Source organism: Pipistrellus kuhlii, unplaced genomic scaffold (genome assembly GCF_014108245.1).
Source record: "Pipistrellus kuhlii isolate mPipKuh1 unplaced genomic scaffold, mPipKuh1.p scaffold_m20_p_15, whole genome shotgun sequence".
In the NCBI taxonomy this organism is placed as follows: Eukaryota; Metazoa; Chordata; class Mammalia; order Chiroptera; family Vespertilionidae; genus Pipistrellus; species Pipistrellus kuhlii.
The window spans coordinates 25,129,671-25,273,849 of record NW_023425460.1 but is presented as its reverse complement, the minus strand read 5'-3'; the positions used below and the strand labels follow the sequence as shown (position 1 = coordinate 25,273,849).

The following is a 144,179-nucleotide window of genomic DNA, read 5'->3' as shown; positions in this document are numbered from 1 at the left end:
GGATATTAAATTAATCATTAAAATGTATACAGATTACTAGATATGAGTCAGGGAATTGTTAACACTTTACTTGTAGCATCTCATTTCAGCACACAGCAACTTTAATAATCAGGACATTATTTTAGGAGGGAAGAGGCACACGAAGAAGACAAGCAATTTGCTCAAGGGTTCACTGTAGGCCATGTGGTTCTGAACCCAGGCTCTTCACCTCTGCACCCTACCACATTCAGGACCCCTTTTCAATGCCCCTGCCAGACGTATAAGGAGAAAGAGAATGAGTTTACCTAAATAATTCAAGAGCAATGCACTGCTCTAGATAACTGATACAAACTACGCCACGAACAGTGTAGAACTGCAGTCACCTCACTTTTCCTTTTCCAATTAATCACTGGCATCCAATCCTCACCACCATCACCACCCCTTCACCTCACAGGGACGAAGGCCCCATTCTCTCCATGCTCAACTTAGTCCAGAGTAACCCATGCCTGGGATCCTAAATTTTTATAGCCCAGCTTTTCCATTTTACATAACCATCCCCATTCAGAGCATCCGCCCACCCAAAGAATACTGTGTCAGAAGGGATCCCAGCACTGCCAATTCATAAACCTGGAGCCAAAGCCTTCCACTCCCCTCATGGAAACCCGAGAAGGCAGGTAACTTTTCATTTTCAACACAAAGAACCAGACTGTACTCCATTTCCCTGAATAATGGGGCTATACCGCCTGCAATGGCCCCTGTGGACACCCCTCAAAGATCCAGCTCAGTCACATCTGCCCTTGTGATGATGTGTGGCATCGAGTGTGGTTGCTTTGAGTGATTCCAAAATGATTTTTCTGGCACCTCTCTTACTAGGAAAGGGGGAGTGGGGGGAGAGAGACTAATCTTTGGAGGCACATGCTGCTGATGAAGGGAAATGAGCTTGTTCTCTAATTGCTCGCTAGCACAAAATGAACCAATAAAGAGAAATGCAAAGCCAGAGATGGAATGACTCCCGGGCAAGCAAGATCTAACTTGTAAATGAAGTGAACAATTAATATACAGTAGATGGTCCCTAGACTAGCCAAGCTCCCAAATGCTATCTGCGATGTATCTGACCTACCCCAGTACACTGAATCCTCGCTTTTGGATGAGTAGCTACAGGTTGAGTTTAAGCATATTAGAGTTAAAGCATACTGGACCTCATGCAATCCAACTAAGAGTCAGAGCAAATATGACTTGATGGCCCTACATCAAAAGGTTAGCAGCTAAATTTACATTAATAACTGTCATTTTTTTTAAATAAATCTTTATTGTTGAAAGTATTACATATGTCCCTTTTTTTTTTTCCCCATTGCCCTCCTCTTCTCCCCCCGCCCCCAAGCCTTCAGCACCCACAGTCTGTGTCCTTGGGTTATGCATATGTGAATATGAGTTCATTAATTGAACTCTTCCCCCCCTCAACCCTCTCCTGCCTTCCTTCTGAGGTTTGATAGTCTGTTTGATGTTTCTATATCTCTGAGTCTATCACATGATCTCACTCATATGTGGAATCTAATGACCAAGATAAACTGATGAGCAAAACTGTCATTTTTTTCAAATGTAAGTATGTGTGCATTACTTTTAACATTTTTTTTTTTTTAGTTTAGCCAATTTTGTTAACTCACTGTCTTTCAAAGAAGAGGAGATTCTGTGTCATCCAACGGGGAGTGAAGGGTCTTCAATCACCCATGGGAATGTATAAGAAAAAGTATCAGAGGCCAACATGAGCACTGCTGGTCTAAACAATGTTCAGAAAATAATGTTCCATCATGGCTCCAGTATGGGTTCTATTACTTTTCATTTAGCAAATGAAGGCAACCGCCAATAAAACATGATGCCATTATATTTTGAAATCAGATAATTAAACAACCTGATTCTGATTCTAGGACTCCAAGCAAACTTCTGCTTATGTAGTAGGACTATAAGGAAAGAATACTCTGATCAGGTGACAGTCTGTCCAGTAAGGGTTATAATTCCCATTGTGGAATAATCAATTGGCTTTGTGGATTTATACATTAAACTTTTGTAAGCTTTTTGAAACTGAGTCAGCATCACTGAATCCACTTGACACTAGGACACTGAGGAATTCATCTTTGATACTGAAATACTGGGAGCCAATCCTTCGGATTTAAGTGATTTCACCAAGCTACATGCCATGTTGTGAGATCCCATCTGGTATCTAGCCAGCCCTCTTGCTCTGACTTGCCAAGTGTAACAATGTCATGACCATTAGACACATCATCACATGGATATATACACACAAAAACACACATATACACCACACATACACACACTGACACAACCCCTCTGATCCTTCCATAATCATAAGCTAGTTAAGGGCACAGCTACACTATAACTTTCTTATTCCATCTTGTACCATTCTCTAAGCATGAAGATTTCGGTGCTAATAAACTTGGTACTACAAACAGCTTGTTTTCACTTAAGGCTTACACCTTAAGTTAATAATGGAATTAGGAGGGAGATATTTATTAAACATGTCTTTACACATCTATTATATCAATCTGAAGATACCGGTATTTTTCTGCCATATTCTAAAGATATCTATATTCTTAATAGTAATACCAAGACTTTAATTTCTTGCTTGAAAAACAAAAGTTTTGATTTTTTTCCCCAACTATCTCCTATATCATTTCTGTCTAAATTGTGTGAGCATAATTTTCTCTGGATAATAACAATCCTCATCATAGCAAATACACAAAATTATTCAAACCCAACGCAAGGCCCTTAAGGTAGACTTTTCCTTATTTATACACACACACAAAAAAAAAAAAAAATGCCCAAAGGAATACCAGCCCTTTAAAATCTGTTGCTATTATAGAGTTCCCTGCTGGAAGAGAACAGTGGGTCATAGGTCGAGCACCTCAGCTATTTATTGTAATGCAATTATCATACCAACTCAACCATTACATGATGCCAGGTCTGCTTCTCATTAAAATGAAAACATTTTAAAATACCAAACAATTTTGCAAAGACTGAGGTCTTTTCAAGAAAGCAAAATTCACAGAAAGCAATTGTGTCTTAGCTCTCCCTCAAACCTCCTTGCTACAGTTCCCAGGTTATAGGTTAAATATTTTGGCAGAAATTCACCAGGAAACAATGAGAACTTCCAAGAACACTACCAGAAGAACATGTAATCAGCAGATTTATTTTCCTAGACACCACCTTTGGTTTCATGAGGAATAACATTAAAGACTGCCTATAATACTCTGGTATTTTCCAGAAACTTCTTTGTTTTATGTATTATATACTAATTCTTACAATAAAGTATAAGCTAGAGAAAATGAAACGTTAAGAAAATCATAAAAGAAAATATATATATTTTGAAAAGAAATCTACATGTAAGTGGGCCCATATAGTTCAAATCCATGTTGTTCAAGGTCAACTATAGATCTACCCTGGTTCCCTGAAAATAAGACAGTGTCTTATATTAATTTTTGCTAGGTCTTATTTTCAGGGGATGTCTTATTTTTCCATGAAGAAGAATACAGTACACATTTATTGTTAAATGAAAATAAAGGAAATTTATTACCTGTATACGGTATGGTAGTATAGTAGTTGTCAACACAAACCAGACAAACTGTGAATCCTACAGTATCAAGAATTTACTCATTTATTCAATGACAATCATGTCATCATCTTCTGGAACATCATCATAACAATCCAATTCCTGAATTTCCTGGTGAATTTCTTGTGACTCCATTTCTTTCAGAATCAGTGGACCAAATCTCTTATGTTTAGCCTAGGGGGGCCTTATTTTCGGGGGATGCCTTATATTTCACTCAGAAAGAAACCTGTAAGTAGGTCTTATTTTTGGAGGATGTCTTATTTTCGGGGAAACATGGTATATATGTATCAATAGATAGATATTCTTATTAGTTCTGTTTCTCTGCAGAACCTTAATAATATATACTGAATCCATATTCTATCTAATAAAATAATAATATGCAAATTGACTGTCACTTTAACACACAAGGTGGCTGCCCCCATGTGGACACGAGATGGTCAGTAGGAGAGGGCAGTTAGAAGGGACCAGGTCTGCCGAAACTGGTTTGGCTCAATGGATAGAGCGTCGGCCTGCGGACTGAAAGGTCCCGGGTTCGATTCTGGTCAAGGGCACGTACCTTGGTTGCGGGCACATCCCCAGTGGGGGGGTGCAAGAGGCAGCTGGTCGATGTATTTCCCTCATCAATGTTTCTAACTCTCTATCCCTCTCAATTCCTCTCTGTGTAAAAATCAATAAAATATATATATTTTTTTTTTAAAAAAAAAAAAGAAGAAGAAGAAGGGACCAGGTCTGCAAGGGAGGACAGTTGTGGACCATCAGGCCAGCAGGGGATAGCAGTTAGGGGTGACCAGGCCAACAGAGGAGGGAAGTTGGGGGCGACCAGGCCTGCAGGGAAGGGCAGTTTGGAGGGACCCAGGCCTGCAGGGGAGAGCAGTTAGGGGCAAACAGGCTGGCAGTGGAGAAGTTAGGTATCAATCAGGCTGGCAGGGGATGGTTAGGGGGTGATCAAGCTGGCAGGCAGAAGTGGTTAGGGGCAACCAGGAAGGCAGGCAGGCGAGCAGTTGGGAGCCAGCTGTCCTGGATTGTAAGAGGGATGTCTGGCTGACTATTTAGGCCCAATCCAGATTGAAGAGGGTGCAGGCTGGGCTGAGGAGCACACACACATACACACCGTGCACAAATTTCATGAACTAAGCCTAGGAAGAGATGAGTGAGTTCTGAGGATGCAAAATTTAAGGAGGCACTCACTCTCAAGGTCCACACTTGCACAACTCTAAAAGTGAATACCTCTTTAATTTTGCACCCTGGGTGTCTTACCCACCTAGCCCAGGCTCCCAAAGATACCAATACATGCAGGAATGGGCTTTTGGCATCCTTATTAGTCTGAAGTTCCCCTAGGTGAAGCATCTGCATCTCTGGACTCACCCATCATTTTGATAACCAAAAAAAAGAATAAGAAGAAAAAAAAATCACACACACAACCAAATGCCCAAACCACCCACAGTTGAGCACCACTCCTAAGAGGCCAGGGGCTCAAACAGAAAAAGCAGAATTTCCTCTGGAGTCCACCTTAGACGTGGACTCTCTGTGACCTCAGGGTACTAGATGACCTTGGAGTTCTGATAATCAGAGTTAGGGTCCATTTGTCTAGCCCAGGGGTTGTCAGAGTGCAATCTCAGTCTCAGCAGCAACATCACCTGAGAACTTATTAGACTTGTAAATTCTCAGCCCCATCCTAGACCCACTGAAGAGGAAACCCTATGGGTACAGCCAGCAATCTGTTTTAACAATCTCTCTTAGATGACTCTGATGTCCACTGGTGTGTAAGAACCACTGAACTAACCTAAATTTAACATAAAAATATGCCGAAGCCTAGACAGGTTAAAAGATTTGCTCAAACTTTGTGGTGCATAGAAATAGAGAATGGAGGTCTTAAAAAAAGGGGGGGGGGGTGAGGAAATCCCCAACAAATAGTTGAATGGAGCTTGTCTGGAAATTACAGTTATTTCAATGGAGAACTTCTGAAAAAGCAGAGTAAGTATGAAAGTGAAAGTCAATGTCAAATAGTTTCTCAAATTTGATGATACAATACATTACTTCACAAGTGATTGGGCCAGTATATTCAACACATGGCTTTCCTTTGAGAGAAACAAATTAATTCACATCTCCCTTTCTGTTCATAGATAGAATTTGCTGTCAAAAGACTTACCAGCTACTCAGTAGCAGCCAACTCTAGATGATAGATGATGAGTCATTCACCAAGTGATATTGATTCTTTTAATGACTCTCTTGGGAACTGGAATCTTTCAATAGAACTAACTTCAGAATGCAGTGGTAGATACCTAGCAATGGGAAACCATCCTGATTAGGTTTGCTGTGATGGTTACACGTTAGCTGGCTTGACCCCACCTCTTATTTCAACCACTGCTGCATGGACCAGTCCCAGTAGATTCCCATCAGCTCTGAACAGATGCAACCTGAGAGTGCCTTGAGTCAGTAGCCTGTACATGTGGGAGATTTACTGCCTTGAGACCTCTCTTGACCAATGGGAAATGCAACACAATGTTCTGTTTACCTATGGCCCAAAAACATCCACATGGGCTCTTCATTTTATAGTCACAGGGAAATCTATTCATTCCAAAAACATACATGTAGAGAGCTACGGAGCCCAAATCAGCAGTGAGGGTAGATCCAGGTTTTATGGAGTTTGAAGTTTATACAGGGGCTTTTTAAGAAAACAAATGCAAAATTACAAATACAAAACTAAGGCCAAGAGTAAATATTTGCTTAGAATGAGAAAAGAAATCACAGGCTACTGGCACCCTGAAAATCCAGGTGTCTTTCCTGTGAAAGGCTTAGGTTAATTGACCAAAAAAGTGCTCATGTAGACAGAAGTTCCTGATGGCAGCCTGGTTCCCCACTCTAGCTTCCAGGGCTCATGAGCGTCTGTGCCAGAGAAAAGCTTTGAAGCTCAAGTTGCATTGGCTTCACGGTCACTCTGCCTCTGATCAGGACACATTTCCAGCTGCAGCCACACATCTGGGTTCTGTCAGCTCTGCACGTGGACGATGACCAGGTGGAGGAACTGGAAGGCCTTTCTGTGCAGGAGCAGAACAGGTTTCACATAGCATGGCGGACCAATGTTTGGCTATTGTCACCAGTCTTTCACTTCCAGGTGCTCTGGGCTTAGAGTCTAGGAAATGTGCTTCTGCTATCACAAGGGAACAGGGACAGAAAACTGCCCCTTTTGCCACCCTTCACTCATGGCCTTCAGCAGGGACATTATGTCACAAGAGATGGGACACTTCACTGTGCAGAACAACCTCAAGGATGGCAGAACATCTGCATCTCTGGACTCACTCATCATTTTGATAACAAAAAAAAGAAAAAACCTGCACACCCAAATGCCTAAACCACCCACAGTTAATTACTACTCCTGAGAGGTTAAGGGCTCAAACAGCAAAAGCAGAATTTCTTTTGGAGTCAACCTGAGATGTGGACTCACTGTGATCCCAGGGTACTAGATGTCCTTGGAGTTCATAAAAGCCTTTGTACTCCAGCTTATCAATGCCTGAGACATGGTCCCAAATTCTCTCACCCCACTGTCAGAAGTCAGGTCAAAATAATGAATACCACTGAGAAAGGTAACACATTGCACCCCCATCATCTTTGATTTCATTGACTTAGAATTTAATGTATGTGAGAATAATCTGGGCTTGTGAAAAAAATGCAGATTCCTGGGTCCCACCCCCCAGAGGCCAATAGCTTTGGAATGAGACCCAGAAGTTTGCATTTTTAGTAAGAACACCAGGCAATTCTGATAACTACATTTCAAGGATCATTACTTTGGTGTTTTATTAGAAGAAATTGCTTTCGATAATAACAATTATCAATTTTCATTTATTGAGCATGTATTACATGCTCATAAGGGGGGAGTGTTTTTATCACCACATAAGAGATAGGATTGAAGTTCAAAGATGTCTAACTCAAAAGCTGCTCTAAACAGTTACATTTTTCAAAACTCTCATTAACTTGAAGGGGGAGCAGGAATTAGGGAATATTGGGAGTACAGGGGAGAGGGGGGCTTCAGAGTAAAGAAATAAAATTTTAAAAAATACCAGAAAGACATGGAAACAACCAGTGTTTCATAATAGAGGACTGGATAAAGAAGATATGATACATATACACAATTACTACTCAGCCATAAGAAAGGATGAAATAGTACCATTTGCAACAATATAAATGGACCCTGAGAACATTATGCTAAGTGAAATAAATCAGACAGAAAAGCTAAGAACCATATGATTTCACTTAAACTGAAACTCGTGGGCACAAACAGCAGTGTGGTGGTTGCCAGAGAGGAGGGGCTAGAGGGTGATGGGGGCCTAATATATGGTGATGGGAGAAGATTTGACTTTGGAAGGTGGGCACACAGTGCAATAGACAGATCTTATAACATGGAAACCCACACCTGAAACCTGTATGTTCATGTTCACCTATGTCATCCAATCAATTCAATAAATAAATTTCCTTTTAAATACCAGGAAGAAATCTGGTTGACCTTAAATTCTTCTTAAGATCAGCAGTGTTGCCAAAACCGGTTTGGCTCAATGGATAGAGCGTCGGCTTGGGGACTGAAAGGTCCCGGGTTCGATTCTGGTCAAGGGCATGTACCTTGGTTGCGGGCATATCCCCAGTAGGGGGTGTGCAAGAGGCAGCTGATCGATGACTCTCTCTCATTGATGTTTCTAACTCTCTATCTCTCTCCCTTCCTCTCTGTACAAAATCAATAAAATATAGTTAAAAAAAAAAAAAAAAAAAAAAAAAGATCAGCAATGTTTACCTCAAACTGTGAAAACCTAAACAGGAGCTGAGAGCAGGAAAGGTTTTATGGCCTTTTCTATTGAGCATAAATGCAACTTCAGGGCAATCTTGGGTTATTATAATTAGTTTCTTTGGATAGTTTGGGTAATTAAACCCCCTGAAGAGGGTCTGTGGGACTCCAGCATAAAGTGAAGCATAATAGAGCAAGGTTGTGATTTTAGAAAGCTTTTTGCCGCAATTTTTCCAAGGAAAAGGTAGGAGAGCAAGGCTATTCAATTATTTCATAAGCAGCAATGCAATCATAATGTGCCCTTATCCTGTTCAGGTCTCTTCTGAGGCACTAAAGTGCTGTCTATGCATTCTTTGAGGATTAAAATAACTCTATGAATCTTAAAAGTTGACCCTATCCATTTTCTTGTTGTACCAGTTGAGTAGACAAGCACATTTCTTTCTTATTTGTAGACCTGGCTTGTAATAAAATACTAGTTGCTAATGTTTACCGAGCAGTTATTATGTACCAGTTTCTCTGCCCAGTACTTTAGATGTAAAAATTTCTTATTCCTGGCAATACCCAGTATGGCGTCCATTCCTCCTGGATGAGAAAGCCAAGACTAAGGGGAGTAAGTAATTAACACAAGTCACAAAGTTGCCCATAGACATCAGAGCTGGAATCCCAAGCTCAATCTGTCAGGCTCCAGAACCTGGGTAGGCAACTACCACACAGTACTGCCTCCTAATAAGACCCCTAGAAACAGCCACAGAGCTGATAGACTGACAGTCTGGCAGTGTGCAGCCTGGCATTGAGGTTGCAATAGAAGCTCACTAGCTGAGCCAAATGTGTGGCCTCCTCAGACTCTCTATGTCCCCAAAGATTTCCTGATGGGCAAGCTCATGAAGTGGGAGGCCAGAGAGCCTTATGCTCTGTCCCTTGACTGTCTATCACTTGGCGGCTAATTAGCAGATGTCTGACTACCTATACCACAGGCCTGTCTTCACCAGGACTTGTAGTTGTAGGAGACAAAATCCCACCTTCATGTAGCTTAAGCAGAGCACAAGGAATTTATTAAAAGAATAATAACCTATCTCACATAGTCAGACTACAGGACAGTCACAAAAATAACTGGATCTTGGGAACAATGGGAGCCAGGGACAAATAAGCCAAACTCTTCAACCAGTTCTGAAGTCATTTCTCAATAAAACATGGCCTGTCCATGATCTATTGGACCAAACCTTCTGCACACTCACCCAGTTTGGGACACCCTGTAGTATCCAGTGCCATCTCTCTCAGCCTTTGTTTCTTTCTGTTCAGGAACCCTCAGTCCCCTTGCAATACAGGTGGTTGATTTCACTGCGATTTTAGGTTGTAACTTTAAATAAATTTAAAATGTTTATTCTATCTCCCATTTTTGCCTGGATCTCTTTACATCCTCTCATGCAGACCAGGGAAAGACACGTGGTCACTACGATTACCCAAGACTTCTATTCTGCAGTGGCTACTACCACCAAGAGACTGATTTACATTCTTCCCTATCCCATCTCAAAAATCGCTGATATGATATGGAATTGGTCAGCTATAAATGTAGAGCCACTGAAGGCCAGCCCCTGTGTGTGGGTATTAACCCAAGGAGGGAGAAACCACATTGAGCAGAGAACTCACCCCTTTGTGAGTTACAAAGCTAACTGTAATTAATTAACTTTGAGTAACTCAAATTTAATTTCAAAATGTAATATCATTACTCTGGGGCTGCATTTGGGTTATTAAACAAAAAAAATTAATGAAAACCATAACAGTTCACCAATAAGGTAGAAGTGCCCTGGGCTCCCTGAATGGACTGTTTCTTCTCTCTAATCAAGTGAGTGTACCTTCTTTTCTATTTGAACCTCATGATCAGAAGTACATTAACTTGTGGGCTGCCAATACAAGAGAGAGCATTGCCTTTTGGCATATGATTCTTTTTTTTCTTTTTTTAGTACATTTCTTTATTGATTTTAGAGAGGAAGGGAGAAGGAATAAGATATAGAAACATTAATAATTAGAATCATTCATCGGCTGCCTCCTGCACACCCCCTACTGGGGATCAAGCCCGCAACTCAGGCATGTGCCCTTGGTTAGAATCAAACCTGGGACCCTTCAGTCTGCAGGCTGATACTCTATCCATTGAGCCAAGCCAGCTAGGGCTTGGCACATGATTCTTGAGATTAGTTTAACCTGGGTTAACTATACCTGGAGACCTTCTTCATCTCTAAACCTTGAAGGTAATGGTTGAGTCGTGGAGATAAAATTTGAAAATAAATTAAATCACAATAAATGGTAGAAGAGAGGTAATAATGGATTAGATAATAATGTCTATTTCCAAAATAAGAAATATCTGGACTGACAATGTAGCCAAAGAAGAAATGAATGATAGTTGATAATGCTTATTCACTTTTTATGGGTCACTTAGGCATCATATTCAACAAAAAGCTTCCGCTGACCCCCTAACTCTGGGTTAAGTTGGTTTCTCATATGGTCTCATAGCACATGTCTGACTATATTAAGCATGTCTCTTTATTTGTCTTTATCCCCCATTGGCCTGTGTTTAGATTCCCATGTGGGAAAGGGCCTATGTATACAATTCACCACTGAATTCTCAGTGCTTAAAATAGCACCTGGCATATATGTTGTGTGAAATTAACACAAGTTGACTTCATGGCTTGGGCAAGAAATAGCATAGTCCTAGTGGTAGTGCTAATACCCATTCCCAGGTTCCTGATCTCCTAGAAAAGCTTCCTCTGTCCATAAACACTACAAGATAATCAAACAAGAATAAAACCAGTATGCGATTCAGGCACATGTTTTGGGATGTAGTAGATTTATAAGAGTTAGCCCTGAGAAGTCTTGAGAGGTCAACAAAGAAGGGAGGTGTAGGGTCTATAAAAGTCTTTGGGGCACCCCTAGTTAATTGGGTTCATTGTCTTCTCTCTGGGAAATGCCACATCAGGGGATAAATGTAATCTAACCTTTTAGTTAAAATGTCTCTTCTCTGCCTTGGCCCAGAGACCTCACAGTATCTAAGATCCACAAAGCTCTTGAGAGGATGTCCTAATGCAATAAAAATATTTTCAGAGACCAAGTGATGGTTACAATCCCATTGGTGGAGAGAGTAAGAGAGGTTGCTTGGTAATGTTGAAAAGAAAAGTCATCAAAATTCCTTTTCTGCTGTCCTCAGTGGAATAGCCCACTATAACCACAAAGTTTTCTAAAATAGTCTTTTGTTTCTTGAAAATTTATTATTCCCCCACCAGCAGCTCCTGCTAAAATAACCTCAATTCTCTTAACCTTTCTTCAGAAGTTCTGTTTAATAAATTTTTATTGCTCTCCTCTGGGCACTCTCTGAGTTTGTAAGGTTTTCTTCAACCCAGAACTGGACAAAGTGCTTTAATAAGAGTTGCCTCCCACTGCTCTAGGAGTGGGCGGTGACGATGTCCTGGTGGGGGACTGGCATGAGATACTGTGTGTGGAAGCACTTTGTGAACTCTTGAGCAGCACTCAAAGGGAAGAGACAATGATTAGGCCGCACATCTTGGACTGAGCTCCCCATTCTCAGGCAGAATGGAAAAGAAATGGTTTTAACAAAAATGTATTGTGCAGCCACTTGTGCTGGACACTCTGCTAGACACTAAGGATATAATATTAAATAAGTATGGCCTCTGGTCTCTGTAAAACTATGGCATTGGTAATAGAAGTACTCACAAAAATTATAGTGTTGCCCAAAAACATACCAGATGCGAAAAGTCAATAACCATATAATTTCATTCATATGTGGGATGTAAAACTGAAAGCAACAAATACGAGGAAGACAAACAAACAAAAAAACATAGACACAGACACCACTATGGTGGTTACCAGGGTGAAGGGGAGAGATAATAAAGGGTAAAGGGGGTCAAATATATGGTGACAGACAAGATTTGACTTTGGGTGGTAAACACGCAACACAATGTACAGATGATGAATTACAAAATTGTACACTTGAAACCTATTTTTTAAACTGTCACCCCAATAAATGTAATAAAAATATTTTAATATGCCCAATGTTTCCACAAAAATCATCTCCTTCAAGCCCTATGGCATGCCCTTATGGCGGGTATTTTTATTCCTGGTATATAGAAGAAGAAACAGGGAGAAGTCCACATATAACTAACTTAGGATTGTGCTAAAGGAAAAAATGTGAACTTGGCCAAGTAAAAGTTTCATTCACTTAGTTTCTGTCTTCCTACTGCTTTCAGGAGGCTAGCAGCCTTTGAAGCGTCCGGTGTCCTGTTCCCTGATGCAGGAGAGCATGCCAGACCCTCACTCGGCCTGCACTGGGTGGCATGTCTGGGCTCCTGCCACACCATCTGCTGAAAACACTGTTGGCAGAATGCAGTTCCCCCTTCACAACCCTGCCATCCCGATTAGAGGTCAAGTGTCTAAGCTCTGGGGGAATACAAACTTAGATTAAACAGCTGGATCTGTGCCTTTCACAGATGTTGATGAGACTTGGAGCATGTTGCCTACGGCTCTCTTGTCTCATTTTCCCCAGTTATAAAATTGAGATCATTGTACCTACTTCACTCCATTCTTGTGATGATGAATACAATGCTTCCTACAAGGCCTGGGTGTTTGATAATGTTAGCTGTTGGTTGCAGTACCACTGTTGTTGTTGCTGTTGCTGTTATTATTATTATTATCATTATTATCGTAGCAATAGTAAATCAGACAAAGCAAAGCCTCTTAATATTTTCCTGAGAAACTCCAAAGGTATTTGGCATCACTCCAGAAGAGGGACTATGATTAAATACTAATATTTCAAAGGCTTTCTTATTTCCTCTAAGAATTTTGTCTGAATGTGGTTAAACAGCTCCTGGTAGTCCAAACCCTCCAGAAATAAATTCACTGACTATGGCAGAGACTGGACAACTCTTCATCCAATGTTTCCTTTCCTCTTGGACACCCAGCTAGACTAGATTCCCCAGCCTCTCTCTCAGGTTGGTAAGTGTGATCATGTGAGTCAGCTCGAACCAATGGGATGGAGTAGGAAGCAGTTTATGCTTCGTACAGGCTCAGAATAGGAAGTGGCTCCCATAGGCAATGCTTCCCTCTCTGTATTAGTTATCTTCTGCTGGGTAACAAATCACCGGAAACCTTAGCAGCCTAAACCAACAAGCTATCAACCAGGACTGTGTCATCTTCAGGCTTGACTGGATTTGAAAGAGTCACTTTCCAGGTGGCTTCCTGAGAGGGTTGTTGGCAGAAGGCGTCATTTCCTTGCTGGCAATTGGCCAAAGACCTCAGCTCCTCACTACATGGTCTATTTGCAACCCTGTTTACTATTATGAACTCCAACCTGTTCTTCTTCACAAAGCACTACTAAAGGAAAGAGCTGTCAACTTGCTTTCTTCCACTCATGGTACCCCAGAGCCCAGGTCTTTTATTTTTTTTTTTTAACGTATTCTTATTGATTTCAGAGAAGAAGGGAGAAAGAGATAGAAACATCAATGATGAGAGAGAGAGTCATTGATCGGCTGCCTCCTGCATGTCCCCTACCGAAGATTGAACCCACACCCTTAGCAAATTTTCAAAGAAAATGTGTCCTTGACCAGAATCAAACCCTCCCTTCATTCCACAGCTGATGCTCTGTTCACTGAGCTAGGGCAAGCCCCCAGGTCTCAGGTCCTATCAGTCTGCACCTTTTCCCACCATGCCCAGTTTCTTCATTCTCAGCCTCTGCCTTACTGAATAATTTCCCCCAAAGATTTTAGCTCAATTGACTTCAAAGAACTATAGGTTCCTTTATGGGCCTTGGCAGAAAGAAAACATATTGGTTCCTACAGTGACTTTGCCAATAAAGAGAAGATTTTCCTCCATCGAGCTGCCCTGCTCAGTGCTCTGCCCTTTGAAGTAAGAGCTCGTAAAAATCTTACTTGCTTCAAACTTGAATTTACAACTTGTAAGCCACAGTTTCCTTTCTTCATTGATTTTTGCACTTAAAACCTGCCTTTGATTTTTTTTCCTAGAAAGGAAACAGTGCCCTTTAATCAAAGCATTTTTTTAATGTGTGAAGAGAAAATAACACCATTATCCAACACATGAATAAAAATGTTTTCTCCATAATTCCAAGATGATATGCCTTAATCTTTGGAGTCATTTGCATTAATGGCCACCCTTCACCCCTGCCTGTATCAATTCCCTTGGCCATGTGGATCAGAACTATTTAATATTAAAACTTAATAAATTATTGTTATTTTAAGCCAATGAGTTTTGGGATTGTTTGTCACACAGCAATAGACAGTGATACAGAAACTTGTGCCTAGAAGTGGTGCTGCTTTAACAAAAAAACTAAATTCTGAGGTGTTAGCTTTGGAACTCCAGGGTGAATTGAGGCTGTGAAAATGGGAGAGACACTGTAAATAAAGCTAGAGAAAAGGTTAGAAAACACATAGGAGGCTAGAGAGAGAAATGGCGGCCCAAATAATGGACACATAAAACACTTCATGAAACTGTCACCTACAGTAAGGTGGAAGATAACAACTGTATCTAATCAATTTTTGAACTTGTCTAAGGAGATCTCTAGACAGAATGTTAAAAGCATCAGCTGCTTACTTTTAGCTGTTTAATGATCAGATGCTATAAGAGAGCGATGAAAGCAAGTGAGAAGTAGCAAATTTGCAAAGAAAACTAAGAAGAAACATAGCCCAGAAATGCAGGGGCCAGATGATCTGAAAAATAAAGCGTTTCTCATATCCAGTCTCTCCAACCAGCAGGAGTCTCAAATTAAGATAAATCCTGGGGCAAAGATCTAGGGCACTGCAGTAAGGCATGCCTTCAGGGTAAAGTTTAAATCAAGAGTTTGTTTGCACATCCTTCTGAAAATCTCTTTAAAAAAAAATAAAGTATCTTCTCAGCTGCACCAAAAATGCTTCTATAAAGCTCAGGGGATGGGATGGTTCCACAGCAACCAGTTAAACTGAAGACAGAATTAATTAAACCCGGAGAACCTACCTAAAGAAAGTGCTGATGTGATCTTTGACGCATAGAGTGAAGTCAACTCAAATATATAGAAAACCCACAAATAAAGAGAAATGGCTGTATTGGTAGAAGCTCTGGCCAGCCAGAGCTCAGACAGACTGACCCTCATCAAACTCTGAAAGTGTCTGTAGGCCCCCAACTTTCTCTGGGTAGAAAGAAGGCTACAAATTTACTCAAAGCACACATTCTATTCCATTTTCTAAAATGGCCAGGAAGCCGAAGCCGGTTTGGCTCAGCGGTAGAGCATCGGTCTGCGGACTGAAAGGTCCCAGGTTCGATTCCGGTCAAGGCCATGTACATTGTTGCAGGCACATCCCCAGTAGGGGGTGTGCAAGAGGCGGCTGGTCGATGTTTCTCTCTCATTGATGTTTCTAGCTCTCTATCTCTCTCCTTTCCTCTCTGTAAGAAAAATCAATAAAATATATTTTTTTAAAAAGAAAGAAAACAAAATATGATGAGAATTCCTGTTCAAGCAATTAGAGAAAACAAAACATTATTTTAACAAAATGTATTGTTCCTAAACCCTTGAGAATCTTAGTGAATACAGCTTCCTTTTCTAAATGTTTAATAACTGTCTTTCAATAATTTATTCCCAATATTAGTTTCAAAGACACATGACTTTAGTATTCAAACTCCATCCTCTTCCCTCTTTTATGAAAGAATCAAATTTTCTCAGAGATTTCTTCCCATGTTTTTATTTGGGCTTTTTTCATTTCCTGTAATTCCTGAAAGATTAGAAACAGTGAGTAAGCAAACTCATCTATGAGTTCTAGCAAAACACTAGACTATAAAACCAAAATTAATTAAGAAGTGAAAAAACCAATTACACACTGTAGCAAAAAATAAATATAAGACCCATCCTACTGCTTCTAGTTCTCTGGAAAAATTGGATGGATGGGTGGATGGATTGATGGGTATAGATTACAGGTAAATTAGATATATTGATAAGATAAATAGAGAGATAGATATAGAGATGACTTTGGTTTTAAGTTCCATGTAATTCATAATTGAATTAATATATGAAAGTAAATATACAACTATGAATGTTTTAAGTAAAAATCCTACTGAATGACATATCCTTGTTTAGTTCAAGACTGAAACAGAAATAAATGCCTCATCTTTTCAAATTACAAAGTCCATAGTGATTTATATAATATATTTTGCTAGCTCTACAAAAAAAATCAATTAGGTTCAGTCAACCGTTTTTGAAATGAAAGGATGTTTTACATTAATATCCAGGTCATTTGAGCAGCCATATGAGCAATACACTAGAGGTTATCCTCCACACAATATTCACTTTACTCTCTTAGAAAAAAAGTAAATTATTTTCACTTTCCTCAAAGCATTTGCTGAAAGCTTAAAATAAATATAAGCAGAAATAACCAAGATTTCTTATCAGAACAAGAAAATAAAATACTAACAAACATTTAACAAATGAACACGCTCAAAAAACACGCTTAACCCCATGTTTCTCAGTGAATGATTCACTTGAACATGGGGTGGATTTCCACAGATTGACTTCTGTTCAAGCTGTTCTAAGAATTCCACACCATAGGCAATGAACATTCTTTCTTGGACCTGATAAAGACATAAGTCTCTGTCAATGAGAATATATATATAGGCTCCTGGCTCTGTATGTGTATATATGGAGCCTAACCACAGAATCAGGAGACAGACCATATCATTGCTCCCATCAGTGCAGCAAATCTTTATCCATCCGACACAGCTGCCAGGCACCATGCCAGACAGCAAGAATTAAAAGATGAATGAGATAAATGGTTTCTGTTCATGAATAGTTTACAACTGAGTGTTTTGAATATCTGAGTTGTAAAAACTGACTGGAAGGCAGGAAGTAATATGGTAAATACTATATAAACACTTTGGGGAGAGGGGAGACCAGGAACCGCTTCAGAGGAGAGACCTTAATGGATAAGCGGTGATTTTCCTGATGAAAGGATGAGGGAAGACACTGCCATCAAGGAACAGGGAGAGCTAAGACACAAGGTTAAGAAAACCCAGGGAGTGGATGGGAAAGCGTGTGTTGACAGTGAGCACCTGAGGGTGAGGAGAGAGCTCATTTGATTCACTCTCTTCCTGATGTACAGCACAGTGCCTGGTCCATGGCGGGGCCTAACCCATATTTGCTGAACCAATGAGTCTAACTGACTGAAGCCTAGAGGAATGAGAAAATAATATCTCATCATTGGGGCTTTCCACATTGAGCCAAGTTTTTGGCACTGTTCTGTAAGCCATCAAAATATTCTAAAAGAGAAGTTTGTCTTTATCTGTAAAATAGGAATGAGGCTGTTGGCAATTAACCACTTCGAGATAATTGTTAACCACTGAAAATGATAAACCTGTCAACAAACAGATGCTCAATGCCACTGACAAATATTTGAGGAAGGTTGGGAAGATTAAAAGAATAAAGATTATTCACAAAACTCTGGGGAGGGAGGGTATGTATGGGGGGAGGGCAATGTTAAAATATGTACACAGATAATAATTTAATAAAAAAATTAAAATAAAATTTTAAAAAAGAATAAAGATTATTTCAGTTAGAAGAACAGAAGTTGACTATGAAGTTTCAATCCCCCTGTTCGCAAAGAGAATCTGGGCAGACTGTGAGCAAATGTGCTTTCATTCCATGCTTGTCACAGAGGTGCTGTGAGGCCCCTCTCTGAGGGAGGCCCTTCTGAGAATGTTATCTTTCAGGGACTCTTCAAGCAGCATCTTTTGCTCCAGGGGATGATTCAATGATTAAATGGAGCGTCAACTATAATACTAAACACACAACCAGTGAGCAGTCATTTAAACTTGCCATTGTGCTTAGTTGGGTTTATGCACCCAGCTACCCAGGCTGGGTCAAACACATCTCCCTTTGAGCAGACAACACCCACAGCAGCAGACATGCAGAGTCTTTTGCACGCACTTGCTGTTTGATTCAAGTTCAGGCCATTTTTATTGCCCTCACTGAGAAACTGAGCAGGCAAAGGTTGCCCTCACAACCTTTAACAAATAAAGTTCAGCTTGAATGGCCTCCATATTTGCAATTCTAGATATGCATTCAGCCTCTAGCAAGGCAACATAGGGATCTGGTTTCTAATTCTAATTCTGTCACCAAACTTGCTGTGTGACCTTAGCAAGTCCTTTCATTTCTCTGAGCCTGTTTCCAAAGAGGCAATAAGAGGAGGCTCCTTTTAGTGTTCACATTTCTATGGTTTGCTGCTTCTGCGCTTTGAACCAATCTAGGTAAAGGAGAGAGAAAAAAAAAAAAATATATATATATATATATATATATATATATATATACATACATATATATATATATATGTGTGTGTGTGTGTGTGTGTGTGTGTGTGTGTGTGTGTATATGACACTTTTTTATAACCTCAAAGCTAGTCATTTTCAACTCTGAGTTTGTTGAAATACAAAAGGTCTTTCTTAAGAATGATCATTAGGCGGAATGTGCTTGTGTGTCATGCTGGAGTCTAGGGAAAACTGTCAATCAAGTCCAGAGCACAGCTTACTTCAGTGAGGTGCGGAGAAGTGATAGAAGTAGCCATTGTGTAGCCATGGACCTGCTGCTGACCCTGCCCTTTGCCTTCAGTAAATACTGGCTGCCCCCAACCTCTCTCGTTGCTGAGCAGCAAGTGTTGGCACCATCACACAGCAGTGTGGACAAAGGTGAGAACCAGGCAGCTTTGCCTGTTTCTCTGGAAAGGAAGATCTTCCTGGAGAAAGTTCTGTGTGGGTCTCAATAATATGGTTTTTTGTGCATTATCTCAACCCAGTTTTGAGGCCCTGGCTAAAAGCTTGTCAGCTCCTCTTCTTGAGCAGCAGATTAATTTCATACCCCAAGCACCTCCCATATGGGCATCTTATGCTTCAGGCTACCATCCAATCACCCTAATTGTCCCAGGACCAGGTACCAGACAACCAGGACAGTCCCTATGCCGCAGAGCCCACTGGAATGATTCAAATTAACCAATCCTAGGCTTGCTTGCTATATACCTCACCCATTCCATCCCACAGAAACCATAATAAAGTCACTTACTCTTAGTTCTCCTCTCCCTCTGCCTCATAACCCACCTGATGCTTTCCATGTGACCCTGCACAGTGTGTGGTGTTCTCTCCAGGTTGCCGTGAGTATAACAAAACTGCAAAACTCTTCCTGGTTTCTCTCCTTGACCTCTCCATTCCGTACCCAATGTGGTTAAGACAATTATATCTGCCTAAACATGGCTAAAGCAAGGATGGGTTTTCTGAAGCTTGGGTAGTTGTCCAATGACTAGCACATGCGGTAGAGTTGGTCAACCACTGGTCTAAAGATGGAACTGATTCTGGGCTGTAATTTGTGCTGCAGAACTTCTCAGAGAGATTTCATAAAGACAGTTTCACATCTAGAACTGAAAGGAGAGGTGGAGGCAGAGATAGGAAAAAAGGCATTCTTGGGGACATATTTCTGCTGCAGGAAGCCCTATCAAAGAGAGGGAGGAGTAGAAACAATACCTTGGCTTCTCTCATTTTTCCCACACCCACATCCCACCAAAACTTCCCACTGGCAGGACCAGGGGAAGCCAGCTGACATGGGAGTCAGGACCACAGTCCATGGGAGTCAGCACCTACAATTTAGAGCAGAGAAGGGGAGAATGGAGGTCTGAATCTGAGGGCAAAATGGGCAGCCTCTCCTGAAAAAAAAATCAGAGTTTGCAGCACAGGCCCTGGGACTGTGCCAGTACCTGTAGACTTGACCTCAGCGGTCACTGTGCTCCTCAGCCTGGGCGCGAACTCCTTGGTCCTGCTGTTTGCAGCTGCCCCTCTTCTCCCATCACGTTACCTTTCTGGACTACACAGTCACATGTCAGGGAGACCGGAATCACAGAATCCTGGGGCAGCAGGAGACTGCATAGATCATCTAGTCCAAACTTATCACATCACAGAGGAGAAGAGTGAAGTCTAGAGGCAGCGGATTTACCTAATTTGCTATCAGGTAGAGCCAACCTGCTTTGCCAGTTTGGTGTTCTTTCCTCTACACACACACCTCTCTGTGGCAGAAGGGATTCTAAATTCTCCCTCTAATCACAGAGACAGTGCCCTGTGAAATGACTGTATTGTAAAATGCAAAATAACCATCCAGACTTTTGAAGAACAAAACGGTTAGCTTAAATCAGGTGGAAAACCCATTTACAAAATGGGTTTAATAAAAAACAAAATCTCCAAACCTCATTTAAAGGGATTTTGCCTCTCTGTTTTTTCACTACATCTGAACAACATGTTCTCTTTCCTCTTAAATGACTTTGGAATGAGCACCTAATAATGAAGGCTATTAGCATGAAGCTTTTTATGAATTAAAATGGCTGTTTCCTTGTCTCAGCCGGCTACACTGGTTCTCTCAGTATCTTATTCTATTAGGCACTCTGGCTTTTATCAAACATGTAAGAAAATGGGTGCAGGAGTCTTTTTCTGGTCTCCATATTTAGTTGAGTCTTTTCCCATCGTTCACATATTTCACCACCTATAATTTGGGAGAGAAAATGGTTTGGACTAGCTCAGTAAGTTGAATTTTAATAACAAGAACTCTGAAACTTTAGATTTACGAAAGATGGGTAAACCGGCTTTAATTGGGTCTTATTTGCTTAAGTAAGTTGAAGTTAACAGTTATCACAGTTTTTCATCCACTGCTCTCAGCAGGCTTTCCAAGCCTCTTCTCTACACGGTCCCACTCATGCCTCTAAGTACAACTATTTGCCAGAGGAAATTTCTGGAAATTCAGCACCAGGTGGCAATTATGCTACGGCCCATTTTTGTAGGGGCCAGGTCACGTCACAGCTTCCTCTCTTCTCATTTTAACTGCAGATCTTTTATGTAGAAAAATCATGCTAGTAAGTATAATAATCACCACAAGTTTTATTAGTTTTGGTTTGTCCTCTCAACAATAAAATATTAACAATCACTAAGGTTCATTAATTCTAAAACTCCAAAGCAGGGTTTCTAGAATTTTTAACAACAAAATATTAACATGTCAACAGAAATATAGCCCAACTGTGCCCTAGCTGGTTTGGCTCAGTGGATGGAGCATTGGCCTGCGGACTGAAGGGCCCCAGGTTCTGTTTCTGACAAGAGCACATGACCCTGTTGCAGGCTAGATCCCCAGTAGGCAGCATGCAGGAGGCAGCCAATCAATGATTCTCTCCCATCATTGATGTTTCTATCTCTCTTTCCCTCTCCCTTTCTCTCTAAAATCAATAAAAATATATTTTTTAAAAGAAATACAGCCTAGCTGTTGTGGCTCAGGTCACCTCATTTTAACTGGAGTTAAATTGGATTGAGCATCGTTCCATGGACCAAGAGGTCTTGGGTTCAATCCCCCAGACCTCTTGGTCCATGGAACGATGCTCAATCCCAGTCAGGGCACATGCCTGGATCATGGGCTCCATTCCCAGTAGGGGGCATGCAGGAGGCAGCAAACCATTGGGGGTAAGAGCCTTTATTGTGATTTCCATGGAAAAAATGGGTGAGTCAAGGGAAACAAACTTGGGATTGGCTACTTTGAGTATTTTCAGCAGCTCTGGGTATAAGGGCGATCTCTAGGTGTCTCATACTTGGCCCTGGCATGATTAGGGCAGGTGGATAGTGACCCAAAGTGTAAGGCCTCAATAAAAGAGGCAGTTGTGAGATAGAGGCTCTAGATTGGATGCTTTGCATGTGTTGTCAGGCTAGTCATTTACTATCTCTAGGAGTTGGCCAGCCCTGGAAGAGACAGTCTCTCCAGGTCAGCAAGGTCCCAGATATAAAAGAATCAGAATAAAAGAGACATGTGTAAGGCAGGCAGTCTCAACTCTTTTCCTCAGAAAGTGATTCCATGCTCTCTCATTAGACAAGTGCTTAGCTGACCTCCCTAACTTACTTGCACAATCCTTATTGGAATGCTGTTTCCTTTCCCCACTACCTTAATCCTACTGGCCCTTCAATTTTATTTTTTTCATGAGATATTCCATGACCACTCTTATCCTTGCTGACTTCTCCGTATCTGAATTCCTACACATTTAAGTATACGTTAAGAATGGCTATAGGTAAGGTAGTAACTTTGACTAGACTATTTCTGAGAAAATAGGAGGAAAACAGCAGATTGTTGACCAAACCTCTGGAGTGGAACCATTATCCAGCCCCTTCTTTTTCTGAAAGGCACCCCAATTTTTGTTTGGAGGCAACATTTGCCTCATACTTGAGGATGAGTCATGGTTGGCCGTTTCAACAATGGCAATCCTCTTCCTCACTCGCTCATCTTCCTTGCAATTAGACATGGACAAGTGACGTAATTCTGCTCTAGGAGACACATGTGGAAGTGGACTGATAAAGGATCATAGATATTCTGATTCTTCCTTTTTTTTTCCCTGATGGCTAAACCTATTGCAACCATGATTCATCAAATAGGAGAATAAAAACTAATTCGCTAAACATGACAGCACAGAAAGAGGAATCTCTGGTCCATGATGACAGGGTGACCCTAACCCTGAAATGTCAAATTGGGTTGGGGGGAACTTCATAAACTCTATTGTTTTAACCAACTAGTAAAATTCCTGACTTCTATAACCTCGTTTCCCCAGGAAAACACTAGAAATTTTGTGAATTTATTTTTTCACTCTAATGTAAATTTTAAAAAAGAAAACATTTTATTGTCCATCTTCTTAAACAAAACATACAGGATTGGGGTTTTCATTAGTTTAACAAAGTTGTTGAAATGTTTAATTTACTACTGTGACAGAAAAAATCTTATAGCTGCAGCCAAACTGATTATTTGTAACATGACCTGTTATTTGGGTGACACTGTATTTTATTTTCCAATTACATTTTGTTTAATAAGTAAGATATCCATTTACAGAACTGCTGCTAAAAAAATGTTTTATTAATAAAGATCTAGATCCCTTAATTTGTTCACACATAATCCATTATAGTGTGTAAATTGGATGGACTGGGGTAAAAATTATGTCTTTCTTAATGTCAGAACAAAACAAAACAAATCAATAATTACAGAAACAAATGTAATCTGTGGCTGTAATCATAAACTCCAAATAACCTTGCTTTACCCACCTCAAACAAGTGAATCAAGAGTGATTAAGCCATGGACACAGACAACAGGGTGGTGAAGTCCTAGGATGGAGTTGAGAGGAAAGCAGGGGTGATTTGAAGGTATCAATGGGGAGGAAAAGGGGACATATGTAATACTTTCAACAATAAAGATTTTTTTTAAAATAAAAAAAGTGATGAGAAGATGCCATGGCCAGTGTGGCTCAGTTGGTTGAGCGGTGGTCCATGCACTAATAGGTTGCTAGTTCAGTTCCCAGTCAGAGTACATGCCAGGGTTGTAGGCTCAATCCCCAGTTGTGGGGCGTGAGTGTTCAAGAGGCAGGCAACCAATGTTTCTTTCTCTCTCCCTCTCCTAAAATCAATAAAAACAGTTCTTAAAATTTTAGTGTTGAAAGTATTGCAGACGTCCCCTTCCTTCCCCAGACCTTCTAGCCTGCCCCAGACCTTCGCCACACTACTGTCTGTGTCCATGGGTTATGCATATATACATATAAATTCTTTGGTTAATCTCTTCCCACCCACACATCCCTACCTTCCCTCAATAAAAACATTTTTTTTTTCTTCCCCCACCTGGGGAAAGAATTAGACTTACAAGTCCAAGAAGCACACAGAACCCCAAACAAAAGGAATCCAAAGAGGACCACGCCAAGACACATCATAACTAAAATTCCAAGAGCTAAAGACAAAGAGAGAATATTAAAACAGCAAGAGAAAAGCAGGTAGTTACCTATAAAGGAGCACCCATGAGATTGGCAGCTGATTTCTTAACAGAAACCATGCAGGCCAGACAGAAATGGCAAGAAATATTCAAGGTGATGAACAGCAAGAACCTACAGCCAAAAATACTCTACCCAGCAAAGCTATCACTCAGAATCAAAGGCCAGATAAAGAGCTTCACTAATAAAATAAAATAAAAAGCTGAAGGAGTTCATCACCGCCAAATCAGAATTATATGAATTGCTGAAGGAGGTTCTTTCAGAAAAGAAAGAAAATAAAGATAAAAGTTATGAACAACAAATACGCAACGATCAACAAGTGAATCTAAAAACCAAGGGAATTAAAAAATCTGATGAACAATATTACCTGGTGAATAGAATCAGAAGTATGGAAGGGGAGTGAACTGACGATTCTTGGGGAAAAGGGGAGTGCGGGGTGTGGGAAGAGACTGAGCATAAACTGTGCATCTATGGATGAGAACAACGGGGGGTGAGAAAAGGGCAGAGGGTGGGGTGGGAACCTGGTGGAGGGGAGCAATGGAAGGAGGAAAAAATGAGGAACATTTGTAATAATATGAACAATAAAGATTTATAAAAATGAAATGAAAAAAATTGTTTTAAAAGATTGACTAGAAGCTCTAGCCGGTTTGGCTAAATGGATAGAATGTTAGCCTGCGGATAGAAGGGTCTTAGGTTCGATTCTGGCAAGGGCACATGCCCAGGTTGCAGGCTCCATCCCAAGTGGGAGGAATATAGGAGGCATCTGATCAATGATTCTCTCTTATCATTGATGTTGCTATCTCTCTCTCCCTTCCTCTCTAAAATCAATAAAAATATTTTTTTTTAAATAAAAGATTGACTAGAAAATAATGAAGTCATTATGTAATTCAAAGACAGTGCTACACAAAGTTAATGCTTCAAAATGTATAAGCCTGACTACACAGGGTACTAACTTAAACTATTTGAAGTTTCAGCAAATAAGTTGGGTCCAAGCTAACTTCCTCATCTAAGAATCCATACTTTATATTCCACTATATATAAATTCAGTTATCCAAAATAGACTAATGAGCTCCAAAAGAATAATAAGCACTCTAAATGAACCAATCTCAAAACTATTGATAAAATTAACTAGTCAATACAAATAGTCAGCTACATACACCTTTATTTATTTTTTTTACATTGTAGTGATCAGTCACTAGACTAAAGTATCTCCATTATAAAGTGTCTCTCATGTAGAATAACCTGGAAGGGACTGTATAGACAGGCTACATGATGTACTGAGCAGAGCACTGACTTCAGAGATGGACCAGGGTGTATTCCATCCTTTGCCGCTATTCACTGTGCATCCTTAGGCAAGTCATGTAACCTTACTGAGCTTCAGTTTCCTCCAGTGTTGAATGGTGATAACACCTACCTTTCATGATTATTATGAGGACTACTTTGTAAACAGAGTGGTGGTCCATGGCCCTATTCAACTTAACAGTAAAGCACATTAGGAAAGAAGAGAACAAAAGAAAAAAGGGATCGTGGCAGATAACAGTGGATTATTTGTGGTGCCTGCATTTGTAGCTGCCATGCTGGGTGAATTATCCGAACTGACACAGAGCAACATAGACTCTAGGCCTTAGTCTGAAGTTACTGATCTGGTGTATGTGTCTTCCACTGTCCCCTTGGGTAAAGAGATCAAAACCAATTTGTTCTTTTGTGGGGAGGACAGCTCTCCACATTCACTGTCCACAGAAAGCAGGAGCGACTTCAAAGCAAGTTGCCTCCTGCTTTCTGTCACAGTGGAGTCCAAAAGGGCCTTGATTATCTTTACTTTCTATAGAACATCATGCTGGCCCACTATAAAGGTGACATCCTCTGTTAATTGGCTTTGGTGACAGCTAAGTAATAGTCAAAAGAACTCTAACACGGAAGTTAAAACTATTGTCATATGCTGTTCCCTACTACTAAAGAGCTTTGAGAGCAAAGTTTTAATCTTATTAAGTTTGAACTTTTTTTTCTCTAAAACAGGGAGACTAGCATATATTTTAAAGAACTATTAAGATCATGAAATGAGTTAATATATATGGATATGCTTAGCTTAATACCTAGAACATAGTAGATACAAAAAAATAAATAAATGAAAGCTATTTATAGTGAATTAAAGAAATGAACGCTACTTATACTGACATAAAATATAGATAGGTCTTAGTACATCTTTTCTGTGTGTGTGCATATACACGTGTGTGTGTGTGTGTGTGTGTGTGTGCTTGTGCAAGCGCGTTTCCCTCCTACACTTTTTGTTTTCAATTAATATTTTCCTTGTAGGTTTTACTAAGTTAAAACCAGAATTTTGTTTAAGAAAAAAAGCTCAAAACGATGACAAATGTGGCTCCAATTGCAACCTTTGGGCATTGTTGAATAATAATCTCTAATCATTTTTATTGAAATTGAAACGTCTTTGAAAATCCAATCAAGTTACATCCACATAAGACAAACCAATTTTTTTAAATAGCTTTTGAATGTCAGAAAGATTTCTCTGCCTAGGGCATCAGCTACAAAAAATTAACAGGCCCTCCTCTGACATGTTAAAGTCAAATAATTTTCAAACATAAATAATTCCTTCACATAAAAAAGAATTCCCTCATGCATATGCAAAGTTTGCAGAATATCAGAGAACATTCATCCTGTAGTTAAAAAATAAACTTTCACATTTAAACACAAAAGATATGATCCTGTTTTCCAGAGCCAATACTTGCACATCACACTGTTTCTGCAGAGAGAGACTTCAATCACCATTGTAAAGATTGGCAAGAGCAGGTTATTTACTCACAGGCCCCAGCCTAAGTGGGCAGCAAGGCATGACACAAAATGTAACATATGTCAAATTAGCATATCTATACTTCTTAAATCATTCTTTTTAAAAATATATATTTTATTGATTTTTTTACAGAGAGGAAGGGAGAGAGTTAGAAACATCGATGAGAGGGAGTCATCGACCAGCTGCCTCTTGCACATCCCCTATTGGGGATATGCCCACAACCAAGGTACATGCCCCTGTCCGGAATCGAACCCGGGACCCTTCAGTCCGCAGGCTGACGCTCCATCCACTGAACTAAACCGGTTTCGGCTTAAATCATTCTTATTCCCAGAAAAACAGGGGGGGAACAGAATAAAGTCAATATTTTAATAAATTTTTAAAGGCTTAAAGGGAGCCAAAACCGGTTTGGCTCAGTGGTAGAGCATCGGTCTGCGGACTGAAAGGTCCCAGGTTCGATTCCAGTCAAGGGCATATACATTGGTTGCGGGCACATCCCTGGTAGGGGGTGTGCAAGAGGCAGCTGGTCGATGTTTCCCTCTCATCGATGTTTCTAGCTCTCTATCCCTCTCTCCTCCTCTCTGTAAAAAATCAATAAAATATATTTAAATAAATAAATAAATAAAAATAAAGGCTTAAAGGGAAATTACATTGGGGTGGTTCTGGTTGCAGGAAACAGTAATATTAAATCCAAGTTAATTTGTTTTTAACAGCTGAGCAGACTTCAGAAGTTATCTCAGGGCATCGGGGTATTTCACAATAACAATGTAAAGTTGAAAAATAATGTTAAATATGTTTACGTGGCGCTCGATCTAAGAACCAGAAGGTCGCGGTCCGATTCCTGGTCAGAGCACATGCCTGGGTTGCAGAATTAACAGCCAGGAGGGGGCATGAGGAATCAGCTCATCAATGATTCTCTCTCATCATTGATGTTTCTGTCTCTCCCTCTCCCTTCTCTGAAATCAATAAAAATATTTTTAAAGTATATTTTTAAGTGAAAGAAATTTATCCCTGGATTAGGATGCAAAAGGCTCTTACAGTTTTTATACTTATAAGTTATAGCTTGTGGCACTTGTACTGAAATATGTTTTAGCCCAAAACCCTAAGGACATACTCATAAATGTAAGAGTGAGTCTCAGAGACGTTGAAGCCTATTAGAACATTTACAATGACAGATTCTGATGTGCTCCCCCTATAAGGTACCTTGTTCTCCTATCCTAATCAATGAGGAGCACTGACCAAAATCTTACAAAAGTCTATATTGGATACATTAAAATATTCTGTAGAAAAAATTTCAGATTTTTCAAAATCTTAGAATCACAGATTTAGATAACACAAATGCTGATGAGGAACTTCACAGACCTGGCCTTTGGTTGGGAACCCATAGTTCTTGGAAATTTTTCTGTTTAATGAGCTGGAATCTGACTAGTTCCATCCTCCTAGTAAAGTGCACTAGTCTGTTCATTATTCTACACGAAGGAGCTTTAAATTATTGAACATAATACAATTTTAGAAGAAAGAATGTGAACTGTAGGGCCAGAGGGTTCAAGATTTACATTCCAATTATTGGTGCCATGATTTTGGTCACATGACTTAGCTGCTACTCAACTATCTACTCTGTAAAAGTGTGATAACTTCCTATTCTGCAGTTTGTGTAGAGGACAAAAAAATAATTTTCTCTCTACCCTTCTGAGTTCTTAGCTGAGACCTCTGTAATAAAACAAACTATTAACAAGAAAAAAAAAACCATAGAAGTTTATTAGCATGTATACCTCATGTAGACATAAGAGATACCCAAGACAAAATGGGTAACTCTCTTAAGTGGCTTAGACTTATAGCTTAAATACCATCTTTAGCTATAGATAAAAGAATAAAAAGATTAGAGCCCTAACTGATTTGGCTCAGTGGATAGAGCATCGGCCTGCAAAATGAAGGGTTCCAGGTTCGATTCCGGTCAAGGGCATTTACCTTGGTTGTGGGCACATCCCTAGTAGGAGATGTGCAGAAGGCAGCTGATCAATGTTTCTCTCATCAATGTTTCTGACTCTCTACCCCTCTCCCTTCCTCTCTGTAAAAAAATCAATAAAAAACATTTTTAAAAAGTATTAAAGAGGGGTAGAGGCCAGTAATGGAGAAGTTACCAGGAGGATTATGGTAAGCAAGAGGAAAGTTTGTTATGCAGACTTAAGTCAGTGCCTTCTCCAGTGATGAGTTTCTCGAGCTTTATTAGAGTCCTTCTATACTTGGTACAGAAAGGGAGCCCTCTTACAAATGGAGATTTTATTTATAAATATCCCTGTCAAACAGGTAACTTCTAGTCTGTTTTCAAAGCTTCTCCTATATCTGCTGTTTCTCAACACAGTCTTTTCAAAATAATCTTTATGGCCAAGAGGCATGTTTTGTGGTGCATATTCTGTTACCCTTCATGCATGCAGAATTAAAAGAAGATAGTATTGGGGAAATATTAGCACACATATCTTTGACCATTCTTCATCTGCTACAACTTCCAGATTTCTCTTTTTTTTTTTTCTCTCTCTATTCCAATGCTCCATATGGCATATCTGAGTTATAATCAGAATCACTTAACATGTTCAACAAGTATACGAAGGATTGCCTATGGCAGATACAGAGCTTTGGGTCAAGACCCTCGTAGCCTAGACACAGGAGTTGGCTCTCAGGCGTGTTGTATGTCATACCCTGTTCCAGAGGATTGTTGAAGTAGCAGTGGGACATCCTACTGTGCATACCCCAGCCCCTAGCCTGCCCCATCCCAGCGCTAAAGCAAATAATTACCTGACATGCAATGAGTTTTTACCATGCCCCATGACAACACCAAGGGCTTTATATGCACCATTTCACTTACCGTATTTTTTGGACCATAAGACGCACTTTTTTCCCCCCAGAAGTGGGGGAGGAAAGTCCCTGCGTCTTATGGTCCAAATATAGCCTACACATATACTTTTAAAAAAATGTTTTTTTACTTGCCCGGCTCTGTGTGGTCTCTGTGTGCTTGCCCGGCTCTAAAATGGTTCTAAATGCTGCTGTTTACTTTACAGGGTTAATTACATGTGTTTATGACTGTGATGTTGGGTTTTAATGCACATAAAATATTTTAGGACACTATTTGTTTCAGAATCTTTTTTTCTTCATTTCTGTTCTCTAAAAACTGGTGCGTCTTATGGTCTGGAGCGTCTTATGGTCCGAAAAATACGGTAATCTTCACAAAACCTCTGAGGTAGATGCTAGTACAAATCCCCATTTAATAGAGGAGGGTAAAAACATGCTCAAGGCCACCTGGCTGATAAAGGTCAGGGTCAGGCTTCAGCCCAGGTGTCTTTAAGTCCAGTACCAGATCTCTTCATCACTACATACCATGTCCCTTTCTAAATTCTCATCATCATGATATGATCACTAATTGTCTCAACTCCACAATTTTCTTATGCTACGTAGACGCAGCCCAAATATGGTTAGGTTGGTGTTTTTTGTTTTGATTTGGTTTCAATTAACAGCTGCAAAACCTTAAACTGACTTCAGTTTGAAAACATAATTCTTTATTTCTTTAAGCAAGAAGAGTTTGGTACATAATGCATTCACTCAGTTAATAAATTCAGAGAGCAGCGTGTGATAAAAGTCCTGAAATACTCTGTAATTCTTGCCAAAACATCCTGAGTTCTGAGCTAGATTTACAGAAAAATTAAGATTTTTATGAGCATTATTTGTAGGAAAACATTGCCCTCAGCAGGCTATAAACTGTTATCAGAGTTCCTGATGCTAATCATAATTGTCTTAAAAGGACTGAATCCATCAGAGCTGAGCTGCTACGCTTGGCACAGTACCAAATCAAAGCAGCGTTGGTTCAGAAGGGAGCTGGATGTAATTATTTCTAAGCTTTTTCTGATATCTACCAAGAAAGGGAACTACCCTGTGAGTAACGGCCAAAGTACAGCTGTCTAGAGCCACCACTGAGCTAATTGGACATCACCTCCAGAAAGCTTCTATATAAAATGGCACCCCGGGTGGTACAGTCAAGAAGGCTTTGTTAAGACCTATATTTTTGCCAGGAATCTAGTGTGTTATGTGTTTTACTTAGACTCTTTTGTTGCAAGTAGCAGAAACCTACTCAAGCTAACCAGGAAAAAAAAGGGGGGGAGTAGGGAGAAGGATCTCTAAGAAGGATATAAGAGAATCTTATGGAATCCAACAGCAAAAAAAATTTTAAAAAATTTTTTTAAAAAATAAAAATAATATATATATATATATATATATATATATATATATATATATATATATATATATATATATATATCTGGGTCTGAAGAAGCAACAGGAAGAACATTAGGACTTTCTATCTGACATATGCTCATCTCTGCACTTCTTTCCTTCTTCTCTCTGCCCACCATCTTTCTTTGTTTCTCAATCCTTATGGTAGGAAATATGTCCATATTACAGCTCCCAAGTTTACATGTGAAAGACCCAGCCATGTGAATAGTCTCAATCTTAAATCCCCAGGAGAAAAAGCCAACTATTTCTATATTAAGTCTCTAGCCTTTGTCCAATCAACCAAGACCAGGAGATCTAGTGTTATCTAAGCAAAGTTTGCGTGCCTGACACTTCAAAAGGCCAAAACTTTAGACATCAGAGTTTGGAGTAAGAAAAGGTTTATTGATGGAGAAGGTGCCAACCACGAAGATAGGCCTCAAATCCTCTTGCTTACTGGGCTAAGGGTTTTTTAAGAGGCTGGGGAAAGCAGGTATGTGGAAGTGCTGGTGGGACAAGTTTTAACTGGAGGACCTTAGAACTAGGTCATTTATAGTGAAGGGGTGTTAACACAGGATCTCCCTGGACAATGAACCCTTGGCTTCTGAAAGGGTTGTTCAAGTTCCAAATGTGTCTCGGTCTTTTGGTTGGTGAAGGGTGGGGGAAGGGGACAAAAGACTTTGATTCTGGGTGCCTCTAGAGTTCAAAGGTCTCTCCTCTGCATGTGCTTCGGTTTCCTGGCTTTCAGTTTTTGTCTATTATCTCTGAAAAGCAACTCGGTATATCTTGTTAAATAGAATAGGACCGTTTTTGAGGTAGTTCTGCAATTATACCAGGATCCCATAAAACAAAAATTTCAGCTTGGAAATCAATCTTGAAGAATCATGGAAGGAAACAGAGAGAAGGCCATTCTTGGATTAAGAGACAGCAATTAACTCTTCGTCTAGACCAGTGGTCAGCCAACTCATTAGTCAACAGAGCCAAATATCAGCAGTACAACGATTGAAATTTCTTTTGAGAGCCAATTTTTTTAAACTTAAACTTCTTCTAACACCACTTCTTCAGAAAGACTTGCCCAGGCCGTAGTATTTTGTGGAAGAACCACACTCAAGGGGCCAATAGCCAAATGTGGCTTGTGAGCCTCAGTTTGCTGACCAGACAATTCCGAAACTTCTATGTGCTAATACCTCCAACATATGTTCATTCAGAAACTACTATGTACCAGGGTGTCCACATGGTAGAGCTACACTGTGAAAATGTTTATGTCATCTGTTATGGACTAAATATTTGTGTTTCCCCATTATTCATTAAATCTTGCCTAGTCTACCTCCTATACATATCTTGAGTCCATCACTTCTCTCCAATTCTACTGCCCATGTCATAACCCAAACTGACATTCTCTCTATTTCAAAAGCCTTCTCCTCTTCTCTTATCTTTCCTCATCTTTAGTCTTCAATCCTCTCTCTACTCTGCAGCCAGGAAGAATGTCCTAAAACACAAATCTGATCCTATCACTGCCCTGCTTAACAGTCATTCAGAAGTTCCCATTGCATTTAAATAAAAGACCCATGGAAATTGTAATTGAAAAGAAAGTTTTACATAAGACAATAAACTGCAGTAACAATGAATGAATGAATGAAATGAATGAATGAACCAACCAATTCTTTCCTATGGCTTAGAAATTTCTCCAGAATCTGACTTTTGTCTCTACCACTTCTTTGCCTCCCTGTCTTACCCTCCATCCATACCAAACTGCTTTCAGATGCTTGAAAATGCCTTGCTGTCTATCACTTCCAGGCCTCTGAATATGCTGGTTCCCTCTGCCTTCAACACTTCCTTCCACTTTTCCCATCCAAGTATCTTTCAGTTTTCTGCATAAACAACTCTTTCTCCAGAAGACCTCCCAAGCCCCCTAAACCTGAGTTGGATGTCCCACTCAAATGTAAAAGGATTGCCTGTTTACAGCTCTCTCTCCTCCATGAGAGCAGGAAAGCTATCTGTGCTGTTGAGCATGTTACATCCAGAGTGTCTATGACAAGCTGGGCACAGAACAGGTATTTATGGCATAAATAGCTTGAAATCTATCCACACATCTGTCTTTCCCTCAGGCAAAAATCTTTTCAGAGTCTTTAACCACTCTTCCCTGCCCCTCAAAAGCTCCCTGCTTCTCACTGTCTTCTGGGGGGTGTGGTCCACAAACTCTGGTCACATGGGTCTTGCTCAGCACAAACATCAATATAGTCAGCTCATAACCGCCTCATCACAGTTAGGGAAGAGCTGAAGGGAGAGACATTTAATCTACCCTATTCTTGTTTCCTGAGCCTGTCTGCTCACCACCCCCAAAGCTAGATATTCCACTCAGCCAAAGATATCCCTGGATTCCACACGGTTCTAAATGTCTTTGACTTTATCAACACTTACCAATATCTTTAAAAGCCCCCTCGATACCTTAGAAATAGATTCTAGAAGTAATTTGTACATTCACATAGATTTAAAACTAATTAATTAATTATTTTATTCTTTAAAGGCATCTGATTCAGCTTGCATTTTCTAGTTAAGGAAATCAAGACATAGGGAAAACATGTATCTTGCCAAAGATTGTAAACCTGCAAAATAAAGAAACTCAGAGGCTCAAGACTAGAATCCATGATGTCTTACTCTTTCTCCTACAGCAGAACTTCCCCCAAAAGAGAGCAGGTCAACGTGAATTTACTGCCCAAAGTGCTCCCTGAACAGTCCAGCATGCCATCTCCACAAGGGGGCGCTCTCTGCCAAGGCAGGATGCAGGTCCCTGTGGGCCCCCTAGCCAAGTCCCAGTTCTCCTTGACCTCAGCTTTGCAAGCAGGTTACTTCTAAAAATATCTTCTGATTGACAGAAACATTTTGCTGAAAAGTAAGACAATTAAGGTACACCCAGGAAACCAATTTAAAGCTGATTCTGCCAAATTAACCTTTCTGAATAAATTGACAGATCACTTCAGGAAAATCACCAATTAATCTGGTTTGGGGTTGTTTTTTTTTTCTTTCTTAACTGAATTCTCAAAGATGGAATTGGATGTCTCTCTCAGTGAATTTCTTTTTTTGTTTCAATATCATATTGGCTCACTGTCAATAAAAGTGGAGCAATTTTTTTCCCATCTTAATTAGGTTCAGCTTACGTTCCAGTGGTTAACAGTCCTACTTTTTAAATATTTTAAGAGTTTAAATGGTTTATGTCATTTTGCTTGGGATTTTTGTTTCCTCTAGAACTGAAAGAGAAATGAATTGGATTGATGAACTAGATTAAGCATTTCTGAAATTTGCTCTTTTTTTCACATAGTACTTGGCAATTAATTTTGATTGCCAAATAATGTAATTGTGAACATAAATATGTACGTATATCTGCCTACACATATATGCAACAAACATTCCCCAAGAAGTAAGTATAGTATATAGATGTTCATTTATGCATTCACGCAAAGAACATTTCATTGAGAATCAAATTTGTACCCAATGGCCCCATGCTATTAATAAAAATAAAAATATGAACAACAGAATCTTTATCCTCAAGTAGCTCACTGTCTAGAGCAGAAAGGACAAACAGATGCAGTAGATAAGAAACAGAAGAACAATCTCTGTAAGTCACACTATGATGAAGCCTTTATTGTACAGAGCAGGGAGATAAGAACACCTTTCATTCTAGATTGAAATACTGGCTCATGTCAGACAATTCAGGGTTTTTTCCAGAATGTAAAAAAATAATAATAATAATGTAGATAATATTTATATTTAGTCCCATTTCAGTTTTTCCTTCCTCTCACTTGTAGCTTTGGCTATAAAACTATGCCTCTGTTCCCATTTGGTCATGACTAGAAATAACAATAATGGCTAGCACATATTACTGCCTGACAAACACTGTATTATGTCCCTGACAGATGGTTGTACATTACATCCTAATAGCTACTACTAGGTAGTGTCATTATCCTCATGTCATGGAAAAGGAAACAAGAAAACAGAAAGACTAAATAATGCACATGCAGAATTTGGCCCCAGGTCGTCTACTCAGCCAAACCTTTCCATGTCAGCTGATAGCTGGTTTATGGTATCCCCCTCCCATCCCCATAACCCAAAAGTTATTTTCGTTCTAAAGGCTTAAAACCATGGTGTTGGAGTGTCAGGCATTGTGGAATGATTTTTAAAAAATTAATAGCTTGGGAGAGAGAACCAGATCCTGACAACACCAAGTTATCATCTGACTTGTACGTTTAAGAAACAAAGAGCTGAACAGATTTAGTTTCAGATCAATATGCAAATGGCTCACATAACGATCAACCAGGAGATGCCAATGTCTGTTCCTGATTCTCTGGGTCCTCTCTCGAGAGCTGAGAGGTAGGCTCCAAACACTTCAGCCTAAGCCCAATAATCTCAGCAATTACTGTGCCCACAGGAGTGGCATGAGTCATCCTGGCTCATGCAAGGTGAACGATCTGAGGTAAGAAATGCATTTTTAAGGCACTTTATACTTTCAAGCAGAATTTTTTTATTTTTGTTGGTGTTTGTTTGTTTGGGTTGTGTGTGTGTGTGTGTGTGTGTGTGTTTTTTTATCTTCATTTCAATTCATCTCAGGTTAGAAGGGCAATGTATTATAAGACCCATCCTAAAGATAAAGAAACTCAGATCAGCAGAACCATACCCCATGTCATCTGACTATCAAATGGCAGAGCCATCCTCTCAGTGGAAAGATCTCTCTCCCTATAACTTGCTCTTCTTCACACGAACTGTTCTTTATCCTCCAAAACCCAACTCAAATGCGACCTCCTCTGAGAAGACTCTCCCAGGAAGAATGAGTCATCTTCTTCTGTGTGCTCCCAAGTCTCCCTGGTAACCTGGTGTGGTGGTTTTGGCTGGAAGGACCTCAAGTGCTTAGTATAGGACAGGGGCCAGCAAACTACAGCATGCAGGCCAAATTCATCCTACTGTTTTTGTACAACCATTAAGCTAAGAATAGTTCTTATATTTTTAAGGGCTGTAGAAGAAGAAGAATATACAATAGAGTCTGTACATGGCCTGCAAAAATCTAACGTATTTTTTATTTTTTCCTTTACCAAAAAAAAAAAAAAAAAAAAAAAAAAAATGTTTGTTGAGCCCTGCTTAGCAAGAACACTATCATGGGTCACTATATGAAGTCATTCAGGCCCCTTCTAGTCTCTCTGGCCATCTTCTTACCAAAATGGATTCTCCAGGCAGACTGTGCCATATATAACAGATTTTTGGTCATGATGAGTCCTTTCTTTTTGCCTGCCAAGTGTGTGTGTGTGTGTGTGTGTGTGTGTGTGTGTGTGTGTTGGCCTCACTTTATTATCTTATTGTTGATATGACTCATTTCATTTTGCTTTTCTTTATTATTCAGCCATGCAAAGAAATGCATTGATTTAAGTAGATAGTTCAATAAAACCTTTTTTTTAAAAAGTTACATCCTATCAAGATACAGATCCCTCTGTACTTTCCCAGTCAATCTCATTCCCTACTCCAAGCCAGGAGATAACCAACATTCTGAGTTTCAATCTCCATACATTAGTTTTGCCTGCTTTAGAGCTTCACATAAATGAAACCATACAGTACTTACTCTTCAGCGACTGGTTTTTTTCACTCAGCAAATTCCAGTCACCCAACAGCACCAAACTCTGCTCCTCCCACTGAGACTACCTCCTGTGTGTGAGTTCCCTTCCCGGTGCAGAAGTTTGGAAAGTGCCCCAGGCAAAAAGCTGAGGTGAATAGGAGCTTACTTCATACATTTTTCTATTCTCAAATCTACCCCTGTAGTTGTAAACCGTTGATTCGTGTTATTTTTACAGTTTTATAGATTTTTATGACAAGAAGATAAATTTTATACCTGTTATTCTGTCATAACAGGAAGTTGGTGTCTTCTGACCTTTTGAGATTCAGCTCACAACATTTCCTGTCCCTAGTCCTCTGGTAGAAGTCTGTTTGGTTTCCACACTCTATCAGGGGTCCTCAAACTTTTTAAAGTGGGGGCCAGATCACGGTCCCTCAGAGAGCTGGAGGGCCGGACTATATGAACTACTAATTCCTACTGTAACACCTCAGCTGCGCTCACTGCCCAAAAAACCTGGCGGGCCGGATCAGACTCCTCTGCGGGCCGCATGTGGCCCGTGGGCCGTAGTTTGAAGACCCCTGCTAGATCATACGTAATGCTTTGTAACTTCATTTATATACATTGCTGCTTCTACCTCTTAGGCTGTGAACCCCCTGTGGAGAGGGCATTGACTAGAATGGTATGGAATACAATAGGCATTCAATAAATGGACTGTAAAGATTTCTAAAATGAATTAGATAAAAAGCTTTCACTAATCAACTGTAGTATCTTTATTTATATAATTAACATGTGTCCAACTTATATGACAACTCTTTGAACCAGCAAAGTATGATACAGAAAAAACTGAAGACTGGAACATCAAGATTCACACAAAGGTACACAGATAATGGCCTCAGTCTGAGGGGTAATGCCCTGGTAACAGCAAACACCCTCAAGCAAAAATGAGTTGAAGGAACCTAGGTTGCGTTCCGGGACTCCAAGACTGAATGGTTGAAGGCAGAGACATTTGCTTTTAATGAAGGTAGAGAAAGCACATTCAAAATTGCTCTGACCCAGCTCCCAAAAACGTTTTCCCACTGCTTATTAGAGATTAAAAACTAACACAGCAAGGAAAGTTGTCACATGGGGCTCAGAGCTAAAGACTCTAAGATGAATTTTGCACAGCTTCTAATATTATGAGCCTAGCACTAAGCATTTGCTAAGAAGGTTATTGTTGAATAACTGAGTGAGTCACTGAACAAATGAAGTGAGCATGCTGCTCAAGCTGTGCAATTGAGCAATAATCACCTCTTCCATTTGGGTGCTACTTCAGAGTCCACGGAGTATCATCTGTCTGTCCCCTTCAGGGTGTCACCAGGCAATCTGCCTTGGAACAATGGGAAACAACCTTCACTGAACTACTCTGTTCAATTCAGATTGAACAAATCTAGTGAACACAAAGATGATCCCTAAAAGGGCAATAAGAGGGCGGCTGTTAAGCAGATTAATTCAGCCGGAAGGATAGCAGGTAACTAAGTTTTGAAGCAATGAGAGAGTATCATACCAGCAACTGTAGTTACCCATAAACCACTTCCACTGAAGTCAGAGGAAGAGGCTGCTGACAGCTTGAAGATGGAGAGTTCTGCATTAAATCTAAGGAATAAATCAGAGGAGCTGTGATTGAACTAAGGAGAATACCCAGACATGTATCGATTTAAGGAAGTCTGTGTTTTCATGACATATGTAATGAAAGAGATTCGTTATTTTTTTAGTCAGAGAGTTGCTAGTTTTGGGGGTTTTTTTCAAAATGTTTTTAATGTTACTGTTCTACTATCTAGAAACTTACTTTGTTGTTGTTAATCCTCACCCAAGGATATTTTTTCCATTGGTTTATTTTATTTTATTTTATTTTATTTTATTTTATTTTATTTAGAGAAAGTGGAAGGGAGGGATAGAGACAGAGAATCTTCAATGTGAGAGAGACACATCAATTGGCTGCCTCCTGCACTCACCTGACCAGGGTTGAGGATGAAGCCTGCCACTGAAGTACATTCCCTTGACCTGAATCGAACCCATAACCTTTCAGTTTATGGGCCAATGCTCTAATCACTGAGCAAAACCAGCTAAGGCTAGAAACTTCTTTTTAATGTAAGGCAGTATTGGGGCATAAGACTTCCAAGGCCAAGATTGACATATAATGAAGTTGGATTTTTTTTTTATTGTACCATAACCTGAGGCCTCTTGGGAGAGACTCACCTTATTCTGACTTCTATTTTATTATGAATAACAATAGTCTGAGAGATTTAAGCGAGTTTCTACCATGAAATTTATGATCATCAGGCAAGTGAGCCTGTAGCTGTCTATATATTTGTTATGCTCTGAGAAGGATGTAGTTAATCTACCTTTGCACCAAAACATATTCAACTGAAAAGTGCCTCTAAAATAGTTGCTAAGATACAGATTTGACTAGGGCAATAAAAGCAAGAATAAGTAATTTCTTGTGAGGAAAACATCCAATTCCAATAAATTAAATTCAGGAAAATGGGGAAAAATTCAGACTACGTTGGCCCTGGGCAGGCCAAACATTGCAAAGATTAGCTGAGTCTTTTACATTTTACCCAGATGTTCTAAAACCCAAAAAAATGTTGGCCAAGAGAAAATGTTAAAGAAGCCTAAAATCTTGGAGACAAAATGCCTGCCAGCGTTTATTTATTATAAGGTATAGAATGTGCTGTGTGGATTTTTAAGTAAAGCAGCAATTACATAATATTCCACAGGCATGAATGGTGAGAAGACTGCTGCAGAGCAGCTCTTCGATTTTAATTGAAAAGTGCTAGGATGTGTTTGAAGCATTGACAACGCTGGACATCGCCAAAGACTTACCTTGTAATGCAAGAACAATGCAAGCTTTAGTTGGGGACCAGAGAGGATTCTATTTGGCTGAACCTCATGGTACTTTTCATTGGTGGGAGCTACAGATAAGTGGAAAGCAGATTTGGGAAGCTCTGAATCACCTATCCAAGGCGTAGAAGAGAAACCGCCTTCATAGAGTGGTTGGTATGTCTGAATCATATGTCACACTGGGCAAAGAGCTTTCGTCTTCAGTACCAGTTGCCATGAATTGATAGGGAAGGATCAGAATGGTCTGCTGAAGATCCTGAGGCCATGGCTCTGCACAGTGTGAAAAATACTGTTATCAATTAATGGTGCCTACCGTGGTCACTAAAAGGTGTACTGGTGTAGATTCCCCGGCATTTAGCTATGTCACCTCTATGGGCACTCTGGTGTTTTAAGACTGTAGATTCTAAAATTCTATGCATTCTGAATAGCATCTGCTTTTTTGCTGAACATTTCTTAAGATTAGTTTCTATTTTTATGTTATGGAGAGTATAATAGCTATGCAGTTGATTGGGTCTTAAGTACTTTAACTCATTTAAATTCTGTTCAAGAAATAAGAATGTGAAAGAGAAAGAAATTGGAAGAGGCCAACTTTTGTTGAATAAAATGTCTGAAAAATAACTACAGTTTTCCTTTTCTCTGGGCTTAATGTATGTAGGCACAGTGTCAAGCACACCGTGCAGGTTTAGTATATGTTTTTAGTGAACATAAGATTGTGAGTCAATGGGAAGACACACACACACACACACATATATATGTGTGTGTGTGTATGTGTGTGTGTGTGTGTGTTTACACACGTGTCTATATGTGTGTGTGCATTTTATGTATATATACATATGCATTATCTTCAGCAAAGGATCTAGGAAGAGAAAGAGGACTTGTGGCCACTCCATTTATTCAATTTCTTGTCGCACAGGCACAGGGACTTGCCTTTTCTTACCAGAAGCTTTTGGTCCAATTGGAGGGAAAGGGGGCCATATGCAATACTTTCAACAATAAATAATTATTTTTAAAAAAGAAGAAGAAGAAGAAGAAGCTACTGCCCATTCAAATTCAAAATACCAAAACATAGGTTTAGTCCTCACATTTCCTGTGATAGTATTAAGTTCTTTCAGAATTCAAATGAAGTCTTTAAAGTGTCCAGCTACCTCAAGCCAAAATGATAAAAGTATACCGAGGCATACCAATGAAAAAACCTCAGCTTCTCCCCTCCCCACACTCACTTTCTGCTTCAGAAAACAGAACAATGGCCAATATAAAACATTCGTGGCAAAACCCAGTGGGTGTAACACATGAAAAGAATCTCTGTGAGTCCAGTTACCTGGATGCAGGAATCATGATTGCTCACCTTCCTGAGGGCTCATCCAAGCGGTGTGGGAGCAGATTTAACTGTCTGCTTAGAATGCTGCTTCCTCAGAATGGGGGAAGCTACCGGGCTACAGTACTTACTTACTGTGTGTGTCTTCCCATTGACTCACAATCTTATGTTCACTAAAAACATATACTAAACCTGCACGGTGTGCTTGACACTGTGCTGCAAAGATGAAACATGAGGTATGCTGAGTTCAGGAAGTCCCTGGTACAATGGAGGAAATGGAAAGATGCCACTAAAATGGCCCAATGCTATGTGACAACGGTTGCCACTGTGTCTGGCACTCCTGCATGGTCCTTGGGAGCAGGTGAGCTCAGCTGTGGAAGGTATTTCAGAAGTGTATGCTCAGCCCCTAAACTCATAATTAGATTCGGAGGGCTCTTTAACAGTCACAGAAACAGCCTCAACATCCAAATTCAGTGATCAGCATTCCATCTACATGGTGTAACATTGCATTATTAAACATTTTAAGTTTCATATATATATATATATATATATATATATATATATATATATGTGTGTGTGTGTGTGTGTGTGTGTGTGTGTGTGTGTGTATGTGTGTGTGTGTGTTTACACACGTGTCTATATGTGTGTGTGCATTTTATGTATATATACATATGTATATGTTTAATGTACATGGGAAATTTTTTAAAATATAAAGTAAGAAATTACAACAGGTTAAAATATTTTCAGCCTATTGATAGTGATGCCATTTGCTGGAAATTCCTGGAAGCACCGACCTAGGACTGTAGTACTGATGGCAAGCCCTACAGACATTTCCCCTTATGGTTCTTATTATTATTTCAAGACACCCTCCGAAATAACCATCTGGGGACCTTAAAAAAAATGAAGGTTTATTACTCACAATTTTTGGAGGGTACATAACACACCCATGGCCACACAGTGAAGTTGAGAGAGAGAGAGAGAGAAAGAGAGAGAGAGAGCCCTTTGGGGCCATAGAAAAGAAGCAAGCAGTCAAATGGCAAGTTATCTAGGTCAAGTCGAGCTCTGTAATAAAAGGGAGTGCCCAGCTGGTGTGGCTCAGTGGTTGAATGTGGATCCATGTACCAAGAGATCATAGCACATGCCTGGTTGGGACTCAATCCCAGGTAGGAGTTGTGCAAGAGGCAGCCAATGGATGATTCTCTCCCATCATTGATGTTTTTATTTCTCTCTCCCTCTCCCTTTCTCTCTCTGAAATCAATTTTTAAAAATAACAATTAAAATAAACAAATAAGGGAGAAGTTCATGATGGGGACGGCCTGGCTCCTTACCTTTATCTAGTGTGTAGCTAGCAATGTGTTTACTATATAGATGGATGTCTTGGAATTAGATGTCTCTACACCAAAAGCTTAATGTCAGACACATTATAATCCAAAACGTAATCATCAGGTGTTTACACATTTCATTCCAGTGATGAATTTCCAGCTCAACACTGATAGCCTTGCTGTGTGCTTCCCTTCCCCAAATTCCTACACATGGCTGACTCCCCGCTACACTCCACCACAGCCGATGGTGGTCCAAAGGCCTGCCCCGAATTTCTGCAGCTTCCTGTGGGCTTCAGTGCTCCAGGCCATCGAGCTCCTGCTTCCCAGCCACTGTGCTTATGCTGTTGGTTTGTCCTAGACATGAAAGTAACACCTCTTCACAGCTTCCCCAAAATAACAAGTGCCTCTTCATCTCATCCAGGTCGCCCCCATCTCCGGCCTCCTTTTGTAAGGGGACACCCAGCGCAGACACTCCATCTCTCTCCTTTTTGCACCCGGGGACAAGATGTTCTCCCACACTGAGTCCACAAAATGTATCCTTTATTTGTCACACAGAAAAAAGAGAGGAAGAAAAAAGATCTTCACCCCAAACAGAAGTTCTGATGCCAGCTGTTACTTTCGTTAAAAAAAACAAACACACAAAACACAAATCCAGCTCATTACCCAGTAAAATGGTCACAGAGGAAATCTAGAGTTAGCATTCAGGGACTATGGGCAATTTTTCTTCCTTTGTGGTGTTCTGTATTTGCCAATTTTTCTGTATATTCCCTTTCAAGTAAGAAACACAAGTGGAAATGGTGCTGTGTAAAGCACTCCTTTCTGAGAGACAATGTGAGGCCTGTTTTTTTTTTTTTTTTTTGGGGGGGGGGGGCCCTCACCCTGGCTCCCAGGAAGCTGGTGAGTGAGCCGAGCCTGCCCCGCAGCGAATCAGCCTGCTGGCACTCTCTGCCCTCTATGGTCTCTTCAAGCTGCCCTTGCAAAGGTCACCTTGCCGCTCTTTCAAAAGCAGCGAAGAACCTTTTCTCAGCCTTCCCTTCTCTTGCCAGGAAAGAGGAGGGCTGTGACAGTATGGGTGTACGAGATGCGGCCAGGAGGGGCCCTGGCGGCCAGGAAGGTGCAGAGCCCACTCCGGGCAGTCTGGCCTACTCTGGGGCACTCCTGAACCTGAGCTGAGCTGGGAACAGCTCCAGGGTTTGGCTGCCAATCATCATCACAGTGGCTTCATTGCCTGAACGGTGCCGTTTGCCTATTTGGGGCTGCAAATCAAAAGGTCTTATTTCAGTGCATGTGTTTCCTTCGTTTTAAATGAATTTGTGGTGTTAATCCTTCTCGGGACCCACTAGCGCTGCTTGTTAGAGGAAGTGGCACGCCCTCGAGCCTCCCACCTCTGGCTCAGCAGCCCAGGGCAGCCTCAGATTGGTTGGGAAGAGAACTATACTCCAGTGGAGCTGGGAGTCTTGCTTTGGGAGATCTCCTTCCCAGACCCCCAGGCCCCAATATGTGTGCGCGTGCACACACACACACACACACACACACACACACACACACAGCCAACACCACCCTCCCTGAGGCTTCCCTGAGTGCCCTTGGCCTTCATGGGTTCTTCTCCCTTCATCAGAATCCTATAAAACAGCTCTTTGCAATTGCACAGTTTGCATCAAACCTCTGTTCAAATTGGGAGAGGGGTGGCATTTACCCACTGTTCCCAAACACCACCACCCCCCCTGAACTTCCCAGCCCTCCCCTTGCCAACCAGCCCCTGAAAACCCTCCCACTCTCTCTGGTCTATAAAACTCAAGTCACGTTTCTTTAATAAAAGTTGCTTCCCACCGGGACCAGTTTGGCTCAGTGGATAGAGCGTCGGCCTGCGGACTGAAAGGTCCTGGGTTTGATTCCGGTCAAGGCCATGTACCTTGGTTGTGGGCTCATCCCCAGTGGGGGGTGTGCAAGAGGCAGCTGGTTGATGTTTCTCTCTCATGACGTTTCTAACTCTCTGTCCCTCTCAATTCCTCTCTGTGTAAAATCAATAAAATATTTTTTTTTAAAAGAAGTTGCCTCCGTTGCCGGGACCGGTTTGGCTCAATGGATAGAGCGTCGGCTTGGGGACTGAAGGGCCCCGGGTTCGATTCCGGTCAAAGGCATGTACCTTGGTTGTGGGCATATCCCCAGTAGGGGGTGTGCAAGAGGCAGCTGATCGATGACTCTCTCTCATTGATGTTTCTAACTCTCTATCTCTCTCCCTTCCTCTCTGTACAAAAATCAATAAAAAAAATATATATTTAACAAAAAAAAGTAGCCTCCCATTGTCCCAAGGCCTGTCATGTGGCGATGTCCTAATGACACTTTCAAGGCCACCTCATGGCTCATCTGCAGGACGGCACCTTCTCTCAGCTTCCCTGCCCCAGTGCCCTCTCCTCCCTGAATCCTCCCCTGAGGGATTGCTGTCCATCCTCAGGAGTCTGGCAATTGTTGCTATTGGAACCACAATAGCACAATTTTTGAAAAATTATCATGTGCTGGTAGTCATGCTAATTGTCTAGAGGCTCTTGTCATCATCACAACAACCTAGGAGCAGCCCACACCTTGTCCCCCACCTCAAAGAGCCTGTGCTGTTCTAGGTCCCTCACCAGTGTCTGGTCCCTCGCCACTGCTGGGCTGGCAGTCCCTTTACATAAGGCTACCGGGTGCCAAGGAGCTCAAAAACCCACACCTCTGGGGTCATCCCTAGGCCACTGGCCTGACCATAGTATGGAAGGATGGTCTAGTGAGCAGATACTTCCTGCTGCCTAGAGTGGTATTTCTTTTGCACAGCCCTCGAGTGGTTTTGAATTTGGAGCAAATGCAAGTATTGTTATGATTGCCATTTTCTATATAAGAACATTAAAACTTAAAGATGTTAGCAGACCTTCCTCAAAGTCTCCTGCAGTAATTGAAATCCTATATAACAAACAAAAAATATGCAAATTGTCTGTTTGACCAAGAGTTCAATCAGGGGGCAGGACTGCCAGCCAACAGCCTGTGGCTCCTCCCCCTCCTCCACATGATCAGATTACAGGGCGACCAGTGGCAGTTAGAGGGTGGGGGTGCCGCCACCCAGCTCCCTCAAGTGCCTGGGAGCCAGGCAGCAGGGCAATCAGATCTGTAGGGAGGGCAGGCCACCTAGGAAAAGGAGGCCCTGGCCAGTAGCCAGCAGCCACTGGGGACTCTACTCATGCACGAATTCGGTGCACTGGCCCTCTAGTTTGAATATTGTTGTCTGGGACTTCAGAGCCCAAGCGCTTAGCCATTCCATGACACTAGCCTTCTGATTTCTCTCTTTCTTTTCTAATTTTAATGTATGTTCTCTCTCCCAAGATACTCCTAAGAGTGGGGGGGGGGGGGGGGGGGAGTGGTGGTAACAGAGACTGAGGGAGGCCTAGAGGGCCTCAGAGACTCACATTTCCCTGAAGCTTCTTGGTGAACTAGGAAAGCCCCTGAACTGAAGGTAGCTCCAGCCCTGATGCGTTGCACTTTCTGTCACTGACCTGGTCCAGGGAGCAGAGGAGGGAAGGGGCAAGACCAAAGCTGCCTTCTCACTGCAGCTGCAGCTTCTGGCCATATGAGTACAAGTTTATGATGGAAACAGAAGAAAGGTTATGATGCTCCTAATGAATTCTAATCCTGGAGGTTTATTTTGTAACTTAAATTTATTATCCACATCTAGGCAAAGTCAATTATTTTTATTGATTAATTTCACTGAACTGCAACATTTTATAAGTTCTTTCATTGGTTTTTTAACATTAGATAATTGCTTTCAATGAGCTCCAGCAATAACAGATTTTCAATAAATGTAACTGGTTTTATATCCTTTTGTCACCAGCGTTTCCTAGGTCATTCTAGTCTAGAGTCAAAACCAGGGTCATGGTAGAAACAGTAGAAACAAAACTCTGCTTCTCCGACTCCAATTCTACACACAAGAGCAGAATCCAGCCATGGCCTAGGCCCCCGCCCCCTACCTCCTGCCCCGGGTCCCCAAATATGTCAGGGTCTCCCCCCTGCTCCATGTGCCATGGCCATGCTCCTGCTGCTGCTCCCTTCAAAGCCCACGCCAAGCCTGGTCCTGGGCCAGAGGCAACCAGCTCCCAGGGAACTGGGACAAAGATTTGTGTGGACTCTGCATGCAGCCAAGTTACCACGTATGTAAACTATATTGACAGCGGAGCTTGAGCACACTCGTACGTCAGTCTCTACTCCTCAAGGCTCTGGCACAGATGCCTACGAAAAGCGGGGAGGGTAGGCAGATCTAGAACACAATCTACTCCCCTCCTTTGGACCAAATTTGTGTTCTCCCATTCTCTCTCCCACTGCTTTCAACTATTTCTTAAGAGACTCCTAGTCATTTCCGAAAATGGCTCCCAGAAGGGCATCCCCCATATAGTGACACACTGCCTCCACGTGAAGGCTCTCCTGTGCTCCTGTATGTAAAACCCATTCTCTCTCCTGCAAGCCCAGGGAAAGGGCCTGGATAGATGTTCTTGGGAATGGGATCAGAGCAATCTTCTCCTTCCAAAACATCCAACAACCCACCACCCACCCCTGCAGAGACAAGGCACAAAGGTTTCTGTCAAAAGCCTATGACTCAAAACACAGCCCTGGCAAACTGCTCACTTGGTTGATCGATCACACATATGCTACTCCTTTCATTACTGTTAGTAACCTAAACAAACGTGCCTTCAGGCTGGAATATAATAAGTAATTAGTATACATGACAAAATGTGTTAGCTCCTCTTCTCAACAAAACATAGGGACAAAGGCATCTTAGAAACCATTAAAAATATGCAGGATAGGCCCAACCTGTATGGCTCAGTGGTTGAGCATCAACCTATGAACCAAGAGGTCATAGTTTGATTCCCAGTCAGGGTACATGCCTGGGTTGCAGGCTTGATCCCCACTGAATTTTTTAAATATATTTTTATTGATTTCAGACAGAAAGAGAGAGGGAAAGAGAGATAGAAACATCAATGATGAGAATCATTGATTGGCTGCCTCCTGCACACCCCCTTCTGGGGATCGAAACTGCAACCTGGGCATGTGTTCTTGACCAGAATTGAACCCAAGAATTGAATCTTGGACCCTTCAGTTTGCAGGCCAATGCTCTATCCACTGAGCCAAACCAACTAGGGCTCCAGTGAATTTAAGTATAATAAGTAAGTGGGGATAATAAAACTAAAATGATGGTAAATTTATTGTAACCCTCATATCTAGAGGAATGACAAATTTTAAATTTTTCCATAGTTTTTAAAGTTTAGTTTTTCCTAATGTGTGTAGGTGGACCATAAACATATTTATCAAAAAGAAGAGAAAGGACCTGCTGTATTTTGAAAAATTGATAAGTTCCAAGCAAGTCAGGTTCTTTTCATTCTTGGAAAGAAGGTTGTTTTGAAATACATTTAATATCAGTATGTGAAAAAAAAAGAATAGGTTTGAAATTTAATCTATTTATAATGTATGTGGGGGAAATGAATAAGGAAGATTAAATTTGTGCTTTAAATAAATATAGGAATAGCATAAAATTAAGCCTCACCTAAGTTTATGAGTCTAGTAGGCCCTCTTATCCTTAATACACACACACACACACACACACACACACACACACACGACAAAAAAGTTAGCTATAACGATCCCAGAACACCAGTTTAAACTTCAATAGTGCATAAAAATGTGTGTAAAAATGTTATGAGATTCTTCCCACTAATCATTAAAAATGTTAAGCATAGCTGTTTACCTCCACTCTCTCCTATAACTCCACTAAAATAATAGTAAAGGGATTAGATTAAAAGGTCAAACCACAAGGATAAATAGAAGTGGCAAGAAGAAAAGGTTTTTGAAAACAAGAATTCAGATGTAGGACTAGTGACTTTTTAAAATTATTTTATTGATTTCTTACAGAGAGGAAGGGAGAGGGATAGAAAGTTAGAAACATCGATGAGAGAGAAATATCGATCAGCTGCCTCCTGCACACCCCCCACTGGGGATGTGCCCTTGACCAAAATCGAACCTGGAACCTTTCAGTCAGCAGGCCGCTGCTCTATCAACTGAGCCAAACTGGTTTTGGCGAGTAACTTTTTTAAAATATATTTTTATTGATAGAGAGAGAGAGAGAGAGAGAATATCAAACCTTCAACTTAAGCATATGCCCTTGACCGGAATCGAACCCAGGACCCTTCAATCTGCAGGCTGATGCTCTATCCACTGTGCCAAACCAGCTAGGGTAGGCATAGTAAGCTCCCTCCAGATATTGGTGGTTAACTGACAGTGCAGCTTTCAGGCTTCCTTTATTTTCTTCTTTCTGTTTATATTTATATGTTTCTAATTTTTGTACAATGAGCAAGTATTATGTGTGTAAGAAAATTCAGGAGATAAATTATTCCCAACCTATAATTCTATACCCAGCCACACTATCAACCAAGTATGAGGTACATTAAAGCATTGATCTGACATGTAAATTTACCTCCCAGATACCACATATAAGGAGCCTTCTGAAATATGCGCCCCATCAAAATACTGGGCTTATTGGTCTTAGCTGCAAGCTAAGAGATTTTTGAAATCTCAAAAAATTGAGGATCCAAGATATGAAAGGAATGGGGAGTGAAATGGATGAATGTGGTTCGAAGGTACAAGCGTCCAGTTGTAAAATAAGCAGATGACAGGGATGTTATGTGCAGCACAATGACTATAGTTAATAATACTATGTTGTCTGTTTGAAAGTTGCTAAGGGAGATCTTACAAGTTCTCATCACAAGGGAAAAACAGTGAATATGTATGGTGATGGATGATAACTAGACTTGTTGTGGTGATCATTTTATAATATATACATGTATTTAATTTAATATAATGCTATATGTGAATTGTATTTCAGTAAAATGGTAATAAATAAATTTAATTTACGGAAATAAATTCACTGTGAGGATAATAAATAAATCAAACAGGAAATATTTGCAAAACATAACAGATAATCCCTTTAATAGAGCACCAATTCTTTAAGAAAAAGATTAACAATTCAATAGCAAAAATGAAGACATATTTAGAGAAGGAAAAGAACTGACTTTTAAACATATGAAGTTTTTCATCTCACTCATAGTAAGAATAACAAAAATTGAAACCAAATCAAGTACTATTTTCTAAGCTGTAGTCTTGGCAAAGATCAGAAAGCTTAACACATTTGAGATGTCAAGAATATGGAAAAAAAGATACTCTGACGTATTTCTGGTGGGAGTATAAATTGCTAAAACCTCTGTGAAGAGAAACTGGCAAATCAAAATTTTAAGTGCATGCACCTTTGAACCCAACAATTTTACTTAAAGGAATTTATCCCATGATTATATTCAACCATGTGGTAATGACATATGTATACAGGGCAGAGTTTGCAGCATTTTTTTATAATAGGAAAAATTGAGAAACAATTAGAGATTGGTTAAATTGTAGCACAACTATACAATGTAATATTCTATAGTGTTTAAAAATAGGAAGGCACCTCTTCACATTCTTATATGGAACAATCTTAAAAATATATTAAGGGGAAAATTCAAGGTATATATAAAATCAAGGTGTAGATGCCTGCCTTCCACACCATCCCATGCCCTCTATTTTGCAAGAAGACAGAAGGAAGGCCAAGAGACATATGAAAACATGCTCAAAGTTACTAATCACCAGAGAGACACAAATCAAAACAACAATGTGGTACCATCTTACACCTGTCAGAATGGCTATTACCAACAAGTCAATAAATGACAAGTGCTGGTGAGGATGCAGAGAAAAAGGAACCCTCGTGCACTGCTGGTGGGAATGCAGACTGGTGCAGCCATTGTGTAGAACAGTATGGAGTGTCCTCAAAAACCTAAAAATGGAACTCCCATTTGACTCAGTGATCTATTAATACTTCCAGGAATATATCCCAAGAAACCAAAAACACCAATCAGAAAGGATATATGCACCCCATGTTCTTGGAGCACAATTTACAATAGCTAAGATTTAGAAACAGCCTAAGTGCCCATCAGCAGATGAGTGAATTAGAAAACTGTGGTATATCTATACAATGGAATACCATGCTGCTGTAAAAAAGGAATTCTTACCATTTGCAACAGCATGGATGGAAATGGAGAGCATTATGCTACCTGAAATAAGTCAGTCAGAGAAAGATAAATATCACATGATCTCACTCTTTTGTGGAATATAGTGAACAACATAAGCTGATGAACAAAAGCAGATCCAAAGACAGAGAAGCATCATCGATCAGACCATCAAACCTCAGAGGGAAGGAAGGGGAGGGTTTGGGTAAAGGGGAGAGATCAACCAAAAGACTTGTAAGCATGCATATAAGCCTAACCAATGTACACAGACACCAGGGGGGTGAAGGTATGAGTGGGGGGAGGGGCACAATAGGGGGATAAGGACACATATGTAATACATTAATCTATAAAGAAAAAAACATATTTTTAAAAAGATTTGTGTTTTTCTACTTGAAAAAAGTGACTTCCTCAAGAATTATATTGAGGAGCCACTTCCTCAGGACATCTTGTAATCTTTTTTCTAGTCCTTATCTCATTTTCACTGACACGATCATTTGTGCAATTATTCCTTTAATGTAGGGGCTTCAGATGGTGTTTTGATCCACCTAAAGTGACTACAGATGCATTCCACCAATTCATGTCATTTCACCAACTTAGATAAAGGATCCCATCCTCTAAGCTAGGGGTGTCGAACTCAATCAGAGAAGGGGCCAAAATCTAAAATCCAGCCTAAATCGCGGGCTGAATGGTTTACTGAACAGTCATAAACTGTCATTGTGATGGAAACACAGCGGAGTGCAGTGATGACAGCGAGGTGCGGGCCACATTGCAAGGCCTGGAGGGACGGATTTGGCCCGCGGGCCTTGTGTTTGACACATGTGCTCTAAGCCTTTGGATCTTCAGCCTGTTTCCCTGCTAACCTAGAAGCTTCGTTAGGGTAATGTAGATGCCTGTTTTCCACACCATCCCATGCCCTCTATCTTAACATACTTGTGACATATAAAAATACTTGTCCACTTATTGAAAGCAATGAATGAACTGCCCCTGCCATCATTACCAATACTTTTTTCTTCCTTTAATTTCTCAGATACTCTAGAGAGATGAATGTGGCAAAGCATCCATTCAGTAATTACTACACACCAAATTCTTAAAAATTTATCATACGATTCTGAACGCAAACCTTGACCTTTTCTACTCATGGACTAAATAGAAAGTAAAATCATATCCTTATACTTCTAAAGGTTTTCAGAAGGATATAAAAACGTTTCATCCAGGCCACTCTAGTTCTGCCATCAAGGAGTTAGGCACCTCGATGTCAGTGACCCCCAAATCCCCACTGGCTCTTTCATTAACTCAATATGCTCTACAATTTTTCTATAGTCTGTCTTTCCTAATGGCAACACAAAAAATAAAAATTCTTATCACATCAAATGCAGTGCTTAGTACAAAACAGAAATGTTTGCTAATGTCAATAATTCAAAATGAAAAACAGAAAACAGCATGTCCCTGGACTGTCTAGAGAGCTTATTTTTATATTTCTTTACCTCTTGAAATGGCAAAAGTTTGAGGATTTGTGTTTATTTCCTCATTTTTGAGGTTATGAAACCCAGATACTCTCCTAAAGCCCTGGGCCTTCTCTATTTTGACAGAGCCTTGGAGCTGAGTCACTTCTGAAAATTAAATTCCAGGTTCTCCACCCCTACACATCATTAGACATTTTTATTGCTTTGAAAATTTCTTATTCTACCTTAACACACATACACGTATTTGAGCAGGGTTTCTTCACTCGGTAAAGACTGCATTCTTATTAATATCTCTAAGTACTCCAGAGTTATCTAAACTCGAGATGAAAATATTAGAATCCTATTTACAATGCTCCCTGTAAAAAGAGAAAAAGTAAAAGAAAAAAAGGTTTAAAATAAAAATGTACTGTTCACCCTGGCTGGCTTAGCTCAGTGGACAAGGCCTCCAGATTGAAGGATCCAAGGTTCAATTTCAGACAAGGGCACATGCCTAGGTTGCGGGCTCCATCCACAATAGGAGATGTGCAGGAGGAGGAGGATCAATGATTCTCTCTAATCAATGATATTTATATCTCCTTTTTCCCTCTCCCTTCTCTGAAATCAATAAAAATGTTTTTTACAAGAAGATCTTTCAGAGAAGAAGGGAGAGGGAGAAAGAGATAGAAACATCAATGATGAGAGAGGATCACTGATCGGCTGCCTCCTGTACACTCTTCCCCTCCCCCCATCACTAATATATAGGATATAAAACTGAAACTTATGAACACAGTGTGGTGGTTACCAGAGGGAGAGGACTGGGAGGAGTAGGGGATCCTAATGTGAGGGGACAGGAGAAGATATGACTCTGGGTGGTGGGCACATGGTGCTATGTGCAGACTTTGTAACTTAGAAATCCACACATGAAACCTATATGTACATGCTGAACAGTGTCACCCCAATAAAATTTAATAATAAATAAATAAATCTAAATGGAAAATATTCCCATAAGTAAAACAGTAAGAATATTTATTTTCTGCCATTAAACCAAAACAAATTCCGTGATAAAAGTCAATCATAAATTGGACAGAACTGATGTCATGACAGGTTTGTTTTTTCCATCAGTATACTATCTCATCAAGTATGAAAACCAAAATATCAGACCATTAGTTTTGTTCTGTTTATTTAAATAAAATAGCTAAGTGGTTTGGTGCAACATTATATATTTTCCTATTTTTCATCCTCTCCCTTGTACTCATCATACTTTGTTGAATTGATTTGAAGACCGAAAGTAATCACTTTCTGTAACTTAAGCTCTCTGTTTTAAAATATCTCCACTGGCCCTTTCTCTAACTCATTGGAAAGACAAATCACATTGTCTGAAAGTTATGAATTGTGAGCTGCTGTGGCTGTTTCCTTTTGGCTGAGAGCAATCTGTCCAACAACACTGTGCCCTTCAAAAATGAGTTTCCACAAAATTCCAAGTTCTCTAAATTACCCTCACCATGGTTTTCAGATGATAAGTTGTTCCATGTCTCATGAGTTGTCTCAGGAAACCCAGAATCATTTGACTCTGTCACTGATGCAATCACTGATAATAATAACAGCTAGTATTTATTGAGCACTTACTCTCCTCCAGGTGCCATGTTAAGCATTTTATGTGTGCAATTTTATTTTATCTTCCAAATAACTCACTCTTAGTCAAGAATTTTTTTTGGTTGCAAAAATCCAGCTCAAAATTGTTTAAGTAAAAAAACAAAAACAAAAACAAAAGAGGCTCAGGTCCCTGGGGGTCTAGGAATGCAGTTGGCCTAGGACAGTGGTCGGCAAACTCATTAGTCCACAGAGCCAAATATCAACAGTACAATGATTGAAATTTCTTTTGAGAGCCAAATTTTTTAAACTTCAACTTCTTCTAATGCCACTTCTTCAAAATAGACTCACCCAGGTTGTGGTATTTTGTGAAAGAGCCACACTCAAGGGACCAAAGAGCCGCATGTGGCTCGCGAGCTGCAGTTTGCTGACCACAGGCCTAGGACATGGCTAGATCAACAATGTCATCATGACACTACTTTTCTCTCAGCTCTCCTTCCGGCTGCATTGCTGTGTTCTCAGATTATCCCTATGTTCTTATGAAATGAAGGCCATTAGCTCTATGCTTACATTCTGTCAACACAACAACCTGCGATGGACTGATTTGCGACCACCCCCAAGTCCATATATTAAAGCCCATGTGACTGTATTTGGAGAGAGAGCCTTTAGGGTAGGGGTGTCGAACTCAATCAGAGAAGGGGCCAAAATCTAAAATCCAGCCTAAATCGCGGGCCGAATGGTTTACTGAACAGTCATAAACTGTCATTGTGATGGAAACGCAGTGGAGTGCAGTGATGACAGCGCGGTGCGGGTCACATTGCAAGGCCTGGTGGGACGGATTTGGCCCGCGGGCCTTGTGTTTGACACATGTGCTTTAGGGAGTAATTAAGATTAAACGAGGGTATAAGAGTGGGTCCTGGCCTGATAGGATTGGTATCCTTACAAGAGGAGAAAAAGACACTAGGGAGCTCTCTCTCTTCACAGTAAGGAGGGACACAGTAAGGACTAAGCCACTTACAAGCTAGGATGAGTCCTTACCAGAAACTGACTCTACTGGCACCTTGATCATAGACTTCTCAGTCTCAGGAACTATGAGAAATCAATTCCAATTGTTTAAGCCACCCAGCCAGTAGCATTTTGTTATAGCAGCCCAGCTGACTAATACACAACTCAACAACCTCAGCAAAAGTCCCAGAATTGATTCTGATCAGCCTGCGTGGGGTCACATGCCCACCACTGAACTAATCCCTATGGAGGTTTCTCTGAGTCACTTGCTGACCCTTTGAGCTGGTATGTGAGATCAGTTTTACTTGAATTCTTGGAATCAAGGTAAAAGATGTTATTCCCTAAAGGAAAATTATTGCCAAAGGAAGAAGAAAATGATGCAAAGGGAAACAAAAACAAAACGGGAGCAGGCAATTTCAGAAATACTGTGGAGAAGGTATTCCCATTTTATATAAAAGGAAACAGGCTGGGCGAGTCTAAGTGACTCGCTGAAAAATGCCTACCTGGTACATGGCAGAGTCTGGTGGGATTCGGACTCTCAAGTCTGAACTCTGAGCCATTGTGCTCCTCAGCCTTCTTAACGATGAAGACCTTAGTGAATGGTGTATAACCCTCTTTGTGGCCAACCTACCCCACTTCCCTTTGTCATAGGGAAATTTAAGAGGACGTTGTATAAGTAACAACATGCCTCTTTCTCTGTAATTTTTATCAAAATAATCTAAAACAAAGCCTTCCAGCCAAAACAAGAAACTTTTCTGGATTGGCTCAATGATCCATTTAGCCCAACAGCATCTTCAACAACAGATTTGGGATGGAAGTTTTCCCTGGTTACAATCTTGACAGGAACAACATTTCCAAGCATTTTAGGGTTCTTTAATCATGGCTCTTTCATCTGTGAATGTATCAACACATTTTGAATCTCATAATATGTCTCTTGGCTTACTATCCACCACACAAGGTAGAATCTCCTTTTATTTATCCTAAGCAGGGCTCACTTAAGCTTCAAAGAGGCTGCTCTCTCTTTTGTTCAGGATTATTGGGTGAAATAATCCCTTTTGGTATCCAGATCAGACTGTTGACCCCATGGATTAGCCTGGAGTTGATCTCCCCTCTCATCTTTCCAGGCAAGATCTCGGACAATTAGGTTTATCTTCATGAAGCATCACTCCCATCTTTCCTGGAAAACTGCACTTGGTATTTAAGATGTGGCTAGTAATCATTTCAGGGAAAAGATGTTCCAAGACAAGGCTCCAGCAGAGGTAGGACCAAGCCATCTTAGTATCTCCAGTCCAGATCAATTAGGAACAAAAATCATTGAGGGACGGAAGAAACGATGGAGAAGCAGGAAGGGGGTTGGTAAGCTGTAGGCAGTTGAGAGGATCCTCATCCATTTGGGTTTATAACAAAGCTTTCTTAGCTATAAGCATTGTCGAAGTTTATTACCGTCTTGCTGCAAGGGGAAAAGCCTCTAGTAAGATGATCAAAACGCATTTTGTTAGGAAAATACAAAAAGAAAAGAATGCTTGTTAAAAGTCACTAGATTGTTAAGCCTCAGACAGCAGAGTGGATAGGTGACTGGTTTCCCCGAACAAGACTTTGCTCCATTAATGTTTACCAGAAAATTACTTAAGCAATTTATCAGGAATGTTCATTTCTTCCCAGAAAGGAGGTTGCAAATTATATCATGTGAAAATATTCCTTCCTACATCAGATTTGGGACAACTTCTCTATTATAGCAATCAGTGTTTAAAGATAATGGACATGAGGAATTCACATAACATTAAGAATTTGAAACAAAACAACAACAAAAAAGAACTTGAAACAGTATAGCAGGGAGTGTGAGTTTTGCAGCAGACAGACCTAAGTTTTCAACCTTAAGTTTATTAGTGTACTAGAAGACTGGTGCACGGATTCTTGCCTTGGTGGGGGACGTGGCCTGAAGGAATCGCTTGCTGTGGGAGCACTGCTCACCCTGGTCAGCCAAGTGGTGCTCCTGTGTTGAGCATCTGCCCCCTGAGTGCTCATCATAGCTAATGGTCATTGTGTCTGTTCTGTTGTTAGGTCACCGGGCTTTTATATATATAGATTCATGAGTAAAATGAGAAAGTATTAATAAATACTATTTCATTCTTGTCATTTTCTCTGCATTTTTACAATTGACCACTTTATTTTATTTTTTTAATATATTTTATTGACTTTTTACAGAGAGGAAGAGATAGGGATAGTTAGAAACATTGATGAGAGAGAATCATCGATCAGCTGCCTCTTGTACACCCCCTTCTGGGGATGTGCCCGCAACCAAGGTACATGCCCTTGACAGGAATCGAACCTGGGACCTATCAATCCACTGAGCAAAACTGGTTTTGGCTGACCACTTTATTTTTAATAAATCTTTATTGTTCAGATTATTACAATTGTTTCTCTTTTTTACCCCATACCTCCCCTTCACCTGGTTCCCACTCCACCCTCTGCCCTTACCTGCCCTGCACTGTCCTCATCCATAGTTGTATGATTTTTTGTCCAGTCTCTTCCCACACACCCCACACCCCTTTCCCCAAGAGAATTGTCAGTCCACTCCCTTTCTATGCCCCTGGTTCTATTATATTCACCAGTTTATTCTGTTCAGATTTTTTATTCACTTGATTTTAGATTCACTTATTGATAGATATGCATTTCTTGTTCATAATTTTTATCATTACCTTTCTCTTCTTCTTCCTCTTCTTAAAGCATATCTTTCAGCATTTCATATAATTCTAGTTTGGCAGTGATGAACTACTTTAGCTTTTTCTTATCTGTGAAGCTCCTTATCTGAACTTCTATTCTGAATGATAGCTTTGCTGGGTAGAGTAATCTTGGTTGTAGGTTCTTACTATTCATCACTTTGAATATTTCTTGCCACTCCCATCTGACCTGCATAGTTTCTGTTGATAAATCAGCTGACAATCGAATGGGCAATTAACTGTTTTTCTCTTGCTGCTTTTAAGAGAACCAGATGTGCCTTGCTTAGTGCCCAGCACAACGCCCGATGAGCAAACGTACAGAGCATAGGTGATCCACTAAATACTTGATTGTAATGGATTACTTCAAATTACAAAAGATAAAATGTCCCAGACAATTAAAGAGATTATTTATTTTAGGTTACTGTAATAGGGAAAAGGTTCATTTTATCCAAAGGAAAGGGGTCTGAGTACACAAGAGTGTCATCCTCATGTTTTATGGGAGTCACGAGGAGAGATGGAGACGGTCCTATCTTGGCATTTGAGAGGGCAGGTGATCCTTTACACTTAACCATTTCCCAGAACACAAGAGTGGGGAAATTTCTCAACATCAAAATAAAGAATGTAAAGCATTTAGCACAGAGACTAAGAGCTCCGAGTAGGCATTTCTAAGTGACAGTTGTCTAGAATAAACAGAAGAGTAAAAGCAAAACTTTCAAGGACCTCATCACTTGAGGTTTCCTCATCCACAGCTGTTCCTAGTAATGCCTGAGGTCCTTGGCTGTTTCTCACTATAGGCTGCCCACCAGGCTTCTGAAAACTTAAAGGGCCCTCATTGGTCTCCCATCACTCCCACTGCGTACTTTTCAAGCCACCTCCCTCACAGACCTACTAGTATCCCTATCCAGTGCACTGCCAAACATGACTCAGATGGTTGGTGCTCCATAAACACAAAAATTAAATGAATGCCCAAGTGTTAGAAAATCCAATGCCACACTGATTATAATAACTGTCCCTGTTTCCACTCCTGATATTGCACAAATTTGGCTGCAGAATAATGTGGGCTCATGCCATTAGACAAGAATTTACCGCGACTCGAGAGTCTTTTTCTAGTGTCATATTTTATTATAGAACCTTCCTTTTGAGATATTTTGAACTTTTTTTGTCCTAAATGCATTACATTGTCCAAGTGCACCCTTCAGCACACCAACCATTTTCCTACCCATTCACAGAACCTGCTAAGACTTCCAGGCAGTTGATCCTCACAGCTTGGCTTTTCCTTGTTCAGAATAGTTCAGCATTGGCTGCAGATTTGGAGATTTCACTGTGCAAACCCTTCTCTGGATGATTTATAAAGGTATTATATAAGACTAGCCCGGACCAACCCCTCAGAAGCCCTCCTATGTACCCCTTTTCTTTCCAAACAAATGTGCATTTCTACCTGTTCATTTTGTCTCCTGTTTCTAAGCCAGTGCTGAATCTGAGACAAAAATACCCTTAGCATGCCATGACAAAAGCAGTTCCCATTAAATTATACTTGGGGTCTCACAAAGCACAAAAAGCCACTGGAGAGATAGAGGCCATTTTTAATGTGCTGATAGGACATTATCCCCCTCACTGTGCCACTTAAGAACCATTTAACCCAGAGGTTAAATGCTGTCCCCACAGAAATTCAGGCATGACAGATGGCCAGCAGATTGACACGTATTTGTGCAGAGTGCAGCCAAAGATGTGTACTATCTGCTATGGTGCAATAGAACATCTGAAGCCCAAACTTCATCAAGAGCATGTATCTAGTCCATGAGGTTTCAGAATTAAAATGACTGCAGCATGAAGATGTGGCATCCTTAGGAGTGAGGCTTTGTGCAATGTTTTACGGAAACCTTGGGGGGCGCTATGTGAATGTAAAACTCTAAATACACATGATCCAAACTTATTCTCTTTGGCTCAGTTTGCACCTGTGCTCAAGTTGGCTTTTGCTGACTCTTCGGGATTCACCAAGGAGTACTCAGAGATACTCCTGTTCATCAGTGGGGATCACACACTGTGTTTGCCTCTCTATCACAGGAACATAGCAGGTACCTACCACATATTTGATGAAGGAGCAAAAGAATGAACAGAACAAACAACCCAGCACTCCTCCGTATCCCCAGCATAGACACTTCACTTGAAATAGGAGCAAGGTTTACTAGGGGAGTACTCAAGTACTCAGTGTGCTTCTCATCTGCAGAGTGGAGAGAGCACAGACCTAGGCAAACATCCAAATTAGCACCTAAGTTCCCAACCTCATTTTCCTGCCCATGTCACTTCCTTTTTGCCCAACACAGGAGCGAGAGATCTCATGCCAAATGCCACCCATCTGCTGCCATAACAGATCATCACAGATTGGGTGACTTAAACCAGTGTTTCCCAACCTTCTCTCATGATGAGAATCACCTGGTGGAGTTGTTAAAACACAGATTCCTGAATCCCAACTAAGAAGTGCTAAACTAGAATTTTTGAGAACATATAGGTAAAATTGCATACCTAACTTAGTGCTCTGTATATAAAATCTGTCTTAGAGCACTAGTTAAGTATACAATTTTACCTATATGTTCCCAAAAATTCTAGTTTAGCACTTCTTAGTTGGGATTCAGGAATCTGTGTTTTAACAACTCCACCAGGTGATTCTCATCATGAGAGAAGGTTGGGAAACACTGACTTAAACAATAGAAAATTATTTCTCACAGCTGTGGAGGCCAGAATTTCAAGATTAAGGAGTTGGCGAGCTCGTTTCTCCTGAGGCCTCTCTTCTTGGCTTGCAGAAGGCCACCCTCTCACTGTGTCCTCACAGGGCCTTTCCTCTGTGTGTACACATCCCTGTGTCTCTTTCTCGACTAAAGACGCCAAGCGATATCCCAATAAAGACACAAAGAACGTGAAGCACAAGCCAAGGATACATCTTAGCACCGGCGTTTTTTCTACCATAACCCCTATTACCAAGCAACCATGAGCTCCCAAAGCCGTCAGAATTATCTCACCGAGGGCGAGACTGCCGCCAACCGCCCGGCCTGCAGATGCAGGCCCCCACCTACCTCTCTCTGGGCGCGGCCACTGCTCCCATGAGATTGCGAAGAAGCGGAGGGCGCTGAGCTGCTCTTAAAGTTGCAAAACCACGCGGCAGCCGCATTCTCTCCAGGACCGGCTGAGCCTCCCCAGGACGAGAGGGTAACACTCAGGCGCCATGGAGGCCGCCCTGGCCTTGGAGAGGAACCCGACCAGGCCCTTTGGGAGCTGCAGGCACTGGTTCTACCCGCGTAGCCCCTCAGCTCGTGACTTCTGAGGACATGAACCTCATCGAGAGGATGGGCGACACCTGGCTCACCTCCGCAGCTGGCCCTCCCCGGGCTGGTGGGCGAGTGTCTCTTGGAAAGATTCACCCTCCAGCACGACCAGGGGCCTGTGGAACCCTGAGGCATTGAGGGGCCCTCTGCATCTCTCTGGTGTCTGGCTTTTTCTGAGCCTCTCCCCCAAACTGCTAGCCATTCTTTTAACCACCCTGAGGCCCTCTCCTTTGCATTGGACCAAATGAAACAATAAAGCTTTTTTCAGGAAAAAATAAAAAATCTCAAAGAAGCTCAGCCTGAATTTAATTCTAGACACAAAGAAAGAGAAAGGGAAGAAAAGAACATTCTTCCAGCCATTGGAACTAGTCACCGGAAGGGCCCTGTGCAATCTTAGTGTTCCTGGGTGCATGGATGTGGTCTCACAGTCGGCGGTGTGCCTAGTGCAAACTTCCATGGTCCTGGACCAGGTCACACATGAACCTGAAGTTTGCGGAAATTACATAAGGAGGGATGAATATTCATACTCTCTCCCCTCCAAGGATTCTGAAATTGGCCCGCACTGTTCCCTCAGTCCCCATCCCCGCCCATTTCTGTGCTCGGTTAATGCAGCTGGAAGAGAGCGGATGGATGGGCAGGAAAGCCTAGATTATCAAGGAAAGGGAAAGAATGATTGTGAGAGAAAAGAAGAGAGAGAGCTGGGTTTGGAAGAATTGGGACTTGAGAGAAAATGAGGGTTTCTTGGAGCTTTCTGTCCATGAGGAATATGAGAGGTAATGACTGGAACAAATGTCTTAAGTTTTGCTGTTCTGTACATTAACAACGCTCTTTGCCACCTCATTAGACTGAGTAAAGTTTTTTAAATGACTCCTTCGTTATTGATATGTTTTCCCCTTAAAATCGTCCCTACGCACCACCAGTGCACTGCACAAGAAAGAAACACAAGATTGCCCTGTTTTACTCAGGCTGTAGTTATAGATTTCATTTCCGTCCTGAGCACCACTCTCCTGCGGGTCTGTGATTTACATTGCATTCTTGGCATTGATCGCCTGCTGTCCGAGTTACATTCCCGGGGTGGCCCATTGTCCTATGGAAACACCAGTCCACAGGTTGTAGTTAGTGTTTGAAAGACTGTGACAGAAAGCCCCACTCAGAGGTGGCTCCTACAGCAGTCTCAGCTGTCTGTGCATCAGCTCCAGGCAGTGGTAATGAGCCCGGGTTTCTCTCTAGTGTGATCCTCTTCAAAAGATGTGGCTAGATGTATTGCAAAGGTTCTTGCTGCTCTTACACACATAGGGTAGACACATCTGGCAAGTGCAGTAGTCTGTATCCTTTGAAATATATCCCAGGCTCAATTCTGGACAGAGCATCTGCTGATTCCAGACCTAATTGAACTATAATGGGATTCTTACGATTGGCATTCATCTTTACAGTTAGCCCAATCTATCTTCCAGAATAGTGCCACACTTTCTTCTCATGTACGAATGGTGACAAAGATTCTCTCCTTGGCCAAGCTCTAATCAGGCGCCACTGAGTTCTTTTTCAACAAGGCCTCATCCTTGGGCACATCCTCAAGAGCCCAAAAATTTTACCCAGAATTCTAAATCAGATCAGCCAGAATCCCCCATCCTCCACATCTCGCTGTCTTATCAGGCTCTTCATCCTCCACCATCATCCTGGACAGTGGTCGGCCAACACATTAGTCAACAGAGCCAAATATCAACAGTACAATTGAAATATCTTTTGAGAGACATATTTTTTTAAACTTAAACTTCTAATACCACTTCTTCGAAATAGACTCGCCCAGGCCGTGCTATTTTGTGGAAGAGTCACACTCCAGGGGCCAAAGAGCCGCATGTGGCTCACGAGCCACGGTTTGCTGACCACTGGATTCCAGGAGATATCTGATCATCTTGTCTTCAGCAAGAATCCTATAAGGTCCATTTAGACACAATCCCCTCCTTACCACACACTCTTTCTTGGCTGTAAATTCCAACTTTTCCCTGTATTAGGAGTTGAGCCCGATTTCTCCCCCTTACAGCAAAACCCCATCACGTTACTTCCCATCCTGACCTTGAGAGTCCTGAAGAGATTGCCTTACTACATTAACAAGTGTCATAAACAATTTTTTTTTTTTTCTGTAACAACAGTCGGAAGACCTCGAAAGTCAGATCTGATCATTTGGAGGCCTCCTTGCTACTGAATGGAGTATTCGTGGCAGGATTTGGATTAAAACTTGCTTTTGCCATAATCTAGTAGAAAGTTGTGGTAGGAGCAGATAACCCTCAGCAGCTCCTAATTGCCCAGAACAACACACTTTCATTTGCCCAGAAGAACCTCAGTTGGTTGTCTGAGCAAATTAGTTTGCAGCACCTACCTCAGCGATGATGATGATGCTGGCTGAAGGTCAGAATCTCGGAGATCTCCCCAGCTGCGACCTGCCACCATTTTACAATTTATCTGGAATGTGCAGAGCGTCGGCTCCCCAGGCCTGGAGGCAGTTATGTAACCGCGCAATCTTCGTTCTGGTGTTGATCTTTCCCATCAATTGCAGACACTAGCAAAGAAGCTGAGGAGGTTTTTCCACAGCCAGCAACTCCTATTTTCAAAGGGGTTATTAAGTAGTGATGGCATAATTGATGTTAGCAATCACTGGGACTCAACAATAAGGGCCCCCAGGAGAGGGAAGCGGGTTTGTTCTCTGGCCTCCTTGTCCAAGGAGGCTGCCCCCTGAGTCCTGCCACCTGAGGGGAAGGGATTGTTTGTGGGATGAAGCTGCTCCACTGCCTTCCTCCTCACTTGTCTGGGTTGAAAGCCTCTCACCGGTGTCTCCTGCTGCTCTTTCAATGGAGGGTCCTTTCTCCTGCCGCTGGAGTTCTGCCACTTCAAGAGAAACCCAGCGGGAGGCCGGGAAATGGGATTTTAAACTCTCTTTGGGTACCTGGCACTGACAGGTAGAGGTGCCTACGTGAACTACTGGTTATGTTTCCATGGAAACGGGAAGCAGCTTGGACATACGAAGTTAGCATTAACCAGCACTGCTCCACGGACAAGCTATTATATCTCTGTCTTTGAAAGGGCCGTCCCCATTCAACTGAGACCTGTATTTTGTGAAACACCTCCTCTGGGCCAAACCCTGTGCTGCTGCAAGTGTAAAGGCGAATGAAATAGTCCTTTGCCCTGATGAAACTCAAGTCCAGCAGATGGAAGTGTGTTCTGAAAAGAAAGATCCCAGGCACATTAAGAACATAACCCATGCCAGGACTGGTCTGGCTCAGTGGATAGAGTGTCGGCCTGCAGACTGAAAGTGCCAGGTTCAATTCCAATCAAGGACATGTACCTTGGTTGTAGGATGTGTGCAGGAGGCAGCTGATCAATGTTTCTCTCTCATTGATGTTTCTGTTTACCCCTTTCCCTTCCGCTCTGAAAAAAAAAAAAAAAAAAAAAAATCAATAAATAAACAGTTGTCAGAGAGAAGGACAAATACCAAAGACTGCAAACGGAACTCCTAGGAAGACAGTGAGAGCAGGAAAGTGATTGCCAGCTGTTGGGGGTGAGAGAAATAGGGAGATAGGAAGACGTTAAAAAAAGTGCCTGAACCTTAGGTTACACGATATACCAGGCCTGAGGATCTGATGTATAATGTGGTGGGTGTAGTTGATAACACTGAACATTGCTAAGAAAATAGAACTGAAATATCCTCACCAAAAGAAAAAAGGGAAAAAAAGAAAAAGGTAAATATGCGAGGTGATGACGTTTTAATTAACCTGATGGGAGGAATCCTTTCAAAATGTACATGTATATCAGATCATTAACACTGTACACTACAAATATGTCAGCATTTTATTTGTCAATTATGCCTTAATAAAGTGGAATAAATAAGTACATAATTGCCCAGATGCACAGAATGACAAAGGCAATATACAGGAAGAAAAGGCAACTTTATGAATCCTGGACGCAGTGAGTTTGAAATGACTGTGAAAACATCGAGGTGTGGATAAGCCTGGGCAGCTGGCAGTGAGTCTGAAGTTGGGGAGACACGAGGTTTGGAGATAAGGCTGGAGAGCTACCAGCAGGTGCTAACAGCAGCCTGCAATGTGAGGAGAGCATCAGGAGCAGCCCCAGGGCTTTCAACACAAAGGGGAAGGGGAGGTCCTTCCTCCTCTGTCTCTGAAGTCCACCATCCCCTTCTGCTGCTCACAGAGCTGATGCCCAGCACACGCCTGAGGCACCTGTCCGTGCTGTGCTCCTGGGAGGGCCCCCCAGGCCTTCGTGACCTTCCCAAGGAGACACCGTGTGCCGATCATGTCTTTCCCCGAGTTTGCCAGCTCAGTTCTCCTAAGTTTCCTGAGCAGCCCCCGAGTTCTGTGAAACCCTCTCCCATGCAGTCCTCCCTCGCTGGGCTGGACGATAGACCAGCAATGATCCTGAGTACCCTGCCTTTGAATCCCAAACGGCCTCTGGGCTTAATCAGAATGTAGGAACCTTGCTCTTTCCCAATTAGATATCTTTGTCCAATTAGATACCTTTGCATGCCATTGATCCTCGAGATCAAACCAGGCCTGTGCTGCTATAAATACTGTTGTCCATTGCTATTTGGTTTGTTGTTTCTATTCTGTTATCTGGGTGTCTGGCCTGGCAGGGTCTGTGCTCTGACCTGGTGTGGGCACACGCTTTCTGAGGAGGCTGACAAAGGGCCTGGCTTTTATAGCTCTGTTCTGTTGAAAATAGTCACCAGGTAACCAAGTGATATGTCGGATGGTGCTTTTTGGTTTGGAAAATATGGTTAGGCCAGGAATGTTTGGTAGATTGCCTGGCATTTACAATCAGGCAAAGTTGAGCTTCTAGACTCCTATTGAGGTAGCTTTGTCTAAAGCCCACGGGATTTCTTTAACTAGAAAGGTTTAAAAAATAACTAGAAATAAATAAAAAAGAAAAGAAAAACTAATAACTAGAAAAGATAAGGTCTAAGGTTAATACAAGAAATATATTTATGCCTATGTGTCAACATGATACGTTTTTAGTGATGGCTCAATTACTAAATTGTACCTGCCAATCACAGGAAGCCTGGTCCCCACCCCCATAGCAGATTAAAATATAGGCAATCCTCGACTGGCACAGCAGTGCCCTGGAGGACCCATTGAGACCCAGGATCCTCCTGCTTATCCTCTCTGCCATCCTCAATTACACTGGCTTTGTCCTCACCACTGGTCATCTCCTGGACAATGATGGTTGCTTCACATCCAAGTTTTTTGTCCCCAGGAAGATGGGAAAAGAGGGCTGAGGGAAAGGAAATAATTCTTTGTCATTTTACTCACAAAGGAAAGCCATCCCCACTGGCTTTTACCTACATCTCACTGGCCATCTCCAGCTCCAAGGGGACAGAGATCAACTTTCACAGCTTCTGTGAGAGAGCCTGGCAAGAGATGAGAGCAATGAATGTCGGAAGCTGCCAATCAAGTAGTTCAGACTTAAAAATAAATCTAAGTTACGTTATTACATCTGCATATTTCCTAAAATATCTGTGAGCATAGCTTAAGCTAATTTACTCATGCTGCTGTTGATTTCTATTTGCACAATACTTGAGGCAATCTTATGTCAAAATCTTCCACTCTACATGAGCAGTAAGAACATCCTCTTTTATATGCCCTATTTTATCAAAGTGAGGTAGGAAAACGATTGAAAATGTTTCTAGATGCTAGTTCAGTTAATTGGGTGAATAAAACATCTTTTTATCCACATATTTTTAAAGTCAGTTCCTGGAATTCTCCCAAGTTTTGGCAAGAATATCTTTGGTAGCCTGGCCAGAGTGGCTCAGTTGGTTGAGCATTGTGCTGTGCACTGAACGAAAGGTGGCTGGTTCAATTTTCGGTCAGGGCACATGCCTGGGTTTCAGGTTTGATTCCTGTCTGGGAGCATAGCACTCTCGCTCTCTCTATGTCCTCGGATGAGGATTTGAAAATATAATAATATCTTTGATTTGCAAGCAACAGTAGCAAAGATAATTTTCCCTATCTTCCCACATGCTTGCCCTGCTTGGAAGAAACTGGAGCGGCTGCAGCTGTGAAGTCACAGAATGGGTTTTAGGTGGAGCCTTTTCAGGGAGAAGTGCTTTGTCTCCATCTGGTGGCCAACCTTATCTTTGCACCATCAACAGTGGTTCCCACAGCTGGCTACACTGACAATCACCTGTGCTGTTTGCAAACAACAAATACCCAGTACCCAGTCCCCTCTATAGACTAATTCAGCCAGGTCTCGGATACAGCCAGGAATCAGTCTTTCTCCAAAGATATTTAGGTAATTTTAATGTGCAACTAGGGTTCAGAGCCACTGAATTAGAAGAAGCTCTAAATTGGTGAAGCATACTGGACAATCATTCCTCCAAAATTGCCAAAAGGAAAAAGAGCTAAATGGGTAAGTTCTAAAATCTATTAGAGGCTCTTTTACAACTTCTAGAGGGGAAAATATCAAGGAGCTGCTAAGAATATAACAAATCTAAATCTAAATGACTTCCCATGTGACACTCCCTATGATGTAGTAGAATGTGCAGAGAAAACACACAATCGGACTGGTCCCTAGGCAAAACTGTTAGTTTCTTTTTTTTTTTTAATATATATTTTATTGATTTTTTACAGAGAGGAAGGGAGAGAAAGAGAGAGCTAGAAACGTCGATGAGAGAGAAACATCGACCAGCTGCCTCCTGCACACCTCCCACTGGGGATGTGCCCGCAACCAATGTACATGCCCTTGACCGGAATCGAACCTGGGACCTTTCAGTCCGCAGACCGACGCTCTACCACTGAGCCAAACCGGCTTCGGCAAAACTGTTAGTTTCTTATCTGAGTTGGGCACATTTGTGTTTATGGACACCTTTGTTACACATTTTCTCATTTAATTCTCTCAAGAACCTATGAAGGTGGGTGTTCCTTCTTTCCATGAGTGTCAACCTAAGAAAGAGCCGTAAGGTACCTTAGGTGCCCACACAACTTTGCTGAATAACACCATATGTATAATTGAAATTTGCCAAATTTTCTCTCACACACATACACAAAAGGATATGTGAAGTGATGTGTTAGTTAATGATGAAATGATCACTTTGTACACTTTATTTTTTTTATATATTTTTATAGATTTCAGAGAGGAAGGAAGAGGGAGAGAGAGATAGAAACACCAATGATAAGAGGGAATCATTGATCGGTTGCCACCTGCACACCCCCCACTGGAGACAAAACCTGCAACCCAGGCCTGTGCCCTCACCAGGAATGGAACCTATGACCCTTCAGTCCACAGGCCAACACTCTATCCTCTGAGCCAAGCCAGCCAGGGCACTTTGTACACTTTAAATATCATATAATGTTGTCAAGCTTCAATAAAGCTATAAAAAGAACATGAGAATAAGGGTAAAGATTATATGAGGCCCTAATTGGTTTGGCTCAGTGGATGGAACATTGGCCTTTGGACTGAGGTGTCCTAGGTTTGATTCTGGTCAAGGGCATGTACCTTGGTTTTGGGCACATCCCCTGTAGGAGGTGTGCAGGAGGCAGCTGTTCAATGTTTCTCTCTCATAGATGTTTCTAACTCTCTATCCTTCTCCCTTCCTCTCTGTGGAAAATCAATAAAATATATTTTTTAAAATATTATATGAGTAGTCTATGTAATATCCTTATTCTTGCAAATTTTCTATAATCTTGAAGTTATTTACAAATAAAAAGGTGGGTTTTTTAAAATATTTTTTAAAACTTTGCCAAGATCTGCTTCTTTCTCACCTTGCTTTTTTTTTTTTTTTTCAACTGATTAGGCTTATTTAATATACATTTGTCAAACACGGTTGATAATCTTGAGAGGAAAATGCATCCAAAGTACATATACAGTAATAGAAGCTTTGATTATACATGTTTCATTAGAAATACATTCATTACTTTTTACATATCCTAGAGGACATTCAAATGAAGATAAATAGATTCAAGCTGGTAACTGCCTTTTCAAAAAGCTTCTCAAACTAATTCCTACTGATCACAGCTCAGCTTTCATCATGGTACATTCATTAGTGGTATAAAATTTTGTATTAAAAAGACCAGTCCAGCCCAGCCGGCATCAACCTATGAACCAGGAAGTCATGGTTCCATTCCCAGTCAGGGCACAAGCCTGAGTTGCAGGTTGGATCCTCAACAGAGGGTGTGCAGGAGGCAGATGTTTCTCTCTCTCTCTTCCTTCCTCTCTGAAATCAATAAAAATACATTAAAAATTTAAAAAATAAAAAACAGTCCTGCTGGTGTATCTCTGTTGGATTGTCTATTACAGAAAAGCTGAGAAGCATTTTCCTGTATAGGGCCAGATGGTTAATAATTTAGGCTTTGCAACAACTCTGTTTTTAATATATTTTATTGATTTTTTTACAGAGAGGAAGGGAGAAGGATAGAGAGTTAGAAACAAAGATGAGAAAGAAACATCAATCAGCTGCCCCTGAACACCTCCTACTGGGGATGTGCCCACAATCAAGGTACATAGCCCTGGCGGGAATCGAACCTGGGACCTTTCTATCCACAGGCCAATGCTCTATCCACTGAGCCAAACCAGTTAGGGCAACAACTCTGCTGTTTTAGCACGAATGCAACTTCACATAATTCGTAACTAAAGGGCATGACTGTGGTCTAATAAATAAATCCCGGTCTACTAGATCAATGTTATGTATCATGTCTTAAAATTCCCACATGATGTGTTGAGAACACATTTTGTCTCATTTGTTTTATATTAAAATTTTCAAAAATTAGTTTTAGCCAATTAGCTCAGAGTGTCAGCCCATGCACTGAGGGATCTTCAGTTCCTGGTAAGTTCACATACCTGGGTTATGGATTCACTCCCCAACCCCTGGGTGGTTGGGTAGCATGGGGGAAGCAACCAATAGATGTCTCTCTCTCACATCAGTTTTGTGGGGGGGAGGGGGGGTTGTTTTTTAAATATATTTTATTGATTTTGTACAGAGAGAAAGGGAGAGAGATAGAGAGTTAGAAACATCGATGAGAGAGAGTCATCGATCAGCTGCCTCCTGCACACCCCCTACTGGGGATATGCCTGCAACCAAGGTACATGCCCCTGACCAGAATCAAACCCGAGACCCTCAGTCCCCAAGCTGACGCTCTATCCATTGAGCCAAACCGGTTTCGGCTCACATCAGTTTTTCTCTCTCTCCCAACCCCCCAATTCTTCCCCTCTCTCTCTAAAAAGCAATGGGGGGGAAGGGGGAAATCCTCCAGTGAGAACAAAAAAAAAAAATTTTCCCAAAATTAGTTTTAACTTTGACCAATAACCCATGAATATATTTTATCTCAATGGCTTTTGATGTTGTAAATGGTTTTTTGGTGATTCATTGCCAAATAAGCTTTAAAATGGACATCTAAGACATCTAAAATAAGGAGAGTGCCAAAATAAATGATACATGGAGTGATGCCACAGGGGGCTTAAGTGTTAGTATATAAATTGTGTTCTGAACCACACGCTTGCTATGTCACTGGCCTAACTACACTACAGTTTCTCAAGACCAGCAGCCATCGTTCATCATATTGCTAAGTTGCTGTCCACAGCACAAAAATTATGCATCTAAGTTTAAATTGTATATAGAACCTACCCATACCAAGTCCATATCATGAGTCCCATTTGCTATTGTGTGTGTGTGTGTGTGTGTGTGTGTGTGTGTGTGGCTAATATGTAAAGTGTCCCCTTAGGAGTTTGACTGGGAGACTGCGAGTTGATTGCTTGCTATGATGTGCGCTGACCACCAGGGAGGTGGCATGGGACATGGTAGGTGACCAGTGGTGGCAGTAGGTGCTGAAGAAGTGAAGAAAGGAGGAGGTGGGGAAGCAGAGAGGTGGAAAACCTGATCGACCTTGATTGCTGGTCAGGCCTAGGGACTCAACCTGTGCATAAATTTCATGCACCAGGCCTCTAGTGGATTTATAATTTTGATACACATGGAAAGTATTAAATGGAGAAAATAAAAAGTAAGTTTTAGAAGTAAAAACTAAACTGACAAAACTTTTACTTATAACAGCAAAAAAGAAATAATTTTTTACTCTGGCCAATGTGGCTCAGTTGGTTGGGCATCATCTCATGCACTGAACAGTCGCAGGTTCAAATCCAAGTCAGGGCAGATATCCAGGTTTCGGTTCAGTCCCCATCAGAGCTTGTACAGGAGGCACTTTGATATTTTTCTCTAGAATAAATTAAAGCAAACAAAATGTGTTTTGGGGTGAGAACTTTTAAAATGTTCTAAAAAAATACTTTTTGGAGAATCAAGATGGCGGCATAGGCTAGGTTTTTTGTTGTTTACCATGGAACTCATTTGACTGTTTCTTTCCATATGTACTGATTTTTTACTTCATGTCACATATTACAAAACATGTTATAGAGAATCTGTATTGTATCTTCTTCTGTAGTGTTTTTACTCCAGTGTGCTATTTTACTATTACCTTCAATTTATGTATGCTTTGTTAGTATAAACCTGTGGCAAGCCCAAGGTGTTTCTAATTCCCTTCTATTTGGCAAACTGTCTCTCTTGCAGATGTTGTTGAGGTGTGATTTCAGTCTATATGCAGGGATGTGGGCATTTGTTTAGTCTGAGAGCTGGAACAAAAAGTAGTTGTTCACCTTGTTCAACCTTAGCTAAGAACATGCATGTTGGGCAACTCAAATGTTTTGCCACACTGCATGTCTAAGAATGACTACAATAGTGCCTAGAGTACTGACTTTGGGATTACAAATAAATTTAATAAGAAAAGTTATAAATATGGAATCTCTGAATAATGAGAATTGACTATGGATGTATTTTCAGTATAATAAAACCAGGTAGTATAATAAAAAATATTTCAGTGCTTAAAGAGATTATCTAATTAACTATTTTTGATGTATCTCTTCCCTAAACATAGTATTTCCTAAACAAGACACCAAAGATTCCTAATTTAGGTTCATCATTTAATAAATAATGTTAAAATCCAATGAAGCTTTTAAGGTTTTAGATATATAAATGTTTGCTCTTAGATTAGAAAGCTGTATTTGGCAACAAATCTTGAGGCCTCTTTGCTTTTTGCTTCATATTGGTTGTTTTCCTTCTAAAGCCAAAGCTCGATTTACTTTAGCTGTATAATCTAGAGAAAATAAATTGTATAGGTCTGTTTTCTCATCTATGAAATGAAGGCAATGCATTCCTACGGTCCCTGCAGGTCTAAAATTCTCTTTTCTAGCTATCAATGTTTCTTGGCCTCTAAATGCTATCTCCCTTTTTAGCTTCCTGCTTTTGATCTCCTATGCCTTGGAAAAATAGAAAAGCCTATTCTATTAGATTATAAAGACTAGAGGCTTGGTGCATGGTGGGGTCCCTCAGCCTACCCTGTAGGAATCCGGTTGACACCAGCTCTACTACATCCCCTGAGAGATCCTAGGTTGCAAGAAGGTAGTTCTCAGGTGATGCACCCCAGAATCAGGCTCCTTCCTCTCTGGTTTTGGGTACATCACCCGAGAACTGCAGCTGCCAAGTCACCACAGCTCAGCAGCTCTTGCATTGAGTATCTTCCACCTGGTGGTCAGTGTATGTCATAGCTACCGGTCAGACAGTCGGATAGTCGCTTAGGCTTTTAAATAGATAGATAGGGTATTCTAATTAAAGACTCGAGATTTTTTTTTTAATTATGTATATACTGTAGTTCCCCTTTTCTGCAGAGAATATGACCTAAGACCCCAGTTGATGCCTGAAACCAGGGAGAGTACCAAACCCAATATATATTATTTTTCCCTCTACATACATACTTACGATAAAGTTTAACTGATAAAGTAAGCACAGTAATAGACTACTAACAAACTAGAACAATTACAACCATGTACTGTAATGAAAGTTATGTGACTGTGGTCACTATTTCAGGAGATGCCTTGCTGAAGTCCTCGTATAGGCTCAGTGCTTTCAGGTGCAAAGGTTGCTGTCAATCGGAACACATTTGCTTTTCATGTCTTCCACCCACAATTTTATGCCTTTTCCATATTAACTGAGCACTTATCACACACTGGCCAAAACTTTTGCAGTTTGAGATATGATAGCAAAATTAGCCATTTCTTTTTCCTTCATTACTTCACTAATAGATTCGTTCTTATTGTAGATCTTAGCTACCTCAGCATACAGTTTTCTTCTTCCTTTACTACATTGCAAGTTTTATCTTTTTACCTAAAGAAAGCACTTTACAGCTTCTCTCTGGCATATCTCAATTGCCAGCATCATTACTATTGCATTTTGGGGCAGTAAGTAAAAGAAGGGTTACTGAAGACAAAGCACTGTGACACCAAGAATCATTCTGATAACCAAGAAGGCTGCTAAGTGACTAATGAGAGGAGGATACACAGCGCGAATACACTGGACAAAGCCATGAGTCACATCCAGGTGGAAAGAAACGGACAGTGTGATTTCATGACAATATCAGAACGGTACAAAATTGTAAAACTTAGGAATTGCTTATTTCTGAAACTTTCCATTTAATATTCTTGGATCACAATTAACCCAGGTAACTGAAACCAAGAAAAGCAAAACTATGGATAAGGAAGGTGGACAACTAAGCATATTTATATTTTGGTAACAGGAGATTTGTACACATTTATTCCCTGGATCTTAGGTATAATCCAAACAGATATGTAAAATCAGTTGTATTTCCTAAGAGTAAAAAGACACTGTTAAATATAAATAAGGCAGCCGAAACCAGTTTGGCTCAATGGTGGAGCATCGGTCTGCAGACTGAAAGGTCCCGGGTTTGATTCCGGTCTAGGGCATGTACGTTGGTTGCGGGCACATCCCAGGTGGGGGGGGGGGGTGTGTGTGCAAGAGGCAGCCGGTCGATGTTTCTCTCTCATCGACGTTTCTAGCTCTCTATCTCTCTCCCTTCCTCTCTGTAAAAAATCAATAAATAATGTTTTTAAATAAATAAATAAATAAAAATAAGCCAAATACCTGACCTGTGGCATCTATGGCCAAACAATAATTCTATTTTTCCTTGGATCCTCACTGATCCCATGCCTGCAATAATACTACATACAGCTGAAATGAAGCTATTATAAAAAATAAAAATAAAAAAACATTAGACAATGGGGGAGGGTGGACATTTGTAATACTTTCAACAATAAAGATAAATTTAAAAGTTAAATAAATAAAAATAAACCAGGGCAGAAGTGGGTGGTCTAGACAGGGTCAATGGGGAAAAAATAGGGGACATCTGTAATTCCTTCAACAATAAAGATAATTTTTTTAAAAAGTTTAAAAAAACCCTAGCTGGTTTGGCTCAGTGGCTAGAGAGTTGGTCTGCAGATTGAAGGATCCCAAGTTCAATTCCGGTCAAGGGCACATGTCCGGGTTGTGGGCTCGATCCCCAGTGCGAGACGTACTCTCTCTCCCTCTCCCTTCCTCTCTGAAATCAATAAAAATATATTTTAAAAGGGGGGGGGGGGGTGAAATAAAAAGAAAAAAAAAACAGAAAAAAGACTTGACTGATTTTCTTTATTGAATTAAAATTACACTGTATATAAAATAGTGATGCATTTACAGAGGGACTGAATGCCATAATATATACAACTATTTTTAAAGTCAGAATGCAAGTTACAATGATTATGAATATAAAATTTATATTAAAACATTCTACATTGCGGTTTATTTGGCTGTTTTAGTTCGAAGTCGTCGTTTGAGAATCTGATGATCACTTTCCTTCACTTTATGATCCATCAAAATCTGAAATAAAAATAAAAGTTTATTTTAACTAGTAAAACATGTTCATGTGCTTATTAACTGACATAATAGGTACATTATGTTTTTTTGTTTTCTTGGACTCACAAGTATACTATCTTGTACCAAAAAAAAAAAAAAAAAAAACATGCCTAAAGTAATCGATTTTTTAAAATATATATTTTATTAATTTTTTACAGAGAGGAAGAGAGAGGGATAGAGAGTTAAAAACATCAATCAGCTGCCTCCTGCACACCCCCTACTGGGGGAGCAAGCCCAAAATCCAGGCATGTGCCCCAACCATGAATTGAATCGTGGCCTCCTGGTTTATGGGCTCAAGATTTATAACTGAGCCACTCCAGCCAGGCTCAAATACCACCACCACCCCCCCTTTTTTTTTTTTTTTTTTTTAATATATAGAGCCTGCAACCTGGGCATATGCCCTGACTGGGAATCGAACCATGATCTCCTGGTTCACAGGTCGACGCTTCACGCTGGCTGGGCTCAAATAACTTTTAAGAAATGATCTTTCTCAGCAATAACTATATTACTTAGAAAGTTGAAAGAGAATTATATTGCAAGTAAAAGAATAATAATTTCAGCCAAGGGAGGAAATTATATACTAAGCAGACAGATGGTGAAAAGTGATGAAGAGAATAATACTTCTGACAGCATGTCCTAACGGACCCCAATTCTATGCCACTTGCTTTTAAATGTCTATCTCAGATCTGATAGCTGCTATTGCAAAAAGACTCTTCCCTGATTTTTCTTGGCCATTTCCTGCTGAAGGCTTTTCCTTTAATTACTTTTCTATTTTCACTTTCATCCACTAGGCAAATGTAAGCATGATAAAAAATCAGAACTTTTCCTGTAACAGCACAGCCTGTTCTGAATGAAGAGAATGAGTCATAGAGTCATGGTGACAAACTGCAGTCTTTTCTCAATAGAATCTGGGAGGCTCAGAGGGAAGGTGGGAGGAAATGACTGAATGTCAACTCCAGATTCTTACCAGGCACAGTGGGGCCCCGAATTGTACAACTACGATAAAGATAACAAGAATAGATGCTAGAAGAAATTAATTACTAAACAGTGATAATTCTACTGATGGAATTAAAATTCCTCCTATTAGTTCATAAATGTATGCATTAATGCTGCATTTAATTACTACAAATTTAACACATTTAATATCAAAAGCATAACTTTTAAAGCATGTTGTAGATATATGATCTAAAGAATAAAAATTCAAACTATTATAAAATTCAAATTGTTATGAATACTTCAGAATTTAAAACAGCACAAACAGTTTTACTTTTGAGAAAACTGGAGTAGTAGCTTACCACTTGGCCGGATATATCAATAGGAGATGAAATTTCACTTGTGTATAATTTCCGTTTGGCCCGTTTTGGTCGAGATACATTTTCTTTACTTATTTCTACATTCGAGAGCTTTGAAGAGCTCATCGTTTCAATTAATTTCTTTGCTATGAAAAAAATATAGATTAGTTAAATTTTGAAAAAAATGTTCTAACTGCAAAGGTTTAAAATTCTTAATAAAGAAAAAAACATACCAAATAAAAAGGAAAAGCACTGTAATTTATAAATGGTGAAAGGACATGAAAAGACAATTCACAAAGAAAACAAAAACAAAATGCATAATAAACATATGAAATAATAATTAAGAGCAAAAATAAGTAAGTAAAATATCAACTAAATAGTAAATTATAATACCACCAGTGAAATGCAGGAGTCGTTAATGATTTGAAAGAGGTTTATGCTATGCAAAACAAAGAAACAGGATAGGATGCATACGAGGTGGACCATGCAACACTGAAAGTAAGGAAGCAGATCTATTTCAACAGTCACATGTAAAGATGTCCACAGGAATATTAAGTAAAGGTAATCTGTTATTGTGAGACCTTTATTTATAGTTAACACACGCACTGACAAACACATACATACACACACAGAGTAAGAGAAAGTAAATTGTTAACAATTAATTGCTTCTGGGAAGAGGAAGAGGAATTTTTAAATGTCTTACTTTGCACATTTGTTTTATTTTTTAAAAGACATATGTTGGTTTTAATAGTATATTTCCATTTTGGAAAACTCCTGGGTAAAATAAATCCATTTACACAGGATAAACTATACATTTTTTAAACTAGTAAAACATTTAAGAAAATATGCTAAAATGAGGGTGCACTTATAAAGGGCTGAGCTGAGCTTGAGAAAGCAGGGCTGCCAGATGTCAGAGTACACAATTGAGAGAAGCCAAATGAAAGGATCACTCAAGCCTTTACCCACTCACAGCAACAGAATAAGCAAGAAGCTAAACCTGAGAAATCACAGCTCCTGCCCACTCCTTTTCCATATTTTCCCAGAGAACATTGTGTGGTCTAGGTCAGAAGGATCAGCATAAAACTGAGGGCCATCTCATTGCCAAGGGAACCCTCATGCACTTGCAGCTTTATAGGTCTTGTGGCTGGAGGCCAGGTGGAGGGGCTAGTTGTGAAAAAATAGAGTTTGAGGGGAGAAAGGTGTCTTCAAGGTTGTCTCCCCATCCTTGTCATACGGTATTCAGCAGAGGCACCTGAGAAAGTTCTCTGCTGAAGGCTCCAAATAAAGAGGCTCAAAATGAAGGCACTTAGGCCAGAATCCAGTTATGTACAAGCATGACTGGACCGGACCTGAGTCCTTGACTACAACTTGCTTCAGAGACTGTAATGCACTGTATGTGTACTAAGTTTGGTGTGGGGAGGGCAGCTCTCACTCATGAGGCCTAACAAGTAAAGCCTCTGCAATTGCCCATGGTTAACCTTAGAAACAAAACCATACACAGGCTTTTGGCCTGGAGCCACCAGACTGCTACTACCATGCCCCAGCCACTACACTAAGAGCTGGGAATGTGAGTCAGACAGACATTTTGCACTTGTGACACTTTTATTCTAGTAAAAAAAGAAAACAAAAAAAAATTATAACTTAATTCAGTTTGCACTTTGAAAAGATCACTGTCTTCCAGGTGTTGAATGGATAGGAGATAAAAGTTGGAAGACCCATGATAGCAAATAAGGAATTAACAGTGGTTATCAGAGCAGCAGAATTTTAAGAATTTATCTCAATTTTCTTTTTTCTTTAAATTTCCAAATGATCAATAACCATCTTCCAGGTATTGAATGGATAGGAGATAGGCAAGAAGTAAAAGTTAGAAGACCAGTGATAGCAAATAAGGAATTAACAGTAGTTATCAGAATATAACAGTGGTTATCCTGTGTATATGGATTTATTTTATTGCTGCCCACTTGCCAGCCCCCCCCCCACCACCACCACCACCACCACCACCACCGCCACAGTAGCCTCCCTCTGTGGGGCGACCAAGGGTGCCCCACTGGTGCCACCCTTGGCTGGTCTGGGGCCTGCAGGCTGGGGGAGTTCCTGCACTGAGCATCTGCATCAATGTCAGTTTGCATCATAGCAACTGGTTGTTCCGCCCATCATTCCACAGTTCTGTCAATTTGCATATTAGGCTTTTATTATATAGGATATGTTTTTTATATATATGAATAGGCAGTGTTTATCTGTACGTAGAAAAAAACACTAGAAGAATATTTACCGTTATACTAACAGTGTTTATCTCTAGCAGGTGTAATTCTGCCAACATTTCATTACTAGGCTGAATTCTTCTGTAAAATCTTCCCGTAGTCCTTAATTAGAATAGCTCATTTCCCTCCGATACTACCACAGCACTCTGCTTGCATCTCTATAACTACAGAGCAGCCTGCTCTGGATCAGTTGCTTAAATAAGGTCTTTCTTCACTACATAGTGAGCTCCTAGGCCTTTTCATGTTCCTCCCACAGTACCTAACATAGGGCAGTAAATACTTAAAATATAATCATCACTGTGATGAGTTTATATACCAATCAGATATTAGGAAATACCCTAATCTTAACATTGAAGGGCATTTGATTTTCTGCATACCTTTTGATTGAAGAATTGTTGGAGAATGTTGTAAGAAGTCTCCAAATTTCTGCAGCGTTCCTTCTTTTTTCTTAGCACTCAAGTTTACATTAACTGCAGATGCCTGACTCCGTAAAGAATATGTTTTATGAGATGATGACCGTGAGGAAACCTAATAAACAAACATTTTTTGTTATTGTTGATGAAGACTGTCAGAAGGAAATATTACAACCACTGTTGAATTAAAGAGGCCAGGCACAGGTTATGAATTCTCAGACAGGGAATTACCAATTAAGAATATAAGGAGAGCCCTGGCCTGGTGGCTAATTTAGTTGGAGCATTGTCCTATGCTCCAAAAAGTTAAGGGTTTGATTCCTCATCGGGCTTGTATGGGAGACAGCTGATGGATGTCTCTCTCTTTCCCCCACCCCCTTCCTCTCTCTCTAAAATCAATGGACATGTCCTCAGGTGAGGATTAAAATATATATGCATCTTTCATACACACACACACACACACACACACAAGCGCGCATATATTTGTGTGTGTGTGTGTGTGTGTGTGTGTGTGTGTGTGTGTATATATATATATATATATATATATATATATATATATGAAGGATGAAAAGGCCAAAGAATGGCAAACTGAGTGTGATAGGCAGAGTGCTAAGTAAGAAGTGAACAAGAAGTGCCTGCTACTGGCCAAATGCTAAAGCTTATACTCTAAACTGAATTAGATGAATAGAAATAAAAAATAAATGAGCTATAATTAGACAACACTGAAAAATTACCAATCAAATTGTGACATCTTTATTTTTCCCTTCCACTTTATAAAGTATTGAAATGGTCAATTTTGGACAAATTAAAAGACAAACCTTTTGTTCCTTTTTGATGGGAGAATTTTTGTGCTCAGAAATAGGGGACTTCAATTTAGTTGTGGGTGTAGTATTCTTATTTTCACATTTCACCAATTCCTAAAAAATAATATATTGTATTTAAGCACTGGTTAATTTCTTGACAATATTTTCTTTCTCTGTAGTCGAAAGAGAGGTGGGGGGGGAACTAAAGTAGAGGGAAGGATTGGAAGAGCGGGAAGGAGGAAAAAAATAGGAAAGGGGAGAGAAAGGGGGAGAAAGGTGGAGAAGAAGGAAGAGAGGGGAGGAGATAACAGTTCTTAACCAGGGGTGATTTTTGACCCCAGTGAATACTGGCAATGTCTGGAGATATATGTGGCTGTCATTGCTGGGGAAAATGGAATTTTATTGGCATCCAGTGGGTAGAAGCCAGAAAGCTGCTTAATACCCCTATATGCCCTTAATACCCCTTGGGACAACTTTTCTAAAGAAAAAGATATCTTGTCCCAAATGTCAATAGTACTACAGTTGAGAAACCATGACTAAAAGCATAAATTTTTTCCCAACTTTAGTGAAATACTAACAACCTATCTAATAAAAGAGTGATATGCAAATGAACCATCAAGTTACCAAGTGAAAGCCATTAAGGGTCAAAAGCAGACTTTCTTAAAGGGGAAGGCAGGTGGCATCATGGGAAACAAACCAAGAGGACAGATTGTAACTCCATCACACTTATAGTGTTCGATAAAGAGCACTTTGGAGTCTTCACTGGGATAGAGTATAACACTGTATATATAATTTTCATAAGGGCCTCAGTTTATTATAGCAGTTAGGAGCTAGTAAAATCAGTTAAAACTTTTAAAGTTTTACATGATTTGCCTACAACAATCTGTATATCTATTCTGAAATACACATGGAGCATAAAGGAGAGTATAAACCAATAGTAAAATGAATAATTGTATTTTAATACTGCACACACAACAAATTTTCCTTTACCCTTGAAAAAATAAATCAAGGAAATAAACATAGATGATAAAATACTTAGTATTTTAATGGAATCTAAAATGTATTAGGTATAGTAAATTAAATATAGAATAAAAGTTAACCAAAGCTGTAGAAAACAACCTCTAAAGGTGTTTTAGGTGTAGAAGGAAATAGTCTAAATAATATTCATTTAGTAAATTTATTACCTGATGGAGAGCCTCAGGAGTATGATTAGTACTACTTCTGCTCTTCCACCAGCTTGAAAATATAGTACTCTTTAAAAGAGTTAAAAAAAATAAAAATGTTGGGAGAGTTATTGTGCTGAAGAGCTTAGAATTAGTTTTAAACTTAGGACAAGTTACTTTTAAAATAAACATTTCCATTTATTACCTATCTGTGACATGTGGAATAAAAACTAAGCATTTTAAACATACCACATCTGCTCTTTTATTTCCAAAAGGAGGAAACTGGAGGTCATAAAGTTTGGGTGACATGATAGAGGATTGGATAACCCTACAATCAAAAAGCTGCAGTAGAAAAAGAAAAAGCTGCTGTAAGAAGAAATAAACAGATTTTTTTTTTAAAGCTTTCCACTAAATAGAGGTCCAAATTTTAATATACTGGCTGTTAGAAAAAGAATTTATCTTCTAAAAGAGTACAAAGAGTTATGACAACAGAGATGTAAGGTATGGATAAACTATATATTTTTATATCCATATGCTTCTTGTTTGAGGACTATTCAACTACAGTGGTATTCTAGAATATGCCATAGCCAAAACCGGTTTGGCTCAGTGGATAGAGTGTCGGCCTGCGGACTGAAGGGTCCTGGGTTCGATTCCGGTCAAGGGCATGTACCTTGGTTGTGGGCACATCCCTGGTAGGGGGTGTGCAGGAGGCAGCTGATAGCTGTCTATCTCTCATCGATGTTTCTAGCTCTCTCTCTCTCTCCCTCTCTGTAAAAAAATCAATAAAAAATATATTTTAAAAAAAAATAGAATATGCCATAATTTATGATTTTGGTCTCTAACAGCAGTGCTTATGAATAGGAGGGAAGTGTAGCAGAGTTTAATTATATATTGTAACTGAGCTCAACAACAATAATGCTTGCTTGTTAACTTTACTCATCAGTTAAGCATTTACCTCCTCCATTTCGTTGCTCTTCCTCTTCCGAGACTTGGAAATCTTAACCGTTACTGGTAAAGTGCAACCAGGGTGTTTCACTGCCATTCTGTTTGGCTTTAAAGGTGTAAACTGAATCTCCAATTCAGGTTTTGGAAATCGAGTCGTTTGATTATTCTCTGTTGACACTTCACAAGAGTCAAGAACTACAAATTCATCCTATAACAGGATTAAAAAATGAAAACAAACCTTATTTGAAAAACATAAATTTATAAATCACAAAGAATCAACTCTCAAATACCTATTAAAGACAATGGAGTTAGAAAAGATAAAAATTGTGCTGGGGTCAAATTCAATAGAGCAAGGACAGAGCTGGAATTCATGGTATGTTAAAATCGAGAGAAACTTAGAAATTAGTATTTCCCAGTATGATCCTAAGAATTACCTAGAGAATTTGTTTAAAAGACTTGTGGAACCACTCCACAAGCCTATTAAATCAGAACCCTCCAAGGAGAGCCTAGGATTTTTATTAAGCACCCAGTTTCAGTAGATTAAAGTTTGCTGCAAATTCTTTGCTCCACTGCTACTCTTCCCACTGAGAGATGGAGTTTCATTCTCTTTCCTTGAATCTGGGCTGGTCATAGTGACTCCCATGACCAACAGGATGTTCTTTTGAGGCTCAATCATAAGCCTTCTAACTTCCATTCTGTATTGTCAGAACACTAAGCTATAGGACACGCCCCTCTCCTCAAAATGTCCCACCTCAGAATCTAGCTGTAAGAAGCCCCAGCCATAGGGAGAGGCTTTATATAGGTCTATCTGACCTTCCAAATCAGCTCTGTGATGCATCATTTTGGAATTTTAGCCCAGTTGGGCATGTTAATTTCATAAAGGCAGGAAAAAATATGCAAAATAGCCTAACAATACCATTCTCCAAAGCTGTCAAGTACACAATAACTGCTGGTGTTCTTAGCAGGAAGTTGGAATCAGGAGATTTAGGAAAGCATACATAAATTTATAGAGAAAGAAATCTTGCTTGTGGATCAATGTCCATCTTTTATATGAACATTTTGATCTATAGTAGTCTCTAGGTCAATACCAATAAGCTGAAAAGGAATGGCTCAGGTTATTTCCCTAGATTAAAATGGCTCAGGTTATTTCCCTAGATTAAAATTCTCTTCCTGTTCTCTGCTGGGTAAAATTCTAGTCACCCTTAAGATGTTACCTTCACTAATCCATATCCTCAACCACTGAGGCAAAATTCATTATAACCTTCTCAGTCAGTGTTTCTTCTTAGAACTCTGTTCACAACACTTAACCCAAAAGGTAAGGTCAAACAAGGTGGTCATTTTTGTGTCTGTTTTACCAGATTTTTTCCTCCTTGAGGGTGGCAATTATAGCTTATTTATGTTTGTATTCTCAGTATTTAGGAAGGTTCCCAACACTAAATGCTCCCAATAAATGTTTAAGAAATATTTTTAATTAATTTTATCTTCAAAACTTTAAGTGCACAGAAATTTTATCTATTTCATATATAATCTGAGAATTTGTTATCCAAAGTGATTTATAGAATCCTAAACTCACTACAAATTATGAAATTTCATTGTGAATTATTAAGATTGTTGATCAAGTTATTAAATGGGTATGATTTCAAAATGCTAACTTAAGGGTATCTTAGAACGGCCAATAATCATCCACATTCTATCTTTTGTGGGTTTTCCTACTTCTCTTTATATTAACAGATCTGATATTTGAGATCAATATCAATTTGAGAGGATATTATTTGAAGACCTAATCTCTCAAACGAATTTCACCTCTCCTCAAAAACCTTCAGCTTTCCCACAGCAGAGAGCATATATAGCAAATTATACAACAAGATTACTGCAATGATTGATTAAATTATACTTGCATGTGTTAATTGGTTATTAATGGTCACTGGTAAGTAAAGAGGGTAAAAAGGGGGACTGTGTTACTAAATGCCCACCTCTACTTCATTGCTGGAAATTTCAAAACCTGTAGACTGAGGTTCAGTTTCAACTCCACCAAGATCTGTTGAACTCATATGTCTAGGCTTGATATCCATGGTTTCTTTTTCCTTAAGTAATTAAAGTAACAAAAATAAATAAATAAATAAATAAAGGTAAACAAGCCATTGTAACCAAAAATAAATTAAAACACTTTGCCTAAACATTATAAAAGCAAGACTTGGGTGGATAAAATAGGAAAAGTAATCAAAGACTTCTTCAATGACCAGGTAAGTCTCCTTTCTCCTCTTTTTCATCTTCAGGAAAGGCTGGAAATATTCCAACCTCTTCTGAGTTTGATATAAAGAGAATTTAAAAGATTACTTTCAACTTCCAAGGTCTTTTACATTTATTCTCTCATTTTACTTTCATTGTAACTCTTGGATTAATTTGTCAAGATTCACTCCTGCCAAAACTGGTTTGGCTCAGTGGATAGAGCGTCGGTCTGCGGACTGAAAGGTCCCAGGTTCGATTCCGGTCAAGGGCATGTACATTGGTTGCGGGCACATCCCTGGTGGGAGGTGTGCAGGAGGTAGCTGGTCGATGTTTCTCTCTCATCGATGTTTCTAGCTCTCTATCCCTATCCCTAGCTCTCTATTCCTATCCCTTCCTCTCTGTAAAAAATCAATAAAAATTAAAAAAAAAAAAAAAAAAAAAAAAGAATCATTCCTACTTTCCATATGAGGAAATAGAATATGACATGGCCAAAGTCTATACTAATTTGGGATCTGAACTTTGATAACACAATTTTAAAAAACTAGAGTTTTGGAAATGAAACTATAGCATTACAGTAGAAAAGACCACATTGATAACTAAATCTTTTCTTGCTGCAATGTTCATCCTACTTTCTGAGTCATAGGTTATGTTCTATTCCTAAACCTACTTAAGGATATATATTAGATTACATTTTTAAACTTGATAAATTTCTACCTGGGCCTTCTCTTCACTACCATCAAAATCAAGTCCGCCCTGGCCAGTTTTTCTCAATGATTAGAGTATCAGCCTGCAGACCAGTCTTATGTTCTATTCCCAGTCAAAGGCACATATCTCAGTTCAGATTCCCAAGCCCCAGTAGGGGTGCAGGCAGAAGGCAACCAATCAATGTATCTCTATCTCAAGCTGATGTTTCTCTCTCTTTCTCTTTCTCTCTCTCTCCTTCCCACTCCTTATTTATTAATGGAAAAAAATAGCCTCGGGTGAGTATTAAAGAAATAGAACATTTAAAGAAGATCAAAAGTCAAATACACTAAAACTGGTTTGGCTCAGCGTTGGCCTGTGGACTGAAGGGTCTGGGTTCGATTCTGGTCAAGGGCATGTACGTTGGTTGCGGGCGCATCCCCAGTAGGGGGTGTACAGGAGGCAGCTGATCGATGTTTCTCTCTCATCAATGTTTCCAACTCTCTATCCCTCTCTCTTCCTCTCTGTAAAAAAATCAATAAAATATATTTTTTTAAAAAGTCAAATACATTTCCATGTCAACTATCCATAACTATTAAACAAGATTCTGTTGAATAAACTGTGGGGATAATAGCATAAACTAACTTTCACTGAGGTAAAAACTGAACTGTGCTAATTGTCTTTTACAAATGTTCTCAAGTTTCACAACTCTATTAAGAAGACACTATTATCTCTGAACCAATCATAATGATAAACTCTAAAAAAAAACACAAAATTTATGAAAAATAGCCAAGTAAATTTTCAAACTCTGATTCCTCTCTGACATACTGGAAACTAACTTTTTTAACCTTTAAGGGTTTAAACTAGGGGTGTCGAACTCAATCAGAGAAGGGGCCAAAATCTAAAATCCAGCCTAAATCGCGGGCCAAATGGTTTACTGAACAGTCATAAACTGTCATTGTGATGGAAACGCAGCGGAGTGCAGTGATGACAGCGCGGTGCGGGCCACATTGCAAGGCCTGGCGGGACGGATTTGGCCCGCGGGCCTTGTGTTTGACACATGTGGTTTAAACAGTTTTGAAAATTTTCTTGTTCAATATTTTTTAAAAAGGCATAGAAAGGACAAGATTCTACTGACTGTTTTAGGAGCCTCTGAAGTGATCCTTTTTTTCAATTGTTCAATTTCATAATCTTTTTGAGAGTTACTGGAGATCAGTGCGTTCAGCTGCTTTTCTAAAGCTGCAACCAGATGATCCCGTTCCTCTCGCCACTTTTGAAGGTTGCTATCTTTCTCTGCCAGCTGTGCTGTCAGTGTTTCCTAACCAGAAATTAGAGAAAATTTTAAAGTTATCTTGATAAAAGTTGTATATGAGATAAAATATACACACCATGATAGTAGAATATACAGTTCAAAATGCAAAACAAATTTCACAATACAGTAGTAGGGAAAGCCCTGTTGCAGTCAAAAGGAAGAAAATTTTAAGTTCTATATCTAGACAGAAATGTTATTAGGTATTTTCCAAATTGCTAAGTAAACTGGGGGGGGGGGACACCTATGTGAACTTCAAGATAAAATGGGGCAGAAGAGTCATCTTACTGTCAAACCTACAGAAAAGTTTTATAAGAGTTTATTTGAGCCAGACTGTTGAGGGCATGCTCAGAAGCAAGACCTCAATGGATTGAGAAAATGCTCAGGAGAACAGCAGTTCCTTTTATGCATCAGCCAAATGAGAAAACAGAAGGAAGGTTAGATGAAATCTATTGTGGCCAATTAAGGAGGCAGGAGAAAGCAAAGCAGGGACATTTCTAGGATTAAATAAAAAGCAAAATGGAGGAACACTTCTTTTACAGTGGTAGGTACAGGAGTGTTAATAATTAACATATACGAGATAGTAGTCAGGGAACAAGATAACAATGAGGGGAGTTCTGGGGTCTCTTGCTATGGTGTTCTTGTGCTCTGGTGTCTGCAGTTGTGCCTTCAAGGGTCTAGAAAAAGAGATCCATGCGGGGGAGGGGGGGTTGGTAAGGTATGTACACATATAATACCTTAATAAAAATAATTGGAAAAAAATAGAAAAAGAGATTCAGAAGAACAATGGACAGAACTCGCTTAGAGATTGACCTTTGTTTGCTAAGGAAGCTCTGGGCCTGTGACTTGACTACCGACCATGGCCTGGCCAACTGGGAATTTGTGATCAGAGCATACTGTGTGGTCATTCTTACTGAGCATACTGTGTGGTCATTCTTACTGTGTGGTCAAGCATACTGAGCTTGTCAGGCCTGCCATGTGCTCCTCCACCCCAATTTGTCAGGTTTATTCTACAACCCTTTTTTATTCACAATAAAAATAGAAAAGCTGCCTTTAAAAAAGAAGAAAACAACAAACCATGTACAGACAGATAAGAATCCCAGAGATCAACTTCATAAGCCAAAGAAAGCAGGTGAAACACACCAAAGAAAAAGTATAATTGCTACCAACCACTTCGTTTTGTTGCTTTAAACCACGCTCTCTGTCTTCAGCATATTTTTTCATCTCTTTGTTTCGTAGATTCTCAGATTCTTTAGCTTGAGTGATCAGTATCATTTTCTCATCTAACCATTTCTTTCTATCACAGTTATATTTCTGTTCAGATTTCTATATATAAAAACAGCTCGAATAACTATCACATGCTTAGTCAAAAAATCTATTTTTATACAATTTTCATAAAACCCATCACTTTTTAACTTTTTTTAAATTTTTTATTATTATCTGTGTACATATACCATTGCCCCCCCCCCCATAGATGCCCTCCCTCCCCAGAGTTTTGTGTCCATTGGTTGTACTTATATGCATGTGTACAAGTCCTTCGGTTGATCTCTTATCTCCCCCATATCTTCCTACCCTCCCCACTGGCTTTTTAACTTTTTAAAACCTTAAAAATGTTTTTCTTTCAACAATGACAAGATCAGTTTATTTCAGATTATAAAATAAACATTTCTGGTTTGCTTTCCTAAACACTATTTCCCTTAGAAACTCTAATTTGCTATGAAGTTCATTATTTAAAGACTTTAATCAGTGAGCATAAGAAAAAATAAACAATTTAAATTCCTGAAAAAATTAGACACTAGTCTTCCTGAATGACAGGGGAAAAAAATAAAAAATGATTGTGTGTGATGGTCTTTCCTTTTTTATTTTTTATTTTATCTTATTGCAGGCATCCTCAAACTTTTTAAAGTGGGGGCCAGATCACGGTCCCTCAGAGAGCTGGAGGGCCGGACTATATGAACTTCTAATTCCTACTGTAACACCTCAGCTGCGCTCACTGCCCAAAAAACCTGGTGGGCCGGATCAGACTCCTCTGCGGGCCGCATGTGGCCCGCGGGCCGTAGTTTGAAGACGCCTGGTTTAGAGTATTGCAGATGTCCCCATTTCCCCTTTTGCCTCTCTACCCAACCCCAGGCCTTTGCTTGTCTATTGTCTGTGTCCATGTGCTCTGAGTAATTTGTGCCTCTAAATCCCTTCACCTCTTTTAGCCATCCCTCCAAACCTGCCTCCCATCTGGCAACCTTCAGAATGTTCTCTGTATATCTATGAGTATGGTTCGATTCTGCTTGTTCACTCATTACATTTCAGGTAATACTGTTTTAGTGATGAATTCCTTTAGCTTTTTCTTGTCTGTGGAGCTCTGTACCTAACCTTCCATTCTAAATGGTAATTTTGTGCCGTGGCTAGCAGCTCATGGTTAGTGTGTCTGCCTGCAAAACTGAAGGTTTTTGGTTCAATTCTGGTCAAGAGTATGTACTTTGGTCCTGACTGTATTGGCTCAGTGGATAGAGCGTCAGCCTGTGGACTGAAAGATTCAGTCAAAGGTATGTACCTTGGTTGCCGGCACATCCCCGGTGGCGGGTGTGCAGAAGGCAGCTGATCCATGTTTCTCTCTCATCAATGTTTCTAACTCTTTATCCCTCTCTCTCTTCCTCTCTATAGTTGGGGCAGGTGTGAGAGACAACCAATTGACGTGTCTCTCTCACATCTATGTTTACATTTCTGTTTCTCTCTCCCTCTTCCCACCCCCTCATTCTCTCTCTAAAAAAAAAAAAAAAAAAAAAAAGGAAAAAGAAAAAAAAAAATCAATGTTAAAAAATATTCTCAGGTGAGAATTAACAACAACAACAAAAAACTAAATTAAATTAAAATTAAAATAAATTATAGCTTTGTTAGGTAATTTTGGTTGTAGGTCCTTTACATGTGATGGTCATTTCTAATAGTATGGGTCTAAAAACAAAATGTTCTTGAGTACATAAGATGCCAAATAAAAAATAACATGTGCAATAGGACAAACATTCATTAGTTTAAGGATCATTGAGAACGTCTGGACCAAGAATACAGTTGACCAGTAATTTCCAAACTGGATTCAAAGGCATCTAATTTATACATTCAAAACCCAAGTAAACAAGAACAATATTGGATATATTTGATATATCGGATACACCACTTTAAAATAAACACCACTGTTTTTTAGAACTATGGTAGTCCATTCCAGGATTATGAAGCTTATAATCTAAGATATGTGATTACATCATTTAAGAGCAATGCAAACACATAAATACTCCTTAATATAAACATTCTCTATATAGTTTATGTGTGTGTTTTTCAGAATTAATGATATATTTATTTGGGGTTTTCACAATAGAAAGGGTAAATTCTAGAATATATAATTAACACTTACAAAAGAAATAATTTTTTTGTATTTGTTCAGTACCCAATTACATGCAGCCTGCACTTAAGAATATAATTTAAATTTAGCCAACTTTTCAAAATCATTAAGCTTTCTTCAATCTTGAATCAAGTTATGAATGCAGCTCCTAATGTACAAAACTTTAAGCAGTGTTTGGTAAATCCCATTACAAACGTATTTCCCCTATTTGTGTATAGTATGTTTGAGTTGAACATGGAAAAAAATATAAAACACCAAACAAAATATCTTCTATATAGTATGGTTTCAAAATATCCGATATTTAACACTGTCCTTTCTAACTCAATAATTACATATGTAAGTAATTACAGATTTATAATAGTCTAAATAATTTTCGTAAAAGCCACCTTTTCCACAGCAGTATTTGATGAGCAAGAAATTTAAGAGTAGAAAAATAGGTAAGACATAGTGACTTCAGTATTATATATGTAGAATGTAAAACTGAAGACCCAACCACTGTATTTTCATTTGCAATTAGTTTGTATCTTGGGATTTTCTTCCCCGTGTCATTTCAATGCATACTGAAAAAATTATATGAATACATTGTACCTCCTAGGAATTATTTTACCCATACATGAAGCAACTATAAAATATTTACTAAATTCTCCTCTCTTGAAAAATATAATGAATACACACATAGATAAAATCCTACCTGTAATTCATCTTTAAGTTTACTGAGCTTTTCAGTAAGCACATCTGTGTTATCAAGTTCTTCATTTGACCTTTGATTATTTTTGATTTCCAGATCTTTGCATTTTTCTTTCAATTTTTCTAATTCTGTTTGAAAACATAAAATTATTTTTAAAAGCATGCAAAGTTATACCACTTAGAGATATACATAGCATGGGATACAAATAAGAAAAAGAACACAGATCAAGACAGAACTAGAACTACACTAAAAGCCTTACTTTTAAGAGTTCTTACCAAATCCTTAGAGAAGAGGAACTACAGGGACCTCTTGGGCACCCACTAAATAGTGTTCAAAGCATATGATATAAATTAATGCACGTCAGTCTTAATTATATAGGAAACTTCAGGTAATTCTCAAAAATTAAACTGTGATGGTACTCTGAGGGATGAAATCAGAGTATTTATACAAAGATAATACTAAGAGGTAGAAAGAGGTAAAACTTAGTTGAAAGTTTATTCTTAACATCTGGGGAATATTGCAAGTTATGAGCATGTCCTTATTCCTTCTTTACTATACACAATTTTACTTAGATAAAACAATTTTCATAGCATTGGAAAATGGCAGGTGACAGAACATTCTAAAGACACACCAAATACATTTTTATTATGAATTATTATAAATACTATTAATACTTTAAAAGGAAAGAAATCTAGGGAAATAAAAAAATGAAAGAGTATGTCTTGAGATATTTAAACAATATTATTTTACCTGTAGCAAGCTTTTCAGCTTCCTCTAATTTAGCTTCAAGCACTTGATCTTGTTCTACCTGAGTTTGTTCTTGTTCTTCTAGTGTCATTCGCATGTGTTCAATTATTTTTTCTTTAACACTTAGATCTAAAAATGGTAAGTGAACACATTAGAAATTATTAACATCTCCATCTAGATATCCAATTTTTCTTGAGTTCTTCTAAAAACTAAAATATACTTTTATTAACTATAATAGAATATGAATTCCATATAAACAGAAACTATCTTGTTCTCTGTTGTACCCTATATGCCCCAGAACACCACTGGCATATAAAGCACCAAATAAATATCTCATGTGCAGATAGATGCTTGGATGATCTCAAGAATGAATGGATAGATGGCAAGAATGAGAAGTAGAGGCAAACAGAGTTAGTGGAAAGGGAAAAGTAAAACTATCTCTATATGCAGAAGACATAATCTTAGACATAGAAAATCTTAAGGAATCCTCAAAAAAGAAAAATAAAGAAAACTTTATTAGAGCTCATAAACTAGTTTAGCAAAATTGCAGGATACAAAATCAATATAATCAAATCAATTTTCTTTTTCTTAAAATGTATTTTATTGATTTTTTACAGTTTCTTTAAACTTTATAATTTTTTTTTAATTATTTTACTTGAAGTACATTGTTTATATGATTTTGTCTAGAAACCCATTCATTGTGACCTTATTTTTCACAAAATGCTGGCCATTTCCTAAAGATCAATGTGCCTTTGATTGAATATTTTTTAATATTTTTAATTTTCAAGAATAAACTTTATACTGATAAGTTACTCTTAGAATCAACCAACGCTTTCTCTTCTGACAGTGTCACAGCCTATGTTGCCCTTACTTTACTTTAGAATTTCCAAAGGAAAATCTTTAAACAAATTGGTATTGCAATTATTTTGTCAATCGTTTTAGTACTAGAAGTAGAGGTTTGTTCCTGACCTTTGCATACTTTCTCATACTGCTGTATAGTTTCTTCTGCTTTCTGATTACTTAACTGCTCCTGCAAAATGAAAGAATATGAATTAGATACAAATATAATAGACACACAAAAATATTTAATAATGGGGCCTGAAAACAAGATTTGAAATCTGTTTCCTATAGCTCTACTCAGTTTGGCTCACTGGATAGAGCGTCGGCTGGGGGACTGAGGGTTCCCAGGTTCAATTCCAGTCAAGGGAATGCACCGTGGTTGTAGGCACACCCCCATACTGGGGATGTGCAAGAGGCAGCTGATCGATGTTTCTCTCTCATCGATGTTTCTAACTCTCTATCCCTCTTACTTCCCCTCTGTTAAAAAAAAGTGAATGAAATACATGTTTTAAAAAGAGAAATCTGCCGAAACCGGTTTGGCTCAATGGATAGAGCGTCGGTCTGTGGACTGAAAGGTCCCAGGTTCGATTCCGGTCAAGGGCATGTACCTTGGTTGCGGGCACAACCCCAGTCGGGGGTGTGCAAGAGTCAGCTGGTCGATGATTCTCTCATCGACGTTTCTAGCTCTCTATCCCTCTCCCATCCTCTCTGTAAAAAATCAATAAAATATATGTTAAAAAAAAAGAAAGAAAGAAATCTGTCTCTTAGAAGCTACTAGTCTTGAGCTTCCAAGTTTCTTAGACCTAGAAAAGGGCAGAGTGAGAGTGAAAAAGAAAAAAATAGTAAAAACTTTATACTTTTAATCTACCTCAAAATTACTGCCCAGTCATTTTACTTAACATTTTACATTATTGTGTTCTCTTATGCGCCACAAAAAGCAAAAACAGGGAAAGGGAGGTATACTATAATACATAGTTAACAAAGGAAGAATAAGAAAAGCCATTAAAAAGTTCCATATCAGCCGGGACTGGTTTGGCTCAGTGGATAGAGCGTCAGCCTGCGGACTGAAAGGTCCCTGGTTCGATTCCGGTCAAGGGCAAAGATTAAATTATTAGCACTAAAAATTCTCCAATATGTTTTTTATTGATAAAAATAAGAGGGAGAGAGATGGAAACATCAATGATGAGAGAAAATAATTGATCGGCTGCCTCCTGTACGCTCCACACTGGGGATCCAGCCCGCAACCCAAGCATGTGCCCTGACCAGGAATTGAGCTGTGACCACCTGATTCATAGGTTGATGCTCAACCACTAAGACACCGCAAGACACAGCAAGTAATCCAAACTCATTACCTATCTCATCTAACTTCAGCACTGTTTTCTAATGTTGTAAGTCTTAGAATGAATCATTACAGAACCTGGAGATATCTGAATTGTATTATGAAAGTATAGATTGCTTTATTAAAATTGGATTGTTAAAAACTTAAATCACATGTTTATACATGAATATTCATTAGTTTGCTTCATTTAAAAGCAAATGTGTAAATACTACAATAACCTTTCTTTATTGCTGCTTTATCCAATTAATTGATGTCAAGTAAAATATAACCATTTATAAAGAAATTTTGCTTAAGTGTGCTCTTAAAAAAATGTTTTTAAAGGTCCTGAGCTTTTTCTTTTCACTTCTGGTTTTGAAATAACTTTAGATTTATAATAGAATTGCAAAAATAGCAAAGATTTCCTATATAACCTCCACTTGGCTTCCCCTAAATCTTCTATTACCATGGTATATTATTTTAAAAATCAAGAAATTAACTAACATTGGACACAAACAAATGAGAAGTTGAGTCTCAAAAAGGGAAAAAATTATTTTTGTATGGAAAAAAAATTAGCATTGGCATAGTACTATCAAAACTGAAGATTTGCTGGGACCCGTTTGGCTCAATGGATAGAGCATCGGCTTGGGGACTGAAGGGTCCCGGGTTCGATTCCGGTCAAGGGCATGTACCTTGGTTGCGGGCATATCCCCGGTAGGGGGTGTGCAAGAGGCAGCTGATCGATGACTCTCTCATTGATGTTTCTAACTCTCTATCTCTCTCCCTTCCTCTCTGTACAAAATCAATAAAATATATTTAAAAAAAAAAAAAAAACTGAAGATTTTATTTATTTTTCACATTTCTCCAACAATGTTTTAGATTCCCAATTACAATACAACGCCACATTTAGTCATCATATCTCACTAGTATCCCACCTGTGAGTTTCTCGATAATACTTTAATGACCTTGCCACTTTTTACTGGTCAGATATTTAGTAGAACATCCTCCATTTGGGTTTGTCTGAGGTCTTCTCACAGTTAGATTAAGTTAAAGGATTTGGAGGAAGAATTCCACAGAAAAGATGTGCCCTTTGGTCACATCAAATCAGGAAATACATGTTACTAATATGGCTTACCACTGGTGATTATATTCTTAAACACTTGGTTAAAGTTAAGGTATTTTTCTGCCAGGTTTCTGTAAAATTACTACTTTTTCCTTCCCATACTCTAGTCATTAGAAGCAAATTACTATGACCTTATTTTATTTTAACCAATTTTTCAATTACAAAAAAGGCTAAAAGAGAATTTGGTATAAAAAACTAATTTTTTTTAGACACTAGAATATGTGGACTCTACTTAAACCATCCTTTAAAAAAACTGGTACCGTGAGTTGCTGAATGGTTCGCTGTTTCATATCCATTTCTTGAGAACACTGGTTTTTCTTTTTCTCCAGTTCATTCACTTTAATCCTCAATAATTTTTCCTCATCACGCATTAGAGATACCTACAAAGTAATGATTATAAAACAAATTTTTAAATATTAATTGTTTTTTGTTTAAAATTAACGGCCACTGGTTCAAATATTCATGTCTTTAAAAACTCATTAAAAAGGCCACTGTGTGTGTGTGTGTGTGTGTGTGTGTGTGTGTGAGTGTGTGTGTGTGTGTGTGTGTAGGGGAAATTATCTATAATGCTTTCAACAATAAAGATAAATTTTTTAAAACATTAACAAATTAGGTTCTAATTTGTTAACAAATAAGATATGGCTTCAAATTATCAGGATGTTTCCTAATACTCTAAAGGAGAATGCATATGAAGAAATAATTTTCTTCTTACATTTTAAGAATTTGAAACACTTGTGTTCTCAAAAAAAGAATCACCATAGCATCTTGCATGCAACAGCAAAATCAATATCATGGAAAAAGTCAACAAGACATTCTAGGGAGAAATTATTGGCTTACATTTCCAAGGTTTATTGATATATAAGGAAAACCATCTTTATCATTTAAATTGGATGCACAGCTTTCAAAGAGCCTACCTCTTTCTGTACTTGCGTAATCTGCTTTTTGGCATCAGTCAACTTCTCTTTCAGCTCAGCATTATCTTCATCCTTCCTCTGAAGATCTGCTTTTAGATTCTGGATAAGGGCAGAGCTTGCAAAGAGCTCCTCTTTCAATCTATAAAACACAAACCACTTTTCTATAGAGACACACAATCAATCACTTGGGATCATACTTGTGAGATAGTAACAATCTACAAAATTATATATTTTCACATATTTAGAATGTCCAAACCATGAATGAGTCCTTTAGAGAAAATTTCAGATTTTATAAAAAGATCTTTACACATAACTTGGCTCCAAGGATTTATATAAACGAAGTCCAAGTCTTCACTCATCTCAAATGCTATACTGCACTAGATTAAGTTATGCCCGCCTAAATTACTTAAAAGCTACATAACAAAATCAATAAAATGAATGTTTTGCATATTATAAATATTTGAATACCATTTAGCTTACTTTTCTCTCTCTTGCCAGTTGGTTTCTTTTTCTTCTTCCTTTAATTGAAGGGAATGCTTTGCATCTTGCCAGTTATTTGTTAACTGTGTGATTTCTTCTTTCAACTTGACTTCCCTTTCATTTAAATCTTTGATGTTTTTGATACAATCCTGATAATTTGCTTGAAATTCCTTTAGATTTTTTTCTAGCTCCAAGATGGTAGATGTCTTTTCCAAAATTTCTTGTTCTAACTTGGTTGCATGACTATATTCAACTTTCTGAGTTCCTAACATGGCTTCAAGTTCATTTATTTTCACTTTATAGCAGGCAACCTCCTGTGTGAGTTCTGAAAGGGTTCTCTTTCCCTCAGCTACTTGCTGTACTTGAACATTGAGACTAACATTTTTTTCTTGCAATTCTTCCTTCAGCTGCTGTATAAGACTTCCTTTTCCTTTTAGTATGTCATCTTGATTTTTATTTTCTGTTTTTAGTCTCTTGTTTTCATCCTCATAGCATTTTACTTCTGCTTGTAATTTTTCAATTTGTTGTTCCAGTTCCTGGATCTGATGACTTTTTTTGGAGGAGGCCTTTACAATCTCCTTACATTCTTTCCAAATGGCATCAATACTAGAGTGAAAAGAACTTTCCCTATTAAGCTTAACCTTACTTATCAAATCATCATTATCCAAAGGGTGTAAGTTTGTATTTGGCAAATCATCCTCCTGAGAACCACGTGAGAGATCCTGGAGATTGAGTAAATCTATGTTTGAGATCTGGGAAAATGAATCAAGGGTCCGTAGTTCATCTATTTTTGCTTGCATTAATTTTATTTGTGAAACATTGTAAGTGATGGTTCTTCTAGCGACTTCTATCTCCTCTGACAACTTCATGATCTTTTCTTCCTGTTCTTGATTTATACTTCTCTGCACTTGTAATTCAGAAATTGCATTGTCATAAGTTGACTGAATTTGTTGGACATCTATACTTAAAGAGAAGCTCTCCTTCTTAGAAAAAGAAAGCTCCTGCTGCAAACCAACAATCTGTTTACTTAATTCTGCTTTTTCTTCCTTTTCATTTCTAAGTTCATTCTCAACAATGAGTAATCTTGTTTTCAGCTCTTCATTATCATTATTTTCTTGTACAACTCTAATATTGTCCTCGTCTTCTGAAATGCTCTCTTGCATTTCTTCACTCTTCTTTTGGTCTTCAGTGACAGTTGGACTAATGTGTATAGGTCCTTTAAAAATAGGAAAATTGCAATTAATCTGGCAAACCTTAAACTAAAAAGTAAACCGATAAGCCAATATTCAAGCATAGGAAAAATGAAAGCAAACTTTTAATGAAAAACACAAATAAGCTACTGAGTGAAAAAACAAAAACAGGTTGCAAAACACATGGTATAAGCCCATTTATGTAAAAATTACAGTTCTGTAAGTTAATGGAAAAACAGCAAAGGAAGGAATACCAAATACCTGAGGAATACCATTTATAATTGATTTTTTACAGAGAGAAAGGGAGAGAGATAGTTAGAAACATCAATGAGAGAGAAACACCAATCAGCTGCCTCCTGCACACCCCCCACTGAGGATGGGCCCACAACCAAGGTACATATCCTTGACTGGAATCGAACCTGGGACCCTTCAGTCCCCAGGCTGACAGCTCTATCCACTGAGCCAAATCAGCCAGGGATTATACTTCCTTTTTATTACTCTCAGTATTATTTAAATTTGCCACCACAAATCATATATTGATATATATATTTTTTTAATTGATTTCAGAGAGGAAAGGAGAGGGAGATAGAAACATCAGTGATAAGAATCACTGATTGGCTGCCTCCTGCACACGCCTACTGGGAATCAAACCCACAACTGGGCATGTGCCCTTGACTGGAATCAAACCTGGGATGCAACCCAAATTCTATCCACTGAGCCAAACCAGATAGGGTCCACCACAAATCTGCTTGATCATCATAACATGGGACAGAGGGAAGGAGATAAAGTACAGTTTTAAAGTATTATTATATGAGAGAGCTATTAAATTAGTGATTTGAAAACTGAATACCTTAAATTTTCATGGCTAAAATTAGGAAAAAGATGGTTGAAATTCTGAGAATTCTAATGTAGCTTTACCCTTCATTAGCTATATAACAATCAATAAACTGACTGCTTCCTCAAGTGGAAATACTACTACCACTACCACCTATTTGAGTAACTGTGAAGATCAAGGTAACGAATGAGCTTAGAACACTGTGCTTGGGACGCAGTTATCTATTATTAAAGCCTGAAAAGTTAATAGAGTTCAGCTAAATAAAAGTTTTCATTTTCCAGGCTCAATATTTACATTTCTGGAATATTTTTACCAGAAATATTTACTCTACAAAAGAGTACTAAGAGAGGCTCAAATGGTTAATATATAATGTATTTAAAGCATTTTGTAAGTACTAAATACAAGAACTTTAATAATCATACCTGGTATACACTTTTAGCTAAAAGTTACTTTTTAATGTTCATTTTGACAAGTTAACTCACCTCATTCATATAACTGTCAAGTAAAAATTATGATCCAGTTTTTCTTATAGATTGTAGGATTAAATCTTGAAACATAATCTCAGTCCTCTAGATACACAAATTTATATATGTATATATCCAATATGTATTTATTTATTCCAACATTTATTTTAATCCTCACCTGAGGCCATTTTTTTTATTTCCCCCGGAGGCCATTTTCATTGATTTGTAGAAGAAAGGAGGAAGGGGAGGGAAAGTGTGAAAGAGAGAAACATTGATGTGAAAGAAAAACATTGATAGATTACCTCCCCATAGGTGTCCCAAAGGAGGATCAAACCTGCAACCTAGGCATGTGCTCTGTCGGGTAATCAGACCTGCAGTTCTTTGGTGTACAGTGACATTGCTCCACCAACTGATCCACACAGCCAGGTCCACAAATTTATTTTTATATGTTTTCATACAACTTCCATTACTATAATCTGGGTCTGGTGATTATCTCAAATCCTAGGAAATTACTTCAAAACATGTAAGAATCTGACTCCGGGGTTCCGATTTTATTTTTTCCTTTTCTATTTCACTTCATGGTTTGATATATGTATATTAACTTTCTACACAACAATACTCTGATATAATCAACTACTTATGTCCTTTGGATCTTTATTGACTGTTGATTTCACCTGTTTTTATTTGGTATCCTCACTAAGCATGTAAGATTCATATTCCTCAGGCTTAAAGATCCCAGATACAATATTAAATACAAGCAATACTATTCCACAAAAGCAAGACAGTTTTAATGAGTAGGATTTAAAAAGCCTATTACCTTCAGTGCAATGAATTAAAAAAAGTATATTTTAGCCCTGGCTGATGTTTTTACTTTACAAATACAACCCATATTCTTTTCCTTCACCCACTGTCCAAATGCTTTTGGGCAGCTGTAATTATGTGATCCCATTTATGGGATCCCAAGATCTCCTATCTTAAATATACGCTGATTTTAAAGCTCCTTGGACAATATTTTATCATTGATAATTTGCATGGCTGTCTCCTGCCTCAGAGAAAACAGCAGAAACATGGCATTACCCATTACCCCTGCTGTATAGCCTCACTTCCTTCTCGGTCTATTCTAAGAATTACAGCTACTCTGGAATCTTTAAGATTTGCCTTTACCTACTTTTACAACAAACCTGCCCACTAAGTCTAATAGATTTTTAATAATAATCTTAAACCAATGTATTATTTTTCATTAGATTATCTCCCAGCAATTATAAAGCTGTGGCAAGTCATCCCACAGTAAAATAACCTGGTTTCCTCCACTGGTTCACTCCTCTACTACTTTCCATGCAACCTAATTCTCTACTTGGTAATATTTTCACACCTATGAGTTCATCAATGGAAATAACTAATTGAGAAAAACAAGTGAGGATGTTAAGAGTCCTGGATTTTTTTTCTTTCTTATAATAGACATGTTTTAAAAAATCCTCTTACCCTTTAAAAAGACAAGATATAAAAATGTCCACCCTTATTAGGAATCAAGATGGGATCTAAGCAACTTAAAAATGAAAACAGAAATCACAAATAGATCCTGACTATCCTGAGGGAAGATATTTGAGTCACACATACTACATGCATGTAGTCCCTATACCCTGAAGTGAATACAGAAAGTTCCTGTTATCAAGTAATACTGTTCCTTTAATTTCACTATATTTCAAGAACCAGGATACATGGTGTGATCACTTCCTAAGTTATATAAATGTCCAACCATGATGTCGTACACCTGAAACTAATATAATAATTATATGTCAACTGAAATGGGAAATTTTAATTTAAAAAATAAATAAATAATACAAAATATAAGGTAAATCAAACCAAAATATTTTTATCTGATTTTTTTTTTTTTTTAGGTTATTTGTACTATTTTTTTCGAAAATTTTAAAAAGTTTTACTTGCCAAAACCAGTTTGGCTCAGTGGTAGAATGTTGGTCTGTGGACTGAAAGGTCCCAGGTTCGATTCCGGTCAAGGGCATGTACATTGGTTGCGGGCCCATCCCCCGTGGGGGCTGTGCAAGAGGCAGCTGGTCGATGTTTCTCTCTCATCGATGTTTCTAGCTCTCTATCCCTCTCTCCTCCTCTCTGTAAAAAATCAATAAAATATAAAAAAAAAAAAAAAAAGTTTTACCAGTATGTCAAAAGATTTATAGAACATACTCAGCACAGCCTTGTGAGGTAGAAATTAAAATCAATCCAGCAATAAAGATAGGAAAAACTCTACAGTATCTATAGATTACTTTTTAAAACGTAAATATTTATACTATATGCAACCTATATTCATACAGCTTACTTCTTTTTGTTGTAAAAAGTTAGTTTTGAATGAAAAATCCCACATAGACTGTATCATATCTCTTGTTTGTCTCCTTTATCATTATCTGAAAATTACAATATTTCTTTGCCTGCTTGGTTACCAGCTTCCTCAAAGTATGGCTACAGTGCTCTCAAAAAGTAAATTCACTTTCATAGAGAAAAGGCTTTGTATTCCCTTTTTTAAAAAAAAAATACTTATTTATTAAATTGATTGGGATAACATTGGTCCACATGAACATGTAAGTTTCAGGTGTGGGTTTCTATGTTATAAGATCTGTATATTGCACTGTGTGCACACCACCCAAAGTCAAATCTTCTCTGCATTCCCTTTTAAGAACAGAAAACATGCTTCCCATGACTATCAATCTCCTTCTATGCTAGTAGTTACAAGAGTCACATATTTTGTTCTGGATATCTTTTAGTATCAGGTAGAGAGGAAAGAGGGTGGTTATATCGGTAATGTGATCCCTTATGTAATCACTATACTTTTTAATAACATAAGTAATGGAGAAATAGTCAAAGTGGTTGTGATTTTAAGAATAAAAATTTGTTGTTACCTAAACTTACTCAGATCTACTCACATCCAAATCATTTAGCTATAGTTCTTAATCTTCTTCATGAATGGTTGGTCATCTGTGTATAACACTGGCTCCTGACCCATTCCTAGTTATCTCCTTTCTCAACTAGTCTAAGACACTGACCATGGTGAATGAAAGAGAGGAATAGTGCAACGGAAAGCACAGCAAGATTATCCTCCAAGTAGCAAAGTACACCTCCTTCAATGGATGACAGAAGGCATATGCATATTTGTCTCAATCTATTAGCTCACACAAGTATGATATCTCCTACAAAGCATTTACCTAATGCTGTATTATCCTTAAGGCGCCTATTTTTGAAAACATTCATTTTACTGAAGTTCTGTGAGGTGTTTAGTATGTTGGTATTATTATCCATTTGTTTTCATCCATGACATCCCAGGAGGGAAGTACTATATATTTTATTTAACTAATGTCCAGAGTAAGACTTAACTCACCCATTTTTTCTCAAAGTGAAGCAGGTAGCCAGGCTTCTAAAGCAAATGACCTAACTCTGTGTAATCATACTATAAAAGTTTTCCAAAAGAAATAATAAAGTTTAGAAAGAATGTAAATGCTGGCATGCGCTTCCACATATACAGGGAGATAGAGAGTAAGCATGTACCCACTTTCTTTTTTAATTAATTCTACAGTAACAGAATTCATTCTCAAGCTCATTTGTCTTTAGTAATATTTAGTTCAAAGTCTTCCTGTCAGATTTTCTTTTCTCCAAATGAATAAAAAAAATACAAAGGTAGAAAGCAATGTGGAAAGATTTTGGTGAAAAAAAAGGTCCAATCATTATGAAAATGAAAGTGATATGTTTTAACTATTATAAGCAGAGAAGTAAAAGAATTAGAGGCATGCAAAAGTGATAAAAGCACAAATATATAAAAATAAATTTATTATGATAAAAGACAGCTTTAAACACACCCATCCTCCAGTTCAAAACATGTTAGCATAAATATTAGCGACTTTTAGATTTCTTCAGGGTTTTTTCCCTAGACAAATACATTTCCTCCATTTGGTTTAGGAATTAGCTTTCTGAAAGGCCTCTTGTTGGCAAAGGAAGCAGTACCTTTCTTAGCTGGTGGCTCATCTTGCTGAAATTCATTTTTGTTTAATCTTTTTCTTCCTGAATAAGTTTTACTTTTGTTGTCCTTAGGCATTTCAACTGGTTCTTTACAAGCCAATTTATTGTTTATTATTACAGATGTACCAGCCTTGTCCTAAAATAAAATAAATTCAGATCAGTTCACATTTAGAAAGCTACAATAAATGTACAAACTATACAAACTGTTTCATAGTGCATCATAAAAGTTTTATTTTCAAATTTGTTGAAACATCTTTCTAAGTTATTTCTTAAATCTCACCCTAAAATAACTGAGGACTCTGCAAAAATGTAATATTAAGTAATGTGTATACTAAAGACAAGAAAACTTGTCTTAAAAGTTAAGCATGTAGCCGGGACTGGTTTGGCTCAATGGATAGAGCGTCGGCTTGGGGACTGAAGGGTCCCGGGTTCGATTCCAGTCAAGGGTATGTACCTTGGTTGCGGGCATATCCCCAGTAGGGGATGTGCAAGAAACAGATGATTGATGACTCTCTCTCATCGATGTTTCTAACTCTCTATCTCTCTCCCTTCCTCTCTGTATAAAATCAATAAAATATTTTTTTTTAAAAAAAGTTAAGCATGTAGTTTCACCTGATATATAAACACTAAATAATTGTTAATTGTCTAAGGTGATCAGGTGCATTATAGACTTGTTTTGGGAATACTATAGAACCCTAAAATACCTACCCTTTAGTCACATTTTTAATATGGTTTGAAAAGAAAAATACGAAAACACTAAGATAAAATTGTTTCTTTATACTTTTACTTAAAATCTTGAGGTCCCATTCTAGAAATTCAGCAATAGTTATGTTTTGTAACCAAAGCCTCTCAAAGATAAGCAGTATTGTCTCACCTAAGAACTCTCAGAAAAAGTTTTGACCTTACTCTCTAGCCTTGTATAGTCAATGATATACAGACTTTAATTTGGGTTCTTAGTTTTATCTACATAATCAAAATCTTTGAGATTTTTATTTTTTAAGGCAGATACTATGCCTCCCTAAAAGGCTAGCAGAAAGGAGGTACAATACAGGTTATCCAGAAAGAGGAAGGGTAAAACTCAGCAGTTAAGTGCAAGTCTATAGTAATCAAAAGTATGGTAAAGACAAGGATTTTTTTTAATATACTTTTTTTTTTAAACTCTATGGGGAAATATGCTATCCTATATAATAGAAGGCTAATACGCAAATAGATGTAACGTAGGAACTACCAGACCAACCAAACAACCAGTCACTACGATGTGTGCTGACCACCAGGGGGCATGCACAGAATATGGCGGGCTTTAGCCGCAGCAGAATGGTGGAGCAAGTGAGCAGGGGTGCCAGACCAAGGCTCGCTGTCTTTGGGGTTGTTATTGAAAATTCTTTGTTCCCATAAGCTGCAGTCCTGCCCAGTGCCAGAGCCAGCCCTCCACCTGCTGCTGGTGCCTAGCGCCAATCCTCATCCCTCAGCTCTATTAGCACTAATAGCAGGTGCGAGCAGCGGTTGCCAGCCCTGATCACCCCTGAGGGATTTCTAAGAATATCAAAGTTCCTTTTACCCCAGAGGTCCCTTTCAACTAGCTGAGGCTTAAACATGTAAGGCTACAAATTCTTCTCATCTCATTTTCTTCTATTTATGTTCAAAGAGGCCAAATGCCCCTTTTAAGTTCTCACAAATTCAGATTTTCACAATAGTACATTGAATTCAACACCAACATAAACAATTAAACCTTCTTGGAAAATTAGCTTACTTAAGCTGTTTTAAATTATTTTAGTCACAACCAAAACATACTTTTTAATGCAATTTAAAATACAGAGGAATAAAGTAAAATTCTTACACTGCTTTTAAATGTGTCTTCCACATGAAATTTTAGGTTCTGAAGGTTGTTAACAGTATCCTCTTTTTGATCAACTAAATCTTGTAACTCTTGAATTCTTTGATTCTGAATAATTATTTTCTTTGAAAAGAAGAAAATAAAAGAAAAACAGTAATGTTTAGTAAATATATCAATATTTTAGGATAAAATACAATGCAGTTTTATAATTCCTTCTAATTTAAAGACTAAGCAAAAATACCAAGGACCAAACACTATGTACAGCATGACCTTATTTTTATTTCAAACATAGTATGTTTAGCCTTGGCTCATATGGCTCAGTTAGTTGGAAGTTCATTCCATGCATCGTTCATAGGTACGATTCCCAGTCAGGGTACATATCCTGGTTATGGGTTCAATTTCCACAAGCTGTGTATATTGGGAGGCAACTAACTGACATATCTCTCTCATATCTATGTTTCTTTCTCTTTCTCTCCCTTTCTCCCTCTCTGAAAATAAATAAATAAATAAATAAATAAATAAATAAATAAATAAATGAAAATAAAGTGTTTATAAAAACAAAGGAAAGAATATAGCATACTGGGTAAGAAGAATCTGTAATCAAGACTCTCTGGGTGTATATCCTAGTTTCTCTACTTCCTAGTGGTGGGACCCTGAGTAAGTTATTTAATGTCTCTGTAAAAATAAAAAATAATAGTATCTATATCATAAAAGTTCTTTTGAGATTTAAATGAATATATATAAAGCAAAAGTCTAAGAGATACCAACCAACTTATTGGTATTCTCTCGTTTTTGTAATTTAGGAGAAAGATTAAAGGGGACCTTGTTAATTTTCTATCTTGCATAGTTTAATATACCTGAATTTTTACAACTAGCATCTATTATTTTTATAGCTAGAAAAATAAAAGTTTAGGAGTTGTCTAAACAGTAGCTATAATGTCTTCTGCTACATTATTGTGGTTACTTCTTTAAATGCTAGATATTAGATACAAAGACCTTGAGTTATCTATATGTGATCATATCGTAAAATACTTAGTTTTTTTTTACAGATGAATATAAGTTAAAATAAGAAATTCATAGCCCACCCTACTAGAAAAACTGTGTCACTCAATTTGGACCTATTCAATCTGTAAAAGAATCCCAACTTTACTAAAACACCTCCAAGTCCCCAGTCCGTCATTGGTCTTTTCCCTGGTTTCACGCAACTGTAATAACTGTGTAAGTGTGCCTTAGTTGAGTTTCCCTGGCTAGATTATAAGCTCCTGGAGAACAAGGACCACTTCTACAAAAAATCATCTTAAAAGAACACCTCCCCCATCTTGCACAGTGTCCCAGGACGGGGGGGGGGGGGGGGGGGGGGGGGGGGGTACAAAAAAAAAAGAAAAAGAAATTCATGCCACAGAAAGTCAGAAAATATAACTTTAGAGCTCTAAATTAACTTCACCTCTATGTATACTTGTAATTTCATATTTAGATCTATCAATGTCAAAAATATACATGCCAAAACCGGTTTGGCTCAGTGGATAGAGCGTCCGGTCTGCAGACTGAAAGGTCCCAGGTTCGATTCCGGTCAGGGGCATGTAACTTGGTTGCGGGCACATCCCCAGTAGGTGGTGTGCAGGAGGCAGCTGATCGATGTTTCTCTCTCATTGATGTTTCTAGCTCTCTATCCCTCTCCCTTCCTCTCTCTAAAAAATCAATAAAATATATTTTAAATATATATATATATATATATATATATATATATATATATACACACACACATACACACACACACAGCCATTTGGAATAGTTATCTGATCTTAAGGTGCCAGAGATCTTTAGAACTCCAATGATGCACACTGCTTAGGCCATATTCCATAATTTTTAAAAATATTTTTATTAATTTCAGAGAGGAAGAAAGAGGGAGAGAGCAATAGAAACATCAATGATTAGAAAGAATCATTGATAGGCCATCTCCTGCATGCCACAAACTGGGTATCGAGGCCACAACCCAGGCATGTACCCTGAATGGGAATTGAACTGAGATCTCCTGATTCGTAGGTCGATGCTCAACCACTGAGCAACACCACCTGCACCATATCACATAATTTAAAAGATACAGTAATTTCAGACAAAATAAACACAGTTGAAATCATCACCATGCACCTAGCTTAAAAAAAAAAAAAAAAAATGACATAGATCTATCCAAGACAACTTTTAAGGGAAGACACCGAATGACAATACCTTTTGTATAAACTTTTTAACAGGTATGTGAGATATACATATATATATGTATAAATACTTTCTGAAAGGTCTGAAGAAACTTCCCACTGGCCATCACCGAAAGGGGTAATGAAGGTGAAGACACATATTTTTCAATCAATTAATTTATTATTTTATGTTTAAAATAAATATACCTTGTTATAATTCATGTCCCTTCAATTACTTATCAAGTTCCTTAACAAGAAAAAAATAAAACTTAAATTATTACCTCATTAGATTTCTCAAGCTCTTGAACCAATGAATTTAAATTAATTTCTGATTCTGTAAAAAATAAAAATATTGAACAAACACCTAAAAAATATTATCACTGCTACAGTAGATCCTTCAACTAGTGTTATATTTAGAAAAGAGGATTTTGAAAGCACCAGAATCATAGCAGTCAGCTACTAATTCTATCACCAGAGGGAATGTTTCTGAAAAAGCTACTTTAAACACTCAGAATAAAAATGAATGACATATGCTAAATAGTAAAATATTTCTGGCATAACTTCAGAGAAGAAGCTAGTACTTTTCTGACTACTTTATAATGCAGAAGCACAACTTACCTGCTATTTCCATTCTTTCATTTTTTTAAAGAAGTGTTTTTATTGATTTCAGAGAAGGGAAAGGGAGACAGAAACATAAATGAGAAACATGCATCAGCTGCTTCTTGCACACCCCTGCTGGGGTATCAAGCCCAAAACCCAGGCATGTGCCCTGAATCAAACCCACAACTTCATGGTTCTTGGGACAGTGCTCAACCAACTGAGCCACACTAGCCAGGCTTACCTGCTATTTTCTACCAATCTTGTTTCAGAGAAAAGGGCAGAGTACTTCATCTAACTAATGCTCTTAAAACCCAGATGATCATCAGAGCTAGAATGAAGCATCAAATAGACTTCTTAAGACCATTCACAGGAGTCGCCCTATCCTAATCCTGCAAGTCAAGAGTAGAATCTACTACTGTATGAGTTCATTAAGAATACAGAACAGCCGAAACCGGTTTGGCTCAGTGGATAGAGCATCAGCCTGCGGACTGAAAAGTCCTGGGTTAGATTCCCGTCAAAAGCATGTGCCTGGGTTGCGGGCACATCCCCAGTGGGAGGTGTGCAGGAGGCAGCTGATTGATGATTCTCTCTCATCGATGTTTCTAACTCTCTATCCCTCTCCTTTCCTCTCTGTAGAAAATCAATAAAATATATTTAAAAAAAAAAAAAAATACAGATCTAACCAGTTTGGCTCAGTAGACTGCAGAATAAAAGATCCGGGTTTAGCCGAAACCGGTTTGGCTCAGTGGTGGAGCGTCGGTCTGCGGACTGAAGGGTCCCAGGTTCGATTCCGGTCAAGGGCATGTGTGTTGGTTGCGGGCACATCCCCGGTGGGGGGTGTGCAGGAGGCGGCTGATAGATGTTTCTCTCTCATCGGCGTTTCTAGCTCTCTATCTCTCTCCCTTCCTCTCTGTAAAAAATCAATAAAATATATTTTTTTTTTTAAAAAAAGATCGGGGTTTGATTCCGGTCGAGTGCATGTACCTTGGTTACAGGCACATCCCCTATAGGGAGTATGCAGGAGGCAGCTGATTGATGTTTCTCTCTCATTGACATTTCTAACTCTCTATTCTCCTCCTCTCCTCTCTATAAAAAATCAATAAAATATATATATATTTTTTAAAAATACAGAAGAGCCGGGACCAGTTTGGCTCAGTGGAGAGAGCGTCGGCCTGCGGACTGAAAGGTCTCGGGTTCGATTCCGGGCAAGGGCATGTACCTTGGTTGTGGGCACATCCCCAGTAGGGGTTGTGCAGGAGGCAGCCGATTGATGATTCTCTCTCATCGATGTTTCTAACTCTCTATCCCTCTCTCTTCCTCTCTGTGAAAAATCAATAAAATGTATTTTTAAAAAAAAATACAGAAGAGTTCATAAAGAATAAAGAACAAAATTTACAACTTCACAACTTTCCATGAAATGTATTAATTTGCTGATGAAGTTAATACTTAGTTTTTTAAAAAAATATTAACTAGGTTACCCAAATCAAAAAATTTTCTGGTCACAATGGTAAATAAGTTGCCTAAATCTCTTATACTGTCATGCTGGGTGGCTTGGTTGATTGTAACGTCATTCCACACACCAAAAAGGCAGTGGGTTTTGTTTTTGGTCCAGGCAATACCTAGGCTTCAGGTTCCATCCTGGTTGGGGCGCATATGGAAGGCAACTGATCGATGTTTCTCTCTCACATTAATGTTTTTGTCTCTCTCTCTAAATTCAATAAACATGTCATCAGGTAAGGACTTAAAAACAAAAAATCTCATATTAATCCGGTGTCTTTTTATACATTTATATCATCCAAATAAGAGTAAGATATACCTACTTACCATTTTCTCTCTTTTTTAACTCTTCCTGGGTTTTGATTAATTCTTCTTTAGTTTTAGCTAATTCAGCTTTAACTTGATTATACTTTATTTCTAAACAAGCAATAGCTTCCTGGGGGTCAGCAAGAGATGCAATATATAAGTGAGCAATTTCAGCCTGTTTCTTAATATCAGTGACATCATCTTGAAGAGAATCAATAATATCTTCAATTCCTACGTAATTATGTGCTTCCTAAAAATAGCAAAAACCACATGCCTATGTTAACAGTGGCTTTCACTCTTACAGTGAGATACCATCTGATTTAGACAGTTTAAAAAATATAACAAAAGAATTAACAACTTGAAATTTTTTTCAATAAATTATATCAAGTATCTCTAATTATGAAAAAGTTGTGTTCTATTATTCATTTTCTGTCTTATGAAATATGAGACACAGATCCCCACTCAAACAATGTTGTAAAGTGATGTCATTACAGAACAATTATGATTATCTAATTCAGATATTCTTTCAAAGATCCATTTTCCCAGCTTAGACTAAGACCCAAACCATGTCAAGCCCCCAAATTGAGTAATTAAATAGAACCCGCCCTGTCTGGGTGGCTGGGTTGGAATATCGCCGCGAACACCAAAAGATGGTGGGCTCAATTTCAGCTCAGGCACGTGAAGCAGCTTATCAATGTTTCTCTCTCAGATCGATGTTTTTCTCTCTCTTCCTTCTTGTCTATAAAATCATCAATAAAAATAAAATAGCAAAAAACCACAAAGGAATGTAATCAATTTCAGCTTCAGTGGAAACAGTAGGAAAAATAATGTTTTCTTCAAATAGTAGAAAATGGTTGGCTGGCTAGCAAGAGCAATCCTTTTTATAGATAAATGTTTTTGTTTTAATCAGAGCAATAAGTAAATGAACCACTAGCCTCTGTACAACTTTAAAATTCTTTCAGTTTAAGACAAATCTGAGGGTTATCTCATAATCAAACAAAAAGGAACCTACCTACCTATAAGTAACACCAAATGAAATATAACAGAGCTACAAATTCTCAAGTCCAATAGCTATAGTTAAACTATGTGTCCTTATATTCCTAACAAAGAATACTTAATTTTAAAAAGCTATACAGGAAGATTTTAATTCTAAAGTATATTAATGTTTCATATAATTGACGTGGTACACTAAATCCTGGTACCAAAATCCTCAATACTTTAATACTTCAGTTAACATACTTTGGTTTCAACTTTCATGGCACAATCTTGATTTACTGGTTCTTCTTGAATGTTAGTTTTACCAACCAAATCCTTGAAGATAGCCAAACGACATTCAGCATTTTCTTCTGATATTTCTCGTTCCTGAAGAAGCGTTTCCCTGCATAACACAAATGAATTCCATTGAGAAACCAAAAAGTCCTTCTTTGTGATTTTGTTTCAAATTTCTAAGATTATAGGCATTATAAATTAAAAGCAGATTTAAGTAATTATTCATGTATAATTCAGAATCATCATGAGTTTATTAACAGCTGTTTTTCAAAACTGTAAAGAAAAGGTGAGAGTTCAGAAGCCACCTAATATAAAATAAAAAAATTAAAAATTAAACAAATGAATAAAATTCTCAATTTTTACCAGGACATGAAAGAAATAACTTACTTAAAGTCAGCTTCCCGTTGAGCCAAATATTGAGTGAACTCCTGTGTAACTTCTTCACGAATTCTAAATTCCAATGTTAATTTTTCTTTCCTTTCATTTATTAGCTTTATTTTCAGGTCTTCTATTAAGTCCAACAATTTCTAAAACATATAAATATTAAAATTCTTAACCAAGTGAGCAAAATATATTAACTAAGTGACCAAAACTTAGCATCATGCATTAATTAATTTGGCTCAGTGGCTAACTGAAGGGTCCCAGGTTCAATTCTAGTGAAGGTCATATGCCTGAAGGGTCCCAGGTTCAATTCTAGTGAAGGTCATATGCCTGGGATATGGGCTCGATCTCAATAGGCGGCATGCAGGAGGAAGCTGATCAATAAATTTCCCTCATCATTGATGTTTCTCTTTCTCCCTCTCCCTTCCTCTCTGAAATCAATAAAAATGTGCTTAAAAAAAAAAAAAATTAGCATCACCAGGAATGGGGAAATCAAACATCACATGTCCCTGGTGTGATGCAATGGGAATTTCACAGCTTCACCTATATAATAGGCTTGCCCAAAGTGTCAAACCCAGATCATGAGGAAATAATCAGACAAATCCAGATTGGAGGTATTCTAAATTGGGTTCAACTTTTTAAAAGTATCTATGCTATATTACATTAGAATAATTATAAATACAAAGTGGCTATAAAAGACATATTGGAAACCACTGAAGAAATCTCAACGTGGACAGTATAAAAAATTGATTATACTATTATAGCAGTATTAAACTGCTTAGGTATGAAAATAGTCTATCATCATAAGAAAAATATTCATGTTCTTAAGAAATATATGCTGAAGTACATATAAGGTATCATTATGTCTGAATCTTGCTTTCAAATTCTACAGAGAAAAAAAAAGGTGCATCCAAATACTCTTAGAAAAAGAATTAAAGTGAATATAATAAAATGTTAACAAATGGTAAATCCAGGTGAAGTGTAAATGGGTATTCACTGTACTAGTCTTCCATTTACAGAATGGAAAAGCTGGCAATTTATTGCAAGAATAGTATTCATATTTTGTAAAAGGTGCCTATGATTAAATGAACTTACTATTGAGGTCATTTTTCAAAATATGAAATTCTGATATAAAAAATTTAGTGTGCTACTGAAAAAAATTAGGAGAGAAGGAGCCTTAAGTATTGTTGACCCTAACTTCAGAACAATAATAAGCCAAGCTTAGAAGTATAAGTTCTTAATACATACTCTCTTCTCTTCATGGTTAATGAAAGTCTTGTCTTCCTCTAATGTTTTATCTAGATCTTCATCAGTAAGTTCAGTCTCCACATTTTTGTTTTCTTCAGCTACTTCTAGATCCTCAACCAAATCTTCATCTTCCACCAGATCTTCCAGACTACTTTCCCAAGAAATCGTAGCTCTTTTTACATTTAATATTTTATTATCTGAATTACTGTCTGAAGGCATATCTTGAGAAGACCTGACAGGTCCAAGTGATTTCTCCTGAGATGAATTTAAAGTATCTGGAACACAAACCTGTTAAGATATCCAATGTCACATTTAAAATAGAAAAGGCAAAAACCATCCACTAAAAAATAATTTTATAAATATTAAGTCAAATGACAACTGGAATGTTTAAAATAAGACCTACACAAGTAAATATTTAAGAAGGAATTAGCATCCTTAAATGAACATTCTGATAACAAAAAAGCTAATTACACATGTACACTATAAGTAAATTTACTAGGTTGTTAGTACTATTCCTAGCAGGGAACTACCCAATTAATCACTAAATGAAACAGAATGGAAAAGCTGGCAATTTATTGCAAGAATAGTATTCATATTTTGTAAAAGGTGCCTATGATTAAATGAACTTACTATTGAGGTCATTTTAATCCTAGCAGGACTTACTTTCTTATATTTACCCACATCCTCTTACTTGGTCAAACATTTACATTTTTAATTTTCAATTATTTCTTAGATTTACAGTTATAAGTGCAAAATAATTACCTAGCCTAAGGAAAAAAATCATTAATATTCTATTAAGACGTTTAATAATTCTATAGAAGTTTGAATATATTTACTTTTTGTGCAATGGCTGAGAACTTCAACACATTGAGTGTTTCATCGTAGGCAAAACAACACTGGCTGATGTTCACAATCATACATATTTTCCCTTTACCATGAAAAAAACTTTGAAAATAGTGGGTAAGTTTACTTTCCCGGAAAGGCACATGCTGTTGAAACCTATGGGAAAAAAATTCAAATAATTTGAAGTTAACTCAAATCCCATTAAATCAAGATGCTGATCAATTTTACAGAGAAATAGATAACCTAACTATAATGGACTTAATTCTAGGCTAGTAATTAATTCTATCTGTAACATTTTCTGTTTATATTGTTTTCTTTAAATTACTACTAATACTACTACTACTCATAACAACCCATTAGGGTAAAATGTTAACAAAAAAACAGACAACATTGGATTGAGTTCTTTAGTATAGAGCAATTCTACAATATATGCCATGAAATACCTTGATTAGATCAAAATAATTAAGGCAAATTTAGTTACTCAACCTAAAAGGTTAATTAATGCAGAAATCTATCACATCTAGAATACAATGCACTAGTAAGAATAAAATGATTTTAGAGAAGCCTACTGTGCAAAGTGTCTATTGATACATATTTATTATAAAAAAAAATTGTGGTTACTTGAAGAGTCACTGGCATGAATTGATGCATTTTTTATTCCTGTAATTTTTTTTAACCCAAGATCTCCAAGTATTTTATTTTTTATATTAGAGAGGAGAGAAATGATGTGAGAGAGAAACATTGGTCAGCCATCTCCCGCACACACTTCAACCAGCTATCCAAACCACAACCTGGGCATATGTAAGGACAGTGAACCAACCACCACCCTTTAGTACACAGGACAATGCTCCAACCAATGGAGCCACACAGGCCAGGGCAATCTGTGAGTATTTTAATCATAATCTATATGTAGTCATACAAGTTAAAAACAACTTTCCAAAACTAGTGAAGTTTAAAGTTTAAATATAACACTTTCAGGAACACTTACTTTGACTTTTCACTGTTCTTCAAAACATTAATACACTTTCCCAGAGTCAATAAAGACGTGTTGATGTTCCCAGTCTCTCTCAGCCTTTCACCTTCATTCTGGGTCTTCATGCTTCGTTCTGAACCAGCAAGATCACATAAAGACAATCTGAATAAACACAAACAAAACAAACTTTAAAAGTTCTTCAAAACAAATTAAAAATCATTTACAGCCCTAGCTGGTTTTGCTCAGTGGATAGTGTGTCAACCTGTGAACTGAAGGGTCCCAAGTTTGATTCTGGCAAGGGCACATGCTGGGGTTGTGGACTGGATCCTTAGTGGGGCCATGCAGGAGGCAGCCGATCAATGATTCTCATCATTGATGTTTCTACCTCTTTCTCCCTCTCCCTTCCTCTATGAAATCAATAACAGATACCTTAATATATGTGTGTGCGCGCGCGCGTGTGTGTGTGTGTGTGTGTGTGTATATGTATAAATATATATAGTAGTATAATTACAATTTCAAGAATACTCAACTTACTCACTGACTCGCAATACACGAGGCGTTTCAGAATCTTCAATCTGCAATATTCTAATAGTGAATATGCTGTGACTAAAAGAAATATAAAAAGATCAAATGTTACGTTCCATTTTAATTTCTGCATTCTGAATAGGAGACACAACCATCTAAATCAACATCTACTTATACCCTGATATTAGCCAGACCTCTAGCACTGCATTTCCCAACTATTATAGGTGCCAGGTATTTTAATCCAGTGTTCCACTGCCACTTTTCATTTAGCTCCAAATCCCTTGAACCTGCTGCTCTTAACATTCCAACTTCTGCTAATGTAATCATTTATAATAAAGTCTCAATTTTCTTACAAAGATTATGTTATTAAAGAAGTATTACATACAGCTAATCTTCTTTAAGTATATACCTAAAGCAAAGCATATATTTGGCCTAAATACGGGCTTACCTGGATGGGGTCAAGGCTCTTTTACACTTAAGACCTCTTTTAAATGTCTCATTACTTAAAAATATTTCCTTGTCTCTCACCTTCCAATTCCTCCCATCAAAATATCATATTTTTAATCCCCTGAGATTCTCTCTTAACAGTCTGTTTGTGCTCATGGGTTAAATGAACACAAAATCCTCCATTATTGGCAACTCTTAACATATTAAGCTTATTCATATAAAGAGTAAAAATATAGTAAATACTTTGTCAAAATAAGAAATAGTCCTGATAATCTTATGTGTTTAGCACTCTTTAGTTTATAGTTTTTATGCCTATGAACTCATTTAACATATCAGAAAACATACTGCCCACTTTAAACTTAAGTTAGTTGCATTTACATTAGCACAGAATAACCTGGGTGCCTCAGGCTTACACCATAGGATTTACTCCTTACCTCCTACTAGAAGCATTGTTCATTTTTGTGAAGGCAACACTCTGGTGCTTTATTCCTAGCTTTAAAAGTTTATACGCTTCTTTGGAATCAGAGACTTGAATCCATTGTAAATCTTTAAAAAATAAATAGGACAAATATCTATATCTACATATATAAAAGCCTAATATGCAAATTGTCCCCATGGGAGTTTGACTGGGAGACCAATTGCTTGCTATGACATGTGCTGACCAACAGGGGATGGCACAGAATGAAGAAAGGCCCCAGCCAGCAGCTAGGAAAGGGAGGACCCGGCCAGCACCCAGAAGGCACCAATTGGTCCTGGTCATTGGCCAGGCATAAAGACCCTACTCATGCATGAATTCCATGCCCTGGGCCTCCCTCTAGTCAATTAATAAAAACCCAATATTGATTGTACAATGTGATCTCATTGAAGATTTGTAATCTCTTTTCCCAAAGACATATAATGAAATCTTTCTTTTAATAACATGCCCTAGGTGGAGTCAACTCAGCTACTTCATTCTTTATATACCGAAAGAAAGGATAGCCCTAACAGGTTTGGCTCAGTGGATAGAGCATCAGCCTGCAGACTGAAAGGTCCCAGGTTCGATTCTGGGCAAGGGCATATACTTGGTTTTGGGCACATCCTCAGTAGGAGGTGTGCAGGAGGCACCTTATCAACATTTCTCACTCATTGATGTTTCTAGCTCTCTATCCCTCTCCCTTCCTCTCTTTAAAAAAAATCAATAAAATATATATATTTTTAAAAAGGATATTTAAATAACTTTCCAGTATTTAAGTTATACAAACACACAAAGTAAATGTTATTTTTACAAAGTCACCCAAAGGAAAAATTTAAAAAAACGGGCAAGAGCCAGGCCAGCCTGGCTCAGTGCTTGAGCGTTGACCTAGAAACCAGGAGGTCATGGTTCACTTCCCAGTCAGAGTACATGCCCCGGTTGCTGGTTTGATCCCTAGTGTAGGGCATGTAGAGGGCAGCAATCAATGATTCTCTCTCATCATGTGTTTCTCTCTCTCTCTCCCTTCTCCTTTCCTCTCTGAAATCAATAAATAAAAAAATACATATACATATATAAGTAAATAAATACCGTATTTTTCGGACCATAAGACGCACTTTTTTTCCCCCAGAAGTGGGGGGGAAAAGTCCCTGCGTCTTATGGTCCAAATATAGCCTACACATATACTTTAAAAAAAAAGTTTTTTTACTTGCCCGGCTCTGTGTGGTCTCTGTGTGCTTGCCTGACTCTAAAATGGTTCTAAATGCTGCTGTTTACTTTACAGGGTTGATTACATGTGTTTATGACTGTGATGTTGGGTTTTAATGCACATAAAATATTTTAGGACACTATTTGTTTCAGAATCTTTTTTTCTTCATTTCCCTTCTCTAAAAACTGGTGCGTCTTATGGTCCGGTGTGTCTTATGGTCCGAAAAATACGGTAATTAAAACGGGTAAGATTCCTTAGAATTAGACATTCAGGGAAAAGAAAAAAGAAAAACAAAACATAGTACATATTAAACCTACAAGACTACTTATAAGACTACCTAGCTGTGTTATAACACATTAGTGAATCATGAAATCAAATTTATTTAGTCATAACCAGTATTTTATAAAAATGGAAGTAGGATATAGAAAAATATCAAAGTGCATTCCTATAGTAAGGTTAAGTATAATAAAACTTCTGAGTTATAAATATATACCATATATATTGATATATTTTATCAATATGTATGAATCTGGTTTAGTAGTGGTTTAAAAGGTTGGAAAAGTATCACTGTAGAAAAACAAAAACATTTCCGAATCCCCAAAGTCTGGACGCTATTACAAGTAACAGAATAATGTGACTATCAATAGCTTTTCCCACTTTTCAAAATTCAATCAATGATACTCAAGTAAACACAATACATACTAAAATAAATCTCTGTATTCAGGTTTAATTAGCATACCAAAATATACTTGCAGAGCACAAACTTCCCTTATTATCTCGATGTTAATAACTGGTAATAAATTTTTCAATTTCCAGTTTGCTTTCATACAGTTAATAACAAAGCCTAATAAGGAACTTCAGACCAATAAAATAAAAAGTACCCATTAGTATACCTTTTATAAAAGAATAGCCCTTTACATCTTGGGAAAGGCGTAGCATTTTTCTCTTCTGAAACTTGGATGACACAGGAACAAACAAGTCATAAATATACTCATTATAAATCTCAAAGAAAGAAACCCACAGAGAAAATTTTATATTATCCATATTGAAGCTAGCTTGTTCACAATCTTTCATAGATTCTTCAAAATCTGGGATATTCAAAGAGTTTGTTAAACTTCCTATAAAAAATAAAAGGATAATCACAAAATTAAGCAGTTGACTAAAAAATGAGATAACAGAATAGATCAAGACTCCAACACTTCAAAAACTAAGTACCTTAAATCTTTTGACCAGAAATGTTAAATAAGTTTTGGGTCAAAGCTTATTTAATAACCAAAGTTTGGCTTCCCCTTTTCTTTGTGAAAATATACCAATGAACTAAACTGAAATTAAATGTACAGGACATTTAAATTCAACGTGAAAGTCACAAACAGTGAAATGAAGTATTTGTGATATTAAATCCAAATAAACTTTATAGTAAATGACCTTTCATATAGCTGTGTACCATTTTCCAAGTATTATTGTGTCACTGAAGAATTAAATAAGTTTTTCAGAAATTAAAAGCTTTGCAATGTAATCATTTTAAAGGTGAGAAAAGAAACCTTACCATAAAGAGCATCATAACTATCATTTTGCATAACAACCTAAAACAGAAAGATATTTTTAGAAGTTAAAAAACATTTTTAGCTAAGATTAAATAACCAATATATTAATTTATCTATCCAAAGAAGTCAATAACCAAATCACCTTTCAATGTCTCAATGACCTCTATTAATATTTTTGTATGCGCCCTAATCAGAGATCAAACCCGAAATTTGGGCATATCAGGACAACACTCCAACTGCCTATTAACTTTTTTCCTAGTTTTTTGTTGTTGTTGTTTTATTAATACATTTTTATTGACTTCAGAGAGGAAGGGAGAGAGAGAGAGAGAGAGAGAGAGAGAGAGAGAGAGAGAGAGACAGACATCAATGCTGAGAGAGAATCACTGATCACCTGCCTTCTGCAGGCCCCACCCTGGGAATTGAGCCCACAATCCAGCCACGTGTCCTGATGGGAATTGAATCATGACCTCCTGGTTTATAGGTCAACACTCAACCACTCAACAACGCTGGCCAGGTATTTATTTCCTAGTTAAATAATGCATTCTCACAAAGGAAATCTGAAAAACTACATATGAGTATTTAAAAACAAAACAAAACAAAAAAAAACATCAGTATATATAATCCCTGCCACTCTTAATATTTCAATATATTCCCATCTATTCTTTTCTCCATAATTATTACATTGTAAGCTTTTTATCTCTATACTTAAATTTATTTGTAAACATTTGGTGGCCACAAAACTGAATGTTTTATGACTTAATTATTCTATCATTGAACATTTAGACTGCTTATAAAGCTTTATCATTAAAAATAACAAAACACCTTAATTTTTTTCCCTTCTTTATGCCAATCATTTCCTTAGGTATATACCTAAGTCTTAATTGGTAGAAGTAATAAAAAAAAATTTTAGTTCTCACTCTTAACAGTATTGCCAAATTGCTTTCTAGAAACACACTTTATAATCAATATGTGAAAGTAGCTCATTTTTTAAACATTTTTAATTTCATAGGCAAAATCCTATTTTGTTTTAAATAGAAATAACTTAGTCAATGGGGGAAAAAGATAACATATATACTATTTGTAATACTTTAAACATTAAAATAAAATTTAAAAAAAAAAATAATTTAGGAAAAATTTTTTCACTATAAATGACTAATTTTCTCTCTTATCTATGAAATTTCTAACAATCTCCATGTCTTCTGTTAAAATACTATTTTACTTTCATGACCATCATCATGAACTCTGAATTCCACTAATCAACAATTTTTTACTACTTTGAAACCCTGATTTCTAAATATCTCAAAAAAGAAATCCTCCCCATATTTTGGTAATATTTATAAAAACTATCAGTAATTTTTAATAATCGTAATAAGGTAAATGTCAGAAAATATAAAATTCAGAAGGCAGAGAAGAAATAGACAAAAAATAAGAGAGATTAAAACATAACCTAATAGGTAAGAGACACATGAAATAAGATAGTCAGAGATTTAAAATGTATTAAATGAACAAATCATAGAAAGTATGTGTAGTAAAAACCTCACTTTTGTTTAAACAAGGCTATATACTACTGATAAAGATAATGTTAAATTATGTACACAGATAATAAATGAATTAAAAAAATGGGGGGGGGAGATATACACGACCATATATGACTGTATTTTTCACACACACACACACACACTCTGAATGGTCAGATTATTATGATCTCTGAACACATAATAATCTGTCCACTCAGTGTATACATATATATATATTAGAGGCCCAGTACATGAATTTGTGTATGGGTGGGTCCAGCCAGCCAGGCTCAGTGGTAGAGCGTCGACCTGCGGACTGAGGGGTCCCGGGTTTGATTCTGGTCAAGGGCATGTACATTGGTTTCGGGCACATCTCCGGTGGGGGTTGTGCAGGAGGCAGCTGGTCGATGTTTCTAGCTCTCTATCCCTCTCCCTTCCTCTCTGTAAAAAATCAATAAAATATATGTTTAAAAGAAAAGGAATAAACCGTTTCGCCCTAGCCAACTTGGCTCAGTGGATAGAGCATCGGCCTGCGGACTGAGGAGTCCCAGGCTGGATTCAGGCCAAGGGTACATGCCTGGGTTGCAGGCTTGATCCTCAACTTGGGGGATGGCGAGGCAGCTGATCAATGGTTTTCTCTCATCATTGTGATGTTTCTGTCTCTCCTTCTCCCTTCCTCTCTGAAGTCAATAAAGAAATATATATTTTAAAAATAAAATAAAAAATAAAAGATTATACTGTTGCACATACTCCCAACAGTAAACTTACTTTTGCCCGCCCCTGTATAGAAAGCTCTGTGTATAGATTTTTGTAAGAGAGAAAAAGATCATAAAAGATACTTTCCAATCTGTTAATGGTAGTTTTTTCTTCAAAAATGAACTTATAAGAAATTTTCAGGTTTTTTTCATGTTCCTTTTAGATTTTATGTATATATATTACTTTTACAAATCAAACATTTTTAAATCATTGCATAGTAAATACAATGTGTTTCTACAACAACCAAAAAAGATTTCAGAACCATTTACATTTGTTTTGTTTAAACATTTCTGCTGTCTGTACAAAATAGAAAAAAGAAGAGATGTCTTCAAAGAAGCTTTTAGTACTTATCTCAAAAAGAAAAGACAACTACTACCACCATAAGTATTTCAATATAGGCTGAAACAAACTAAAGAGCTTATAAAAGGTCATGATTTTCATATATTTTGCATAGTAAAATACTTCCATACCTCTTTCACTTGCCGAAGCAATGCACTTTTACTGGCAATTTCTTTTTTCTCTTGGTCTGCTGATAACCGTAAATATTCTCTGGATCTATGTGGTTTAAGGTTCATTTTTGTATAAAGTCTTCCCTGAAGACTATCAAATAATACATTCAAAGCTCGAGGCAGAATGCCAGGGTTTTCTTCTGTGCCTGTGAAAATAATTTTTGTTTTATACTCCCTCAGAGTTAAAAAAGCAAAAACGTCCCTGGAGTACCAACACTCCTCCTCTTATACCACCATAGACAAAGGTAAAGAGCTAAGACAAAAGTGAGAGAAGTTGAAGAATTACTCAGTTTATCACTTTAGTTCACTATATAATAGAAATTTTATCAATTATTATTTTGAAGCAAAACTTGAAATTACACATTCAGATTATGCCATAGATTTGCAATCATCCATAATCACAAAGTATAACAGTAAAATGAAACAAAGTCATACCCTGGTTATCTATGCTCAATTCACTGTCACATCAATCATTTTGCTGATTTTTTTATCATCTAATTCCCTATCATATTGGTAATGCAATTTCATAAATGACTTAACTCAATGTGAATTAAAAGCCATCAGCAGTACACATTCAATTATTTATTACTATTAAAAATGGAGCAAATGTACTAGGTAATGGAAACATAATTACATGCAAGTATTATATGAGTGAATATTAATACTTCATTTTCTTCTAACACCATCAAAAAAGCAAAAAAGCAACTTACCTTGAAATGTATATGTTTTCCCTGAATTGGTTAGCCCATAAGTAAAAATCAGGCGACTTTGTCCTTTCAAAAAGTCTTTTACTGGCTCCAGAATGCAACCCTGGAAGAATTCCTTCTGTGTAGTGTCTGGACCAAAAACCTAAATAAGCATTTTTAAAAACAAATCTTTTTAGAAAATTCAAGTTAATATTCACAATGAGTTCTACTCTACCTCTGTGTGTATGAAAAATCCCAAAGGGAGAGGAGAAATAGATCCCCCCCAAAAAAGAGAGATAAATCTTGAAATTAATCTTTCCTTAAATTAATCTCTCATGTTGAAAAACCAAAATGGCGGTATAGGTAAACACCTAAACTGCTGCCTCACACAACAATTTCAAAACTACAACTAAAAGACAAAACGTACATCATCCAGAACCATAGGAAAGCTGGCTGAGTGGAAATTCTACAACTAGAAGGAAAGAGAAAAACACACTGAGACTCAGAGGAGTTGCAAAAGAGAGAGATATGGAGACAAGTGGGCAGAGAGGACTGGCAACTGAGTATACGGCTGGCTTTCTCAAGCTCCCGACTACTCTGAACTCCAGTTCTGGGCAAGACTCTGAGGACCCAGACTCATTCAAGGACAAACTGCACTTTCTGACAACGGGCAAAACTCAAGGGTGACTTACTCTCAGAGGTGCTTGCAACGATTACTGTGAGACACAGAGACCCAGGGGCCTATTAGGGCAGGGCTGATGGGAAGCCAATACTGTCTGCCCTGAGACTCCGCCCCATCCAACCTGAGCACAGAGGCTTTTGCAAGTCTAATCTCATAAGGGTGTCTTCAGCACAGAAGTAATCCCAGCTTAGACACAGATGATCCTTACAGTCAATTGGCCTGAAGGTCTCTTACTCCCAGTGATACCAACAACAATCAAGGCTTAACTAACAACAAAACTGAGCACACAGCCCACAAAGGGGTGTACCAAGAGTGTCCACCTCAGGTAACTGGGGAGGCTGAGCCACTGGGCCCTATAGGACATCTAGCACACAAAGCCACTCTATCAACTCAGGAAAGCAGCCAACATTTGGAGACAAAGAAACAGATCACAAATGAAAGAAATGGACGGAAGCAAACAACTGGACATAGAATTCAAAACCACAGTTATAAGGTTTTTCAAGAATTTTCAAGAAAAGACCCTCGAAGATATGAAAAAAGACCAACTATAAATTAAGCATACACTGATTGAAATAAAAAATAATATACAAAATCTAACAGCAGACTAGAGTCAGTGTATGCTTTAAGAATCTAGTCAAAGATGTGAAATACAAAGAAGCAAATAACACTCAACCAGTAAAGAAAAAAGAAAAAAGAATCCAAAAATATGAAGATAGTGTAAGAAGCCTCTGGGACAACTTCAAGCGTACCAACATCTGAAGTATGGGTGTGCCAGAAGGAGAGAGAGAGCAAGATACTGAAGGCCTATTTGAAGAAATAATGACCAAAAACTTCCCTGGTGAAAGAAATAGACTTACAAGTCCAGGAAGCACAGAAAACTCCAAATAAAAGGAATCCAGAGAGGGCCACACCAAGAAACATAATTAAAATGCCAAGAGCAAAAGACAAAGAGAGGATATTAAAAGCAGTAAGAGAGCTGATCGATGACTCTCTCATTGATGTTTCTAACTCTATCTCTCTCTCCCTTCCTCTCTGTACAAAATCAATAAAGTATATTTTTTAAAAAAATTTTTAGAAGCAGTAAGAGAGCACCCATACGATTGTCAGCTGACTTCTCAACAGAAACTGCAGGCCAGACTGGAGTGGTAAGAAATATTCAAAGTGATGAATAGCAAGAACCTACAACCAAGATTACTCTACGCAGCAAAGTGATCATTCAGAATGGAAGGTCAGATAAAGTTTCACAGATCAGAAAAAGCTAAAGGAGTTCATCACCACCAAACCAATATTATATGAAATACTGAAAGGTATTCTTTGAGAAAGAAGAAGAAAAAGGTAAAGATAAAAATTATGAACAACAAATACATATCTATCAACAAGTGAATCTAAAAATCAAGTTAATAAAAAATCTGATCAACAGAATAAACTGGTGAATATAATAGAACCAGGGGCATAGAAAGGGAGTGGACTGACAATTCTCAGGGGGAAAAGGGTGTTGGGGTACAGGAAGAGACTGGACAAAAATAGTACATCTATGGATGAGGGCAGTGGTGGAGGTAAAGGCAGAGGGTGAGATGGGGTGGAGGGGAGTTATTGGGAAGGGGGCAGAATAGGAACAATTGTAATAATCTGAACAATAACGATTTATTAAATTTTTTTAAAAAACAAATGACCAAGACACTTAAAAAATTAATCTGTTTAAATATTTTAAATCATTTTATGATTCATCCTTAAAATAGGTGCCATATCCCTAACTCTCACCAGTAAACTTGATAGTTTACCTACTCTCAAAATTTTCAAGATAGAATTCTGACCCAGCCAAACAATTTTTCATCTGAATTCTGAAAAAAATATATTTTTTAAGAAAAATTTATTGTAAGAACTAAATTGTGATTTATTCACATATAAATTTACAGACCTGGAATTTGAGGGGAAAAAATACTAGTGCCTAAGATCTAAGTTCCATAAGCAGAAGATGAATTTAACTAAGTATATACAAGTATGTAACAATTTAACCTAAGAAAAGTATCTTTTCCTTAAAAGAAAAATCTGCAGCCCTAGCCTGGTTGGCTCAGAGGACAGTGCATATACCTGCAGAATAAAGGGTCCTGGGATCGATTCCTGGTCTGGGCACATGCCCAGGTTGCGGGCTCAATCCCCAATAGGGGGCATGCAGGGGGAAGCCAATCCATTATTCTCTCTCATCATTGATGTTTCTCTCTCTCTCCCTCTCTGAAGTCAATAAAAATATTTTTTTAAAAGGAAAATTTTCAGATTCAAATGGGTACTTACCTTAGAAAAACTGAATTTCTGTGCCACCTGCCCAGAGCTTTTCTCACTTAACCGAGCAAGTATACTCAAAGGATCTTTCAGCAGAACAGTCTGTGAGTCCAGCATATCCACACAGCCCTAGAACAAATAAAAATAATCTCACAATAAAAAAAATTATAAAAGCAATTACATTTTGCCCATTTAATGAAAGTATAATGCAATACAAACCTCAGACTCATGTTCTTTTTCTGACTGTGTGAATGGTCTTATTCGAAGACAAACCTGAAGATAATCTTTGGATTCCAAACTGCTTGACTATAAATGAAGAACAAAATAATTATATTTTAAAATATAAGATGTGACTCTTCAGAGATTATCCTTCTTTAAAGTGGCTGACTGTTATATAACAATCAATCTGAGATTATATTATACAAAATCTCTAAGCAGTCAGTGATTCTCATTTTTAACCATTTTATATGTATAAAAACCAAATCTTTAAAAAAATACTATAAAACTTCAACTTTCTATATTATAAAAAAAACTTGCAGTTTACAATAAGCCTTTTTTCCATAAACTCCTAACCTTTCTAACTAAATATTAATAACAGAGTTCTAAAACATAGAGCTCTGGAATAAATCACAAATAACCAGAATCCCCTATCAAACCAAATGTTCAATTCCATCTTGAATTTAGAATATTTCTTCTATTATAGCATCCTCTTTAGTGCCTCCTCCAGGGAAGAAATGAGCCTACCTCATTTTTAAAATGAAATTATTATGTTCATACAAAGGTTTGTACACAAAAGTACATAGGAGCTTTGTTAATAATAGCCAAACAATGTAAACACAAATGCCCAGCAGCAAGTGAATGGATAAACGAATTGTGAAATATCCACACCATGGACACTTTCTTTTACACACAATATGCATAAAACTCAAAATAATTGTGCTAAGTGAATGAAACCAGAACCAAACAATAAATAAAAGAGCACATAACTTTTATGACTACATTTGTATAAAATTCTAAAAAGTAAAAACTAATATGTAGATAAAACATTAATCAGTAGTAACTTGGATGTGTGATATGAAGAAGGAATTATAAGGAAGAGCAAGAAAACTTTTAAAGGTAATAGAGACATTCGCTATGATTGTAGTAATGGTCTTATGAATACAATTGTCACCTAATTTCTCAACAGAAACTATGCAGGCCAGACTGGAGTGATAAGAAATATTCAAAGTGATGAATAGCAAGAAACTACAACCAAGATTACTCTACCTAGCAAAGTTATCATTCAGAATGGAGGGTCAGATAAAAAGTTTCACAGATCAGAAAAAGCTAAAGGAGTTATATAAAAACAAACCAGCATTATATAAAATACTGAAAGGTATTCTTTAAGAGGAAGAAGAAAAAGTAAAGATAAAAATTATGAATAACAAATGCTTATCTATCAACAAGTGAATCTAAAAATCAAATGAATTAAAAATCTGAGGGACAGCCGAAACCGGTTTGGCTCAGTGGTAGAGGTCGGTCTGCGGACTGAAGGGTCCCAGGTTCAATTCCGGTCAAGGGCATGTACATTGGTTGCGAGCACATCCCCAGTAGGGGGTGTGCAAGAGGCAGCTGGTTGATGTTTCTCTCTCATCGATGTTTCTAGCTCTCTATCTCTCTCTCTTCCTCTCTGAAAAATCAATAAAATATATATATTTTTTAAAAAGATTCCCTTCCTGAAGCAAGCCTTTCCATCCAAATTGCCTTAGGCAAAAAAGGGGAGGTTCAAGATTCTGATCATTGTTTTTTAATAACCAACTTAAAATCAATATTCCAAAAGGCTCATCTTGAGATGGCAAAACTTTGGTCCTCTTTAGTAGGTTGCCCTAAATCCACCAAGTTTGGAAGCTCTGCTCTAGTCATACCTATCTGCAAGGGTGCGTACACATCACACATATTTCCACTCAATTATGATAACATATTTTTCTTGTACTTACCTCTGTGCTTGAAGCAACTAAGGAAAATTCACGAGAGAGATCCAGCTTAATGCTTTCAACATTTATTTCTGAAGGCCTTGCAACTGGGTCAGCACTAAAAACATATGAAGGTCTAGGCACCCCATCCTTATTTACATTAGATTCCATTCTGCAAGAATTAACAACTTCTTCAGGGACCTGTAATAAAGCATCATTTAGGACTATGAAATTTAAAAAGTCTGAGTCCAGCCCATACTTCCTCCATATGACTACATTTCCAGAGAAGGAAAACATCAAACTGCTTCATCTATAACGGGTCGGAATTGTCTGGCATGCAGGCCGTACCAAGGCCCCAGAAATCAGTTGGTCTGGCCCTGCCAAGGTACTAGGGGTGAATTAATTGTTTGACCAAATACAGCAGGCTAATTTAAGGTGATAATTTTGGATGGCCCTCGAATAATGTTGTAAATGTCCAAATGGCCTTTGGCAGAAAAAAGGTTTCCCATCCCTGCTCTATAAAATGAAGACTCATGGAAAAGACAAAAGATCAAATTACTTACAGACTCTGAATCAAACACAACAGCCTTCAACTATTATTCATATGATCCACCTATGGATAAATTCATCCAAGGAGATTTCATTAGTAAAGGTCAGACAATATGAAACATTTCTATTTCTGCCTGACATCCTCTCAGAAATCAAATAGTAAGGGTGGTGTAAATCAGAACCTTGAGTTATTTTAGTTAGTGTCTTCTAGAGAATGTTGCTTGCAGATTTTTGTAACGTTTTAGCATTTACAAGTTCAACTTAGTTACCTGGACAATTAATTTCAATTGAATTCTTCCAAATAATGCAAACGAAAATGGAAATAAAGTATGTGGACATCTTCAAAGCAGTACCCAACACATCAGTCAATGCATCATTCCATGCGTCAGTAAACTATTACAACTAAATGAAGCATCAAGTCACTAAACTTAAATGCAGGGATAACCTTAACTGAAAAAAAAAAAAAAAAAATTAACACTCAAGCATTTACCGAGAATCTACAAGATGCATGATACCAAGGGAAAAAGAGAGCTCCCTGCTGTTCTTTGACAACATTATGAAATATCCAGATCAGGGACTCCCAAACTACGGTTCTGACTCAGGAAAATAGTAATGGGCATCCAGAGGTGTTACATAAACGGATCAAATATGGTCCTTGTATACTGATCCACATAGCAAGCCAGGATCATTAGTTCAAAAACCCCATGAGGCAGGGGCCGGTTTGGCTCAGAGGATTGAGCATTGGTCTCTGGACTGAAGAGTACCGGTTCGATTCCTGTCAAGAGCATGTACTTGGTTGCAGGCACAACCCCGGTGGGGGGTGTGCAAGAGGCAATTGGTCAATGTTTCTCTCATCCATGTTTTTGGCTCTGTATCCCTCTCCCTCTCTGTGAAAGATCAATAAAATATAAATATTTTTTAAAACCCAATGAGGCTGAAACCAGTTTGGCTCAGTGGATAGCGCGTTGGCCTGAGGACTCAAAGGCCCTGGGTTCAATTCCGGTCAAGGGCATATACCTTGGTTGCAGGCACATCTCCAGTAGGGGTGTTCAAGAGGCAGCTGATTGATGGTTCTCTCTCATCGATGTTTCTAACTCTCTATCCCTTTCTCTTCCTCTCTGTAAAAAAATTCAATAAAATATATTTTTTTAAAAAAATGCAATCTCCCTGAGGGCAGAGACCATTTAAAAAATAATAATTTTAAAAAAATAAAAACCAATGAGGTGCCAAACTCAAAAAGTTTACCTATCCATCTTCTTTGTATATGGTTCAATAAATTTATTTTTAGCCATTAGAGCCTAACTGCTTTGCACAGCCCATGTGCCCTGACCTGGAATCGAACTGCGACTGACCTCCGGGTTCACAGGTGGATGCTCAACCGCACCGCCTTGTTTTGTAAACAAAAACAAACCTGAATGTGATCCCCTTAAGCAAGGATTACTGAAGGGCATGAACTCCGTTCACTAGTCCTCCCGCAAGGAATATTAGAGAGTTATAACAGGCAGGAATCTCTGGAGCAGGAGGTGAGAAACAGTAACTTTCTAACCTGGCGGATGACAATCAGCAATCACTGCACTCGCCACACGCACACACCCCCTTCCGCTTGGCACCGCAAAGCCCCAAAGGACCAGCCCCAGGCACCCACAACGGCCTGAAAACAAATGCAGAGAGGAGCCCAACAGGGCACCAGCCCCGCGCCCCCTCCCCTGCAAAAGAGGGCATGTCACATGCCACGCAACGTGCCCACCTCGTCCATCCAGGAAAATGGGTTTGGCAGTGGAGGCCCACGCCTCCACAACAGCGGCAACACTTCAACTATTAATGTCTGCAAACACTTGGTGCCTACTCTATGCTGGCACTGTTTCTAGCAACCTGACAGCACATGTCATTTCCCAAGAACCTGCCGAGTAGGTGCTATTCTTATTATTACCCTCACTTAACAAAGAAGGAAACGGAGGCCCAGAAAGATTAAACCTGTTACCTGGCGTCCCTCCGGCTAACAAGAGGTGGAGACGAAAATTAAACCCCAGCCAAGGCTCAGCCCTCCATCGCGCACCCAGGTCCGGAGCGACACCTCGGGGGCGTGTAACGAGCCTCCTAAGAAGCTGCTCCGATCGCCAGAGCCGTTTCTCCGAACGCCTCAGGCCTGGGGTGTGTGCAGGCGCCCACCTCCTCCTCCGCACCCTGACCTGGGCCGGCGCCTCACCGGCGCGGATGCGCAGCCTAAGCCCCTCCACCTGCGAGCACCGCGGCGGCGAAATGTGTTTTCAAATTCAAACGATGGCGGCCAGGGCACCGCACTGAACGCTGGGAGTGGGCGTGGCTTCTAGAGCGACGCCGGGACGCGCGCCGCAGTGTCGCGCAAGAGGCTTCCCACCCGCCCTCGGAAGCCGCTTTCAAATCTGGGGGCGGGTCTCCGAACGCCGGGCGACCAATGGGCGGAGGAGCTGAGGGCGGGGCCGGCAAGCGGAGGGTGGAGCTTATACCGCGGGGCTGGGCGCGCTACGGGGGGCGCGGGTCTAGGACACAGTTCTGGCGACGCTGAAAACCCGGCCATCTCTCTCCATGCAGGACCTTATCTGTCGTCTACAGCGACTCTGATTGAGCGAAATAAAAATTCCCCAGAAAAGATGTTTAAAAGCATTTCCCTCTTTTACTGTCTGGAAATATAAATAGCCACCGCTGTGAGGCGCTGTACTGTGACAATCAGAATTCCATGCACAGGCAAGGTCTTGCAGAGCCCAAAAATGAAGTGCCAGGACATCCTTCTCTGCTTCTTTTAAAGGAAGCCTCTGATTCTGAGTGTGGTGTTATTACATCCATACGACGAGGATTTACTACTTAGGTCGTCTCTCCCTGCTTGCTGTACTTCGTTTTAAAGAAAAACAACTGCTGCCCTAACCGGTTTGGCTCCGTGGATAGAGCGTCGGCCTGCGGACTGAAAGGTCCCAGGTTCGATTCCGGTCAAGGGCATGTAACTTGGTTGCAGGCACATCCCCAATGGGGAGTGTGCAAGAGGCAGCTTATCGATGTTTCTCTCTCATTGATGTTTCTAGCTCTCTATCCCTCTCCCTTCCTCTCTGTAAAAATCAAAATATTTTTTTAAAAGAAAGAAAAACAACTACTAACGTTAATTAAACATTTATTTACTTTGTGCCAATCATGGTGCAAGGCTTATAAAGTGGATTGTTTTACTAATCCTGAGAATACCCCTTTGAGGTAGGTATTGATAGATTCAGAGGAAACTGAGGTCCTATGGTTAAGTAATTTGCTCAAAGGGATAAGAGTATTATGGGTGGAGCTGCGATTTAAAACTCAGCTGATTGACTTTAAGATCCACCCTCCTACATCTGGTCTTATTTTCAACTATTTGACTTGGTTGGTAGCATTTTAAGAATAGGTGGGTTAATGAGCTTACTGTCTTCCTTCCCTTGTCACTCTACTGCTGACCTGGTGCACAGATTAGTGCACATTGAAAGGAAATTAATTAGAAGGTGGCCGGCAGGACAGGAGTGGGTGAGACAGGGCCGGACACACCCTGAAGCCAGCCTCCCTCGGTCCCTCCCGAGCCCAGCCGGGCCCACCTGGGGTGGCACCATGGCTCAAAAAGCATCTGTGGAATGAGAAGGGTCCCTCTGGCAAGTGGGGTCCTTCAGCCTTAGCCTGCGGGGATGGGGCTGAAACTGGCTCTCCGACATCCCCCGAGGGGTTCCACAGTTCAAGAGGGCACTCTGCAAAGTTGCTATCTTACAGGGTGTGGAATGCAAACGCAAGTGTGCAGTAAACCAGATGCAGGGCCAGCAACATAACCCATGGTCAAAGGTGAAATTGCGTGGCCCCGTGAGGAATCAGGCTCCCTCCTTTCTGGTTTCAGGATATGTCACCTGAGAACCCCTGCTGCCAAGTCACTGCAGGTCAGCAGCTCCTGCATTGAGCATCTGCCCCCTGGGGATCAGTACCTGTCTTAGCAACTGGTTAGATGGTGGGCTATTAGCCTTAAAGGCTAGCCTATTAGCCTTCTATGTATATAGATATTTCTATCTCCCATAATCTCCCTCTCCCTCCCCTCACTAACTAACTTATCATTATCTCCTCACTCAGTTTGCCTTCTTCCCCCATAATTATATTTGAGTTGAACCAGTTTGGAAAAAGGAAGATGATTCAGGGCCAGGAGTAAAAATGAACAATAACAAAACAAAACAAAACAAACAAACAAACAAAAAAAGCAGCTGTAAAAGGGAAGAAATCAGGAAAGAGAACAACTTTTCCTATTCAGTCTGGAACTCAAGTCTTCTGTAGGCTCAATGTCAGTTTCCATTGCTCTTCAGAAAAGAGTTTCATACCTCATATAATGCCTTTATTGCTTTTACTAGCTGTTAACTAATCCCCAGATCTCTAATCCTCCAGATCCTGCATCTATTTATCATTTGAAACATTTATTGAAACCCTCCTATAAAACACTAGGGTAAGAGTTAGGGAAACAGTGGAGAAGAGTGAGAAAAACAGACACTACCCTCAAGGAGCTTACATTCTAATGAAAGAGGTAATCAAGTTTAAAAGAAAAATACAAATAATTTTCCGGCCGGTGTTGCTCAGTGGTTGAGTGTCAACCTATGAATCAAGAGGGCACGGTTCAAGTCCAGTCAGGCCACATGCCTGGGTTTGGGGCATGATCCCCAGTGTGAAGCATGCAGGAGCCAGCCGTTCAACGACTCTCTAATCATTGATGTTTCTACCTCTCCCTCTCTTTTCCTTTCTGAAATCAATAAAAAAAAAATTTTTTTTAAGTGTATTGCATTTTTTTTTTTTTGATAGTTGCCTAAATGAGGTAGAGGCATGGTCATCCCCACAGCCCATTCTAATTTAATTCAGAATATCTTGATACTAGCCATAATATCCTAGTTCTAAAGCAACACTTTGCCATTAATTGAAATATGTATAATAGGGGTGTCGAACTCAATCAGAGAAGGGGCCAAAATCTAAAATCCAGCCTAAATCGCGGGCCAAATGGTTTACTGAACAGTCATAAACTGTCATTGTGATGGAAACGCAGCGGAGTGCAGTGATGACAGTGCGGTGCAGGCCACATTGCAAGGCCTGGTGGGACAGATTTGGCACGCGGGCCTTGTGTTTGACACATGTGATGTATAAGAAAAACAAGCATTAGGCAGGTTTTTATGTGATTTGACTAACTATTCAAGGGGGCTTCCCCAAAACCAATCATTTGAATTGTTCCTTTGACGGTCAGTCAGGAGATTTTACTCCTTGGGATAATGCACCATACAAGATTCCAGGTAAGTGAGGGTATGCCTTTCTTTTAGAAAGTAGGAAAATGGACTGTAATGAAGGGAGAGGTGGGAACACAGAATGTTTGCTCCAGGCAAAGGAAAACAGATATTGAAGTACGGAGGTGTGAGAATAAGTGACGCTATGTAGACGAATGGATGGATGGATTCCTGGCTCTGACACTTCAGAAGTTTAGGACATTGGGCAAGGTCAATGGACCTTTCTGAACCTGATGCTTCCTAAGTGCCAGTTTTTCTTAGGTACAGATGATACCCAATAAATGCCAGTTACTATTACAATGTAACATGAGAATCTAATATAGAAAAATAAGATGAGAGTGATCTAGCCCCCACCTAACAAATATAATCTCTTCTCTCTTAAAGGAGAGAATCCTCACTGGATTTTATAAATATGTTGTATTTATTTGTTAGATTTTAAGCCCTTTTGGAATTTTAAGAAGTGTGCTTTACTCATTTCTGTAAATCCCTCAGCCCAAAGAGACTTGGGGCTGAGTCAACAGTCCTGTCTTTTACAATAGTTCATATTAATACACAAATGTGGGGATGATGAGAATGAGAAGGAAAAGCTGGCTCTCCAAAAATAGGGCCCAAACCACAGAAGCTCAAAAGTCATTCAAAATTCTAATGGATTCTTTCAAAGTTGAAGGAAATATTTTAGTACGATTCCTGAAATACATTTTAATTCTGAGTCACAGTTGTGATGTGCAATTTGTGGAACAGCTATAAAAACAAATAGAAAAACCTTCTCAAATGAGTGGATATTTTGGGGAAGTTTGTGGGAGTGTTTGTGACATATTTGAAATAAACTGTTTTTTCTTTTCTTTTTTCCCCCGATTGCTCATTGTGGGGCAATACGTGACAGATTAGCGCCAAACAGATAATTTGGTACAAAAAGAAACATCTATATTCAATGACTGTAAATTTAGCATCTCCAGCCACTTGCCAAGGCATCCTCATGTTATCCAGCATGGGGCTCAGCTACCGACTGTGTCAGTCAAACAGCCAAGAGTATCAAGTTTTGTTGCTAGAAATATTCCAACTCAAATCATCTTGGCAGAGACTACCCTCCCTTAAATTTCTTTGTTTAGTAAAGTAAATTTTAGGACATTGCATTGAAGCAGAAAATACAAGTAATAGCCACAAACTCTCCTGAGCAATTCCAAAAATAAGATAAAAAATAAATGAATTAATACACAAAAATCCTCTGAAACCAAACGTGTTTTTTTTATTTTAAGTTTGGTACCAGGACTATTTGGCAGCAAAACCTGCTGTGGACAAACATGTGCTCATATCCGTGAGCAAAAGTCATGCACCTTTTGCTACTTGCTGACATTTTGTGACCTGGGGATTAACAATTAATTGCACTGTGAAAATACCCACAAGCATTAAAGACATGTCTCTGGGTAACAGTGAGTATAAGACAACTAAGCATCTGTCTTTATCTACAACCCAGAGTGGAGTTATTGCAGAAGTTAGATGGTGGAATGTCTGAGATACATTCCTGAAGAATATGGGGTGGGAGCTACTACCATCTATGACGTAAAGAAACAGAAAGACAAGTTGTTGAAATTTGACAGTGACAGCGATAACCAAAGAACTAATGAAAAACAGAAAAGCACTGCATAGGACCAAAAACGATCTTGACCATGTTGGTTGAATGGATTCAACAACAATGAACAAAAGATATTCCACTGACTGGGTTGTTGGTCATGAAACAAGCTATAGACTATGCCATAAAAAAAAAAACCCTGAACATTGTAGGTAAGTGGGAATATTCAGGGGCCTGGCTGCAGAAATTTAAAAAGCGTCATGGGATCAAGTATCTTAAAATCTGTGGTGAAAAAGCTGTTGAAACCACTGAAAATTACATTGATAAATTTGCTAGGATAATATCTCCAACCTCTTCTTTCCCTAAACAAATTTACAATTTTTAAAAATATATTTTATTGATTTTTTACAAAGAGAAAGGGAGAGAGATAGAAACCCAGAAACATCGATGAGAGAGAAACACTGACCAGCTGCCTCTTGCACACCCCCACCGGGGATGTGCCCGCAACCAATGTACATGCCCTTGACCGGAATCAAACCCAGGACCCTTTAGTCCAAAGGTCGACGCTCTACCCACTAAGCCAAACCGATTTCGGCAATAAATTTATAATGTTGTTGAAATAGCTCTGTACTGTTGCTAGATTCCTAGAAAGACTTTGACAATAGCTGAGGGAAGATACCAACAGGATTCAAGGATGAAAAGCAAAGATTGACTGTTCTTGGTATTCCCAATGCCACAGGCAACACTAAAAATAAAATTGGCAGTGACTGGGAAAAGCCTATATCTAAGATGTTTAAAAGGTATTTGCAATTTACCTGTCCATTATTATGCAAAAAGAAAGCATCCGTCACAGGAGAAATCTTTTCAGATTGGTGCAATAAGTGCTTTGTGCCAACAGCACAAGCTCATTGTAAGCAAGCTGGACTGGAAGACAACTGCGAGATTTTATTGTTCTTAGACAACTGGTCTGCACATCCCCCTTCTCAGCTGTCAAAAGCACATTAAAAATAAAAAAGCAGGGACAGAGGAGGTGTCCTGAATCCTCTGAACAGCCTAAATAGGAATTATACCAGTTTAGGTTTTCTTAAGTAAGACCTTTGGACCACCTGTGTTTACCTCAGCTCACTTATTCAATTCCAGTCAAGAGCACATGCCCAGGGTTTCGGGCTCAATCCCCAGTAGGGGGCATGCAGGAGGCAGCCAATCAGTGATTCTCTCTCATCATGGATGTTTCTATTTCTCTCTCCCTCTCCCTTCCTCTCTGAAATCAATAAAAATACATTTTTTTAAATAAAAAAAAAAACCTCTCCTGATGACTCATCACTCAGAGAAGAGAAGACCACTGTTAACATATACATGTCCACTATTATTACTATTGCCTATTTCTTTTATAGTCAGTCAACTTTACATTCCCTTTTTTCTTTTTTACTTATTATAATAAAATAAGCATTTTCACCATTTTTTTTAAATGCTCCTCATGGGCCATTTTCACGGCTGTCTAATAGTGTGTAGTTTGGCCACATTATAATTTACTTAACTAGTTTGCTATTATTGGACAAGAGGGATTGCCTTCCAAGAAATCCTGTCCTCTGGGTTCTATACTTGGCCTCTCACGCTGGCATTGGTGTATGTGGCACCAAGGTGTTTCTATATACACAGGATAAATATCTTCTTAGAGTAATCAACTTTTTCATAAAATTGAAGGAGGAGATTCACTCTAAAATAAACCCAGCCCATGCATATTATGAAATAGAATTATAAATGTACATGAATTTTTAAGATAAAGCAAGAAGCCCTAGTTAGTTTGGCTCAGTGGATAGAGCATCTACCTACAGACTGAGGGTTCCCGGGTTTGATTCCCATCAAAGGCATGTACATTGGTTGAAGGCACTAACACATTGGGGGTGTGCAGGAGGCAGCTGATGGATGTGTCTCTCTCATCTATGTTTCTAGCTCTCCCTCTTCCTTCCTCTCTGTGAAAAATCAATAAAATATATATTTTTAAAAAAGATAAAGCAAGAAAAGGATATTTTAAATTAAGTGAAATATGGTTGCAGAGAAATTATTTTGTGGACATTTGTGAATTATAGATGCAGCCTAAAGTAGTAGAACTATGTAATGATCTTTTGTAATATTTAATTTTACATCTTGGGACTGTATATATAAGAAAGTAGTTCTGCCTAGTCGGGTGTGGCTCAGTGGCTGAGGGTGGACCTTATGAACTAGGAAGTCACCATTCAATTCTGGGTCAGGGCACATGCATGGGTTTCGGGCTCCATCCCCAGTGGGGAACGTACAGGAGGCAGCCAATCAATGATTCTCTCTCATCATTGATGTTTCTATCTCTCTCTCTCTCTCCCTTTCTCTCTGAAGTTAATAAAAGTGTATTTTTAAAAAATCAGTTCTCATATATCATTCACCCAGCTTCCCAAATGTTCACAATTTATATAATGAATACTACAATTATGAAAATCAGGAAATTGACTTTGATATTATACTATTAATTAATATACAAATCTAACTCAAATTTCAGTCACACGAATGTCTTTTATGGTCCTGGATCCAATTCAGGATCACACATGGCATTTAGTTCTCATGATTTTTTAGTCTCCTTCAATCATGGGGACATCAGACACCCTGCTACCTCCCCCCCCAACCTCCTTTTCCTCTTATAATCACTGTAGTGTTGTGTGTCTATGACTTGGTTTTGTTGGTTTTCTTGCTTGATCCGTTCCCCTTCCCACCCAGACCCTCAAAATATTCCTCCCCTCTGACATCTGTCAGGCTGTTCTCTATACCTATGAGTCTGTTTCTATTTTGTTTGTTAGTTTATTTGTTCATTCACATATAAGTGAGATCACATGGTACTTGTCTTACTCTTACTGGCTTATTTCACTTAGCGTAATACTCTCCACATCCATCTTCCATCAATGCTAACACAAGGTAAGATTTCCCTGACCCACAAGCTTTGCAAAATGCCTTTAACTGGGTTGTGTTTCTTCTCTCTGATAGGAATTATTTTGCCGATATTTTTCTTTGACCCCTGGTTCCACTCTTTGGGACTTCTATTTTGTTTTTAGAGAGCGGAGGGGAGAACTTTATTTCGTATATGGGAGGGAGAGTGAGACAAATTTATTTATCAACCAGAAGGGCAAACAGTGGCAGAGACTGACCACGTGTTTTCCAAGGTCATTTCTTTTTTCCTTGTGGGCATTAAGTCAAACTACATTTGTCAGTCTCTCCTGCAGTTAGGTGTGGCTACAGGATTGAGCTCTGGCCAATGAGGTGCAGGTCAAGTTGACAAATGTTGCTCCCAGGCTTATTACCTAAAACATGACCCACAACCTCTATGCTCTCTTTTCTTTTGTTCCTCCTCTGTTAGCTGGATGTCAACATCTAGGACATGACTAGGTTCCCGAGGGACTGAACAGAGCAGAAAGCCCCAGCCATTCACACAGAACTCTTTGTGAGTTACAAATAAACTTTTAATGTGTTAAGCCACTCAGCTTTTAGAATTATTTATCACAGAAACTAGTGATAATTATGCAAACTAATTAAATCTCCACTATACTAATTTAAAATCTTAAATTTATATGACAAATGGGTAGCTAACTGTTTATTTAGAGATCCCAGACCTAATAAATATATTATTTCTGCTGTGGAATGATCACAGACCAGCCAATGTGATACTTTTTAATTTTCTAAGGGTTGCCTTTCTGACATGAATATAATGAAATTTCTAACCCACCCATAATAAAATAATGGATGTTATGTCTAAATGTGCCATAAAGAGATGCAAAGTGGCCCTAGTGGATTTGGCTCAGTGGCTAGAGTGTCAGCCTGTGGACTGAAAGGTCCCGGGTTCAATTCTTGTTAAGGGCACATTCCTCGATTGCAGGCTCTTCCCCAGCCCAGGCCCTGGTTGGGGCATGTGCAGGAGACAAACAATTGATGTGTTTCTCTAACATTGATATTTCTCTCTGTCTTTCCTTCTCTCTCTTACTCTCTCTAAAAATCAATGGAAAAAAAAACCATGGGAGAGAATGAGAGAGAGAGAGAGAGAGAGAGAGAGAGAGAGAGAGAGAGAGAGAGAGAGAGAGAGAGAGAGAGAGATGCAAAGTGAAGTGGTTAAAGCCTTAAAATTGTTTTTAGGGATGATCCTAGATCTGTACCTGAGTCAACATCCATCACAGATGATCTGTCATTCAAGGTCCAACGAGGTGAGAAACCACCCTGGATGCTCAAAGAGAGGGACCGTGATGCAGGAAAGAGGAAGAGTCGAGCAGCAATCAGAAGACAATGGGGCAATGTATGAAGCCGCCACCACTCAGGGTGGCACTGCACAGGGAAAAGGCGGAGTAATCGGAGCCCCGGAGATAAGATCGCCCAGTAAAAGACAGAATCAAGGCAGACATATCTCGAAGTGGAAGACCCTGCCATTCTCTCACCAGTGCCTCGCATGGACTAAAGCCAGCTGGGAGACAACTGGAACCTGGAAAGACAGCACACAAAAGCCAGTCTTCTGGCCTTGCTGAACGCGGCAAGGGGACGGCAGGCCAGAGATGTGAGCTCACATGAGTGGGAATCACAGAAACTGGTAAAAACAGGAGGAGCTGGAGAACATTCCATTCTCAATAGAGCCAAAGCTCAAGCGTTAGAGCAACTTAAAAGAGCATTGCAGTCAAAGGTGGGCTATTTTAAAACTTCTCTTGCTTTTGGGAGCTTCTGTTTCCATCCTTGTGATTTATCACTTTTTCCATCTTTATTCTGGGTCATAGAAGAGCCAGCATGTGGGGGAACATCTTTATTCTGTGTTCAAATATGAAATCTCTGCAGGTGTAGCTTCTTTCTCCTTCAATTTTTGTAAGCAATGCTAAGCACTTGAAAATCACAAAGGGGAAAGGTGGAAGAAATTCTGCCTTGGCTATTATCAGCTCTATGCTATCAGGCAAATCACTTAAGCAACCTCTGCAGGTCTCTTTTCCTCATATCTAAAATGGACACAGTGTCTTACTATTTATCTCACTGGCTTCTTAAAATGATCATAGTTTTTGTTTTAGTGCTACTATATTAAAATATTGGTATACAGAAAAGCATTACATAATGTTAAAACATTATATGTATTACTATGTCTCCAAATTCATCTACCTACAATTCCATCCTTTTTTTTGTTGTTGTTAGCTTTACTAAGATATAACCTAAATACAATTATTTTCATCAATGTAAGTGCACAATTTAATGAGTTTTGGCTAATATTTAGAGCTATGTCACTTCTACCACAATCATGATATAATCTATCATTGCCCCCAAAAGTATCCCTCAGGTCCCTTTGCAATTTTTTATTTGTTAATCCTCACCAGAGGATACTTTTTCATTGATTTTTATTTATTTATTTATTTATTTATTTATTTATTTAATATATTTGTATTGATTTCAGAGAGGGAGAGAGAGAAACATCAATGATTCTCTCATCATTGATTGGTTGCCTCCTGCTTGCCCCCTACTGGGGATTGAGCCCATGACCTGGGCATATGCCCTGACTGGGAATTGAATGGTGACCACCTGGTTCATAGGTCAACACTCAACCACCATGCCTGCTGGGGTCCCTTTGCATTTAAAAAATATATATGTATTATTGATTTTTTTACAGAGAGGAAGCGAGAGGGATAGACAGTTAGAAACATAGATGTGAGAGAAACATTGATCAGCTGCCTCCTGTACACTCCCCAGTGAGGATGTACCCGTAACCAAAATACATGCACTTGACCAGAACCAACCTGGGACCTTTCAGTCCGCAGGCCGACGCTCTATCCACTGAGCCAAACCAGTCCTGGCTCCCTTTGCATTTTTATACTTTAAAAAGTTAATAGATACCCAAGAGAAATGAAACATACATCCACACAAAAATGTGTGCACAAAAGTCCATAGCACTATTATTCATAATAGCTCAAAAGTGGAAACATCTCAAATGTCCATTGACTGATGAATGGATATGTAAATTGCTATATCCATGGAATATTATTCAGCCACGAAAAGGAATGAAGTACTGCTGCCTTCTACAACATAGATGAACCTTGGAAACATTATGTTACATAAAAGGAGACAGTTACAAAAGACCACATTGTTTTATGATTTCATTTATATGAAATGTCTAGAATAGGCAAGTCTATAGAAACAAAGTAATGCATACACTCTAAAATTAATTTTGGTGCAAAGATATAAAAATAAAATAAAATAAAAATAAAAATAAATAAAAAAAATAAAATAAAAAAAAATTTAATTTTGGTAATGGTTGCACAATTCTGTGACTATACTAAAACCATTGAATTGTACCCTTTTAATGGGTCAATTGTATGGTATATGAATTATATCTCCATTAAGCTGTTACCAAAAGAAAAGTTAAGAATTAAAGGAAATATAGAACAAAGGCAACATTTTATTTTTTGAATTGTTTTTAAAGTTCCCACAACTTAGGTATGTGCCCTGATCAGGAAATACTGCATGAAATAATGCTCCAATCAACTGAGCCATGTTATTGGTAATGTTTCTTGATCAGGTGCAGGTTGCACAGGGTGTTTATTTATGCAAAATTCATTAGGACATGTGTACATATCTCTGTGTATATTATTTTTACCAAAAAAATTAGCCAGAAAAAACTTCCTGGTTTAGTCTTATATATGATGCTGGAGAACCCTGGACTTACCTCTCTCCCAAAGAATTGTAAGGACCTAGAGGGCCGTGAAGGCATCTGTTTTAGTGTCTGCAGCACAGTATATACACTTAATAAATAATTGACAAACAAATGAATGAATGAACAAAGGAATAGTGGCTTGTGGGTTTCTTCTTCCCTCACTCTCTTCCAGACATTATTGTTCCTTCCCACTTCTGGAACACACGACAGCTCATGCCTCAAAGTTATACCTCTGAAATCCTACCTGCTTTTTAAAAAAATATATTTTGTTGATTTTTTACAGAGAGGAAGGGAGAGAGGTAGAGAATTAGAAACATCGATGGGAAAGAAACGATGAGAGAGAAACATCAATCAGCTGCCTCCTGCACACTTCCCACTGGGGATGTGTCTGCAACCAAGGTACATGCCCTTGGCAGGAATCAAACCTGGGACCCTTGAGTCTGCAGGCCAACGCTCTATCCACTAAGCCAAACTGGTTAGGGCAATCCTACCTGCTTTTGAATAAACCTGTGAGATGCCACCCATCTTCCTGCCTTCCACATGTTGGGTGTAACTGATCCAGGGCCCAGCCTGACAAGGGCAGGAGAAAGGAAGCAGGTGGAGAACGTTCTGTCCCCAGGACCAGCACTTCTGCCCTGCTTGGGGCTGAGCCACCTGGCTCAGGCCTTCTTCCCCAGGCCTGGGAATCAAACTGGACAGATCACGTCCTTGGAGAGTCTGCATTGCTAAAACTTTTATTTACCTCTGTGATAAAAGTAAATTGCTACCTAAACTACTCAGCTTAAATTATGTAGGATTTTGAAATATATATATTTGAATATTTAGGAGTAACAATGAAGGTTTGTTGTGTTGGTGTGTATGGTTTTTGTTTGTTTATTTGTTTTGTTTTTGTTCTTTCTTTCTTTCTTTCTTTCTTTCTTTCTTTTTTTTAGTGATCTTACAGCAGAAAGTGAGACACTCTGGGTGAAATGTCACCTGTCACTTATTCAGTCACAAATCATTACCAAGAGCTTCCTAGATATACAATGATGAACAAGAATTATTAAGAACAGGAGTCATTAAGGAAACAGAGGGAGCGGGGGGGGGGGGGGGGGAGGGGGGGGAGAGATACAACCAAAGAATAATATTTAACTTTTTCATAGTATTTATGATGTGCTGGGCCCTTTTCAGATATATTCATTTCATCACTGTAACAACTCAGTAACGTTATTATTATTATTATTATTCCCATTGTAGAGTTAAAACCGATAGAGTCAGGAAGGTAAACTGAAGGAAGGAGGGAATCTAGTTTTAAGGATCAGGAAGTTCTCTTTAAATATAAGAGACCTGAGGATTGAGCTGGAATTCAGTAGGCGAAGAGGCCTGGGGAAGAGAATTTCAGGCAATGGAAACAGCAAAGAGATAATCACTTGAGGGACTGAAAGGCTGCTTTGTAGAGGAAGCTTAGGCTGCCCTGGCTCACTGGAGAGTCAGAGAGAAGTTCAGGGGGTTAGCCAGGGAGGAGCTGCCACAGCCCCTGGCTCTTCCGGTTGCAAGCCTTATGGGGCCCCTTAGAGCTCAGGGGATATATGGAGACCTTTGTTTTCCGGGGTTTTAAAGGCTGGGCATTTAGGGAGCATCAGTAGAATAATCCTCAGCTCTATGCAGATGTACCTAAGGAGATTTATTCTCTTAATTTGTCATCCTTGGCTGTGGTTGGCAAATGGCACTAAGTGGGTTTCTGTTATCTGTCTCTCTGAGTAGAGTGCTTTAAGCTAGTCACCCTCCAGTTGGGGAGGAGAAGTGCAAACCATTTCCTCTTGGTTTAGGAAAGATAGGATTTACTAGGTGGCTGCAAACTGCTTTTTTAGCTATCTGTCTTAGTTTTCCCATTCCACTGGTCCTGGAATTTTCCTAGCTTCTTACTTCTCTGTAAGAAGACTAGAGGCCCGGTACATGAGAATTTATGCACTGGAGCAGGGAGTCCCTCAGCCCGGCCTGCCCCCTCTCACTGTCTGGGAGACCTCAGGGGTGGGGAGTGACCCGGCGATCAAGGGAAGGTGACACCCCATCACACCTAAGCCTTGGATGGCTCTGGGTGGCTGGGTAGCCAACATTCGAGGTTTGCCTGTGCCTCGGGCAGGCCCTGGGCAGCTGGGGAGCTGAAGGGACTGGGGGACTCTGGAGGCTGGTGCGTAGAGCAGCCGGGCTCACCTGGGGGTGGGTCTGGCCTTGCTGCGTGCCTGCTGTCCTGGCTGCTCCCTTCAGGGCTGAGGGGACCGGGCACCGCCATTTTGTGGCTGAGAACACTGTCATCTTTGAGGGCAGGGCAGTCAATTAGCATATTCCTTCCTGATTGGCTGTGGGTGCTGCCATCTTTGGAATGGTGTGAAGGTCAATTAGCATATTCCCTCTTTATTAGATAGGATAACCTAGGTGTTTTTGTGTCTTCAAATATGATAAGGTCAGGGAAGCAGAGATAATGAGAAGATTTAGGATTTAGCCCTAGCTTTGCTCTTAATGACCTCAGCCATCTCTCTGTGGCTCAGTTTCCTTATCTGAAAAGAAAATGAGTGGATGGACTGTTGTAGGAGGCGGGAACAGTATTGGGTGTAGACCAGTGGGATCAGACCATTCCTGCGTTCAGCAACCTCAGTACTTGAGTTCTGGCTAGGAAAGAATTCAGAGCCCAAACTATAAAACATTTATTTGGTAAATCATAGAAGTAGAAAGGTAATTCCTAGAAGAAATAGGCTTAGGAAACAAGTTATAGAGTTAAAGGAAGGGCCCTTGGAGCTACGGAGTGAGGAAGCTAATGATAGGGAGCCTGGGAAGAGGGGCAAGGAGAGAAAAGGTTGAGGTTGCTCTCAGGAGTGAGAGTGCACATGGTCCATGTCCTACAGGTTTTAAGGGCTGGAGATTTTGGGGAAGATCCCAGCAGAAGGTCTGAGTGGAATGTTCAGCCGTTTTCCAGGTGTGTCCTTTCAGGGTTGTGGTCTCCACTGATTGATTGGCTGACACCAGGGCATGGGGTCATTATCCAGCGAAGTTGGTCCTGAGGTCAGCTATGGCTGGTTTTGCTTTTCTGCGCCTGGAGCAGAAATACAACTGAGGCCTAGATGTTGTCTCTAGGGAGGAAAGGTCAGGGGCTCCAAACTGAGTGACAAGTGATATGCTAAGGGAGGAAAGGTCTCCCTGGGGGTGAGGTCCCACCTTACAATTGTCCTTTGCTAGGCACCCACGGCTTGCCACCCTGGTGATCTTCTGTACCTGGCCCATCATCCTTGCTCTGCTCCTGTCTGTCTAACTGCCCACCACAGGGCCAGAGCTGTCAGGTGGGTTCTAAAGGTCTTCTAGGCAAGGTTCTGTTGAAGGCATTGCCAATCTGGCTGCTGCTAAATGCAGGGAAGCATCTGACTCCTCCAGGGATTAAGTACGAATAATGGAGACCATCACACACAGTACATCACACAATAAATATGGCTGCGAGCATGGTTTGCTCCAGTTGTTTGAAATGAAGGGTGAACTAATAATAACAATGAAATTAGAATAACAACCTTAAAACCAGACAACTAATGAGTCTGGGCTGTTTGTCACTACTTGAGCCAATTAAGCAGAGACAGGGTTGGATCATATGTGAGGAATTTTTTTTTAAAATATATTTTTATTGCCGAAACCGGTTTGGCTCAGTGGATAGAGTGTCGGCCTGCGGACTGAAGGGTCCTGGGTTCGATTCTGGTCAAGGGCATGCACGTTGGCTGCGGCCATATCCCCAGTGGGGGGAGTGTAGGAGGCAGCTGAATTGATGTTTCTAAGTCTCTATCCCTCTCCTTCTTTCTTCCTCTCTGTAAAAAAATCAATAAAATATATTAAAAAATATATATATGTATTTTTATTGATTTCAGAGAGGAAGGGAGAGGAAGATACAAGCATCAATGATGAGAGAAAAATCATTGATTGGTTGCTTCCAGCACACCCCCTTCTGGGGATTGAGCCCACAACCTGGGTAGGACCCTTAAATCCACAAGCCAGCGCTTATCCACTGAGCCAAAGGAGCTAGGGCCATACGTGAGGTCTTATTACAATAATGGCAGCAATTTGGGAGAGCAACAGGTCATCCTCAAGAATCTACTCTGCACCCCCTACCCCCAATAAACCAACTGCTTATATTGGGTAGAAAGACAAGGATTACATGGGGAAGAAGGCAAAAGGAATAAGGATGGGTATGCAAAAGGAATAAAAACGAGTAAAACGGTCACAGATTATAGTTAATGTGGCCGGGGGGGGGGGGGTGTTGGGGGTTGCAAAGTGTGGGTGCCTCTAAGACTCCGTTGTTTTGGTAACAAAGTTGTTAAATCTCTCCATAATGATAGGCATTTCTTGGATGAGAATGGAAGGCATTCCAAGGTTAACCCCCAGCTCCCAGGGTGTACAACTCCCAGCCATATCAAAATATGCTTTCTTTAATCAGAACAAAACATTCACGGTTAACAGAGCAGGTTTAATATTTCTTACAACGATAGCTCCTCTCTGCTCTTCTATTTCTGCCCCTAACAATCTCTTTTGAGCACTTACTGTGTGACGGATGGTACCTGGTACTTTTAGGCAGATTCAAATGCTGATGAGGCCTCAGGGATTACACAACTTTGGGAAGATCCTGACCATCCCAATTTGTCTTGCCTACTGAGCATGCCCAGTCCTGTTCCGTATGGCATGATTTCCTTGGGTTTGCTTAGCAGCTAAGTTGAAATGTGGGCCCAGGGCCCAGCGTTGACTCCCAAGTTTAAGGTGTTGACCACCACTTGATGGCTGATGCCGCCACCCACCTCACCAAAACGCAGGCAACTCCTTGGCTCCACAAATAGCACATCAGACATCGTCTCTTCAAAGTTCTGTCTGGGTGAGGAAAGTGCTTTTTATAGCTGGGACTGCTTCTGTTTAC

General features: G+C 39.0%; 1 protein-coding gene across 15 annotated transcripts; it reads right to left on the bottom strand.

The window, feature by feature from the left end:
- Nucleotides 1-74,089: 74,089 nt before the first annotated feature.
- KIF20B (kinesin family member 20B) lies at nt 74,090-128,045 on the bottom strand. Of its 15 annotated transcripts, XM_045581893.1 has the most exons (36): nt 127,902-128,006; nt 125,982-126,162; nt 125,727-125,776; nt 125,188-125,364; nt 123,431-123,517; nt 123,224-123,340; nt 120,274-120,412; nt 119,525-119,709; nt 116,787-116,823; nt 116,134-116,358; nt 114,017-114,128; nt 113,145-113,216; nt 112,626-112,772; nt 111,631-111,793; nt 110,795-111,082; nt 109,553-109,692; nt 109,136-109,274; nt 107,918-108,146; nt 105,775-105,827; nt 103,305-103,424; nt 101,453-101,603; nt 94,956-96,171; nt 94,476-94,614; nt 93,822-93,941; nt 91,253-91,313; nt 90,287-90,412; nt 89,540-89,664; nt 86,631-86,786; nt 85,290-85,469; nt 83,215-83,325; nt 81,252-81,449; nt 80,318-80,386; nt 79,149-79,247; nt 78,298-78,448; nt 75,663-75,805; nt 74,090-74,331 (listed from the first exon to the last, which is right to left on the bottom strand). In XM_045581893.1, exons 4-36 carry the CDS (start codon nt 125,332-125,334, stop codon nt 74,254-74,256), a joined length of 5,523 nt encoding a protein of 1,840 aa, XP_045437849.1. In that variant the 5' UTR covers nt 125,335-125,364; nt 125,727-125,776; nt 125,982-126,162; nt 127,902-128,006; the 3' UTR covers nt 74,090-74,253. The 15 variants fall into 15 exon arrangements, with proteins under 15 accessions (XP_045437849.1, XP_036294407.1, XP_036294412.1 ...); XM_036438514.2 differs by lacking the exon at nt 125,982-126,162 and having other exon boundaries at nt 127,902-128,045; XM_036438519.2 differs by lacking the exon at nt 125,982-126,162 and having other exon boundaries at nt 107,918-108,026; nt 127,902-128,045.
- Nucleotides 128,046-144,179: the final 16,134 nt, after the last annotated feature.

What these genes read in the sequence shown, in the direction of transcription:
- KIF20B (XM_036438514.2), bottom strand. Translation starts at nt 125,334, where the DNA reads ATGGAATCTAATGTAAATAAGGATGGGGTGCCTAGACCTTCATATGTT. An exon ending in TTAACCATGAAGAGAAGAGA is followed by an intron (nt 109,693 to 110,794) that starts GTATGTATTAAG and finishes TATATGTTTTAG; the next exon opens with AAATTGTTGGACTTAATAGA. An exon ending in AGCTTGAGAAATCTAATGAG is followed by an intron (nt 103,425 to 105,774) that starts GTAATAATTTAA and finishes TTCTTTTCAAAG; the next exon opens with AAAATAATTATTCAGAATCA.